Raw genomic sequence first — 112,402 nt, forward strand, 5'->3', positions numbered from 1 at the left:
TAGTGCGTCTCTAACAAGCGGTTAGTCACTTTTTTTTACTTCTAATGTTCTAAACATTTACCCTACCTTACTAACCGAAAATGGGAAAATGGAAAAAGAGTTAGCAACATTTCGCAAGTGTGAAGTAATGAGTGATATGTGCGCGAGGTGTTTTCACGTTTTTTGGACACAATGCACTGCATACCTGATACCATAATGGCTGAATTAGGGTTCTGTATATTCTTAATTCTGTTCCTGGTATGAACAAGATTGGGTTAACGACCAGAAAATATTAGAGTGCTTCGGGATGAACGAAAAGTCTTACGTCTTACATCTTTTTAATGACCATACTACTAAGGTGAGGGTGTTTACAACGATTTAAAAGTTTGTTCTGCCTTTCGTTTTTAATGTTTGCTTTAATGTGACTTTAATTTGAGTTTAGAATTACGAATTCTAGAGAGTTCCCAACTTTCCAATATCAGAAAACAACAATTTCTCAAGTTCTTATATTTGAAAAGCGGCCTATAAGTAAGCACACGTTGAGTTAATTAACCTAATATTTAGGGAACAGTTCGCTAGAGACCTCTCCTTAACACTTATATTAAGCTCTCAGACCAAATCTTTCAATATTTCAAATTAAATTAAGTCAAGCTGCTGCCTGTGGCACAAGAATGAAACCAAAATGAACTCCACCGCCTTCACTTTTGTTCGAATTTTAATTTTTTCCAAATGTCTTGGGATATGAAAAGGAATGAATTATTGTACTCTAGAATCGAAAAAGGCGAAGTAGGTATTCTCATTATTTTCAAGAAGCTTTGAAACATACCTGTCAAACATTTTACTTTTCTCATTTCTCAGTTAGATATCTACAATTTTGATGATGATAATCAGCGAATGCGCGAACAAAACTTATCACCAACTTACCCTTACAAAATACTCATAACGCATAAAAATTATACAAATAAATGATCACCAAAGCAGTTCATTACATTAGGTACCAACCTAAATATTAATCAAACAAGAAACCACCTGTATACTGTAAAGTCTTGATGAGTAGGTATACAAATTGTTTGTACTCTCCTTATAAATTTTTTATCTAAGTACTTATTTTCATCCTACCCACATTTAGCTATAAATTTTTGTTAAGTATTTATTATTTATCACCACTTGTCATTAGCTAATGATCATTAATTAGTTTAGTTTAACACAAATGTAGATTTAGAATTTATCGTGTAGTTATTCACGACCAATGATTGTCGACGGCGCAAGGTGTAACGATAAAACTCTTAAGAGTTTATGTTTTAGGTACACCTTTTAAATGTAAAACTTTTATTTTGTATTTTTCGAATAAATAAATAAATTTAAAAAAACACATTAACCAGGATTATCCAAAGAACTAAATGACCAACAAAGAACATGTAGTAAATCTGCAAAACATAGAAATCCTTTGCAAAAATGACGGCCGGGTCATTACATAACCCGGGTATAATTTGTAGTAATTAGCCCTACCCTTTGCGTCGTTTTTAGAATCATAATCTCAGAATCAACATTGAAAGAATTGAAAAAACTCTGGTACAAATATGGTCAACAAAGGACACATTCCAGTTTATTGAATTACATGTATGATAGTAAATAATCTAAAACAGATTAATCGGTTTTTATAACTTTAATATAGATAACGATTAAAATAAAAAAATAAACAGTAGTAAACATCAAAGCTGTTTAATATAACGACGTTTCAGACTGGCACATCTACCCTACAACCTGTTTCTGCAGCATTACTGTGTTGGGGTCTGAAGGTCGTGGTTGCCGGTGCAATTATAAGCGCATGAGCCTTAACACCTCACGCTGAAAGACACAGGGCGGCACTTTGTAGAACGTTTTTCTTACACGCAAATTTAGCAAACATATAGGCGATGGTTTTCCTGCACTTACCATAAGGGCCATCTGTATCGTCTATCTATATTATTACTAGTAAAAAAACCCACCCAATAATATTCCACTACTGATTACAGACTTTTTGACTTTGATTAGAGACGTATTGAGCTTATACCCACTTTTTCTTCTACAATGTAGATTAATGGGGTACTTTAGTGCCTTGAAGCCATTGGTGAACCTCTGCAGTCGTACACCACTCCAATTACCATCTTCGATAAACGTTGCTCAAATAGCGTAATCGACTTGCATTGGCTTACCAAGGCTACACTGCCTTCAGTGGCGTGTATATAGGGTATTCACGCCACTTGGGTATACACTAAGTGAGCAGTACAAGTTATGAAAAACTTATGATTAGGCTTTGTAAGAGTTATAAAAAGCCTACCCGAAGTTTTTATAACTCGTACTGGAGATTTTCTTCATTTTATATCATCTGCATACCCTATGCATACCCTCTATGCACGCCACTGACTTCCCTTAGTAAGCACCATTTTTTCCATGCAATGAATTCTATCATTCGGTAAGAGTTTCGGACGTAGAATACGAGGAATTTCAAATTCAATTTCAAAACGAGGGACTTCAACCTAAAAGTATTGCAACAATGTTCCACTTGTTTCATTGATATTTGAAGAGCAATTGTTTTCCCAGGTGTACACAGTCCTAGAGAATATACTTATTGTTTGTTTCTCTCAATATCTTGAAAACAATACAGCAGGTGAATCGTGAAATTTCTCTGTATTTCATATTTCGTAGTCGGCTGAATTGAGAAGAATTTATAATATTGAAAAATTTGGAATTAAATAAATCCTGTTGCAGTGTATTTTATTTCCTACCATTATTGAAATACCACTATTAAACTGTTTTGTCTAATAGAGTTGATGAACTAGATTTTTAATCGTTACTTTATCATATTATTAAAGTCAGCTGTAAAAATATAATTTTAGTATTACTGCAATATTTTGTTTCTCATGTAGAATTATCTATTTTACTCAAGCCTTAAGCGATCGAGTCTACCAGTTGTATTAAAAACCCAGAGATTCACGCGTTTAACAAAAAAAAAACAATCAAAACAAAAAAAAAACTAACTCTTAAGATACGTAGATTTTGATAGAGAATTTGTTAATCGGTATGTGACCTACCAAAATGTAGCTAAGTAAAATCCTCCACATTTCCTGTTTCTTTTTCTGTGGCGCATTGCCATTGTAACATAATTTACAGACTACACTTAGTACACTTAAAGTTCTAAATAAAGTGGAATTCGACCGTTAAGAAGTCGTTGGCACACCCCTCTCAGTTAACGTACAAAAGTTGCAAACTTGTTTGTAAGTTCAGTGTGTAAATTCTAGAACTTTCACATGTTAGCGAAAGTTTCGTCTTATCATACGTTATTCTTGCACTATAGGTACCTACTTAAATACTAATTTGAAGGTCTTCTTCGATAGCCCATAATAGTCTAATGCTGGACTAAAAGTATCTCCCAACTCCCAACCGGTCCGCCGTTGACGGACACGTCAAGGAGGCCCATAAACATAATGCCAACATTGTCTGAAAAGCGTCGCTACCCTTACTACTAAGGCCACTAAGGGCCCTTTCCTCGCCGCCCAGTTACAGCACGATCACTCCTCACGTGTCTAGACGGCTTCATCGGACATCTATATTTTTATCTATTAACTCGTAAACGGGCCAATAGCTTAAGTTATCTACGTCGCACCCAAAACCCTAACTTTTCTACGGCACTACTATTTTCAAAATGCATAAGTGTGCAATAAGCCGTGGAGTACACTACTCAAAGAGTGTTCTGCGAAAATACCTGTCGTAATGAAAACAAATAGCATAAAGTTTTAGAGAATTTTATTATACCATGTGTGGTATTTTCGCGGAGCACTCTTTGAGTATGACTACTCTTCGGTTCTATAGACTCTACGCCGTAGAACTTTACTATTAGATATATTATAGAATTTTAGTATGATAAAATACACCTAAATATTTCAACACCTACCTACCTACCTACACTAACTAAATACCTACCGCAATAAACTGGATTTGATAGGACTCGCATCATCGTCACTGAATGCTTCCCATGAGCTATATGTTTTAGGCTTATGAATGTAAATAGTCATACCTCCGTATTTATTTATTTTCTGTAAAAAAGTTTTAACGATACTATTGACAAGTTATATATTATTCTATCGGCAGTCCCCAAAAATAGCCCCGAATTTTTTTTATACTTTATTGTACTAGAAAAATATAAAAAGCGTATAAAATGATCATCAGCCATAATACTATTTCACTTCATCCTACTGTTCCGAACCGGGGAAACATGTAGAGATTTGTTTTTCTTGCCTGATTTCTGTACCTCTCGTGTCGCAGTATGACGTGATGACGATACCTTTAGTTTGTGCAGTCCAGGGACCGGTATATTAATTGGTACCGAGATAGTGGAAACAACCGTTTTGATAAATTTTACAGTAAAGTATATTTTAAAGATATTTACAAAAAAAGCAAACCTAACAAGTTTCAGGATACAACTTAGAAAAAATTTAGTTCATACGAATACAATGTAATTAGATAACTACTTATGAGGTAGACACAGGTATTCTTCAACGGCAAGGATTACGCCTATCCATGTGTAATAATATCTGACTGCTTTGATGTTTATTAAAAGATTTATTAATATCACACAAGCAAGATGTAGCGTCGCTTTATGAGGCAATATAATGCGTTAAGTCTTTCTTTAATCTTATCATCTATTTTCTGCGACGCTTATTAGGTGTATGTTACTAATGTTTGAATTTCTGTATCTTCATGAAACACTTACCTACACTGAGTGTAGCAGTAGGTTGCAGAAAAAAAAGAAGAAGTCAAAGAAGAGGAAATACTTTTGCACCCAAATTATAACGGAATACACTCAATAAGAAGTTTATAGCTTGCTCTTACGGTGTGGTGAGGATTAACTAATATATAGTGGGGATTACAAAAAAACCCATGGGCTAACCCGCAGTATGCTCTTGATACAAATGTGCAATATTTCGTTACGTACGAGGTAAATATTCGAAAATTTAAATAAAAGTAAATATTTTATAATAGAAACCCATCTGTTACGTATCAACTATCAATACAGCAACTTCGTCACAAGATTCCGGGCGCAAGAGAGCTCTCGACTCCAGCACCCGACGGCCATTTGTACACTTGAGTTCTTGCTTGCACTACTTGATTAGAATCTATAATAGCCGTTGATGTCTAGGTCAAACGCAAATAACCGACTCAGTTACCTTACTTACTATATACAACACACACACATCTACACTCGTTTTGCACACTCACCAACATGCAGTAGTAATATTTCCGGTGATAGCCTAATGCCAATTATACTTTAATATAATACAGGTTAATAGGAGGCCAATAGTATAATAGAGTGATTGCCAAACACTTCATTAAAATCCATTCAGCACTTTCTAAGATAAGCTATTTCAAATTTATACTCGTATCTGATAGGTATGTGGCAATGAAGTGATACGTATTCAGAGCACGTACCAAGAAAACAAAGGCTTCTGAGGAATTCGAAATGAATTTACCAAAATATCTCGAATGATCGATAGGTCAAATGTTATTAAATTTGTCTTAAGAATATTAAACTTGGGGTTGAAAAGGGAATTGGATGGTTGTATAACAGGTCTTTATTTATGAATTAATAAAAATAAATAAATAAATATTGTACGACAATACACACACCGCAATCTAGCCCCAAAGTAAGCTTAGCTTGTGTTGTGGGAACTAAAATGACTGATGAATATTGTTACGAGTAATATACATAAATACTTAGAATATACATATAAACACCCAGACACTGAAAAATATTCATGCTCATCACACCAACATTTTCCAGTAGTGGGAATCGAACCCACGGCCTTGGACTCAGAAAGCAGGGTCGCTGCAAACTGCTCCAATCGACCGTCAAATGACAGAAGAGATATTAAACTTTTTTGTAATAACGCAAGAACTAGGACACCTCCCGATGCAAGTGGTAGGTAGTGTCATATAGAAAATATTACTTCTATTTTAAAATTAATTCATAAGGTTTTTCCATAAGAATTATTTGTAGCGTAACATATAAAAATGTACATGAATATATTATAAACGTACTAACTAATCTTGCGGGAATTTGGCATATCTGGAGACGAACGTAGACACCACGGGTAAACTTTTTAATTTCATGGAAAATCAGAAGTACAGGCGAAGTCGCCGGTATCAGCTCGTCTTATAGTATCAGCTCGTCTTATAGTATAACTAAATCCGTTTTCGATATAAATAAAAAGCAAATTTGCAGTGAATTTTATAGTTATAGCCTGACAATCTCGGTCGTATGAAATACAGCAACTATAATCGTAAAGTTTATATTTGCTCGTTACGGATGAGGAATTCTGTGTAGGTATTGTCGTGCAGAAGAAATTAAATGTTAATATAACCTGAAAATGGTAATATACCCCAATCCTCAATTTTCAATGAAAAAGGAAGTATTTTTCGTATTTACAATTGTGTCCTCCTTACGTACTTTATATTTTAAAATTAATGTTTGTTTGAGAGTCTTTGTTTTTCATGCAAAGTTCATTTAATAGGGAATCAGTTCCCTTCTATAGGTAATTTTAGCAGCTTATACGATTTACTACTTTTGGCGCAGCGGTGAGGGCTGTGGATTTCAGTGGGAGGCCCTGGGTACGAAATTTTGGAAATTTTACTGAATAACATCTGGTCTAGTCTGTTATTCAGTAAAATTAGGATAGATTAGCCTGTGCTATTTTAAATTCAATCCCTAATTGATCATAATTATCGTAGTTTGTTTCCTTATTGCTGAAAAGCTACCCTTCATTATAGATGCAGATAGAAAAAAACTGCTTAAGAAAATGAATGGTTTTTGCTTATATTACTTACTATAAATATTTGAAACAACACAAAGACTTGACTCGTCACTTACGCCGAGTCTTTTGGTTGTCCCTGCCACTGGCGGCTAGTTCAGAATTCCTTGCATAATAAAAATGATTATACGAAACACACTAAAAGGCGTCAACTACAAATAATTTTAATGTTGCATGTTTGCGCACTTTTAAAAATTAATAGCTATTTGCTTACATTCGGTCCACCATTGTGGCGAAAAAAAACACTGAACCTGTGCGTCACGTCTGCTCCGAAAATAACGACTCGCAGGCACTCTACATTATTTTTTTAACAAGTCAGAACCTCGCGAGATGCTAGAATAGAAAGGGAGATTTAAGTTTAGCATTGCGGGATACAGTCATTTCAGTCTAGGAAACAACATTTTTTTGCAAAATATTACTAAACCGTAACGCCATTACGTGTACTTACGACATTGTATTAACGACATTTTAGTCTAGCATTTTTGTTAAAAGACATTTAAGTTATGGAATAGTGCACCATAATTTTTGAGAAAAATTAAATTTAAACATAAACAAAGTTACAAACACATTAAAGTTAAGTAAAATCCACAAACGACATTATAGTTAAGGAATTATAAGCAATGAAAATTAACGCGGCTTTGAGGCGTTTTAAACTGGCAATATTAGGTAAATACGTTTAAATATTGTTATCATAAAAATAAAAAATTATGTTAAGACGTTCTTCATATTGCTATATCAAAAACTACAGCAAATAGAAAAATAACGATTGATCGATAGAAAAAAATCTAAGTAAGCGTTAAAAAATCTGAGTTGGCCAAATGATTGTTAACGAATCTATAGCTTGAGGAGGGCAGTAATGGACTAGCATTATGCGCACACCAACCAAATTAACAGACTGTGTACAGTAAAAATTTATAAATACCTATTCGATAAATGGTGAATATTAAATATCCAGAGTGACAATGAAAAATGATATACACACAACACGACAGCTTAATGGATCGTGAATTATGCAGTCAACAATGTGCGGGTAAAATCAGATGTGAAAAATATTATCCTTTACTTACGGGACATTTCACTTTATTGCGATAACATTACATTCTGAATGAGATCTCGCAACCGATATCGTCATACATGTCTATTTCTGATGTTATGTGTAATAGACACTTATACGGCCAATATCGAGTTTTTGCCGATAAAAGGTGAGCTTTTCGACTGTAAATAATATTTATTGCCCTCGCTACTAACAACTTTCTTCTCAATATGAATCTTTTAACGATCTCTTTGAACGATGAGGTTTCAAAATATTTGGCTGGTGAAGACCCATATGCCTGAGCCCGCACACTTGTCTGCTGCTATATGAAACGCTACATCATATTCGTAACTTTAGCTTTAAGTTCGCCATCATCTCGCTACTATGTACCTAGAACATATAAAATCCTCATTAAGCCATTATTGCATGCAGTGCATTGTGTCCAAAAACAGAGAAAACTCACCGCGGAATGTTGCTAGCTCACATACTTTTGCCATTTTTATGATAAACGTTTAGAAATTTAATAGGTACTGTCTTCTGCTAAATGGAATTAAGTGACTCGGTTAGTTGTTCCTAACCGTTCGAAAAACACTACTAAACTGGACTGGTTTTTGATGCTTCAAAATTAGTTTCGGTTTCTGTATTTTCTTAATAGTGTGCTACCTACAATTATTTTTTGTAATGTTCCGACGCCTCAAGAGAGCCATCATAATATAAGGGCCCTTTTGAATGTAGAAATAGAGTATTTGACTAGATTTTCAGTCTTTTTGAAAAAAATGTAGTGGTTTGCACTTCGCTAATGTAATTTTTTCATCTCATACCCTAAATATCTTAAAAATGCTTTCACATAAATGGTTTTTTTATACACTTTGTATTAGCTCACAAATGGATAAGCTCTCAAGAGCTATGTTTGAAGTATATCTACGCTATTAAATTAAAAATAAGCAGACCTGAAGTGTAGTGTACCCACGAGGGGGAAGGAGATAGAAGGTGAAATAATGAAGAACACGGCCTTACTTTAACGAAGTCACTTTAATACTCCTTTTATTACAACTAATATTCGGTACTTATACTAATCTACTGCACACCTCAGAAGAACTAGAGTTTTTAGTTCAAGTGGCAAGTCACGTAACTATACTCGATTTTGCGGTCCCAAGCGAACCGCACCGGAAAACGCAATTGCAGCAAACGAGTTGAAAGGAAGCCGTTGGCGGAGAGAGTGGTAATACATACCTTCAAGTTACTTCTACTAGTGGAATACATTCATTAGTACAGACGACGAAAAGTTAGGGCGTTAAGGAAGGACAAACAAACCAAAAAACATACTATTGCATTTTTATAATACTAAGGATGATAAAAATTACTATGCAAAACAAATAAGTATAATGGTAAGACCTATTATGTGCCTACCCCTTTATGGCTTCTTCAACAAAAAAGCATAATTTACGAAATAACATATCCTTATAATTCGTAGAAGCCCACTTGAAAGATTAAAAGCCTTATTTGCTTTTGACATTACTCAAAGAAGATTCGTAGAAAAACGTCACGGAAAGTTTATCATCTGGAATCAGAAACGTGATTTCCATGAAAGATGGGCAAAAAATAAAAGCGCGATGACAAAAACATTTTTACATTATCCGTCTTCTGGCCTTGTCATTCGATAAAGCCCAACCTATTTCCTCACTTTTCTTTAGGGTGTTATGTGATAATTTGAGTGAAATCAGTGAGCCGAAATCATCTTTGAGGGATAGAAATTTAGGAAATATAATTTCAATTAAAAATAAACTGCAGTTACGGTATTCCGAACAAACATTAAGTATAAATGTAAATGAATATAAATGACGCCATACTTTATTAATTGTATACATTACATATCTTATATCTTATGTTAAAGTGGGTTTCTTTTATATTTATAATTACGTTAATGGTAAGTAAATCGATTTAATCATCCACATGTGAAGCAAATTAATAGCTGATGTGTTCCGAAGTGTTGCTTGTTTGACTACAGATCTCAAGGTCCTAAATTTGATTCTCGAGTGAAAACAAAAATTATGAGATAGTTATTGTGATTACCAGTCAAAAAACAAAACTACTTGAAGCTTAAAAACGATTTTATCAAATTTCTCCCTAAAGTTTATACACCGATTTGAACAGTAGCGTAAATAGATGAAGGTACGAGTATGTATATCTACCTACTATGGACCGTATTAATAAAGAATCGCCAGTTTTACTCGTTTCTAATTCGCACCGCAAAGACCTGCAGGTCTATACTGTATGTTCGCCCTAACCGATATTACGTACTTAATTGTATCTGCCAACCGAATTGAAATGAACTCAATTGAAATGCAATGCAATGAATGCAAAATATGGATTTTACAGTTTATTTGGTTGCAACTTTCCACAGTGGCTAGCTAAATTTTGGGTCAACAGGGAAACAGATACGGTCCGCTGGAATGCCTTTTTAGCTTCTATTTTTCTCACCACCTTATAATAATATAAATAAAGAGTGATTAGTCATCTTATTCTAGACAAGCACGCTCCACCTTAGATTATTGCTGCCAAGTGCTAATAATTATTATAATAAAATCTGTTTGAAGAAAAGAGCATGTTCTATTGGACGTATAAAGTGTTTGTACCGAATATACCTACACATCGACCTATGGGTACGTAGGTCCTACTCCGAAAGGTTTGTATTCAATAATAGCAAGAATAGGTTCTCGAATTCATTTAAGACGAGCGAAGTTTTTATTTACACGACTTCTGTCTCTCTACTTTTGTTCCATTCCCTAAATCTTTTTAATCCGAATGAATGAATAACTGAAAAGATAGAAATGAAGTTTAGAATACGAAATGATTTGTTTTCAAACCATTGTGTTTTCTCTTGCATTATAAATTGCTTTATCTACGAACTGTTTATAATATACTTACTGCTGCCCGAGGATTAACCCATTTTTTCAAAACCGACACGGGCATCTTGGTTTACCCATTACTAGAATGTAAGCTATAACGCTAGAACGGTTTCCGGATGCTCTTCCGGGTTAAAGTCGTATATCAACATACAGGATGAAAGCTGTAAAAGGGCTAAAATGTTGAGCCGCACACCGCAACAAACATAATTTCGCACATATAACATTATTTTCTATTGACTTATGTTTAAAACCCCTTTTATGAAAATATAAAAATAATAATAATAATAATAAATATAATACGACAATACACACATCGCCATCTAGTTCCAAAGTAAGCGTAGCTTGTGTTATGGGTACTAAGATGCCTGATGAATATTTTTATGAATTATATACATAAATACATAGAATATACATATAAACACCTAGCCACTGAAAAACATTCATGCTCATCCCACAAACATTTTCCAGTAGTGGGAATCGAACCTACGGCCTTGGGCTCAGAAAGCAGGGTCGCTGCAAACTGCGCCAATCGGCCGTTTGCAAACAGCAGTATGTACCTAATGTTTATATTATATTTATTACTAGATGTGCGGTGTGCCCTTTACCTCAAATATTACATACAGGTGTCGTTCCACGGACAACAGTTATTTTAAACAAAAGTAATCCAAATAAGAATCACACGGCCGAAGCCAGTTGGTGTAGGTAGTTGTCAAACAAGAAAGATCGACTAAGTAAAGAGCTAAGTCAGCCCGAGGACACAATTCGCAATCGCAGCAGATGTATGCTGGATACATTTCCCACGAGACAACCGCCATTTTCGCTGAACGTAACTTCGTTATCAGACATGTTGCTTATCTCCCGAATAAAATGTACATTTTATAATAGGTACCCATAGGTACCAGCTATGTTACTCAATCTGCAAATAAAGAAATTGAAATTCAAAATACAAAATTCAAAATTAATTTATTTCAAGTAGGCCTAATATAAGCACTTTTGAAACGTCAAGTCTTTCTGTTTGTAGTGACTCTAGCACCGGTTCGGAAGGCAGATTCTACCGAGAAGAAGCCGGCAAGAAACTCAGCAGTTGCGCCTTTCCAACATCATCAATTTACATTTTAACATTCATTTTTCTATCTTGTGAGAGATCAAAGCGGAGCCGGATGGTTCCAAGCAAGCTTGTCATTAAGAAATTCATCAATTGTATAGTAACCTCGCTGTAATAAATGTGTTTTCACATAATGTTAAACCTATGCATAGGTCCAAAATTACCTTAGGAATCATATTAAAATTTAAATTGAAACCCCGCGGGTACTGGTCGTTTTCCCGGGATAAAAAGGATCCATGATGCAAACAAATGCTATCTTTGTGCAAAATTTCGCCAAGATCGGTGTAGCTAACAAAGGCTATATTTTCCGGAATAAGTATCATATGTTCATCTCCAGGATGCTCCTATTTAAGCTGCCAAATTTCATCAAGATTTGTGGTTGAGCCAAATATAGTTTACAAACAAACCGATATTTGTTGGATTTATAATATTAATTGCGTTTATAATATGCATATTGCATGTAAAATTACCACCTATATTATTAACATAATACTACGTTACGATGATTATTGCAAAGCATCTTGCAGTTCTTTTAGATTTTATCTTTCCTTCTTGTCCTACTTTTGAAATAAACTTTATGTTTCCCAAATTATAAACTACCTAGTATGTAAAAGATAAGATAGGAATACGAGTTTCTTTTAATAAAATCCTTTACTATTGCTAGCGGAAAATCTCAAGGGAATGAACTCACACTCGTAAATTTCCCAGTGAAAATGGATTTCGTTATTTTCTCCAATACGACTCCAAGTATTAAGGATAGGTACCTACAGCTCACAAACGAACCGAAACGAACCTTATCAACAAAGTACGCCGCTGATTTGGTGTAAGAATCAGAGATTGTGATACTCAGAAATTCATTTGTTCATTTAAAAAGCTACTCGATTGCTCATTGACCGAGTTACAAAATAGGAGGAAGTTCTCAATTCGGTTATATTTTTGTAATAGTTTGTCAACTATCATCATCTTAAACCTATTAACGGCCCACTACAGGGCTCGGGTCTCCTCTCAGAATGGATATAGGCTGTAGTCCACTTTACTGGCACACGGCGTACAACCATTTACCTGGCAGGTAGACTTGAGAACAGGCCCTTGAGAATATTATAGAGAACTCTCAGGCACGCAGGTTTCCTGCCGATGTTTTCATTCAACGTTAAAGCAAGTGATACACATAACTCCGAAGAGTTGGAGGTTCGTGCCAGGGATCGAATTCGGGCCGCCCGATAAGAATCATAATCATCATATCAACCTATTACCGGCCCACAACGGGGCATGGGTGTCCTCCCACAATGAGAAGGAGCCGTAGTCCACCACGCTGTTCCAATGTAGATTGGTGGACACTTCAATAATTCGTCGATCTCTCTGGCGCAGCGGTGATCGTCGTGGCAGGAACTCAGCAATTGCTTTTTAATATCATAATCATTTTAAAATCATTATTCTTTATTCGAGTTGAAGGCTGAACTGTGTGCGTCTACACAATATTTAAATAAAGAAATTCGTAAATTATTGTATAGTAACCTCTCGATGTAATCATTGTGTATTAACACACATTGTTTAAACGTAAGCATTGGTTGGTCGCCACGAGGAAGTCAAGACCATAACTAAAAATTACTAGTGGTTATTATTTCCAAATACGGATCACGATTCTGGTTTTGTTAATTTTTAAAAATCTATCTATCTGTTAAGAAATTCACAGTAGGTACCTACCAGCCCGAAGGTAGAAAATAGATGTTGCTTACGTTACGGACGAAAGACTTACAACGTGCATAGGAAGTTGTAACTATATAAGTCTTCAGTCTCAGTTAGTGAAATATTCCTCATATGTCTTATTAACCGCTAACCCCTAACCGATCCGGTGGGATCACCAACCCGTATTGGAGCAGCGTGTTGGATTTAAATTCGATAATATAAAAATAAAAATAAATAATAAATATACTACGACAGTGCACACATCGCCATCGCCCCATAGTAAGCGTAGCTTGTGTTATGGATACTGAGACTGAGATGACTGATGAATTTTTTTATGAACAATAAATACATAAATACTTATAATATACAGATAAACACCCAGACACTGAAAAACATCCATGTTTATCACACAAACATGTTCCAGTTGTGGGAAGCCGACGGCCATGGACTCAGAAAGCAGGGTCGCTGCCCACTGCGCCAGTCAGATGTTCGTATCTCCTATGGGAGAGAGGCCGATGGAAAACAGTAGAAAGTGGGAAAGCTTTTAGTGACAGAGCTCGCCTGGGGAAGTACCTACCTAGACCTACTGCCGCCACGCTTATATCTGCCGCAAAGTAGCATTCCGGTTCCAGTCTGAAGGGCATGGTTGCCGGTGTTATTTGGACTTAGGGCGGTGTGAATAGTGTTATGTGAACTTGACAGATGTTGTCAACAGCTGGAGTAATCTGACATTTGAGGCTGTCAGACAGAACAATGGTGTTTTCAATGCAAGCATGGCTGACTTGTGTTGTAATAAAAATGAATTACAAATATTAGTGAATTACAATTAAAACTGTACCGAATTAATAACAAATTTTATTATAATTAACAGGCGGCTCGTTGCAAGGACGTGTTGCTCTGTTAATAGGCGATGGTTTTGCGCTTACCATCTCGTAGCCCTTCTGCTTGGTACGTCAATTATTACTATAAAAAAAATCGGAATGACGACGACTAAGTAAACTTAATAGTTGAATCTCTTGTCAATAGCGCTACCGAAACTGGTAGGTAAATACGCCGTTCTGAAATATTTTTAAGACTTAGAAAAAGCTCCCGGATGTACGAGCCACTAAAGTGCATATCCGCGTGGTTCCAGATCAGCTTATATTTAATGCATGTGCCACGGTTCTGCACATAACTTTCAACAATACCAAGTTGAAGGGTTTAATGTGTACCTATTTTACACATTTCTCTAAATTGTAGTTATTAGACATGTCAATTTAGTTACTTTTAGAGGTATGTATTCAACATAATCGGCATTTTATTACTGTTGCCATCTATTTTTCCAAAGTTTATCACCATAATAACTAGTATGGCCTAGAATTGTCTCTCGGAGATGTTTACGCATGTACCTCGCCGTTGTGTACAGTGTACAACTATGTCATCTGGAAATCTTTTCAACTAACTTAAACCGCGAGAACCGTACTTTTACGTCAAATACCTACCCCAATTGGCGCCTTTTTTTCTAACTTGTTTATTAATTTTCTGGTATTTTTGTGTGCAAATTATCACACTTCTGTGTAAAGACCTGACACTATAAACCTACTATACCGTAGTCTGATACTACTCTAGTACCTAGTGAAGACAATGAATTATGTAATTACTATGAATACCACGTCTTCCTTTAAAAAGATATGTGGAACCTAACTTAGGTCCAACATCTATGTCTACTCAAAGTTTTGACAACGATGCTAGAGTCTGTTATAGGTCGTCACGACTTCGATGGCGCGGTTGTTAGCACTATGGTGTCATAAGTGGTTCGATCCCCGAAAGGGTCAATTTAGAAATTCATGAGCTCTGAATTTTCTTTAGTCTGGTCTGGTGGGAGGCTGCGGCCATCGTGACATGGGTAGTTACTATCCTACCAGCAAAGGCATGTGGTCAAGAGGGTTAGCGTTACGATGTCTCGTAGAAATCGATAAGGGATACGCTTTTAATATTTAACTTCCACACCCCTAACAGGTGAGTTCGTTTCCATCTTAGACTACAATATCACTTACCAGGTGAGATAGCAGTCAAGGCTTGTAGAGGATTAAAATATATATTTATAAACAATGTTATTCTTATAAATCCTTTATTTTGTTTTACTAAACAATCCTGTAGTAATACTAGTACATGATTAAATATATTTTGTTTCAATTAAATAATTAATTTAAAAACTAAGGTCTGCAAAATATACACCTAGATATAAATATGGTTTATAACTTTTTTTAGATATAATAAAATATCTACATCCTAGAACCCGCTGCTGAACAGTTTATACTCATTTACAGATTGTAAAATAAAGAATACAAAACCAATAGATTTTGTACTTTTACTGCCTGTAAAATCTGTTTTACTTATACCTAAGTACGTACATATAAATCACACATTTTATGGCAAAAATAATACGTCTTGAATAATATTTATAACACATCATTAATTTAAAAATAAAGTTAGTATATAAAACATTCGAGGACATAAGAACTGATCACAAATTACAAAAAAAATCACCAAAAAATCGAGTGCACTGCATTCAAATCTATTACAAACTAACCGTACGTTGTAAAAATAAAACTAGTCCGTGCACAAACGGTTCAAGGGCCCAATTCAACGTTAGAATTTGTCGCGGATAAGTAGCAGGAAAAGATACTCGTTTTGCTACTAATTTCGGCATCGGCGACAGGGAGCCGTAGCTTAGTGAAAAAGCGCCCAGACCGCGATTGCCAGAGAGTCGCAGGTTCAAATCCTGTCGGTTCCAACATTTGTATAGTCATTTTAATTTCAAAAAATTATATAACCTCCTCCTAATAAAAATTATTAAAAAGAAAAACGTGGGATCTCTTGTTTGAAACGTGTGTGATTGTAAATATGAATTTTTGAAAAAGTAGATCGAAGCTGCAATGTTTCCTACTATAAGTCGCTACAGTCGCTGACCAATTGAAATTGGTCATTAAAGTCTCCTGAGGATGCTCCGCTGTCTGACCGAAAAGTGCATAGAGTACTTTGACGTAGTTTGTTTGGTTTGGAGTATAATGATTGAAGAAATCATAAATCACATCGTAAAGATTCTCCGGCTTTTCGCTGAGTATAGCAAATTAGGCTTAATGTTCATTGTAAAGGTAGATAGATAGATAGATGTGTACTGTACAGGAAATATGGAATATTGGGGAAAACCTCACAGCGCTCACAGCGACGCAGCGGTGCGAAAAGAAAAGTTTTTATTCATGATGCTTATCGTGTAAATGATAGGAATCAAAAAGCGAAGTCTGACAAACCCAACATTATGTTGATAAGCTCAAATGTAGCATAGAAAGATATGTTGTCACCAGTGGCGTGCACTGGGTTTTTGACCAGGGTATGCATAAAGCAGGAGCTTGGCATAAAATGGTAAAATTCCCCTCCAATAAGAGTTATATTAAAAAAATATAGGTATGCAGTGCTTTTGCGCATGTATGAAGTGCACGCCACTGCTTATAACCCTGACTCTATGAAATATTCATTCTTCATCTGGTCAGAAGCTAGAGTAAGAACTAAAAAGGAAAGGAAAAGAAAGATGATCTGGTGAGCAAAGGAAACCGTTAAAAATTAGGAGTAGGTGATGCAACGTAAAAGGACAACAAAAACATTCCTGCAACGTGGCGCACGTGCTAAATTTGACATCTTGTAGAGTCAAGCGTAAAGTTATGCCTGACGACGATTTCGCTGCTAAATACAAACAGTAACGTAAAGTTTTGTAACTAACATCGAAATATTTGCTATATAATAATACGCGTTGAAACCGATTTTAAACAGTAATTTATATGCACTAACTGTAACATTGAATATATATCTGTTACATTAAAAATACGCCATTCCTTGCTGGGTTTCGTACATCTTCACTTCATCTTTCAACCCCAAATCAGGTCTGAAATAAAGAATATTATTTCATAATAAACTACAATAAAAATGAGTTTTGCTATTAGACGATTTACAAAGTTCTTTGTCTTAAGACAAAGATATTTCATAAATAAAATAAGTATGTAAAAAACTTACAATGTTAGCTGGACTGTTTGTGGCTGAGCTGGAAATAAAAAATTATCTTTTATATGTGTGAATTTTTTAAACTGCTTATTTTCAAAACACATCTCGTCAAAAACCGATCATTAGCTGTTTGCTTATAACTAAAAGCTCGCACAGATTGAGCTAATAAAATAAAGTGTAGAAAAGAAAATCTAGTAACGCTTATATTTTTCATATATAGAACCACAGCAGTATAAAACAAAGCCTGCTTTGCATGCGAAAAGCAAACCCGCAAATATGCTCTTATAATGCAGATTACCAAAGCAAGCCCTTTGGGGAAGATACCGCGATTTACATAAGCATTAGCATACATATTACTAGAACTATAACAGTTTATAGGCAAATTTGTGTGTTAGATATTATACATATATTGGCTATAATTTTGATGTTAATACGTAGAACGGAAATGATATGAATCTGCGGTGAAAATTTGCTCAGTGTATAAGTAATATAATAAATGTTTTTATAAATAGACCATCGCATACCCTACAGCGTATCTAAATCTAACTTCAAGCGATTTTTTTATATAACTTGTGTAGAACTTTCCGGCCAAGACAAATTAAAGGCGACCGTACAAAAAACCCCTTTTTGAAAGAGAAAAAAAAATTTTATTCGGTAAATACATAGTTATTCTTTTTATTGGATTGTTCCTGAGATTACCACGTTTAAACATAACTCTGATAATCCTTGCTAACAATTTAATGCGAAATTGTGTTTATTTGTTTGTCCTTCCTTCGACCTAACGAAGTAACCAAATTTTTTCTTTTATAGTTTTAAATGACAATGTGAGATGGTGATAACAAAAAGAAAACAACCGACTAAGTTGGCTGTGAGCTTCTTCTTAAACCAGGGCGTTGGGCCGAATTTGGAACCCTCGTAGCTTTAAGTTAACGAATTCAGTTATCGCCATCAACTCACTTCTATGTCATATTTTACATGTAACTTACTTCTATGTCATATTTTACATGTAATGTGCTCATCAAAAGTGCCATCTATGTGCCTATTTGAATAAAGAAATATTTGACTTTGACTTGACCTTGACAAACAATTTTATTTTTGGCATAGAGTTAGATGAAAGGGCGGAGAGTAACGTATGCTACTTTTTACACTCGGAAAAGAAACGGAATTAATAATAATCCGTAATAATCGCGAATACTTTAGAATAGTAATATGGATAGACATTTAAAAATAAAATGATATTTAACACGTTCAGTATTGAACAAACCAGAACAAAGTTACTGTAAATAAAGAGCATTTAATACAATCAAATAGATAACATAACATCAAACGTTTTTAACAAAACTTAAAATAGGCATTTCTCAAATAAACCATGCCCATAGCAAAAACAACAAACTAGAACCTGTCAACAATGAAGTTCGCACATGATTTAGGATCAAGCAACAAAAGCAAGCTGTTATGGTAACACTAACAAAAAATTAAGTAGGTATTAATAATGAATGAAGCACTAATACATATTATGTATAATATGTGTTCAGTATTAGAATTTATGAGTAAGTAGTTTATTACAAACATTTTGTATATATTTTAAACTTAAATTGCTGCACCAACCCGTTCCTTCGTTTTGCCTAACGCCAATGGTTGTCTGGAAGAGATCGCTTTAGTGCTAAGACCGCCTTTGCACGCTCTATTTTCCATTCTAAATTTCTTCTGTATATGTGTTTACTTTGTATTAAATGTGTGTGTGCAATAAAGGAGTTTTAATCAGGGATCAAAGTACCAAGCATTAACTAGGAACTAAAAACTTACCAAGAATCGGTTGCTGCATGATACCCGTCACATCGGAGACGTACATCGAATGCGTAGTCTGTACAAACTCCTTGGTGTGTTCTATGTAGGTCTGCTGTGGTTGCGTCACCACAATCTGTTGCATCCGCCATTTTTCCATCGCGTCGTTGTCGTCCTGTATCTTCTGCAGTCTTTCCACTTGTTTGTACGTGGGCTCTCCACCTATGTAGTCGCGTTTGATGCGATTGTGACTACGGATCTCGTGCTTCCTTAGATCGGATCTGATGAAAAAAAGGTTGGTTGGTTGTAATTGTTTGCTAGTATCCAGTCTAGTCAGCACACACCAAGCGGCAAATACTCTTGCAAGGTTAAATATGGTTTAATATCTTTATTTCTCAAAAGAATTAGAAAAAATCCGCTTAGTAGAGAAAACATTAAACTGAAACTAAAATATGTTGTGAACGTAGTGTACGCTCACAACATGCGTATAAATCATATAAATCTATAAAGGTTAAGCAAATAACCTACTTTTTTAATTCACATACGACAATTATTAACGGCAGGAAGAAATGCTCAAGCAAGCTCGAAATGCAGAATGTAGTTTAGAAATCAAATTCAAACTAATCCTTGATATTCCTCCTTTTTGACGACTCCCCTGGTGAGCGCTGTGAATCTAGACAGGAGGTACCGGGTTCGATTCCCGGCAGGGTAAATTTGGGAATTTATAATTTCTGAATATTCTCTGGTCTGGTCTGGTGGGAGGCTTTGACCTTGGCTAGTTACCACCCTACCGATAAAGACGTGCCGCTCAGCGATTTAGAGTTCCGGTGCAATGTCACGTAGAAACCGTTTAGGGGTATGACTACCATACTCCCTAATAGGTTAGTCCGCTACCATCTTAGACTGCACCACCAGTTGAGATTGCAGTCAAGGGCTAACTTGTAGTGAAATAACACAAAAAAAAAATATTTGGGCGTCTCTGGTTTTACTTTGAAGATTCACACAAACAAAACACTTATAATATTTACTTGTAACAGAAGTCCCGTCCGCAGAAAGTGCAAGTGTGTTTAATATTCATGTGCTTAGCGTCGTGATGCTCCCATAAAGCAGTCCCAGTACGGAAGGCCTTTTCACATAGCATACACTGTAAAAATGTTATGCTATAAAAATAAATGTTTATCACTTTTTGATACCGAAAAGGGTACAAGCAACCGGCAGTTACGAAATATCTTATTCTTATAACATTCAGCAACAGCTTTGAAGCCAATATATAGTCTCCAATTTCTTCCACTCCCACCGATCCCCGATCAAAAAGTTTGCTGTACTAAAAAGTTCCTTGTGGAGTCTAATCAAGTTAATTTTTGTTGCTTCAAAGGGTACAATAAGACTATAAGTTGCATACGTTTTTGTGTTTCCTATCAGTAACTGTGTTTAATACGTAAAAAGTTTTCTGTGTTATACGAAAAAACATAGAACATGCTTCTACATACTATGAATATGCGAATATGCTGCTCAAAAATAGCGTAACGAAAACATAGCATCGGTGGGAGTGGCTTATGAAGTGTGCCCCGCGTGCGTTTAGTTCGCTTGTCACAATGCTGACAGATTAACTGCCAATCACAGCTAGTCACCTGCTGCATGAAATACGGTAGAACCAATCATGTATTTTGCGAATCAATTCATTGTGCGTGCGCCTTCATAGACCGATTGTCGATATGTCAGAAAGGGCGACCTTCTATGTTTTTTTTCGTTCGCTGGTTGGAGTCCTATGTCCGTAACGTGAAAATGTCTACGATTACACAGCGCCTAAATTAAAATTTAAGTAGGTACAGGTGCGAAACCTCTGAGGTTATTCCAAATTACCTTAAACTGTTTCTCCTGGTGTGTCAGTTTGTGTTTGTTGAGATTGGAAGCATTGACAAATGTAGCGGGACACTCTGCGCACTTATACGGCTTCTCTCCTGTGTGTGTCCGCATGTGCATCACTAGATAGTACTTGTGTTTGCACTTGTAAGGGCACAGATCGCAGAAGAAATTGAATGTGTTTGTGTGCACTAGCCTGGTAAATAAAATAAGATCAATTGGCGTGGGCGTACCCAACTTATGTTCTAGGGCGGGGCTAAGTGAGATTCTATTTAGGTCGTCCGCGCTGATCGTCCGCGGCTATGATAATATTTTACAAAGCCATAATAATCCATACTGGAGCCAAAACTATATTTTTTAAATTGTTGTCTGTCTTTATTTTCCCCCCCCCCCCCCCCTACTTTTATCACTCATTAACCACAAAATAGCACCTTGTTGAAAAGAAGACTCTTTATATCTTTAAAGCGTTGTACGGACAAATGGCCGTGAAACACCCATTGTAAAGCAGTTCAGTAGTAGATAGCTTCTTGTCCAGATAAGTACTACCGCTAAGCTTATATATTACAATGCTGTATTCCGGCCTGAAGGGGGTGGTTGCCGGTGTAATTACAGGCCGTAGGCCCTTTTATAGGCGATGGTTTCCCACTTACCATCGACCCAGGCCATCTACTTGGACCGTCGTTTATTAGTATTAAAAAAAACATACAACATAAGTTTGTAACCCAAACTTAACGATGCAGTTGATGGAATGGCGACGAAGGCACAAGATTATGCAATTTCTGAGGACACTTAATAAAATTTAACTCACCCAAAATAAAGAAACGTGAGTGTACTTATGTTCACGAGATAGAAGTTATGCTTCTTTGGCGTAACAGAATAACAATCTTTCGTAGAAAAAACTACTCTAACAATAGAAAAAGGTATTTAATACATTGAAAGATTTATTATAATTCATTATCTAGTTATCTCATCATCGGAAAACCGAGTTTCATCATTGAAATTTGAGATTTTTGTTTGTACAATTGAATCAATTAAATCGCCGGAATGATCCCGCAGATTTTGACAATTCAAAGTGAAGTGTCACACCTTTTATTGAAAAACAAAATTGTTGACTATAGCTAACTTCAGGGTGTCGGTTTTTCGTGACGGTGTGCGCGCGCATCGTAAAAGTTTACTCTCATCATTTTTCCTTAACGCGCCAAAAGAAGTATAACTTCAAAAAACCAAAATAGGCAACATTGCGCCAGTGCTGTAAATTGAGTGTAAGGCATCAAAAGGCTTAATATTCATCTCACATGTGGTTCTTCAGTCGCGCAATCATGGGAAACTCCTTGCCACAGGTGGGGCACTTGTGCGCAACAGCGTGATTGTGCCGCATGTGCTGCGCAATACTGCGTACCAGCTGCCCGCAAATGTCGCACGCGCGCCGCATGCACTGTCGCTCGCGTCGATGTGCTACCAGCTCTTCCTGAAGAAAAGCTACACTGTAGCTTATTCTATTATCCAAATCGCTACACTGAACTAAATTGACAGGTTTAAAAGTAGTTCCACACTTTTCTATGGCAAATATTGTGAAAGGACAGCTGGCATCGCTATTTCTAGACCTGTTTTTTTTTATTACGGCTATGGCCATTTTATTCAAGTCCTTTAAGGCCTTTCAAAAAATATTACAGTTTAGCTTAAAACTAAGATAAGGTAATTATCATTTTCTTCGAAACATTAAAAAAAAACAACAGAAGATGAAGAATTAATATAAAAACTGTAAGATTTCAGTTACGATTAACTTAAGTTACTGAATCATCAGCCAGCGACATTATATCTTACAATTTTTACCATTTTTGTACAACATTCAAACTGTAAAATTAATATAGTCTAGAGATTGATGGGCAAAAGATTTGGCACCATTGCCAATGAGTTGTAGCTTACTATTATAGTCTGTGACAAACTGTCAAATCTGTGTGGTATGAGTATGTATTTTGTTTATATATATGTGCATATAAACAAGTTAGCCCTTGACTTCAACCTCACCTGATGAGAAGTGATTATGCAACCAAACTAACCTGTTAGGCGGTATGGCAGTTTACTACTGTTGTTAGTTTGTTTAGTACTGTTTTTATTTACCTTATTGGGAAATGCCATATCACAGGGTGAACACTTAAATTCTTTATTCTTGGGGTCTTTCTTTTGCAATAGTCTTTCTCTCTTCCTTCTTTCTTCGTCTTCCTTCTGTTCAGACTCCATTCTTTTCAATTTCATCTGATGTAGTAACAGTTGAAAATCATGTTTTGAATATGGATATGAGTGAAGTGATGGATCGCCTGCAGATTAAATAATGCTCAACTATGAACAAAGACTATGCCAAAACCTATCCAGCTTAGTATTGCTGTCATAGTCTTCAAAATCAGCGAGAATCAAAAAATCCTTTCAAGAACCATTCGGACAACATATCTGGTGCAATGATGAGCGCTGTTGAATTAAGTGGGAAGTCCCGGGTCCGATCCACTGCAAGGGCAGTTTGGGAATTTACCATTTCTGAATTTTCTCTAGTCTGTTTTGGAAGGCTTCAGACGTGGCTAGTTACAAACCTGCCGTCAAAAACGTGCCGCTAATTGATTAAGCGTTCCGATACGATGGTCCCGTAGAAACCTAATATGGGTATGGTTTTATTAAACTGTTATACCCCTAGCAGGTTAGCTTGTTACCATCTTAGACTGCATCATCACTTACCATCGGGTGAGTCCTTGACTCCAATCTCCAACTTGTAGTAAAATAAAATAAAAGGACCTTTTTAGTGATCGTTAAATTACCTTTGCAATAAAATGCCTGAGGATGTAGACAGCAGGATTACTGAATTAGTTACAGACAAGACAAATATCAGGAAAACAGAGTGAAAAAGAACTGATAGAGGCAAATAGAAACCGGCTTAGCATGTTATGAAATAAAAATGAACATTACCCATAGGATTCAATATTTTTCTGAATTTCTTATCAGCTATTTCACATGACCTTTTAAATTGCATGGCTACCTTTAGTGACTCCAAACATTCAGGGCATATGTATTTTGGTAAGGAATCATCTACATTAATCTGTAAAAAGTAATAAACATATATTTTTATTTCATTTCATAAATTATTGACCACAACATTGCAGCAATAACTTTAACACATATTTTTTTTCCATAACTATTGTGGTTTGATGATAAAAAGTCCACCAATCCGCACTGGGCCAGCGTGGTGGACTACGGCCTTAACCTCTTCTCATTGTGGGAGGAGCCAGAGACCTGAAGTGGGCTGGTAATGGGTTAATGTGATGATGAAAAATAACACAGTGCTGCTCCTCCCCCTACTATTTACATATAATATATAATTTTGTTTGTCATTAATATTGTTTAAAATAATTTTTTACATAATTTATTCATATTTGTATTATTAATAAAGAATTTTTAGAGGATACTGACTATTTGACAAAAACCTAAGCCTTCAGTACTTGTCACATAGTTAACACACTTACATGTACCAGAAACAAGGCAGAGTCTAGAATTGAGACTTGAAGATCACATTTACACATCCGGACAAACACATTAGCACATTTTCAAATTATAATACTACTAACTATAACTAGCAAATACACATTGAAAGAATGAGTGCCAATAAGTTATTGATACTTAAACAAAAGTACATTATATTGACGGCTGATAGGCGCAGTTTGCAGCGACCCTGCTTTCTGAGTCCAGGGCAGTGGGTTCGATTCCCACTACTGGAAAATGTTTGCATGATTAGTATGAATGTTTTTCAGTGTTTATATGTATATTCTTTGTATTTATGTATATTATTTATAAAAATATTCTTATAATAGTCATCTTAGTACCCATAACACAAGCTACACTTAAATTGGGGCTAGATGGCGATGCGTGTATTGTCATAGTATATTTATTTATTTATTATATTGAATACAATTTTTAAATGATTTGAATAGATCAATATTATATTTTAATACTAACTGTAACATTTGTAATACTGCTAATAGCTGCCATGATATCATATTCATTTATCTTGCTGCTCAAAGGTGTACAACCAGTTTTTGCACAGACCCTGCATATCTTTTCTCTTGATAATCTTAAACCTATTTTGCTGTAACAAACAATAAGTATGAAAGAGGATTTGATTTTTTTTTTGCAATGAAAATAAATGTTTAAGTTTTAAATGACAAGACTTGGGAACTGCTATTAAATAGAAGGTATTTAATAGCAGTTCCCTTGACAATCAATAAATTAGAGAAATCAATAGTAACCGGAAACTAGTAAGAGAAAAATAATGGGTATTTAATTATTTAAAGAAACCGAAAATATTTGGAATTACCTGTCCATCATGAGCCTTTCCCAATGTTCACTGTTAGAAGTGTTGAGGAAACTTTCTTCTTCAATAAGGCTTGTGTTTGGATATGTTACTCTATTCATTCTAGACATCATAGATTTAGTTAAATAAACTGCCATAATTATTGACTAATCTAACGTGGAACAGCTTTGGTAGGCTAAATACTGTGTTAAACTTTTCTTCAATGTCGCAAAGTTCACTTTATGGTATATATAAATATACAGTTTCTTCGATTAGAGTAAAAACCATTAGACCATTATATTATAAATAAATCTAAAAAAATAATTCACTAGACACAACACAAAACAGTAAGAGTAGGTAAAAAAAACACCGTCAAGATTTTTTTGCGATTGGCCTCTTTGTTTATGACTCTGACATGCAGCTTTTTTGAGTTAGCCTCACTTTGCGTGTCATAACAATGAGTATATAAACACTATATACTCATTGTTATGTTATTGTATTTTATCGTGTACAACTCAAGAAATATTAAGCGAAGGTTCAAGTTTAGTAGCTACCACGTAGGCGTCATCATAACACACGAGTAACACTATAGAGTATAATATTTACTTTGCCGAGGTAATTGGTTCATCTCAACAAGAATGAGCCAATGACTAAAGATTAAAGAAAGGGATAGATGGTGCATAGTATTTTGATCTGAGGCATCTTTGACATGTTTTGACATTTAAACATATACCAGAAAATAAATACATTTAAAAAAGTCAACTAAAAACAATAATAGTTTTACAAAATAAATTTCTTTTTCTGTACTCTAACGTGTTAAATTAAATAAAAACGTTATCGAAAAACATTAATTACCTGGAAGATAACTAAAAATTGACTATTTGTATTTGCTGTTCAATATTGTTAATTGATTTTTTTTCCTATAAGAAAGGAAAAGCACTAACAAAGTTTTTGTAATATCTGACGATGAGTTCTATTTTGTTATTAAAATCAATGTTATTCGCAAGTGTCTTGCAAAAGACAAAGAAACAAAAAAAGAAAATTAAAGCTAAAAAATCGTAAGTGTTTATTCAGCTAGATACCATAAGAAGTGTAGTTTTTTTGATAAATGTTGCTGATATTTAGCTTATAAACTATGTAATTTGTAAATATAAATTTAAGTACACTTCTATCTGTAAATTTTATTTAAATAAACCTATAAAATTTGTCTTTTGACAAATAATAATTGAGTAGCATCACTGGTCAAAAAAGATATTCTTCTATTTTAAAAACTCAAAAAACATGGAAAGTTGTCAAGTACACAAACAAGATTAGGAACTTCTGAATTTGATTCTACATTCCAATGTGTTTTTGTGGACAGTCCACAAAGATATAGTGACTGTTAATTTACCTTTTATTATTTAATTTTTTCTTTGCATTATTTTATTTTTTAATGATAGAAAAATATTCAATGTTTTAGTGCTGCAGTTAAGAGCATATGCCCAGAAATGTGCCGTGTGTGCAATCTGGAAGTAGGAATTGTTCCAATTTTTAAAAACTGTTTACAACCAAATATAGCTAATGAAATTGAGAACTTTGGAGGAGTAAGGGTGAGTCTTAATCAGAATTTTTTAAAGAATTTGTTTTAAATATTTGTAAAAAATTTGTTTGCTTATATATATATATATTATATTCTTTTACAGATAAGTAAAAAGGATAAATTATCAAAACAGTTGTGTCAAAAGTGTTTAGATTTATTAAATGGATGCATTACTTTTAGAGAAATGTGCCAAAGAAACAACAATGAAGTGATTGAACTTTCTATCAAAAAAGGTAATATTATGAAGAATTAATTTTCTCTCTGCCACTTTATATAGTTTACAAAATAGTGGCCACAAATAATAATTGGATAAATCTCTAGCTCTTTTTTAGCTCTATTTGTAATAAGTATTGTATGAGACAAAATTTACAACACATCAGATAAATTTTTTGATCATCTTCTAATAACAAAGCAAGATAGCTTAGGGATGATTCCCCATGAGTCATATCTGGCTATCCAGTATTTATGCTGTCTTTTTGATTGTTTGATTAGCAAGCTTTATTGTGTACTTAAAACTGTTTCTTTTATCCTACTTATCAAGTATATACATATATATTAGGTTGGGGAAAAAGTTTCTTCGCATTTTTTAAGAAAATTCAAAATATTTTTTAATATAGTTTATTTTAATTTAACTAGAGTATGTAGGTACCATTTTGTTCGATAACTTTTTGCCATCTTGTAGGTAGGGACATAATCCTATTGCTATAGAAATTTTGGGGCTTCTGATCAAAAAACCGGGACAAGTAGTTTTGGCAGTCCTCTTGTGATGTTAACCTTACACTGCCTACCTCTCAAGAGACCAAAACAGGCGGAAACCTGAAGGTGCAAAGTCAGGATTATACGGCAAGATGTATTAACACCTCCCAGCCAAACTCCCTTAATTTTTGCGGCTTGCGTTTTATTTAACCTTTTTTGTAGTAAAATTTCTTCATTACATTTACTCATCTTCACAGTAGGTACGAAAAACAAATAAAAATCACACATTTTCCTAATTTGAATTTGGAATTATCTTCTTTAAAATTTTAATTTGAAAATTTTTAATTGTAATTAATGATACCAAAACCAGCCAGATACAAATAGTATAGCCAAATAGATTTTATTACAAGTTCATACATACTATAATGCAAAAAGACTATTTCCCCAACCTATTATATATGCCAAAGTTTTACTGGTGCTCTTCAATAAATAAACCTAAAACTATAATACTAATTAGGCCCAAATATCGCATTATGGTAATTTAAGCCTGGTTAAACATGACATTGACTGTAAAAGTCAATCTTTCAAATAGTAGTTTCAGCTATGTACATTTGATTTCTTTAGGTATCTTTCCCTCTACAGCTTCTAGGCTATTAAGGTTTTGAATTGTTCCCGTTATTGATTTAAATATTTATTTTGCATGGTAATAATTCAATCAGCTCTAATCTTTACATCTTTAACATATTTTACTAGCTACTATTAGATGTTTTGTTAAGTTATTTTTAGTTTATTTAACTTATTTGTTACAGAGACTGAAATTAATAATTATTTGGAAGACACTTTGGCATTACCAGAGAGTGATGACTCATTTAATATACCTTCTCCAGAAGTGTCAGAAGATAATAATTTAGAAATTTGGGGATGTACAGCATGTAGTAAGAATTTCCCTGACTTGGTAGGTAAATGTAAAACCTTTACCTTTATAATTTTATTTTTTACATAGGATTTAAGTATAAAAATTTGAGGAAATATTATCTGAAAGGGTTTATCTGTACGCTCAGAGCTATTAATTATGAACTAGCTGTTGACTGTGTTCTTTGTCTGCGTTTATGACAGTTTTTTACAAATCCACTGGGAGCCGTTTTTTTCCCCTGAAATGTAGCCTTTGCTACTCTCCATCCTTTTAATTAACTCTATGCCAATAATCAATTCTATTTGTTGTAGTTAGGTTGTGGATGAAGGAAAAAAAACTAACAAACACTTTTGCTTTTATAATATTAGTAAAGATTTTAAACTACAATCTCCAACTTAGATACCAGCACATAATATATGATCCTTACATATGAAATTGGCGTTTTGTAAGGTAGGAATATAAAGACTATTTGTATTATATATCATTTATTTATTTAATCAAAGTATGTACCATTGTTATTTATGCAATTTTGCCATCTCATAGGTAGTTAATTGATCCATTTACGCTTTTATAATAGATTAAATATGCCCCATCGGAGTTGAATTTTGTCCCTTGCAAAAGATTATTCAAATTTGGAAAAAAATGGTAACCTGTTGGAGCAAGGTCCGGGGAGTATGGTGGATTGAAGCTTCTCTAATTTGGTAGCCATCTGTTGTGCAGTGTTTGGTCTTGTGTTGTCCTGAAGCAGCAGTGGCCTTGAGGGTTTGACCAGCCTCGGTTGTTTAGCACCTAGCTTTTCCATCATGGTTCGCAGTTGCTGACAACAGACATCCGCCGTAATCGTCTGGCCAAATTTAAGAAAGCTGTAGTGAACGATACCGGCACTAGTCCACCAAACGATCACAAGTAATTCTTTTTGAGTCAATTTACGCTTGGGGCAGGATTAGGCTGGTTCGCCTGAATTCAGCCATTGCGATGAGCGTTTGGGATTATCGTATAGGATCAACTTTTTATAACATGTGATTCGATTTAAAATCCCTTCATTATTGTACCGGTTGAGTAATGTAACACTGCAGACAAGGCGCTTTTGTCGGTTTGCTGCACTCAGTTATTACGAACACCGCAGCCTGCAGCTGGCTTGGACGTTGTTTGCGATGGCTCCGCTTGCACAATAGCCTTCAATTCTTCAACTACTTTGGTCTCCGGCAGTCAACGGGGCTTGTTCTGCTAATTGAAATTTCCAGAACGAAAGTCTTACATATCAATAATCCGTTTAACCGTTTCTGCAGCAATGCTGCCACGATGGAACTCGTACTCGTAAATAAAGCGATATTTCAGGTTTCCGTTTTTGTAAACTGAATGACGAGAGAAAAACCAAAAGAGAAAAGAACTTATAAATAAGGGTTTTCAAAACACAAAAGCATGAGTTAATTAATAGCTGTATAAATTTTAAATTGGAACTCCTTACCAAAGAATTTCATATATTAAGACATAATATATAAATAATACTTATTTATATATTGTCTTAATATATGTAGATAGTTTTCAACTTCTTACAACGGAACCATTGGACGTACCGGTGCGCCAGCACAGCCTAGTGCGCATAGGCTGTGTGATATCGCACTTCTCAGCACCCCATTTTTCTTTGCACTGTTTATATACCGAGTTGACTCACTTTGACACACTCACATATTATATTCATAACGCAGATAAAATCTTTCAAGTACATACACTACAGTAACATCCCTCTAGGATAAGTAGCTAAAGAATGTAATCATGAGTTTCTGTAAAATCATTGAATCAGCGGGCTATCATAAGAACAGACTAGATAAATATCATAAGAAAAAGAAGCAATCTATTTTAAAACAGTAATCGGTTCTTTGAAAATTTCGCCATGATCGGTACGGTGGTTGAGCCGAACATTTATAATATAGTCTCTGCCACGTGAACTGATGAAAGTATACTACTATCCTAAAATCAGTTAGTGCACTAGTCCTTTATAATGTACTATACAATATATTATAAGTTTGCAAAACTAATGAAAATTTTAACATGAATTAAATTACAGGATTCATACAATGCCCATTTTCCAGAATGCATTGAAAATAAACAGAGTTCCAACAAAAGTAAAACGCCCAAAGAAAAGACTAGAAATGAATTTCTCTGTGATATTTGCGGAAAAGTTACTCGCTCAAATGCAAATCTTATAGTGCATATGTATGTATCTTACAAATTAACTAGTTTATATACTTTGAGTTGATACATTTTTATACTTTGAGTTTTAGAGCCAGAGATCGCCAAGGCGTAGGACAGAGCATCTTTATCTTTACCCAGCGTAAATTTAAAGTTGATACAGATTCGAAAGTTTAAAGATTAACGTGGGAAATCTGCTTTGATCTGTTGGCTGTATCTTCTTATTACTATTAGTTAACTTTGAATTACTGTTGTGTAGTGGTAAGAATGCTGCGGCTCGCCGACCCCATTGTCGATGAGTGGCAATTAGACGTTGTTTAGTTACAATCGTTGTACAATATCTGTAATCCCGTAGAACTAAAATGTTTGTAGCTCTGAATTAGCTTCCATGCTTTTCCTATACGCATTTCCATATCCTTTGTTTTTTACTGATATAATTTGACCAACATATCCGTATTCGTCCACGTATTCAATTGTGTCCTTGATGCAGAGTTCTTCAGTCCTTTTTTTCATGACCTTTAATTTCTCTGTGTTCAAAGTCCCTCCCAATTTTTGACTTTCTATATCTAATTCGATAAGCATTATTTCGAGTCGAGCCCACCCTTTCTTGAAGATAAGATCACGATGTCATCAATCGTAATTGGAACAGATTTTCCTCATCTATTGTCTGCAACCCAATGTAACTTTTGTTATGGGTTTATCAATAAGTTGTGTTCGTTTCAATATTTATTTTTGGAGATTGTGACACACGCACGTTTTACGTGATACAATAAAATAAAAACTATTATATAATAAATATGAAACCACGCGCATGCGGTACGCCCTCCAGCACGATGGACTGAATACATGAAGACATTGAAGGGAATGGGTGGATGAGGAAACCTGAGCACCACTGAGTGTATTTTGCCCTACGTTTAAGCACTGGGCATACCCAGTCAAAAAAAAAAATTCAAAATTAATTTATTTCATGTAGGCCTAATATAAGCACTTTTGAATCGTCAAGTCTGTCTGTTTGTATTGACTCTACCACCGGTTCGGAAGGCAGATTCTACCGAGAAGAAGCCGGCAAGAGACTCAGCAGTTGCTCTTTTCCAAAATCAACAATTATATTTTACATTTTAACATTCATTTTTCTATCTTGTGAGAGCTGAAAGCGGAGCCGGATGCTTCCAAGCAACCTTGTCATTAAGAAATTCATCAATTGTCAAACAAGTCTGTATTGATAATGGTTAATGAATGAATGATTATTTATTTATTATAAAATGTATGCTTCTTTATTACCAGGAGCATTCATGACAATGTGTTCCCATTCAAATGTGAAGAGTGTCCATACATGGGGCGGACTATGGACCTACTGAAAATGCACAAGAGGTCACATTTAGCTGACAAACCATTCAAATGTTCCCAGTGTCCAAAATCTGCCAGCAGCTCCAGTAACCTTGCCAAACATGTGAGGCATGTGCACAATAGATCTAGGGACTTTAAGGTATGAATGTGACGAAATTTTTATAACGACCTCCCCAACTATGGAAATAAATAAAGTCGGCGTTTTCTCTGGGTTTGTCTCATATTTGGGCATTAGCCTAGGCTAGTTATCAACAAATACAATTCAATCAATTTCATGCAGCAGCAAGATATATTAAGATATACTTACACATTGAAAATATAGCTGTGTATATTTTTGGCTTTATGTGTGTTGTCCATAAAAATATATATTGGTCAAAATATATTTTTTTGCAGTGTTCTTATTGTGATAAAGCATTCGGATTTCGATATGACGTGAAGAAACACATACGGGATATACATTTGCGACAAGGCACTGTTGAATGCGACATATGTTTTAAAAAGTTCAACACAAAGTAAGTTACCCATCATAATTTGACCCTCCTGTACCTTTGATAAGAACATAGCCAAATTTAAACGATGGTTCTAAAACTAGTTTTCAATATTTAGGTAATTTTTTAAAATGAGAAGAAGTACGTTCCAAGAATCCGGCAGGGTGATTGCATATCTCAAGACAGGTCATCATTCTAGCGGTCTGTGCCACAGAACAATATTACTCCATCTGTGCTTTTAAACGTCACTTTTGTATTTTTATTGTGTGCAAAAGTATAAATAATATTTTAATACAGTCAAATAATCTATTGTAAATTGTAAAGTCAGCATCTCCTGAGGATGCTCCAGAGTCGGAGTGAAATGTCCGTGGAGAGGACATTGGGGAAAATCTGTTTGGTGGGAAACTATAAAGATTTAAGAAGTTATAAATAACGTCGTACAGATTCTCCTGCTTTTCGCGGAGAATAGCAAATTAAGCTCATTGTTTATTTATGTATTGACTATCTATGAAATCAAGGATATAGAATACTTTAATTTTTTAACAGGAAAATATTACAAGGTCATCGGGTGAAGATTCACAAAATCAAAGGAGACAGACACGGCCGCTTACCTTCCTACTTGCAGTGTCAGCGTGAGCAATAGAAAAATGTGAACAGCATCAAACAAGTACTAATAGTAACTGCGAACCCATATAATCGGGTTATAAGACTTGCTAATGCTAAGACATTTAAATTTATTAAAAAAAAAAACAAATGGGCACCTTAGTACTTAGTGTAAGTTTCGAGAGTATAGCGCCACCAACGTAGTGACTGATAAGGGACTAATCATATATTTCTGTTACCTACATGATTTCCACCTCATTTCTCTCATTTGCGACAAGTATGGAAGGAAGAAAGATAATCAAAAGCAAAAGCGATTCTTGATTATAAATCCTTCACCTTCGTCTTTGAGTACAACAAATATAATTTAAGCTAAAATTAGAACATTTCTCGAGGATGTAAGATAAAGATTTTCGTTTTGAAAATATTTTTAATCAAAGTAAAAAATCGCTTTTTTTTTTTAAATTGAATGTTTTGCGATCTCAACATTGTCACAAACAAGGGATTGGTATGGTAATTTCTCCAATTCAATAGAATTTGTATTATTGAAACCACGACAGCGAACTTTGTTATACAACTTTCACTCGCAATTAAGTTGCAAGAGTCTCATTCTATTTCGCTCTTACCGTTTATCAAATCGTAACCATCAGTTTTATATCCGTGCAGATGTACCGCATGTAGTATTTTGTACGCAGATATATTTTACCAGTACTAAAGCACATTTTTTTTTTCAATAGCTAATAAATAAACTGCATTGAAACAAGAATCTGCATTAGGACTGAGGTTGTTACGCAGCTAAAATGCATGCATGTCAACGCGCATTCTATAGAACTGCACACCGACTGCAAGCGGACTGCGCAGTCGGTGTGCAGTGTGCAGTTTCGATGCAGTTATGCCAACCGCAAAAAAACTGCAATCGGTTATAATTATATTTATATATATAGTAATTAAATTAATGTGTGTAGGCACTTAAATTACCTACTCCATTTTGCGTTACCGAATATTGCCGATGTAAATAATAAAAGTGATGTACAAAACATTAGTAGGTATTAAACGATTAACACATAATAGCATTTCAATGTACCTACCTAATTTTTGACTACTATTGCCTTAAAGAGACAAGGTAAGCTTTTTCTGAGGAAAACTATAGGTGTAAATATGAAACCATTTCATTAGAAAAGAGAATACACTTATTTTTCTCTCATATCGGAATAAGGCTAATATTAGACGATTTGAAGTAACTTCTTAACAAGTTGTTATTTAAAATGTCCCTCAGGTTATTTTTATATTGTATGAAAGTAAAGCATTTATTTATAAAAATATAAATTAATTTAGTTATCTCGGTACTTAAAATAAATTATTATACTCACTTTGTTTTATATTTATATAATTTATTACAAAAATGTGTACTTAACTCAATAATATTTTTATCAAAAGCTATAAAGTTGTAAGATTTATCATAAGCGACTGAAATTATAAGAGCAATAACACCGAGATCATTGTCAGTTTCTAATAAAATTGAAGTCGCAACCTCCATAAGTAGTCTGATTATTCTGGCATTAACGTCTCGGACATCGTGGAATAAAGTAAACTTAAAAGTTTAGAAATAAAATAAAAGTTACAATGAGAATAATTCTTTTGCTATTTCTATTTACGCAAAAATGTTTTGCATTCGATCTACCTCGTAGTGCATGCAAAACAGACTTGACCATTGATAAAGACCACTACAATGTAACTAAGACCTACGACACTGGCGATGCAGAGCCAACGGACGCACATTACGATGGCAAAGGAAATTTATTTTTTGTCGTATTCGGACGCAATTTTAACGGCTACTATTATGACGTCAAGTTAATTAAACCCAATTCGACTGCAGCTCAAAATGTACCTGGTAAGTTTTTATATCTAAATTCTTTCTGATTTCGAAAGAACTATCTCTTACCTATCATCGAAAACATGTATTATGTCTGTATGCCAAGTGTGTTTGTTTGTTTGTCATAAGTTGCGGATTACTTAAAAATACCGTAATTTTCAGCAAGACGCTATTTGAATTTTCAGTTTACTTAGGTACTTGCTGTGAAATACTTTGCGTGCGGAAGAGGTTGAAATCAAAACAATGCTGCACTACTAAAGATTATCAATCTGGCGTAGTTACAGCTTTCGTGACGAAAATTGACGTAGTTGCAGAAATACTTTCTATGCCCTATCTACAAAATAGTTTTTACATACTGAAATTTTTATCATAGTATTTTAATTTTATAAAGGTTTACCTGAACGTGAGAGCTACTCAGTTGCAGTGGACAAAAAAGAGTCAAGAGTGTATTTCGGTACGAGTAAGGGTATCTACGCTTACAACTACGAGACTCAAGTCGCAACTTTAATTACCAAACCAGATATAAACTTGAACTCATTGCTTGTAGACAAAGATGGTAATAAGTATATCACTGGCAGGCGAGAAGGGTTCGAACAATTGTATCTGTTGGCAGGTAACGAAAAAATTCATTTTAAAGGCTTCGACGCCCTTGATGAAGTAGCTGTTGATGACAAAAACAACTTTTATTATATCAGAGAAGAAAAGTTCTTCGTTTTGAGGAATAATTTATCTCATGCTGTTTTTATCGGTAACGTTTCGTATGAAGGATTAGGTCAGATAACGTTCCATGAGGAAAACGTTTTTGTTGCAAGCAAAAGTTTATCTTACATTCACGAAAACGACACAGGGCCAATGAAGCGAGTTAAAGGTACACCGGGCAATGTTACAGCCATAGCTTTCGATCGCTCTGGTAACTTTGTATTAGGCACTAAGGGAAAAATATTGAAATACGAGACAAATGACAATGAATGCTTTCAAAAACAAAATTAATGTTTTAAATTTTAGTATGGCTAGAATGCATCAATGAAATTATTATTTCTACTCATTATCTTGTCCTATAAAAAAGATGAGAAAATGTTAGACATAATAATTATATCCCATTGGGCGCATTTAGACGTACCTACTGGAATTTGAGTATGATTTATTCTCATACAAAATAGTAAGCACCTTTGAAGTTTAAGTTTTCTTTTGCTTAGTTGTGTTGGAAATGAAAATACATTCTCTAAGGATATGCTCCTTTTATTAATAAAAATAAATAACCTATCTCGTAACAACTCAAGTAATTGTAAAAACAAACTAACGATACATTTAAAAGTCAAAACAAATTTTGAAAGTAATTATTGCTAAAATACATTCCTTTTATTTTAGTTCGAAAACTCATTTATACATAGCACTGCCCCTTGAACAATCAATGAGTCGATCACACACTAGCGTCTAGCGCAAAAGTTGCACTCAACGCAATTTTTTAGTAGGCAAGTAGGTACATAAAAATGCGTATAATAGCAGCGTGAGTGGGCTTTTATTTTTTAATTTGACTCAACGTCTCTGGGTTCTGACCCTTTCAAACCTTGAAGTCGCTTGGCACCTTGCGAGTTTTAAGTGGTCACATAAATTTATTTGTGTGGTCGACTCATGCTGCAATTATCATTATTCTTAGCAACAGTATGTGTTAAATACTTTGTTTATATAGATACATGTATATTTACTAGCAAAAAATGAAATTACATATAATAAGAAGTCAATGTGTTAAATACCTACATTCTTAAAATACAAAGTCTGAAGCATTTTGTCTGTTCTATTTATTTATAGAATAAATACTTAAAAAAACTTTATTATTTTATATTTGTTTTTTATTTCCGACTTTAAATTATTATTGTTACTTTCATATTACAATCGTTAGGGCCAAAGGGTAATCGTAAGTGACAGTATCTAAAGCAATTCTATGTCACGTCTGATGTTAGTTTTCTCGATGTTGGTTTTTTTCCAAATAATTTACTTAAGAGGACTGCTAGTGTAGCTTAAAAAGGTAGCTGTCTATCCCGCTACGTAGGGGTATGACAGTTATATTAAATAATTAAACCCATACCCCTCATCTGTTTCTACAAAAAAACATTATTTTTAGATTCTCAATTTAGCATAGTTCTGAGATTGTTCTGACAAAATTGGCACCATTGTACAAATGGGTTTAATTAGCCACAGATTTAAAACACAACCATGCATGGAGGCCATAAATTCTACTGGAACACAAGAAAGACCTTTATAAGTATCCAAAGAATAAAATTTGCTTTAAGATCATTGACAAAAGCATTTTTCTTAATTACAAAGATAATGGAGGAAAAGGCTTTCAGTTTAGTTAAACTAGAAAATCTTTATTTACTGTAAATACCTGATTAGAAAAATGTTTGTGTTTTAGCCCCTTTACTGAGGAAGGTTCAAGGGACCACCAAGCTTTTAACACATAGTTAATGTGGGTATAACTGCAAGACAAATCTAGTATTCTACTATTAATTTAATTGAATTACTGCTCAATATAATCCTCAAGTGGATATATTTTGGTATTCTAGTGCTTAAAATAAAAAGTTAATACCTAACCTAATTTCACAATGGCTGTATTGGGCTAACTCACTTTACTTCTAACAGGGAGCTTAGTGTCAGATTTTCCACCAACATTTACTTATTCAATGGCATGTTAACTACCATTTAATACATATTATGGAAACCAAAGAGCACCATCTAGTTACAATTTTGGTGAACAGTATTGTCACTACATAGTGCTACTACAATTGTATACAAATTGTAATTAAATTACAATTGCATAAGTAAACATAGTAAGAAAATCTCAATCTAGGCACTCAGAATAAAACCAGTAAAACTAACAATGATTTGTGTAATTAATGTGGCAAAATACTCTGAGAGATTATAGGAAATGTCAATGGCTGAGCCTGTGAGTTTGGTAATGCCATTGGTTGACTAGTACTGGAGATTGTTATCTGTTGAGAGGATGTTTGGTGTACCAGTTGTTGTTGTGCAGATTGTTGCGCCGCCAATTGCTGTGCAGATTGTTGTGCAACCATTTGTTGTGCAGACTGTTGTGCAGCTGCTGCTAACTGTTGAGCTGACTGTTGTGCAGCTGCAAGATGCTGAGCGGATTGAGCCAAATGTTGTGCTGATTGCTGAGCTGCAAGGCGCTGAGCTGACTGCTGTGCTGCTAGATGCTGAGCAGATTGTTGTGCAGCTGCTAAATGCTGCACTGATTGCTGAGCAGCATACTGTGAGGCCTGATGTTGAGGGGCCAATTGTGACTGCAATGCTGATGTTTGAACTAGCTGCTGCACTGTAGTTTGAGGACCATTGTTCATTAGTTGTTGACCTGGTGGTGCCAAAGTCAACTGAGCTGGTGTCACAGCAACAACAGTCTGTCCTCCGCCCATCAATGTACCAGAATCACTTACTTGCATTAGTTGCTGAGCCCCAGCACTTGTTACTATTAGTGTTCCGGAGTTTCCCATAAGTTGCTGAGTGGTGCTTACTGTAAGTATCTGTGGTGCTGGAGTTAATAGTTGGGCTTGTGAAGCGGCAGGTGCTAATGTCAAGTTAGTGTTGGCTGTTGCAGGCACCAGGGTAGGTAAAGCACCTGCTATACTCACCACTGGAGTCACACTCACTGTAGCTAAAGGTGCAGATGTACCATGGCGGGAAGTAATCACACATGGCTGATCACTTCTAATAGTTGCTGTTTGCTCCAGTAAAAACTCATTCATTGAAGTCAGTTGTGAATTTTTTGCAGTCAAATCTGTAACTTTCTTCAGAAGTACACTAATATTATCATGTAATAATTGCACTTTATGGTCCAATGATTCACAGTTTGGGCATTGGGCTGCCTGCAATGTTTGATTATCCCGACAAGGGTCTTCAAACGCATATCTTCTAAATTTAGCCTCTGGTGGCGAGTCGTCGTCTCTGATGTGAGCTGGCTGGATTCGGTGAAAAATTTGAGGTTGTATACTACGTTTTGACGCCATATCGTTGTTATGTGTGAATTTGCAGTCCAAATTGGGGCATGCTTGACAGAGGGGCGATGCATTTCTTGGATCACGAGGATACTCTCCAGTTGCATAGAAACGCTCTTCATCCTCTACGGTACTGTGTAAAAATTTGCAATTCTGCCGAAAACATCCTTTGTTTTGAAAATCGTGACAAAAACGAAAAAGCTCTTTTAGGTAAGTTCTCGGTGGAAGTTCGTGTAAAAAGCGACAATTGTCACGGGAACAGTAACCTTTGATGAAATCTCTGCAGAAATTGCTCGGCCCAGGATATAATGCATTAGTATCATCCGAAGAATTCATTGTACCGTCTGAGTGTGTTGTACCTTTAACGATCATATTTTTAAGAGGCTTACACTTCACTCTTTAGCACATCTATCGTTTACACGAGCTTAACTTGCTTTCATAAAGTTTTTTTTTAACTTTATTGAAAACTAGTTAGTCTCTTCAGCTTTACATACGATCACTCATCACTGTGTCCGAAGATACGATGCTTAAATCATGATAACAAGTTTCCAAACAAAGTTTACTAATTTCATGCAGCGGGTATTAATTTCATTCAAATATATTTCACTTTTATTTTCGCAAGTATCGCAAGTCGCAACTATTAAATATGATACAATCCCAACAATCCCTGGAAATGAGTACAAAATCAAATTTACTCTATGAAACAGGCTAACAACTAGTCTGTGGTTCTGGTCGCCCACAGACAATTAAATCATAAACAAGCATCAATACTTCAGAGTGATAGTCTGCGGCTAAATATTGGTCCAGGTTATGGAGGGTAAAGGTAAGGAGAGTCATCTTATATGGGAGAAAAGTTGAAAAGGTGTCCAGTTGATGCGCTAAATAACAGTTCAAAAATCCTCCACAATGGCGCTGGTGAATGCACAGGGTATGGTATGAATGTAGCAAACGTAGATGAATTGAAGTATGCCGAGTTAAAAAATTTAATGTCATTATCGACTAAACTAGTTAATTATTGAGAATTTCAACAACTTACGTTGTACAAAATATTGTGGTAAATATAACCTTACTTCCTTGTTTATTTTTCAAGCCTACTCTAACAATATTTATATTTGGCGCTTCTTTTAAGAGTTACCTTGATGCAAATGTGGCGCCATCCTAATTTAATACATTTTGACGACACTTTTTCATATACACAGATGATCCTCCTTACCTCTACCCTCCATAGTCCAGGTATCTAGTCTGTGTCTATAACAAACAAAAAAAAAGAAAAAATGGAAGCTCAAATCAAACTTTCAAAGTTGATACACTTCAAAAATGGAATCGAGAAATGATGGCCTATATTAATTAAACCGATCATTCATTCCTGAGTTTTCAGAATTGATTTATTCAGGTGCAATTTTTTGTTATTGAATACACGAAATATTTGAAATTACTAAAAATGAGGTAAGGAATCATTTTGTTGGTTATTTTGTTTACGGACTGTAAAAGAGTTAAGTGCAACTAAATTTACTGATTTTAGGTAATAATATCTTCATTCTGAAATGCTCAAACAACAACTATCACCACGGAGCGTGCATCCATACCAAACTACGGTGGTCCCTCGAACTGAGAAACAATTTTCAACAGCGAATCAACAGAGGGCCATATATCCATGGACAGAAGACGGTAATACACCTGTTTATCAACTTACAGGGGTTGACAGTAGTTCAACATCAGAAAATCCTTATCATGTAAGTTTAATCTTATTTTTGCAGTAGATGTAAGCGTAATTTCATTTGTTTGCGGAAGTATGTTGTTTATACATAAAATTATTTATGTATCAAACAGATTAGAAGTAAAGAACTATGGATATAGAACAATTTTTGAAAAGCTTTTATTCATACAGTTTGCAATCAATGCAATTTGAAAGTTGATTTACCAAAAATTGCAAATTGGCCACTTCAGATTAGTATATGTACAAAAAACCTGAATATATTATATGCTTGTTTATATGTCAGAAAAGAAAACATGTTGAAATAATTAATTAAATAATTTGTTGAGTATTTTAATAATTATATTGAAATATATCACAATGAAAAGGTTCGTCACCTTAGTGTCGGTTTTCGCTTGCACAAGTACTGCAAGAGTCCAGTATGTCAACATACCAGTGCAAGAAACAGTGGTGCTAAAAATTAAATAAATATGATGTTTGCTATTGAATAAGGTTTTGCTTGTTTTTTTTCTATCCCATCAATGTAATGTTACAAAATGTATTAAAACAAAAATAAAATGACAACTATAAAATAACAAGCAAAAGTTAATGACAACTACAAATAAGTTTTATTAAAATTATTTGTAGTTGTCATTAACTTTTTTTAAATAACGGATATAACCACCATTAGCTTCAATCACACATTGTAATCTATTTCTCATGGAACCCACTAGATGAGAGTACAGATCCGTGTCTCTAGTGTCTTTCCAAAAGTGGTTTTTCAAAGCATCTCCCTCCATTTCTATTTACTCATCACTGTACAATTAAACCCAAAAGTTTTGGTCAGTTTTCGTTGACTGTGACCAGAATTATTGTGACAATGATCATCTAGTGCACCTTCTGTGCCATGTTTTCTTATCCAGAATCTCCCGCTATCTCTGGTCATATTTAGACAATGTGATATCTCTGTAGCCAGCTTCATGTTCAACAATAATTGCTGCTCTTTCATCAACAGTTATCTGGCATCTGGTCTTGGCATTATAAAATAGTTATTTACAAGAAATTATGATATTTTGCAATGATGACATTGACCCATTGACAACAGTTTTAACAGAAATAATAATGGCAGATTGAACTTTTTGATAATATTCAAAAAGTAATATGTACTCGCGGTACAAAGAAAAATCAATTTGAAAATTGATGAACCTTTTCATTTAATGACAGTACTAGTTTTTTTAAACAATAATTGAAAATTTTGCAAATGAAAATTTATCATAAATATCTTGCAGGTCCCCCAGTATTATCAAACTGGCCCACGTGAATATGGCCCCCCATCCCCTGTATACCAAGTGCCATATGCTACAGGATCTTGGCGTAATCTCAAAAAAAATAACCATATGGCCAAACCACTAATGTCCAACACTTACTCATTTCCGCCCTGCGTATCAGCATTTTCACTACCTCTGTGTGATGTAGAACATTCTCATACTATGAGCCATTCACCAGTCCCTACTGTGCCATCATTGAGTCCCGAAGTTCCTATCATTGGTGCATGTGGAGGGCATTGTCCAGGATTTGAATATGTCTGCTATTACATTTTACAGGTATGTACTAAAGTACATACCTGTAAAATGTAATAGCAGTTGCCTATATGGAAAAATATCAGCTTCCCTAAGTTTGATAATTTTTGACGAATTGTCAAAGGATTGACTTTATATTTTTACATTTCTCAAAATCATTGATGTAAATATTCTAATAAAACACAAACAACTAAAATAATTGAAGACTGAGCGAAAGTGTTGAAAATGTTACGGGGCGCCGAGTTCGAATCCCAGCACGCACCTTTAACTTTTCTAAGTTATTTGCGTTTTAAGTTATTAAAATATCACTTGCTTAAAAGGTGACTGAAAACATCCCGAGGAAACTTACATGCCTGAGAGTTCTCAATAATGATCTCAAAGGTGTGTGGAGTCCACCAACCCGCCCTGGGCCAGCATGGTGGACTACAGCCTTAACCCCTTCTCATTGTGGCTGGAGACCCTTGCTCTATAGTAGGCTGGTAATGAGTTGATATGACGATGATATGGATACAATCTTTTAGATTTTGCCCATATTATGGATCTTATATTATGGTCTTTTGCAGGTGATATTTGTAGTTGGTATATTAACTGGAATTTCTCTATGCATTGCTGGAATAGTATTAAGGCGAACAAATCGCAATGGTGATCTTGGAGTGCTGGTGTATATTGGTGAGTATATCCCCACCCCCACAAACATTATCCTACAATTCTACATAATAATATCATGTTATTAAATTAATTGAAGCAAGATTTTGTATTACCCATTGCCACTTTAATAAATTAGCATTGTAGTATAATTATGGTTATTGTATGCACCATATTTCTGATTTGTTTACTTAATTAATTACTGTGCACCATAAGTCATTACTGGCAAGAAGAATTAAATGCAATTTTAAGTAATAAGCTTTATTTCTAGGTTGCCTATCGTCGTGTGTATGCAGTGTATTACTTGGCGTCCAGTGTTGTGTACGTCGTGAGATCAGGCAGAGGAAGTTGCGTGCAAACTTGCACATTCCAATGCAATCTATTCAGGTGAGTTTAATAATTTAACTGGCTAAAAATAAACAAACCCAATTAATTCTGGTGTCCTTAAGGGCTTAATTCTGTCGCTGACATTGTTCATAATCCATAGAAATGACACCTTGCTTAAATAACGGAAAGAAATGCTACGCACTTTTCCGCACGAAGTTATTTCGCTCATTTTTAGTATAGGGGTGTTCAGAAATAAGGACTTTAAAATAATATTAAACACATACAAGCTCTGTAAACCAAATATGAGTAGTGTGATGGGACTAAACTGTTATACTCTAACTCCTATGTGTGCTCAGTAGTGGGAAACAAGCTAAGTGTCCATGATTGTAGATTATATGAAGAATGATATTCTACTAGAATAACCAGATGTAGAAAAATATAATTACTAAAACATACTTTTGCTAACAAAAATAGTACCATCTAAATTACAATGTTATTTAAATTGGAAATTATGACCAAATATTTTCGATATTGCTATTCTTATATAGAAATCGACCAAACTTAATCATTATTGTTTACCCAAATATAGTATTTGACTAGGAAATTTTAATATTACTTTAAGTTACAGTAGTTAAAACTTTGAACTGATCCCACCTCCTTATTCCATAAAAATAAACTAACTAAGATAAATAAAAAGTTACTTTTTGATTCATTGCCCCTTGATTAAGCTTTTCTTCATTTAGCTGCTCCAGTCGACCTCATAGATTTGCCTCGTTCGTGACCTCTGCAAGCTATAAAAACACCTTAGATGTAGGACAGCCCTAACTGCTTGTAGTCTGGTTCGATCTTGTATAATAAATATATTCTAGGTATATTTGTTTTGACTACAAATACAGCTAGTGGAACAGCTTGAACCATTTTTTTTTATCTTTGGCTCTCAAAATTTATTTAAGTAGGCATTATATGAATATCCCGATATATATTCACATATCCAGAATATCGAAATTGCATAATAGATTATGTTGTCTGTATTGTACCATAATGTAAGTAGTTTAGTATAGTATTTTTTTTTCCAGGAAGCTCCTGCCACTGCTTGCCCATTACTTCCCTCTACATTACCTCATAGCCAAGTGTATAGGTGAGTTTCAATACATCATTCTCATTATCAACTGATTAACAGCCCAATACATAAATGTAGATTTCGAGATATGTAAGTAATACGTTTTTTTTTACCACAGACCCACAACTGCCAACCTTTGTCCCGATGAGGAAATAGCTGGTGTTCCATGGTGGCGCCGCGAAAACAGAGACTGACTAGCTTTAAGATTATTATATTATGTATAGGTACTGGAATCAATACTTTTGTATTATTAATGCGATATATTTAATAAATTTATTGCTTTAGAATTATTCTTTCATTGTTGAAGATTATTCATAATATGAGTCTGTTTGGTATGAGTATGTGTAAGCGCCAAATTAATGTTTAAAGACTTTAATGGGTTTTTTAAAATTTACAGTTATTTTAAGTAAAAGTTAGAGAAGAGGTTTTTAGCTGCGAAGCCGAGCCTAAAAATATAAATATAATATAATTTCAAAAAATATATAACTTTACTTAAATATAAACTAGCTGACCCGTGCAACTTCGTCTGCACCAAATCGGTTATTACCGGAAAACACGAATAAAATGACATTTTCTAAAAATGAATCCTAGCTAGATCGATTTATCGCCCCCGAAACTAAATTGTATACTAAATTTCATGAAAATCGTTCGAGCCGATTCCGTGAGTTCAATTATATATTTAATAGAATGGCTCGTTTAAAGATATAAGATAAAAATTTGAGAGTATAAATATGGTATGTCCTATAAATGTAAAACAGTCGATAATGGAACCAATAATAAATGAATTTGTTTCAAGCCTTACTAAGTCTTCTCGCCTCCACGTCGTACTTTGGACTATCCAGCTCCGGAACATCTTGAACACTGATTCTTTCACGTTTTCGTCAGTTTCAACGTGCTGTTTCATCCCAAAAACACTAGCATACATATTGCTTAGATACTATTATTGATTTGCAGACAAACGAAAGTCGAATCAGAAAATGTGTCTGTATAATGCAGTCGAATTTCAATAGCCAGTTAGTAGTTCTGGTATTAGTCGAATCGCGGCCCCGCTACGGACCTGGTTAGTGCGGAAGGCATAGCTCGACAATAAGCTCACCTCGACTCCACGCACCACGCTCTCCTGAGCACATAATGCGAAAAGACCTTGTGCAGGTCAACTGAGTTAAGTCGAAGACAGTTAAGTTTTTGAAGTTATAAATTAAGAATAAACTATTTCGAGTACTTATGTTGAGTTTTTATATCACAACCAAATGCTAGACTGTGTGCATTTTATATTGAATCAATTAATAAAACATCGATCCCCCACAGCATCCTTTCAAACCACTAAATAATGAGACAAAAAATCATCATCATCATAACTTGATTACAAAGTTTCTTGGATGTATTTTTCGGTTAAGATGTCAATACTCAACAGGTGATAATGGAAGTGGACACTGGAACTTCCTAAAGGCTAAACGGTAGGAAAGTCTGATTTGTGATGATTTACATTGTTAAACTATCTTCCTTATTTTCGCTTAACGACTTGGAACCTAAATACCGTATGCGTTTTAATTAAACATTTATATATTCTCATATATTTATTGAAATAGAGATTGAAGATATATTAATTACCTAGACATAAATATTACAAAATAATGTACTTAAAGTACTAAAATAAGTATAACATAACATCATTCAATACACCATAATATAAATCTCATTTGCACCACAAACAAAAATAATAATATAAATAAAAATGTATACATTATTAAAAGTAGTACATAGTCAGTAGATTTTATTAACTTGATTAATAAAATATAGCTTAGATCTAGCTTGTGTTTTGCTTAACTCTGCGTATTTATTATATACATTATTATTTTTTTAACTTTTTGAATTAAATATTTTAAGTACATACAATTATGTGATGATAGTTTCAAAATTTTACTCTTTTACTGGATGCTATATTTTCTTAATAAAGAGAGCTTAGAATACATTTTAATATCAATCGTGAGCCTACATAATATACATCAAATTAAATGCTATACAGTCCATTTTTATCGCCATATAGATAAAACTAAATTTATAGGACTGAAAGGTCTATGGGACCTGAAGGTTGCTGATACAATTTAATATAGGTATTATAGGGCTACCCTTTATTGTTAGCTAATTTGCTACAAAGGACTCGTATTTCCTAAACATTGGAATTACTAAATAACCAACGTAATGTGATTATAGCTATAAAGTCGACATGGAGAAGAAAAAATAATTGAAATCTAAAGCATTAAGTTTGTCAAAGACTTATCTTGTGCAGTAGTTTAAAAATAGTTAAGTACACAAAAACCCTATAAAATACCAGTATCAACTTGTATCATCGTTCTTACACATAACTTCTACGCTTAAAATTAATAAGGACGGTCTCAAACACAAAATGAACGTAACATCTATTACCTAAAAAAATGTGGATCCTAATACTAATACTCTTAATCAGAAGTGGGACAACCCAACATTAATTTAATAACCAGCTATTTTGCAACTAAATTAAATGTGGTTAACGTTATCGCAATAGATCGTGAAAAAATAAATAAGTAAGCTTGCAAAAAATGTCTCATAATTTTTTTCTGTAACATAAATGTACTGTTTATTAATACCAAGTTAGTATATTTATATATATATATATATATTTAAATAAATAAACTGGTCCAATACAATATGTACCTGTTAGGTAAGTACTCAAAATAACTATTGCCAAAGTTAAGAAAATGTGTAGGTAAGAATACTTACTTTAGATAAGTACAAAAGATGATACAATATAGTGAAAAGTAAAGTAAAATAAATTTCGAAAGCTTAGTAGTATGTACGATCAAGATTAAAGAGATTTGAAATTCCATACATAAGTGAAACACGATGGCAATAATTGTTAAATTACCAAATATCTTATCGAAAAATGTTTACATACATATGGACATTACATCTAACTTTTAAAATCTGGACGATAATTTGGCCGCATGTCTTGTAAATTACGATTATTACCTATCAAAATCTATATACTTTTTATTTGAATAAACATCGTCTGTATAACACCCAAGAAAATATATTTGACATCGATAGTCCTCCGAGTGGGTTAAACAACTACATATTTTGTTATCTGTTGAAAATATTACAAAAAAAAAAAACGGCATTCTCGAATATGTTGAATAAATAATACATTTTTTTTGCTAGTAAGCGCTGATTGTTGCCATTTTATTATGGATGCAAAATAACGCCGATATTTTCAAAAATCACAACGGGCGACTAAATAGTCATAACTGAAAATATCACAACAAACGAAAAAAAACCGTTTCAAACACTTTGTACCGTAAAATGCAACGCAACTACATATAAAAATAATACCCTACAAAACACAATTGTCCGTTATATTGTTTGTGTTAACAGTAATCTTCAGTTTACTGTTTTACAAAACGGGTTCTACTCAAAAAGACGTTAGTCATAAAAATAAATTCTTTACTTATACAGATATTTACGTACGAGCTTGGTACGTTTCGTTGAAATTAAAATATTTTGATAGTAGGTGGACATTTTAATCAGGACTCGCCTGTTCGCAAGAAACTGTTGATTCGATTCTTTTTGTGGTATTTACGCGACAGACGGCCGGCCATCTAACATCTTGTCGCTTTCTTCTGCACTGCTCAAGCTGAAAACAAAACAAAAAAATCATAACTAAGTAGGTAGGTAAATCTTTTTATATGCACATAATAGTGAAAGTCGGCTTCTGCTTCTGTCGGCTGGGATTTAGAAACATTTGCTGAATTTCTAAAATACACGTATTCACATTGTAGTATAGTTTTTGACTACCATGATGTTTTTTATTTCAAACGACGGCCACCTTGCTGGACATCGTTTTGGCGTTTCCACACTCCACGGTTTTGTGCCACCCTCGCTATGCAATCAGCTTGACATGCTCTAGTTAGGAGCAAACTCACGCTGAGCTTTCCAGAACTAAGTCGGGCCATTGGGATCCAATACATTGGAACTGCAACGTCTATCGTTTCTGTACCGCCCATAACCACGTTTCCTGCGCAGCTCGTGAGACTTGAAACAACTTAGTGTTGGAACTGACGATGCAGATGGAATCGCGTTCATCTTTACCACTGAGCTCCTAATTAACCGCTAAAGAGTCGGTATCCTTACCATACACTGCGTGGAATTTAAGAACCTTTACATCTTTTAAATACGACCAAGTTTCAGACCAGTGCTGAAATAATAGACTGAGAAAACAAAGGAGACAAAAAGACTAGTGTACCTAATATTTCCGACAAAGTGCATCATATAAAAAAATGTTTCAAGTCTTCAGGTTATACCTACAAACAAATACTTTAATAGCAAAAAAAAGTGTTTACCCGGAGCCTAATAAGTTCATAAAACATAAATATTGTGGATAAAAACGCGAGTTAGTACTATGAGTAGATACGAGTACGTTTAATTTTAAAATTAAGAATATTAAAATTTACCGTTGAACAAAGGTGATCCCAAGACTTTTCCACTCCTGCTTTATTAGTGGAAATGTCGTTGGATTCCACAAGGAACACATTAAGATTTGAAAATCATTATTTATCTTTTTCCATTCCTCTTAAACTATACTGTACCTACTTACAGGTACGATACCAACGATAGTTACTCCAACGGGAAAAAAAATCGAATCTTTCAAGAAACTCAAAAGAAGATGGGCTGGGCATACCATAAGAGGACAAGACAAATGGGTAAAACATTAATGTACTGTGCACTGGCATATAGGACATATTAGAAGAAAAGGGACTAAACCATTTCAAAGATGGGTCGATGATAGAAAATCTTTAGTGAGTTATATATCCACAAGAAGAACTCGAAACAGGAATCTGACGAGACACTGGAAGAGGTCTTGGCGAACAAAGAGAAAACGAAGATGTTGATGCCGTATAAAGAAAAAAGTATTTGGATTTGAATAACCATGTCTTTTTATTATTATTTACTAAAGAGTAAGCTGAAGATTCAACTCCAACGAGCCCACCTGTAAAGCGGCGTAGCTCTAAGACAATTTATGTAAACACGACGCAAGACAATGGCGTAGTGGTACACGTGAACCGTAACTAAAGTCCACACCTGAGGCCATGTCACAATAAACTCAATCTTTTGTATCGGCAAGTAAACAAGTCTGTGATTTCAGTCACGGTTCATTTAATGTTTTTTTATTGACTATTTTGTTTTGAATTATAAATACGGTTGTATAACACAAGAACATGAAATATCATTTTATGTTCGCATTTAAACCGATGTCGTCTCTTTCATATTTGAACCGAATGCTCTTTTCTTTTGTTTTGCAAGTATCTTTGTCGTTTCGAACTCGCTCATTTTCCTCGGACAGTTTGCAAAGTTAAATCTTATATTCCTTGCTACATTTGGATCTCAGTAATTTTAAGATAAAACGTTGTATCGCGTTTAGGTATATACTTAAACGCGATACGTTTTAATACAATGCTCTATTATGATGAGCTTCCTTTTTAATAACTGAAATATCGTCATTTATAGTCCCCAATCGCATAATTTACGTAGTTACGCATCAGATTTTAAAATTTAAAGGAGTTTATAGAACCAGTGGAGTTTTTTAGTAAGAGCTCATCTGGGGAACTAATGCCGACATGCAGCATTACGGTCTGAATAATGTGGTTGCTGATGTAATTATAAGCACATGAGGCTTAACTCCAACGACTCAGGTTTCTAGACTATGGGCAACTATTTGTGGGAAGTGTTCCTTGCATGCCCTGCGAGGTGTTTTTATGATAGATTACGGTTTTCTACTTATTATTATCAGGTTGGTGCCTGCTTCTTTGTTTTAGACAACGAGCGCGAACACAGAGATGGCTCTCTCTTGGTCTGGTCCGTCACCTATTACTGAAAAAAATGGAGGGTATCCTCCATTTTTTATGGTAAATGATAATGCAGCCAAAGGTGCTGTGCTTGCTGTTAATTTTGATTCCATCTGCTAAGTTCTGCAACGCATTTCCACGTGTAATTTGACTCGAAACTTCACGGCAAGAGTGAATAGCCATTCTCTAGACAAGAGTGTTTCAACAAAAATCTCATCAACATGATTATATGAAAGTGCAAGCCCTTGCATGAAATAAATAATCTGTGTACTATATAAAAGGTACAGCCAATCAACCTGCACTGGAGCAGCATGCTCAATGCTTGAAAATCCTCTCACCCATGCGTAAGGAGGTCTGTGCCCAGATGATGATGATAAAATCATCAGCTAGAAATGCCCACATTTACGACTGAGGCCACATACATTTATAAGGCCTTCACCTCATATCAGCAGGGCTATTCTGTATTTCAGTTGACGCCAAATTTAGCTGGCCACTGTAGACAGTTGCCATCAAATAACACCCAAACCATTATTATACATTATGCAATTGTATCTGCCAGCCGAGTTATATGAATTCAGTTGGAAACTTAGGTTTCAGAATGCAAAAAAAGCCTTGTTGCAACTAAATTTGGTGTCAGCTGAGATACAGAATCGGCCTGACGGGGACGGAACCCCGGGTAATACATATTTATATAATATATTTTAGTATTAGCGGTGATAGCTAAGTAGCTGAACATGGAGAGGCTGAGGTTCCAGCACCTCTAACTTTTCTAAGTGAAGTGCGTTTTTAGCAATTAAGGAAACATGCACGCTTGAGAGTTCTCAATAATGTTCTAAAAGGCGTGTGAAGCCCACCAATCTGCTTGCAGCGTGCTGGATTACGGCCTAAACTCCTCTCATTTTGAGAGGAGACCCGTGCCCTGAAGTGGGTCGGTTATGGGTTGATGATGATATTTTGGTATACCAATGATCGAAGTCTTACCACTCCTTGTTGTCCATGAGGTTGCGCATTTCGTCATCTGGTGCCGGCGGCGCGTCCCTTACGGGCGCGTACTGGGCCGCAACCAGTGGGTCAGTGGACGGGTTGAGAGCTGTGAGCGCTGCGGCTCCGCTGGCCGGAGTCTCATTGCCGCCTCCCCAGCGAGCCGACCACGCCCAAATGCCCATTGCTAAAACAATTAATACATTATTATGAGTATCATGCGCACGAGCAAAAGCAATGTCCAGCCTAAGGTATCCAATCACAGTCCGTCCGTTGCCTTTACTATAAAAAAACAAGATCAAGCTCTATGGATAAACGACGGGCGTAACCCTGTGGCACTTAAAATATACTAATATTATAAATGGGAGGGTGTGTTTGTTTTGTCCTTGCTTAACGCCATAACTAAATAACTAATCAACTTGATTTGGGGCAGAGTTAGTTAAAAGGACAGAGAGTAACATAGGCTCATTTTTATCCCTGGAAAACAAATGATTCCCTCGGGACCTGTGACAAACCATGATAAACTCTGACGTAGAACGCTATAGATAGTAAAATATATGAAGATGTGACGGATACCTGAATTAGTTTACAATGAAACGGAATGCATTTAATGCAAAGGAATATATTTTATAACAATTGTCAAGGGGTGAACCTGCAGCAGCAGTTAGTTTTCATGTAAGAACGTAATAAATTTCATAGATATTAATAAAGTTTAATGGATAATGAAAATTCAATCGAATGCATGTTGGGTTGGTAAGAAAAAATACACAAATCAGCAAAGGAAAGGCGGAGGAATCGAAATTAATAAGTAAATAGTAGCCGATGTATATAATCGTCGCAACAAATAGCAAATCTTAGTCGCTTATGCATCATCTATTTATATCTATTTATGTTTCCTGTATGTATTTGGAAATTAGTTTTTGTGGAGGTCATCGAACCCCGTTAACCAAGATAATATTTCTCAGCAATCAGTTAATGCGAGAAGAATTGCAAACCAGTAAAACTGGTTTCGATAGTAAATCAAGTAATGTATCTTTAGAAATTGCCATCAGATGTAGCCAGTCTTTTTCCAGGAACGTAAATCGACACAGGCATTTCTAGAGCGGCCATTCTTGAAATTATAATATTTCATCCTCTTGGTGTAAGTTTGCAAGTTAAGGTATATTATCACGCCCAGCTAACTCTGGCTATTAAGTATTTACTCTGTATCTGGCGTACCTACTATTAATTTATTCAAATTGTATCATTTACTGAATCTAAACAAAATTAAACATTAGTCAGTGTTCTGTTGAAAATATTTTTTTATACACTTTTGATGAAAATTAAAAGATGGTTCAGTCATGCATAAAAAAGGGAAAGGGAGTTAGTGATACGTGGCGTAGTTCTTTATTTCCACTTATTTTTTTATTTTATGTTTATACTCTCAACGAAGATCTGTCCAATATAATTGTTTCAGCAGTTAGTTAGTTTTCAGTTGTTTAGCGGGTTAGTGGGTAAAGTCAAACTACTTCACCGTTTAGGTCTAGAAATTATTCATCGCAACGCTCGAGCATTTGCTGTTTTGAACTCAAAACTCGAAATTCCGTAACTCATAAACATAAAATATTCATACCGGTTTTGATGATACCACACCAAATAATTTTAAATATTTGAATAATTATGCGTCATGCGGGTGTCCTTGCTTTTCATTTTCAACGCAAATAGTGACAAAACGTTAAAAACGCTGCTCGTATCTACTTAAAATTTTTCACTAATTGTAGTGACTGTAATTTTCACAACACTAATGTTTATCATTATCGGGTTACCAGTTTTCGAGGCAGTTTCAGCCTCATAGGAGTATTACCTATTATTATTAGATATTATTAACAATGATATTACTCTATTGAAGACGATGTTAAAAGTTCTTAACGAGAAACGAACGATAATGAAAGTACGCCATTTTTTTTTAAGTTAATATGCCAAAGTCTCACTTCCACATTCCATCCTTTTACCGACTTGGATCAACAACGCAATCGATTGATTTGTGAAAGTGTGCCACACCACACTAAACCCCGAAAACTATTAGTAACCCAACTCCTACGCGTAAAGACTGTATTGGAGTTCGAAGCCGAATCGATAATATAAACGAGATTAGCGATATAATTTAGTATGTGCCTCATAAGATTAACATGTTATCAATAACAAGGATTCAGGTTAATTTATAAAGAAATGAATTTTGGCGTTAATCTAATGCGATTATTCAAAACATAACTATAGATTTTCGAAGATTGCAATACAGTTGACCACGTAGGTACTCTTATATTTATATATAACGTATCCGTTTAATGCAGCGACAACAATAATCATTGTGACTGGGCGATACGTTTCAAGGATATTTCCGACGCGAATGAAGGGCATTTTACTACAACGATATTATGTTTTACTGCAATCTGCTTCTTTGCATTTGAATAAAGATAATGAAAGAAATTATAATATCATACCATGATACTTATTTGTTCTATAATTATCTTTCATTGAATCAAACAGTGCTCTACAATTCGGTGCATTAAGAAAGAACGTAATCTGAAACATATGAAACCACGTCACAGTTTTCATGATTAGTGTAAATAATCGGTATGAGATCCCGACTAAAACGCGTTCGTAGTACAACTGCGTGTCTAAATATATCTGTGGCTGACGACTGATGACAATTATATGCATTTACGCATTTTGTGGTGGTCATATTGATTCAATATGCTACTATGGTGGTCATTTAATATCAATGCGAGGGAAAATCTACGTGTTAAATCTTTAATAGAACATTTACGTAATACACCTTTTGGACGTCCACTACTGCGGAATTGCGTACTGCCTAAGGCCTGGGTTGCTTGCCTTCCTCATTCAATCGCTTCGCGTTGTTATTGATATAATCGAACCATCGTGGTGGACTACGCTTACTTGTTCGCGATCTCCACTCTAAGACTAACGCAAAGTATGGTTACCATTTCGACTTGCTTTAGGTTTGGGTACTATCCCGCGGACCCTCCTTTCGAGACTTCTAACGTTGTGTACATAGCTCATAGCTCGATTCTAAACGTTGGTTTTTACGCATTGATGTTTTGAAAATGAGAAGAAGACCAGATTTAGCTATCAATATTTAGTCAAACCTCGCCATAATCTGTTGGCTGTAACGAGAATTTTATTTTTTAATTACATTGATTTAAGTTCGAACCTTTGGTGTATGTTATTAAACTTGTCAGTTTTTATGAATTAAATAATACTGCTATGATAATCAAAACTACCTAATTTACAGAAAATATCTTATTAAATTTAAGGAAGATAAACATGTCATCGTCGTTGTGGTCATGAAAAATTTACATTATAACTTTTGTATTAGAATGATACTCGTACAATATAGCATGTTGTAAGTTTGGTGCATATATAAGATAGGCTTCTTATCCTTTTAACACTCAGTAAAGAAGGAAGAAGGCATTCATGCTACAAACCATACCGTATAAAACCGAAAAATTACCTTGTTAAAAGCTTAAATAACTACGAAGTTACGTTTAACCCTTTACTTTGAACCAGTTGAGATTTCTTTTCTAGAAATTTTCTCTAAGTTTTGCATGGTAAATGCCAACAGGTCTGAAGGTAAAGGTCAGGTGAAACAAAGTCATTACTCAGGTGACTTGACACAAAATCTGATACAGACATCTAACGCTCTAATAGATTGATGACCCAAAATTACGGAAAGATTAACATGTTAGCTTTAGTTATTGTTTGGTAATTCATTTCCAGATTTTTATCAACTTATAATTGTAAAAATTATAATGTTTCAGCAGTGGCGTGCACTGGGTTTTACCAGGGTATGCATACATCAGGAAAATGGCATAAAACGGCAAAAGTCCTCCTCTAACACCAGTTATATACTACATGTATGAAGTGCACGCCACTGTGTTTAAGATAATAAATTGATATCGAGTTTTTTCTGAACCTTTTTCCTCTATCTCCGAAGATCTAGATTAAGCCAGTCTAGCTGGGCTAAATAAGTGAACCCTTCTATGAGACGTAAGTAACAGTCATGAGTTAACATTCGTGTTGATAGTTTTTAATAATTATACAACTACCTTTAAGTCCTTTAAAAATACACATAACCGGTTTAGATTTGCCAGAGTAATGCAGTAAATGAAATCCAAAGTTACTATTTCTTCAATTGAAATAGATCTTGGCAGGCATAAACTTGGTTATAAAATAGTAAGGTGCCTAATGAAAACATGTACTATCTGAATTTCACATTTGTAGCAAATAAAAAACATCACTACCACACATCACATTACGATCTAGATTCCACGCAACGCAATTATCCAAGGTCTGTTGATTCTTTGTAAAAACAATTTGTTTTTCTTGGCTTTTAACGCTTTTGTTTGGCGGTGTAAAAAAACTAACTGAACTATATTAGGGGCCTCTATTTTTCAATAGCAAGCGTTTACGCCTAGCAACTATTAATATATCTTCACAGGGAATAGGCGTTCTAAACTCGTTTAGAGACTCAGCGACGCTATTCGCGTATGATAAGAAGTTAGCAACTGAACCGTGCCGTAAATACCTTGAATGCCCTGTTTTCGGTACAGCACACAAAACACCGAAAACACTGTTCTAAATGAGTTGTCACTAGACAGAATTTAATCTCACAAAACATTCTCTATTCGAAGTTTTATAAGGCGTGGACGAAGTTTATAAATTGGATACGGACTAGTAAGACTCGTGAATGGATGTCAATTTGTTTGTAATTTATAACCAATAAATCAATTTTAATAGCTCAATTCAATTACAAATCCCCAAGTATTCTGTAAACATGCCAACGAATTGCAGAGATTTTGCGAAATATATAAACTGGCAGTTTGACTTTAAGAGTGGAGTTTAGCTTCAAACGGGAATTGTATTGGAATCCCCATGTTGGAAAAGGTAAAAATGCATACAAGTTTCGTAAACTGACCTGCAAATAGCAATCCGACGCACAGCAATACTCCGCCGATGATAAGCGTTGACAAACCACTCTCGCTCTCGGGTGTCGGCGTGGGCGACGCGGACCAGTTCGAGTACTGCACGCCACCCGCTATAATGCACGCCAGTCCTGTGAAAGAAAATTAACCATAACATACCGGTTTAACTACTAGTATAAGTTATATATAACACATTAAATAGCGTGTGGTGCTAACTCTGGCGTAAATAAATCTGCAAACTAAACTAAATTAACATGTCTTAAAATAGCGCTATCCTATCTATGAGATAAAAAGACAGCAGTACTTTTAGACCTGTTATTTATCTTAGTGTGTGTCCAACAGAATAGATGGCCAAGATTAATTTTATGTTGACTATGAATACCCTTTAGCTGTCACCTGCTGGACTAAAAGGGAGGGTTTGTCATCGCAGTAGGCGGTAGTACTAACACAGAGGATGCTGCTGCTTCTTGTCCGTTATATTCTCTTAGTCGTCTTGTACGACATCTACGAACTAAAAGAAACGATTTGTAAATTAATATGGTTTGAGTTGGAAAGGAAAAGAAGATTCCAATTACGGAGATAGGAAATCAGACTAGTCTACAACTAAAATAAACTTTAGCTCTTTTTATTCACGTCCATTACACAAATAAGGTTGCTGGAACAGGTATTACTTGTAATCGTTGTCTGCAAGTCTTCGAATAGTTCATTGGCTTAAGGACATAAGAATCATAGGATTTGCCGTGGGAAAATTAAAGCAATTAACGCATCTTTATTTGTAAATTTATTGTGCTTTTAGATAAAGTAAAGACTTGTGGCAAGTGGAAAGGTTTCAGGTTTATCAGGAGAGTCATGTTGTACACGACTCGCCTCGTTGTCTTATGAGTAGAGTTAAAGGGTTAAATACCTGGCAATTTGGAATTTTAAAGTTAAAAACTTTATCATCATCTCTAATCTGGTTCGGTAGGAGGCTTTAACCTTCGTCGGCTTGTGAAACACAATGAAGTGCTGCAGAGTTATTTAGCGTTCCGGTACGATGCCGCGTTAATACCGAATAGGGTATGGGTTTAATATAAGTGCTATACTACCTTAGACTACATCATCATTTATCACCAGGTGAGATTGCAGTCAAGGTCTAACTTGTAGATGAATAAAGAAAATTATTATATACGTAAATAAGGATAACTAGAAAGACTACTGATACTTAAGAAGTTACGTATATATAGGTTGTACATACCGTAGGTACACGTAGGCTATTAGTGAGTAAAGGCGTCGAGTTATAAATGGATAGACAAACGTTACATTTAACGGTTTAGGCCGTTTAGATGCATTATGCTAATCGCCGCAAAGCTAGAGACCATATTTGTAGAATTTAAAAATGTAGAGATGAATAAAATATCTTTATCCGATATGATATGATTTTAATGATAGTTAAAATATCACTTGCTTCGACGATGCAAGAAAACATCGGGAGTTCTCTATAATGTTCTCAAAGGTGGAGTCCACCAATCCCGTTCTCATTGTGGGAGGAGACCCGAGCTCTGTAGAGGGCCGGTAATAGGTTGATTGGAATACTTACTCAATGTAAAATGAATGAAGTTATAGAAACATAATATACTTACACATTTTGAAAGTTTCGAGATGGGTGGATCGTTACTATTTATTATTATCGTCTAGCCTTTAAATAGTTAGAAGGCGTGCAATAAAGTTACAAATACAATCTTAATCGTTTTCTAAGTGGAATGATGTCACCGTTTCTAATATTTTGCAATGGCATATCTGCCATAAAAATACTTGTGCAAGCTATCATTATCACCATCATATTTATCGACCCATTACCGGCCCACTACAGGGCACGGGTATCCTCTCAGAGTGAGAACTGTTTAGGCCGTAGTCCACCGCGCTGGCCAAGTGCGCATCGGTGGACTCCCACACCTTTGCGCATTTTTGTCCGTTTTTATGGAGCACTCTCAGAAAGGCAGGTTTCCACACGATGTTTTCCTTCATCGTTGAAGAACGTTTTATTTTAATTGCTTACATTAAAAACACATAACTTCGAAAAGTTATATGTGTTTTAATTCTGACGTTGTTCTTTGTTGCAGAGCCTAGATGCTCTTAGATACATCATCTTTTTATTAGTATTAGAGGTTTTTGTGACAGAGCTCGCCTTGGAAACTCCCCCCATGCTTATGCCTGCCGCCATTATTATGCTGCGTTTCGACGGCGAGCTCGGTCACAAAAACTCTTCTACTAATAAAAAGATGTATTATCTAAGAGCATCTAGGCTTTACAACAAAGAACGACGTCAGAATTAAAAACAATTAGATGAGGCTTATCACCACGTTAGGTTGATAGATACAGATCGGCACTTCGCAAGAATTGTACATTGCATGCCCTGGGAAGTGTTGCTCTGATATTAATAGGCCATGGTTTTGCCAAACCTAACCAATAGGTCTGCTTCGTCCGTGTATTACGACGTAATAAAAATTGTAAACGTTGCCTGAACCGTTAGCCAAGCACTGACGCAATTAAACTGCGCCACCCTCGATTGGATTGGGTAGTGGTCATTGTATGCAAATTTTCCTCTCAATTCGCAAAACCGGGTCAAAGATCTCCCGCTTTGGGCTTGACCGTAACTAGTTTCTGTGCTTTATGCCATTTAAGCATAAATAATTTAATTATGTCGACTGACTATCCATTTATGGCGATAACAAGACGCCGGATTCAAGATTATAAATAAATCATAAAAATATTTTAAGGTACGTAATGTGTACCTACTTTGAATATATTATAATAACTAATGAACTACACATTGTTTTATTTGATAAAACAAAGGTTTTGCACAATTATATCAAACTAGCGGTTGCCCGCGGCTGCGTCCACGCATTTTTGCTTTTACAAATCCCGCGGAGAGTGAGAGAGACGCCTTTAATCCTGATAAAATTTTTTGCAGCATAAAAGTCTATGTATGTCAGGTATGTGGTAATCTCAATTCCAAAGTAATTTTTGAGCGAAAGAGTACCCAACATAAATCCATTTTTGAAGTTGAAGGTCCAGGGTTCGTTTCCAGGCCGGAGTAATTTGTGAATTTATTATTACGAAAATTCTTTGGTCTGGAGGTGGGAGGCTTCAACCGTGACTAGCTACCCTACCTACCCTACCGACACAACAGGTTAGCTCGCTACTTCCTAGACTACATCATCAGTTACCAAAAGGTGAGCTATATCAGTCAAGAGACGATTTGAAGTAGAATGAAAAAAGAATTATAAAATATTATTAGGCTAGGATGTTGATTTTATATTATTGAGGTTGTATATTTTATTATAGTTAATAACGGTTGAATTGTTTAATTTGTAAGACATTGCAAGGGAGGGTACCAGCATCCAACGGAAATTCTGGCATTTCAAATGTATTTCTTAAGTAGGTATCACTCTTGCAACCAATATAACAAAAAGCTTTAGCAAACTTGGATTTTTGTACTATAAGGCCCCGTCTGTTATCGAGAGAGCGAAAACAAAGTCGAAGTTTCCGGAATAAATATCGATACAATATTTCCCTGTTTAAATATAACAGGAAATAACAAACAAGTAATTGAATCTGCTTAATATCAGATAACATGTAGGTCCGTAGTAAATTGCGGTTACAAGATTAATATAATTTATGCAAATATCATCGATAGCTTCATGATAATAAAAATAGTTATACCTTAACTTATATATAACTATATATAGATACATCTTCTAAAATATCTACGTTAGCTTTTAGAGAGTTCGAATCCCAATAGGCTATCTTAATTGCTTAAAACGAACATAACTTAGAATAGAGGTCTATTCTAAGTTATGTTCGTTTTAAGCAATTAAGATATCACTTGCTTGAACGGTGATAGAAAACATCACGAGGAAAACCTACATACCTGAGAGTTCTCCATAATGTTCTCAAAGGTGTTTGAAGCCCACCAATCCGCACTGGGCCAGCGTGGTGAACTACGGTCTTAACTCATTGTGGGAGGAGACCCGTGCCTTGTAGTAGTTCGGTAATAGATTGATATGACTGTATACAGCAAAAATCAAACGCTATAAGGTCAGTGAGTGGCGTGCACAGGGGGGGCGTAAACAAAAACTAGGAAAATGCTACAAAATGTAAAAAATTAACTCCTATGAATAAAACATTAGGATTCGGGCAGTGATTTTGCGCATGTTTGGAATGCGCGCTTCTGCAATAGCTATACAAGAAACAAAACGTATATGATTGAACTCTTGCAATGACCTAGTTAGCATGTAAAATAGCCCTCGTGCATTCTTAATGAATATCGATTTCACGACTCTGGTTATTATAGTACACTTCTTTAACCCATTCTCAAGGTTAAACAGCTTATTAGGCCTTATTAACGGAACGTAGGCTACTCATTAAGAGATTATTCGCATACAAGTACTTATTACGGTCTAGACTCTAAAGTTGGGGTGGCGAAAATCCATTACTACACACAGTACAGTTTCAAGTTTTTGCCATTTTTCCAAATATGGGATGGTGAAGATCTGATAATCTTTAATTTAAAACACAATATTTTCAGGTTATTGAAAAACCTAGTGTAAAAGAATACATGGGAGTGAGCGCGAATATTAGCCATTTCTTTCTATCCTATCTTACCTAATGATCCGGGTGGATTTAAATAGTTATGGTTTGTAGTATAACCCTCTACACATATAGGTAATCAATATTCTCAAACAGAGGTGGAACTGCACCCAGGTTGCGTTAGCTATTTTGTCTAAAACATCGATTTTATGGGTTTTTTTCGTGCGTCACCCCCATCACACAGGGTTAAAGCTAATGGCTGTCGACCGTGCCAGATTTTCCTATTTCCGGGGCGGGTAAAATTTTTCACAAACTAAACGTTACGATCCTTATTGTACATCTTTCGTTTCAGAAATAATTGGATTTAAACGAAGCTGTTTTTGTGGTCACTGGTTAATTGAAAATTCTAAAAAAAATTATAATGCTGGTAGTTTATTCTAATAGCGAGTTGATTTCTTGCGGTACTTTTTGTGGAAGTTTGAGAGAACGCGCTTGATGTCAATATCACGTGCTGAGTCAGCAGCGAGATACTTTTTAACAAAGTATTGTATAAATAATAGAGACTTAGTTTCTACATGACTTATAAATATGGTCACGATATAAATGATTAGTGATTACCCTAGGGACACGAGGAGCGCATCCTGATTATAAATATAATAGCTGGTTTTAATAGGCTATCTGTTTTATGGTCTGGTCGGTTATGTCAGGGACGAAGCATTAGCATGAACTGTCTTGGAGCATGCCCTGATGGTATAATTGCACGCACCACGCACCTTCTCTCGCTAAGTGCCATCAAACTTTTGACGCTAACTAAAAAATAATCAAAACTGAAAACACTGAAGCCGATTTCGCTCACACGTGACACAGATAGTATTGATGGCATTTGACCGGGTTCACGGTTTTAGTGGCCCGAGGGAAGTAAGCCCTGACCCAGATACGTTAGAAAAGTCCAAATTGTTAGTTTTTACAAATACGTAACTTATCTTGCTCGTAAATCTTTATAATACGTAGAATAATTTTAAGAGAATAAGAATTAAAAACGAATTTTTGAATTTTTTTTTTGAATTTTATATTAGCCGAATAATTAGGCCATTGCAGAAAAAATCTTACTACCGACCTAAATATAATTCCTAATTAAGTTCCTGTTTTCGTGTTAACCAAAATTTTACTGTCCAAATTATGTTATTAAGGGTCATTAAAGATGAATCATGGGATAACCATCTATTTCCCGTAAAAAGCAGTAAATAGAGAGCATGTAGAGGACATAATTAAGTTAGATACTTCATAATGGGTCAGCAGAACGGAATGCGTACCTATTCATATCAATGTAAATGAGAGTTTAATTACATATTAATTATTTCCTCTAGTAGGTATAACAACGATCATGAATGGATTTATAGCATTGTCGTACTCGTATGCTGAGGTCAATATAAATTTAAGTATTCTTAGCACGTAATATTTACTTCTCAGTAGTTAGTTCAACCATTAACTTAATATGTATACTGAGCTACGTTCTTACTATAGTAATTAAAGGTCAAAATAGATGAGACAAGAGTTTTTTTTTAAGAAAAAAATAAATCGACTTCCTTTGTTAATTCTATACTAACTAAAAAGTTAATATCATTTCTATATAAATCAAGTTTAAATACTATATGCCACAAGTTACAACTAGCTTTCAGTCGGGAAAAATTCGAAACTTAGAAAATGTTAGTGTGCTCAGATAAACAGAATAAGTCTGCATAATCCTTTTAATTGTACATGTGTGATGTTATGTTTGAGATTGCGTAAACAATGCGTATTTATGCGATAAAAGTAATCGCGGTTGATTTTCTGGCATTTTTTGAACAGGTCCGTTGTGTTTTTCCGAAACTATTCATCAGATTTATATGCAATTTAAATGGGACTATTTCGTATTTACTCTTGACGAAAGAAAAAATTAAGCAAATGAAAAACAAAGCAAATTAATAATAGCCTCCTCTTTTTTGAAGGAAGTCGGTTAAAAACTTCAAACGTAGAAATCACTTCCTTCAAGACTTATAAACTACTTATGTATCTACTATTGGAAATAAATACGTAGAGATTATATTGTGAAAATTAATAGAACGTTACTTAAGGTAGCGGAGTGCTATTATGACTGGGCTGAAGTTAGCTTCAAGTGCTATAGTAACCCTTACCCTATAAACAAGAAAGTTAGATGGAACCCCCTAGAAATCGTGAAGCTTTTGGCTCAACTCATGGCGAGTTTTTGCGCTCGCCCACATTTCCCAGGAACGCTGTTACAAACCTTCAGATGGTTATCAACTAAAAACCTTCCGAATAAAAATAACTAGCCTGGCCATCATAGTGTGGCCGCTACTTTAGTTTTATACTACTCGCTTTTTCAAGCAGAAGCTTACGTAAGCTCAGCGTACAAACCTCGGACAAAGTAGATAGGATGATTATCCATTGCGAATGAACATAAGACAGTGTAATGTATGGTATGACCCACTTACAAATGCACGTCACCCTCTTAAAAGGAAACGAGAACCGTTACGGGTGCTTCCCTTTAAGAAAACGAGTTCCCATGGGTGTAAACTGTAAACGTAGGCAAGCATTTTATTCTAGGATGGGATTCACAATGTTAGAATATTATTTCCTGTCATTTAGGTATGCCCGGATTTAACCGTTACAAAGAAAATAATATATAACCTTTTTGCTTAATTAAGGATTCACAGCAGAACAGGAGATTCTCATTTCGTCTGCAAGACGACTTTGACTTTAAAAAAACTGTGCCTTTCGTTTTAGAAAACCAGTTAACATGGTCGTAGGTGTAGACCATTTACACTGGGTAGAAAGTTATTTAACAAGGAAGGATTTGGCAAAAATCAATTTTACTACGCGAAAGAATGAAATTAACGTTGGTCAAATAATCTTTATACAAAATTTTAAATTTCAGAAGTATCCTCACACGGGCTTGATTTTTATTAACAAAGATCATTCTTTTTGTTAATAAAAATCTAAATCTGTTTATCCATAGAGGTTCATAAAAAGAATTGACGAGCGAGATGGGTGGTCTTATTAATAACATCAATTGGAAATAATTCTTTTTGAAGAGTATCCTAACACAATCGAGGATGAACTTTGGCATAACAATAAAACTGATGTGCGATCTCAATTATCACTTCTCTGGAAAATAGTTTTTTGATTGGGTAGGTACGCCATGTCTAGGCCTAGTTGCTAGTTGCGTTAAAGCAAGTGCCCTTTTTGGTCTTCGCACTAGCCCGATTTTCTTCATTTTGTCGAAAAAGCTAATAGGTATTATTTACAGGAACACCGTACACGTAACTGAATACCCCGTTCACTTAACTGGCTCTCACCTGGCTACATCCATGGAGGTACCCTTTTTGGTCTCCGTTACAGTAGCAATGATAAACAAGTCTATAGTACATATTTAGCAGTGTATGGTATTGTGTCCGGTGTTGTGGCGCCTGCGGCCTGTGACTCACCCAGTGGCTGCGGTTGTATCACGCTGCAAGAGAATGTACTGAGGCCGGGTTGCACAGACATGGCGCATAATTATTGAACGGACGACGACGGGCGCTTTATTTATCCGGCATGCACGACCGAGCCAACATGTGACCTTTCTTAAAATGGCAAACTGTTATCGGTCACAGTTTGGAAGTTAGTATGCACATAAATTAGTTAGATACAGTGGTATTGTTTTGTAGGTCTGGGAGATAGCTCAAACGCCTAAGTTTGTTACATTCTGGGTTCAATAACTGAGTCTTTAGATATGATACACTTAAACAATCCTTGTTAATAAGAACACTAACGTAATAGTATTATCGGTTTACTTAGTGATTTTTCAAAATTTATTAATTTATTTATTTATACACTTTATTTGTACAATACAAAAAGAAAAAAAAACAATGGACACAACAAGAGGAAACTTAAAAAGTAGCATACAAAAGGCGGCCTTATCGCTTAGTAGCGATTTCTAGAAAAATGATTCCTAAGCTAACCGACATATAAATAAAATATTACATAACAATTTCTGGTATATAAATAATAAATAACATATATTAAAGAGTGAACACTGAAAAGGCAACAGGTAATCGTCAGACCACGATAATCGACGTCACTTGCATAGACTGCTAGGCGAACCTCGCCAACTAAGTAGCCATTCTGAGGCAACCAATCGGATCCAAGGTTGAGATGGTGGCTCATTAGAGCCCGCGAACTAGCAAGAATTTCTGGCTGCGGCTGCATTGAATATGAGCAACTTGATTTAGTAGAAGCAGAGCTTTTTCTGACAGAGTTCGTGCGGGGTATTACTAACGCTATACTTATTTCTGCCGCCAAGCAACATTGCTGTGTTCCAATCTGCAGGGCGTTGTTGCCGGCGTAGTTACAGGCACACGAGGCTTAACGATTGAAGTTGATGGACTAAGGGTGGAAATTTCTAGTACCAGTTCGTTGCATGTCCTATGAAGTGTTGCTCTTTTTATGGACGTCCTTTTAACGTCACAACGTCTTATAATTATCGAGCCGGCTGCACGCACGAAAAAACATGACGTATGCGGCGTTACCTCGCTCTGAGGCGAGGCTTGAAGTGCAAGCGAGAGCGCGGAACGAGCGACAAAGAGGCACAGTCGGCCTCCGCTTTCGACATCTGTCTCTCTCCTACTTGAGTGAGCGATGCGTCCGCGTGGACAGCTTCTATACAATAATACATTTACATGTTTTCGGCAAGGATGAAGTGCAGTGAAAAGTGGTGTCAATTGTTTATAGCAACGATAATATCTATCAAACAAATAAAATTAAAATTTTCTTTTGAAAAATGCAATCATTCCATCAGTATTTTCTTACGACGTTGTCACGTTCAACTATCGTCAGTAAGCCGACTTTACAGACAACCAATTTTTTCCATTTGGCATCAGGTGGGCCCATCCACTTGGTCCGTCAATTATTACTATAAAAAAAAATGTAAGAATGTATTGATATTTTTTCCTTGCCTTCAATGCATTCATATTTTTTTTTCAGCCAGCCTAAATTTTCCGGGCACTTCGAAGCAGTCTGACATGATTTTCGTAACAAACGCCATGGCTGGCTGCGTTGATTTGGTCGCTTAAACTGGCTGCTCAATATTTCAGTTGCAGTAACCAGGTTGCCAAGTGCTCGGGTCTATTAAGTTGTTGCTTTATTTAGTTACACAACGAAACAATAGTCCGTTATCGACAATGACGCGTTCAGAGGTTTGCGTAATTCAAATTAGGTGGGTAGTTCTAATAGCATCCAAAGGCTTTTGTATTCGTGCAACGCCCGAAGTTCGTCAAACCCGTCAATGAGCGAGTCAGACTCGTTTCCGTAGTGTACGTAGCTTACTTCCTCACTCCTTGCAGATTATGCGGGGACTCGTTTCTATTTTACTACAAGTAAGCCCTTGACTCATCTTATGGGAAGTGATTATTGATGCTGCAGTCTAAGATGGAAGCTAGGCTAACCTTTTTAGAAGTATGGCAGTTATATTAAACCTGCCTATAAGAGACATCACACAACTTCGGTATACGTCCCTATAACCTCCCATAAGTATCATACTACAATGCTAAATATTAAGTGGTAACTATCCATGACCAAGACTTCCCACCATATCAGACCACAGGAAGAAGTATTAAGAAAGAAATAGATAAAAGAAATTATTAATTTCAAGATTGCCTCTGCCGAGGAAACTTCTACTTATAAGGCCAAAGCGCTCGCTTCCACGCCAGGAAGGTCTTTATTTCATGAGGAAAACATTTGAGTCAATGTGCATCATTAAGTAATGTGGGTATGTTACGGAAGTCTATGTCCGAGAAATCAATTAATAATGAAAATTACTATCAATTAACTGACTATTTAGAAATCACTAACATCGTCCCGATTACCTACTGACAATTTTAAATGTATTATTACTGAATGGATTGCTTAATCTAAATGTTTTAATTACTTGGCATGATTTTTTGGTCCCTTATTTATAATCTTGGTAGGTATTTTTTATTATAAAACAAACAGACTAGACTGTTTTTGAATATTTTTGATTGAGTAACTAATTGCATTTATTTATATGAAGAACGTACAATCGTTAATCTATATTCTCAAAGTGTGAAAATACCTTTTTTGTTACTAAATAATTAATTTAAAAAAATCTTTTAATATTTCTAAGGGTTACAGAGAATGTTTTAGTGTTTTTTTAGTCTTTTTATTTATGAATATAAACTTTAAAAGTAAGATTCTTACATACAATATTCCATCAGCCAAACTGGTTCATTGAAAAGATAAACCTGTCTGTAATTAAGATTGTGGCCCAAACACGATTTATTTAAGTAATTCACTTCCTTGAAGCAAAGCATGACGTCAACATAATGTTATACTTTATCTGAAGTCGCTGTATTATACGTAAATACCTTAAAATATACCATATGTTAAGGTCGACAAAAATATAAATACATTGATATTAACACACAACACAATAATAACATTTCTTGAAAAATATACGATTTCGCGTGGATAGACTTCTAACTACAATAATAAACCCATTTCTGTGAAAAGACACTAAGTAACGCTAAAGTCAACAATTCATTTAGTATCTCTAGTTCTACTTCTAATTAATCGATTCTAATCAAACTTGATTCATATTCGCTAACTTATCTCTATACTTTATCGGTATACTGGTAATTGTGTGATAGACGCATTATCTTATTTAGCAAACTAGGTAATTTGTATTTTATAGACATATAAAAAATAAAGAATAAAAACTCCCAACTGTTTTGATCAAGAAGATCCTTTTCGCCTGAGAAACACAAGGTTCTAGGTTTTTTTCCCGAGTCGTGCCAAGAAACTGTCAGTACCGATACGGTTTCAAAAAACATTATCACTACTTTGATATTAAACATTATCACATATATGAATCGTAATTGCCTAGTTCCTATGATAGACCAAGGCCCAGAACGATGATGATTAATTCACAAAATCTATAAGAAAGCATGAACAACGGTTTCTTAATTAAAAATGTTTATTGAGTTATTTTCTAGAACATGACAGCCTACTCTGGTTTTTTATTAATAAACCAACAAAAAATATATTTTTGTAGGGAAATAATAATTACAAACTAAAATTAATATTTACAATAAATATAAGCCGTCTAACTGTTCACTTATGGGCATGGTACCCAAAATGCTGGTGCTATTGCCCCTTTGAATAGCTAGACTTAGCCGTTGGGCTAAATAAGCGCCAGCTCTTGGGTTAACGATGTATTATATATGATTACCAATTGTATGTTTATTTGGTGAGTTAAATTTATTTTATAGTAATAGTTGAAGGACCAAGCCTATAGTTCACGTGATGGTAAGTGTAACACAGATCAATACTTTGCAGGACATGCAAGGAATACATCCTGCGAAGTGGCGCCCTGCGTCCATTAACTTTAGGTAAGCTTATGTGCAGGTAAGTACACTGACTCCAATGCTCATACTTCCTAACAGGTTAGTCAGTCATCTTAGACTGCATCATCACATGGTGAGATTGCAGTAAAGGCCTTACTTGTAGTTTAATAAAAAAACACACACACACTTCAGACCGAAACACAGCTGCCTGGAGCCAGAAATAAGTAAGGCAGTGGGGGTTCATTCTTCAATATAAATACATTTATTAATTTATTTACTTTATTGCACAACCATAAAAATGGTTTACAAAAGGCGGACTTAATCCTAAAGCATTTTAAACCAGCCAACCTTCGGACGTGCGAGAAAAACGAGTGACATTAAAGAGTTCCAATAACGATATAGTTCTATTCGCTTCATTTCAATTGTATGTTTTATACAGAACGTTGTTAGGGGATTAAAGCAATAACTAATATCACTTATAGTTATAAATTCATAATGGATTAGTATGAAGTAAGTGGTAACTATTGCGAAAATGTGCCATAGCAGCGGAAGTAGTAGGCTTGAATAGTGGGCAGAGGCATTAGCGTTGAAAGACTGCTTTCACTTGCAATGATCCAATTGAAACTAATGGTACATTTCGTTAGGAACAGATTCACATTAATTGGACATGAGAGCAAATATAGTTATTTGTGAAAAGGTAAAAATAAAGAAATTGATCTGTTGTAAAAGCATCTTTTGCACGATTGTAACGAAGCGACGAACATTTTCTGTGTATGAACACATCCAGGCTACCTATAACTTGAAAAAATAAAACAATGCCGGCAAGATGGCGCCCTTTTCCAATGAAAATTTGTGGTAGTACGGCAGTAGTACTTGTTTGTATACAGAGTTACCAAGCGCTGAAGGTACCATTAGCTCTATCTATGTGCAAACTCTGCAACTATGCTACTTTTTATTTGGGGGAAATATATATACAAAAAATGCTAACTATTATTGTTTAAAAAAATATTGATTGTCATTTAGATTTGAATCAGAGGAATCCCTGAGAAGCGATAACGTCTGTCTACTTATTGCGGGGTCAACAAACGCTGCGTTTTCCAGAATACTGCGACTCCGTTCCATCCGTGGGTCCGAGATATGTGCTCCACCCGTTGCCAATAGGTTCTCAGCTCGTTGAGGTATTTCGTTGACTTACGTTCTATAGGTACAGGAGTAAAGATCTCAATCATTTCAGATTTAATTCTTTTGCGATATGCAAGTATAGTTATCTTCATCGCCAGCCGAGACACTAAGCTTTCTTTTGCAGCCATAATTAGCGACTATTTTTCGGATAATTTTAGCTCTAGTAAGTAAAGGAGATAACAAATGGATTTTCATTATTCAATCCACAACCGCGTAGTTTTTGGCTTTGCTAGATCTGTCCATCCAGAGTTGAATGCATAACATTCAACTTCAGTCACGTTTAAATGTGGTTAAAAGTGTCCAGCTCGACAAGTACCTAGATAGACCTAACAAAAAAATTTATAGCTATCTTCGATAAACTGTTACCTTAAATCATTTTGTGACTGCTTTAATAATGTCGGCGCATACGCACATTCACCGACGCGACCAATTCTATATTCAAGGATGTTAAGTGGCTATTCCCCGTTTCATTGTATTATTAAAATTAAAATTCATGGTTACAAAAAGGAAGTGACATATTATCCGGTAGGAACAGGAAACGCAAACCTTTAGCAGCATAATAACTGTGACCTGCGTAAGTGGTCAACTTTTCGTAATATTTAAATAGGTACGGATATTGAACCGTAAATACCACAGTTCAATATCCGTACCTATTTAATTATTGATTATTATGATATGGTTTTTTATTTTATTTATTTTAAATACGACAAAAAATAAAAATGTATTATGCCATTATAAGTTAGCCCCTGAATGCAATATCATTTGGTAGTTAAAGTGTTGATGCAGTCGAAGATGGTACAATTACCATTCTAACCAGCTAAGATTATGGGCAGTTATATTAAACACCTACTCCTAATCTGTTTCCACGCTGTATTGTGCTGGAACACTAAATCACTTGGCAGTACGTCATTGTTGATAGGGTGTTAACTAGACACGGCCGAAGTCTCCCACCTGACCAGACCACGGAAAATTCAGAAATTATATACAATAATCCCGGCTGGGGAATCGAACCCTGGAACTCCCACTTATAAGACCACAGCGGTCACCACTGTGCCAGGTTGGTCGTCAAAAAGTGATGGTATAATATTTCTGGGTTAGGGTAATATAGATAAGTGCGTGTCTCCTAATTCCAGTATAAAATAACGGAACTGATTCAGATTTCATATGCGGTATTGTTCTTAAAAGCATTCTCATATTAAAATTGTTAAAAATTTATATTCTAATGTCAAAATCCTCCTAATCAACAATGCCAAAAATTCATGAATAACATTTATGTAAGCCGCCGCCGCCATTTATAGTGCCATATTGTACTAAAACCTCGTATTTCAATACAGCACTTTAAACAAAAGATACTTTCATCAACATCATCATAATCATTATCAACCCATTAATAGCCCACGACAGGAAATTGTTGAAATCTTGAGTAAATGGGCCATCTTTTGAAATAAGTAGCCAAGTGTAGAATCGTACTTTTTTTTTCAAAATGAAGTGCCAAAGTTAACTGATAAATTTTTTGTAAACCATAACTCAATGAAACTTAATTTATTTTACTAAATTAACAATGTTTATTACGTTTATTTGTAGTTTCGATTTATAGCATGGTTATTCTAGATGACATCATTAAAAAAAAATCACTGCCAAATTGTGAAATTTGTGATCACGGTACTTAAAAATGCGACCAAGGGTGTCCGTTTTCAACTTTTTTGATAAATGTCTATTACTACTTAACTAAGTGACATCGATTTTTTTCCTTCTTTTTTTCAGAACTGGTATGAGTTGGCCTTTCCGCTGGTACCATTTTATCGTTAAGTTTTGGGGCACCCTGTATATTGATATCCAATCTTCAACACAGACCACTTATACCATGATAATAACATAATAAGCACTCACTGTTGTAATAGTAAATTGGGATATAATGAGGTTTCTTATACCAACCTCATTCAACAAGTCAGTATAATTTAAAATAGTTTTATGTATAAAAGTATAGGTTACCTCACCTTGAATATCAAATTTGAATTCCAGAAGACTTATCCACTCAAAAGCTTATTATATATATAGCTTTATATTTGAGTATAATTATTTTTTATAATATAATTTATCAGTAGGTTAGTAAATCAAAACTTAGAAGTAATTCAATGTTTTAGGAATGTTGTGATGTTATCTCAATAAATTTAGCTATTAGAAACTAATAAGAAAACAGACAAGTAAACAAATGAAAAAAAATCTAATGTGAATGTACTTACAATTTTAATTCATAACTGTATTTTTATACAGAATATTTCCTGATTTAATTATTTAATTACTATAGAACATAATAAGTAACTAACTATTAGGGACAACGACAACTATTAGATGACAATTTAAGATTTTAGTGTTTATTAAAACATTATGTAGACTAACACTTAGCTGCAATTCCTACATTAGATGTTATGTTATTATGTGAAAGGTGAAATAGAGTAGTTGCATACTCTTCAATAATATGGGTGGTGGGGAAATGCCTGATGAGCATTTCCAGATCAGCATAATTAATTTGTGATTTGATTAGATGTTAAACGAACACATGCTTGTGCACTAGCTTTTGTTATCAACGCACAGATAATAGCTAAACTGTATTTGGGAAAACTTTGCTGATACCTTACATACTTCATGCATGCAGAAGGTTAAAAAGGAAACTTTTTATGCAAGTAAACTTACAGTTACCGCATTTCTTTTAAAAACTGAGTGTTATTTACAAATACGAAAAGTATTACTCATAAAGATATGATAATGATGATGATGATGTACAATGAGGACACTATGTTAAATTGAAAAAAATGTTTCTTACCCACGATAAACAAAGTACTGCCCAAAAGGCAAAGGCCGAGTCGAATGCATACTGCGCGATTCAGACTACTTGTCACTCTCCGTGAGAAGTAGCTAATAGGGCAGTTCCAACGCTGGTCATTAGGCTGCTGCTCGTATGTCACCGTCGTCGGTTGGTACACGGCACTGGTCGGCATTTCGAATCAATGTAATACCAAATATTCCACTATTTCAATTATTTTACCACATATAAGTTTGGCGCACTCACTGCACTATTTTTATCATTTATATAAAATAAACTGATAGATACAACAATAATATATTGCGCCTAGTGCTTTGCTCACTATTAACTAGTTTAAGCTTTTAAAAACATTTACTTTAACGCAATACTTAAGCAAAACAAAGAATACACGCCGAATAGTGACGCTACACAGTAACTGGACGTGAATCGAAATGGAATGATGGAATCGAATTTTCGAAAAGAAGCGAAGCGTCAAGCTATACTGTCAATGTCAAATAACGACAGTGACACATTTTTTTTTTTCTTTATTCTTTCCTTTAATGACCGAGCGAAGGTATAACACTGTACAGCCATGTTTCGGCTATCCAGTGAAACTTATATTAATGTCTGGAATCTAGACACAATTGTCTATATCTTCCATAAGATTAGTGCCGTAACCACCGCGTGCAATTCCACAGTCGGCAGACCCCGAGGTGCTGTCAGGAACCCCCTGACAATTGCGAATATCGAACTTTCCATAACTGCTGCTTTTAAACTACCAATTGACATCTTGGAGATGTCTCTTAAAAAGTTCAAAGTTTGTATTAAACGTAAGCTTATAGAAAAGTCCTATTATAGTATAAAGGACTACGTAAACGATAAAAAAGCTTGGGTGTAAATTATTGCTCTAACCAGGTTGCTCTTCTAATAATTTAAAATGACATTGTGAGATAGTGATAACAAAAAAAAAAAAAAAACACCCAGCTAAGTTTGTTGTGGGCTTCTTCTTAGACCGGGACGCGTTTGGAACCCTCGTAGCTTTAGTTTTAAGTTTACGAATGTGGTTATCGCCATCATCTCACTACCGTGTAATTCTTATGTACGCATCAAAAGTGCCACCTGTGGGCCTACTTGAATAAAGATATTTTTGACTTTGACTTTGCTAAATATAATAATAATTTGCTGTAATATTTTTTTGAAAGCTCTTATAAGACTTGAATCCATGGCCGTAAAATAAATTAAAAAAAAAGAAACAAGGTTACAAGCGTGTGACGTCATCGTCATTAGAGATGGGCTTAAACTCCATAGCTTAAACGTTAAAAATTAATAATAATGCTAAATGCTAATGCTAATAATAATTAACAAATTAGCAGTTATTTTTAGCAACTGTTAAATTTATCACAGACAGATTGTTACATAATTAATTCTCATTTCCTTCATACTTTTATTGTAGTAGTAATGAAGATCAGTCTTTATTTAACACTAATTAAATATAACATTTTCAATTCCAACAGTTAGAAGTTAGTTAAATCAACTCGACTAAATAACAATCTGTCTGACTGAACAGTGAACAGAAAATTAACAGTTTGCACTTTGCAGTTGCTAAGTTGAAAACAATTCAATAGAGAGAGACGGAACGAACATCATTGTCATAGCGTTCTTTCCTTTCCTTTGTTTCGTCGTCCTGCGCTGCGGCCTGCAGTAGTGGGATAAAGGGAGACAAATATATTTACGTCCGTGTCACCGTGCAGAATACATGTACACTGCTCCGCTGCCATTATTTTTATCTATGTTCGTAAGAGTTGTGACTTGTAACTAATAGATTTAACACCTATCTCAGAATTTATTTAACAGGTGTTGACACTAAAAAAATTAGCAGCGTTAATTTAGCAGCTTATTAATTTTAGACCATCTCTAATCGTCATCGTTGATTTTTTACACACATCAAAGCAAACGTTGCCGTTATTTCAACGATTTATTTTCTTTTATCTACATAAAACTGTAGAAAATAAAAATAGTACTAGAAACTAAATGATTCTCACAAAAGTAACTCCGAGAAGAAACTTGGCACGACGAAATAGCAAAGAAACAATTCTTTGCTATTTCGTCGTGCCTTGTATATTTTTCTTATTTCATTGAACATAACAGAATATTTTATTTTAAGTAGTAACAGAAGTATTTGTACAATGCGGGACTAATCACCGCCAATATAATTTTCGAGCCATTTCCATTGTTTAAAAGAATTTGGAAAGCAACAATAGCTTTATTTATTCACAGATGACATCACGCGGGACACAAAAAAATAAAAATTTCTAGTCTTGTTTTTGGGTAGGTACATTAAACGCTGTAAAAAAAAATGTTTATAGTTATATTTCCGGTTCCCCATACCAAGCACTACTTTTATTAACATATTTTCAGTAAACTGAAACTCTCAACAACTATGTGCCGTTGTTGGTTGCTTTAATTATTTTATCAACGTCACTGTAGGAGAGTCCAAGTTAATAAAAACAAAATAACTGTGCAAAAATATTATAGTTTATTTTAATGCAAGTATATTACTGTTAATAATTTTATATTGCTAACAGTCATACATTTCTAAAGCTATCACTATATTTTTATTTAACTTTGAGTAATAATGTACTACATACTAGAGACGAAAGCAAGTTGTTACTCTACGCTGTGTAATCAACTGGGATAAAAGTGAAAATTTTAGCCTAGCCGTAAGTCAAGACGCTTGCTGTTTTTATAAAAGTCCCTTAAAACAAATCAATCTAAAAATGATTTTATGTGTCTAAAAGATAGTAAGAATCACTCAAGATAATGGTGTAAATGCATTATTCTAAGCGCATAGATCTGGTTGGAAATTACATCTCCAGATAGTAGAACACTTTTACTCAATGTTAACTAACGGGTAAAAGGCACTCATCCTTGTTATAAATATTGTATTTTAACTTGCATCATCACCTCCTAAAATTACAATTATGTTACAATCGCACATTAATGATTTATGCTTAAAAATGTTGTATACTTAATGTTAATCAATTTAAATAATTACCTATCTTAAATGATTAACTCATTTGTTAGATCGTAAAAGCGTTTATATACATGAATATAATTCCTGTTATTTCAAATAATAAGGCACCTTATGAGCAATTACCTAATAAATCCAATGAATATAAAATTCAAATAAATTTAATATTAAGAGAACACTCCATGTCTTGTGCTTTTGTACTGAAATCAGTTTTTTACAAAGAAAATGCAAATTATTCTCTTTATATCGCATTCGTAATACATTTACCGTTGATAGAAGAAGAAGAAATAATCGTAACCATATTATATCATAACAGTGAGCTAAGATGTATTGATGATTAAGTTGACATTAATGTCGGTAAAAGTTCAGTGAAAAATAATAAATATTTGAAAACTTTTTGTCAGCTTTCAATTAAACAGTACAAAATGCAGAAGTACGCGATATTTATGTTGGCCGGACAGAAGTAAATCACATTTGGCTGGGCTGCGGAATTATGTTACATTACTTTGCTTTTTCATGTTACTTTGGCAGTAAACGTTAAACAACATTTTATTGTTTTATTTTTCTGTAATGAATTCGAAAAACGCATTTATCTTATTTTTAAAACATTTGGTACAGCTGAATACTAATAGAAATAACAAACTATCTCCCTTTTACCATTAATACCTGTCCAACCACCCAAATTTATGAATCCAAAATCTACAGATGACAGATTGAATTTAGTAGTGCTATCCTTTTCATACAATTCCCTATAGATAAGATTAGCACTAGTCTAGATTTAATATGACATTTGAAGATATTGGATTGATTAACTTCGGGTGCAAGCTTTTAAATAAAGCATTAACCAACATGGTGGTAATTAATTCCAACAAAATTGACCACTTAAATAACCAATTGGTATTGAGTGTATATGAATTGTTTATTTTTATATATATACATATATATATATATATTTATATAAATAATATCTTAATATCTGCCGCCATTATTAAGCTCATATTAATTTTATGTAAATACAATTCGCTATATAACCAAAACACACGTTTTTTAATGTTTGGTCTGTTTATGGCGGGACTTTTACAGTACAAGACCACTGCAGAATAATTTAGCGAAAAAGATTGACCCGACTCAGTTTTTTCAGTTACGAACTTTACAAGGACTGACAACATTATAAAGCGGGAAACGAGCCAAAGGTTTTAGCAGAAGACAAACTAACATTTAAATATAAGTTTGAATGCCATGAAAGATAAAATGAACTAGTTTAACCGATTGTTATGAAGGCCTATAACACCAAAAGGTGACAAAACATTAGAGTAAAAACATAATTTATCAAAAAATTTCATAAATAGATATGCCTTGATATTGAATTAACTGATTTCATATATAAGATACTCTCAAATTCTTCCTTCGAATTGTGTGTTGTTGGAAATCTTGATGATGCTTTCATTACCGAAATAACGCAGGCGTCATTGCACAAGTTGAGAGGTTATATCGGTGTCAGTATCTCTTAACTAAACACTAGACGGAAATAAAATAATCGATCATCACTTACTGTGATTACTGAGTGGATTCTGGGTGAGTAGATATTTATTTAAGGTGAAGGCGTATCTAGATATTTAAATCTTTGTGATTCATGATTTTAGAAAACTTTTTAGTCGTAGAACTAAAATTATTAAGATATGAAAATCCTATATTCTTTTGAGCATATTATAATGCATTTTTAACTTTGATCATTAATATCCTAGATATACTTGTAGTCATCAAAATCACATACGAATTGGTTACCTGTTTTGGTATATAATATAATGTGTCTGTGTGTATGTTAGTGCTTAGAAGTCCGAATGAGCAGTATAAGTTTCAGAATCTCATTCGAGCAGGAACATACATGATATGTATGTTGTTAATCATATAATATTGTTTATAGCAATATTTAATAATAGAAACACGTAACAACTATAAACAACCATTTCATCTTTTTGTATGGAACTTTAATATTATCTAGTATATTACTGATCAGATTTTTATAGAACAGCATAATAAATTGTGCTACAAGTATCATGTAGGTGCAAATATATGGATAAAACATTTTATAAATAAAACCTATAGTTTACAATTTGATAACATGATTTGTAATACCTCAAAATACCGATGAGAAGTATAAATAGTATACGTAAAAAAAATGTGAGATGTTATTACCTCAGTGCCCCTAGTGAGTTTTACTGCGAAACAGTATTTTCACTAAATGCCGCTTTTTCGATCCCATACCAATCATAGTTAACTTTCACGCGATCGAATAGATGGAAAAACTCAGACTATGCACCCTGATCATGTTAAAACGAACTTAACCTTCTGCGTAAATCTGTCAAATTTGTATTGAAATGTCAAATTTTGACGTTTGGTCCTCCAAAATGACATATTTTCGCTACCGTCAAGGTGATTTTAAGTTTACATAAAAAAAAACCTTTCGGCTTAACAGCAAAAGCGGTTTAATCTCAATCTCAGGGATCAAGTCCCTAACCAAGAAACCTGAGATAATTACGGTTATTATTTTTAAGCAAATGACACAGTTCTACCGATGTCACTTAAAAACTATATATTCAAGTTAACTAAAAAAATTCATCAACACAATTACTTGGGTAGGGTCTCATATTTGCTTTAGGTTTATCCCTTTAGGGGGTAACAACAGCTCACTAGTTTAATGTATAATGGAAGTAAACCACTTTAACTAATATATTTTGGCTACATTAGCTATTCAACGTGAAGAAATAGTCTTTCATTTATTCAATATAAAACATGTAAATTATGCGACACCATTTGATTTTGAAGTTACATTTACTAAATACCATATCATAACTCTGTCATGTTATTACGTTTCTCTTATCTGTCAGTCTCATAAATTGCTTACCTGCCGTTTTACATCTCCCATACAAATGTATCATTTGATAGCTGTAGTAAATAAACTACAGCATTTATAAAGCTATAGTCCGCGACTAGTCGACATGGCAATTTAAACAATAATACTCTGAACAATTTTGGTAACAACAACGTTAGCAAATTATATATAATTTTAACGAACGTAAATTCATGCAGTATTAAACTTAAAAAGCGCAAGCGTTGCTTAGGTGTGGGAAGCGTACCCCATTTCCCGTTAGAGCTCATATCGTGATTACCATGTCGAGTGGCCGCGAATTGTACATACAACGTAGAACACAAATATAGAACACAATAATAAAAATAGTATAATATCATTCAACGGCGAACCCAGCAGTTTCTAAGACCGCCTGCTTGAGTTTGTCGTGCAGCCTTTCTTTGCTTGGATAAGGCGGAAGATCGAGACGATTAAAGCACGTGTGCGCTTTTGGAAGAGAATCTGCGGAGGCGTCGGCTACTAAGTGCAGCGTGAATAGTCTAGGAGCGGCTGCCCCAGTGGAGCCTTGTAGGGCGCGGAAACCTGCGAGTGGCACACGCCTGGAGCCTGTGACGAACTGTAACAGTCTTGCTCGCATTTCAGCGTCGAACTCCTCGACTATTTCCCAGAACCATCCGACTATAGGAGCATCTGGATTGACGTGTTTGAGCCGCGTGTGCCGGCGCCAATCCGCGGGGTCGAGGTCCGCTCTTCCGGCTAACAGCGGTTGCAGGTCTCTTGGGGAGAGCGGTCTGAGGAGCTGTGGAGGAATGATGTCTGCGAGTCCCCGCTGTAGAGCGAGCCACTGGCGCTCAGCGCCCCTCGTGAATCTATGCGCCACGTACAGTCTTACGTAATCGCGTTTGTTTGCGTCGGTAACAGTTTCGTTGGTTCCGCCCGGCCTCAACTCCACGCTTCGTACTGCACCGAAAGACGAGCATTCGACGGAAAATGTTGTGTCTATTACACCGGCTATGCTGTTATCTCTGAAAAAACAATAATAATAACATATAATTGATAAGCCCAATACAACAAAAACATTAAAACGTCTAGCGTAATGGGTTGATGATTTTAGGAAGCATTCGTGTTGATTTAAAACGATAGGAGTGTTAAGTGTTGCCTTCTTAGCGGTTATTTACGAGGTTCCTTCTTACAGGTTTATAACACGAATGTTACACCCTGCTCTGACATAATATCTATGCAACCGCATCAATATCAATACAGCAGTTTTCGAGAAAAACCATTATCATAAAGAACCTGTATCTCAGTTATGAAACTCATCAAAGACCGCTCAATCTCTTGAGTTATGGTAAAAGACAAATAAAAACAAGTACCTAAATGTAGGTAGAATATAGATGCATTGTCTGTCTTTAGTTAAAAGCGCACATGTGCATCTGTTATAGGTCAGCCCCTTTAACTTTTTAAAGAGGAGCAATTCCGTCATAATTTGGCAGAACTTTAACCGTTTACACATAGCACACATATTATATATATTATTTTTCCAGTTTTGCAACATTTTCACTGATGATGCTCCGCTCTGCGATTGGTTGTAGCGTACAGTTATATAGCCTTTCTCGATAAATGGACAATCAAGCACATAAAGATTTTTCCAATTCGAACCAGAACTTGCTGAGATTACCGCGATCACCCAACCAACTCTTCAGCTTTATAATATTAGCATAGAATTTTTAACAATTTTTATTACTGTTTAAAAATAAATATAAAAATTTACGGAACTGACAGGCTTTGAACCCGCGACTGTGGCAACCGCGGCCTGAGCGCTTTTACCACTAAGCTATGGCTCTCGTACCGTCTTTGCCGAAATTAGTATTATATGCATTTTTATATGTCTTACATCGCCATCTAGTATGAAACATTGTAGTTTCGATCTACATTTTCCAAGGTCCATATTACATTGAAACACTTTTGGAAACAAGATATGACACATTGCTTTTTATTATTTCTATAAGTGTTTTTACCTACACTTGGAGGAAATGTCAATTTTTATTACATATTTTCTTTTAATTCATAAAAATATTACTTTAGAAGTATAGCTAGATACTCACAGCATCCAAGACAATGACCGATGCAACTCAGGATCAACGTCCCTTATATCTCGCAGGGTGATTGGTCTTCCTAAAAGTTGCTTGTAGAATGGTGCAGTAAATGCGGCATCCAACTGATGTCCGTGGAACAGTGCCACGCCCAGGATACGGCCCGCAAAGTGAAAGTACGATAGATGCTCCGGGTTAACCTAAAAATTTATCAGGAAATAAATTTCAGAACAGTAATTTCTTTTTTATTCCACTACAAGTTAGCCCTTGACTGCAATCTCATCTGGTGGTAAATGTATGTGTAAGATGATAGCAGGTTAACCTAATAGGCATATCATAGTTATATTAAGGCCCGATTATCGCTTAGTACGCGACCTACACGTCTTTGTCGGTAGTGTAGTATGAAGGCATGGCAGAAGGCTTCAATCAGTTTACATGTATTTTATAAGTATACCTATTTAATTATAAAATACTTATAAACACCCTGACACAGAAAAACATTCCTGTTAATCACACCAATATTTCCCAGTAGTGGGAACAGAACCCACAGCCTTGGACTCAGAAAGCAACAATTTCCTCGTAACACCAACATCATCCAGTTTCTCTTTGCTGCAGAACTTGAACTTGAGAATTTATACTTCTATTAATAAAATATATCTGTCGCCTTAGTCTACGTTTTTAGAAAAAACAACACTAACAATAGAAAAAAGGTATTTAATAAATTGAAAGTTTTATTATAAATCATTATCTAGTTATCTCATTATCGGACAAACAAGTTTCACTGAACATTAAAATTTGAGATTTTTGTACAAGTCTATCAATTAAATAACCGGAATGAGCCTGCAGACTTTGACAATAATTGTAAGTGTTCACTGTCAAACACCAACCTAATATCAAAAACTTTTTTCGCAAATTTTGTATCGGACCCACTGTCCAATTCATATTATAATGTCAGTGCTGTCAAACCTTTGAAAAACTAAAAGGTTGACTATAGCTAACTTCAGGGTGTCGGTTTTTGTATCCGTCCGTCACAAAAAACTCTTCTTATTTATCTTAAACATTTTACTCTCATAATTTTTCCCTAACGCGCCAAAAGAAGTATAACTTCAAAAAATAGTTGATACATTCACTTACCCCCGAGTCCGAATTGATCTGTAACGCATATCTATCATCACCAGCGCTTGCATACTGAAATAGTCCATAGTGAGGGTTGAATAGTTCTCGTCCTAGTAAATGCAACCATTCCCTCGCAACACCGCCGTAGTCCAACCCCTCTTCGCCGCGGAACTTGACTAGCAGTCGTTTGCGTAGTTCCTTGCCGCGTAGCTTCATCACGAGCCGGTACGATTCTTCCAGTACTTCGTTACGTGATACCTGCGTAAGACCAACTTCAAATTAGAAACGGTAGATTGTCTCGCCCAAAGACTATAACCGCAAGGCATCGCAACGCAACTATAACATACTTAACGCAATACAAAACTTGTAAATTATGCGATATATGTAATTTGATTTCGAAGATACGTTTACTTAATACATCATAACACTGTCAGGCCATTACGTTTCTCTTATGAGTAAGACTCATAAATTGCTTACATTCTGTTTGACATCAGCCATATAAATGTATCATTTGATACTGCTGTAGTTAAAAGGTTGTAGGTTGCCTGGCAAAGATCGCTACTAAGCGATAAGGCAGCCTTTTGTATTCTGCTTCTATTTTCTTGTATGTGGTCACTAGATGGCGCTCTTTTCGTACCAATCGTAGTTGACTATCCCGCGATCGAATAGGTAAACGTAGGTAGAAAATCAGTTGTAAAAATTTACTGACCAAGCAATCAATTTTTTCAATTTCAAAAAAGGCTTTCTCATAAGATATGAGATTTCTTCTTCGATATAACCAAATCTTGAATAAACAGACACAATTAAGCGATAAGGCCGCCTCTTGTATTCTATTTCTTTCTTTATGTTTCTGTTTTTATTATATTTTTGTATATGTTAATGTTGTAGTATACAGATGGAGTTAAGTAATAATAATAAAGAAATAGAAATGCTATGAACGCGTCACCTTGTCGCCGTGAACAAGAATATTTCAAAATATTTGAATCAGCGAATTTATTGTAAACTACATTGCGAAAAACATAATTGTATAACTCCAAACGCGTGCGCGTAGACACTGGGAGCCGTCATTCGGCGACAAGTAGTAAGTAGTGTATTGTTATTAAGATTTCTGTGATTTACCTCAATTCGACAGTGCCCAGTCTGCGGTTGCAAGGCCTGTAGCTCCGCACGTAGGACTCTCGCTTTGGCCGCTAAGTCTCGTTTGTATTTCGGCAGCGCGTCTGCGTCTGGTGGTTCGATTGATGCGGTGGCTGGGACTGGTGTAGCGGTGGGTGGACTTGCAGGCACTGGGGGTGCGACGTCTAATGGTGGTGTCTGGAAAAAAGCATAAAATAAAATTATAATAATGAATTTGGAGTCGAATTCAAATTAGTTAGTTTAATTTGGGGACTAACTTTATTCTGTGCCCGAAGAATTCTCTCTCCTCTGATTTTCGTAACGCGCCAGAAAAAGTATTATTACTGTACTTTAAAAAAAAAAAAAAAGCCATGAAAGGGAAACAGTATTTTACAATCATGGGGCCCTATGGCATAACGTTCGGGAACAAAGAATAAAGTAACATTCAATACAATATAAACGAAACAAATTTGACCTCTTTTTCCGGACGATTTTTCAAAAAGGATCACAGCTTTGCTTTTTGACTATAAACACAATCAGAATCAACACCATGTTGCCCAAAATTTCAAGTCAACCTTGATCAGATCTTTTATATATGATATATACATAAAAATCACGTTTTACTGTATTTGTAGCCGCTTTACTCAATAAGAGCTCGATCAAGTTTTATAAATATTTTAAATAGCAGAAAAAAATTGCAGGGTTTATATGTAAGGATTGAGCAATATAAACTTACCAGACGAGCTGATAGTGCCAAACGGGGGTCAGTGAATTGCGTAGTGCGATTATTGTGGTCTACGAAGTAGGGTCGGCCTGAGGGCGCGTGTCTCATCTCCCAGCCGGGTGGCAACGGGCCGGCCGCGGCTGCGCAGTGTCTCAAGTGTTGTGGCACGCGCGGGTCGTGCCACGTGGACGCGCCAGTCACGCTGTTGTAGAAGTACACTTGCCCTTGAGCTGTTGTTCGCATTTCTGTCGAATAAATAGATTTATTTCAACAAAATGCTCAAAAAGTTGTCTTTTCCATGTTTAGCGTGAAGTTATTGAAGTGAAAACTTCATTTAGCATATTTTTAGGTGAGCTAAAATCTTTGGACTCGCGACACCGTTACGAGACGAGAATTTGATTTTACTATGTCCAATCAACACAATATTAGCACAACGAGATATAAAAGTACAATTGACCGGTATTCACGAGATATTAAAATTGAATTCGAATCAAAATTGTTTATTTCCTATTTTAGTTGCCATGAATATCATAGTTTCTATTTTAGATTGTAATAATTTTAATGATAATGATGATGATACAAGAGTTGTCGAAATTGTTAACAATATTTAAATATTTATAAATATAATTCATAACAAAAAAAATATTTAAAGTTTTTAACAATTAATAAAATACAAATCATAACATAAAGTAGTACACATCTGAAAAATGTCTAACTCGCCAAAATAAGTTTTCACTTCTGTCGGAACTCCCAGAGTGCAACCTGTAATTTTTCTATTCCACACTAGTCATTTTTTTCTTGTCCTTCTGCATGTAACATACAAATGCACGAAGGAGGTTTATAATCAAAAAGTTTTCTGTTCAAATTTTTTGGACCTTAAACTTTACCTACTATTAACTATTTAACAGCGTAAATACTTTAATACATAAATTAAAAGTATTATTTTAAATATTTATGTTTGGTGTATATAAATTATAACACAATTCAAATTATTTTGAATGTATCTACATTCTTATTATTGAATTGGCTAAATGCGTAAATAGATAATGTTGTCCTGCTAATCTCTTATAATAAAAAAACGCCTAAAATAGCTTTTTATGTTCTTGTGCATAAGAGTGTTTATAGGTAACTCTAAGGATAAAGCAGTCAAGAATATGAGGATGTAAACGTATATGTACGTTCATCACACAAACATTTACTAGATGTGGAAATCGAACCCAAGGCCTTGGACTCAGAAAGCAGGGCCGCTGCACACTGCGCCAATCGATTTTCCCAAAAATTCAAAATCCAAATTGATAAAAATCTAACTTTCTTCGTAAATAGAACTAGAGAATTCGTATTGGTTGCTATAGCTTAACTATATGATTTATTGTTAGGTGAAAGCATTTTTTGTTTCATTAATAAATATGAATCTTTAGTGTGCTTATGCTTATTAACTCTCTTACCATATCCAGGTGGTAAATCCGTGGCAGCTACGATTACGGGTGTTCCATTGGAAGGAGATGATGGCGTGGAAGGCTGTCGTGTTCTTACTGCAGTCTGTGGTTGAGGTTCCGGTCTGAAATTATTTATCTGACATTAATTATTAGTTGTTGCCGCGTTCTTTGTCTGCGTTTTTACGGTCTTTTTGGAAAACATTTGGGAACCGTTTGTTTTCCTGGGATTAAAAGTAGTCAATGTGACTCATCCATTCAACTAGCTATATGCTAAAATCAAGTTGATTGGTTTCTTGGTTAGGGTGTGAGGTAAGGACAAACAACCAAAAACACTTTCGCATTTATAATATTAGAATAGATTATAAAATTATGATCATTATCTCTCTAGTGGGTCAAAATATTTAATAGTATGTAAAGTTTTATGTCCAACAAATTTGAGCAGAAATGTTTTTGATTATAAACCTCCTTTGTGCATTTGTATGTTATATGCAGAAGGACAAGAAAAAACCACTAGTGTGGAATAGAAAAATTAAATTGCACTCTGGGAGTTCCGACAGAAGTGAAAACTTATTTAGCCGTGGCTAATTAACACACTAACAAAGACGTGCTAGCGTTTTAGAAGCGGTTTAGAATACCTGTCCTGCGAAGAAGCGGTGTACCTGTATAACTGTCATACCCCTAACAGTTTTAGCCCTACTTAGACTGCATTATCATTTAGCACTGAGATTAATTCAATATTTCAGTACAGAGTTACTGTAGTAAGTTACTTGTAGAAATTACTTCGGTTTTTGTCCACCAATGCGCTCTGGGCCAGCTTGTTGGACTAACCCCCCCCCCCAACCCGCACCCCCCCTTTCTTGGGTAATGTGATGATGACTTTCTTAGGTTTAATATCTCCTCAATCACTTACATATTTTACGAGAGCGGTATGGAGAAGTGCTGTTTTAGTTTAGTCTCTAATAAGCGTTATATAGTCACCTTAATGATATAGAAGCGGCTTGGCTGACATCGCTCTCAGACACAGGTGACGCAGGGGATGCTGGTGAGGTGGGTGATGCGGGTGAGAGGGGTGAGGCGGGGGTTACGGGGCTAGTGGGTCCGGGTGATGGAGTCGAGGGGGGAGTGGTCGGCACAGGGGACGCTGGGCTTGGGTCGACTGGGCGCTCCCATTGCGTCTGCCGGAGCGCGTGGTTCACATAATAAGTCCTAAAATGAAGTAATTAATTATTTAAAGAAATTATTTTAAAGAGTTGTCTCCGTCCCAATTTATGCTAAAAAAATAAGCATGGTGCTATGGAAGATTAATAACATTAAGTTGGTACTGTTTGTGGATGGACACAAACAAACACTCATTTCTTAGTGAATTAGAGTGAGTGTCATGATGAAATAGGTGATTTTTTTAAGCCCTTCTCTTGCACTTCTCTGGTAGAAAACAAACAACTGTTATACTAGATTTTATTAATTTCAAATTAAACAAGCTTTGACTTGATTAAGATATACCAAAAACCAAATAGATTATAATTTAAGCCATTTTCTGTATGCACAGACAATGTTATTTAAATAATAAATAAATTAGTATTCCATATGTTTGCAAGACAAGGTACTAAATTTGTTAAGAACTAAAAATAGTTTACCTTCCACTATTACACCTCCTCTCTTCCCAATGAAGTGGTAATGGTAGGTTTGTTCCATTAGAATTAATAGGAGGGTCTCTTGGGGTTCGTACTTCACCGGCAGGGCCTACTACAGCAAGTGGGGACCCTTCCCCAGCTGCTGATGCAGGTTCTCCTCGGGCACCATCACGAGATAGAAGGGAAACAATGACCTGACCTCGTACACCACATGTTTCTCCAGAACTGTCCTCACAAAGTTCCAGGCATTGATCTGTCGGAAAAGAATAGAATACAATATGATTTCTTTAACAAAACCTTACATCCCTACATAATGTTGACCTTCATGGGGCCGTAGTGAGCTCTGTGGTTTTATAGAAATAATAATAAAATCTTTTGTTGTAATTAATGTTAATTACTTAATGCGGAATAACTTATTGTAAAAAATCTAGTTTAGTAATGTGGAGACCACCACTCATCCAACATTAGAATATCAGAAAGATGTTTTCCGCATTTAAGATCAATAAATACCAGGTACAAGACAAAAATGAAGTTACATAGGGCGTCATTACTGTGTCACAAGCTGCCCAGACTCCAATAAACAAACTGGCACGAAATGTTGAATTAGTGGCATATTGTAATGTTACAAGAAGTATAAATAAAGATATACTCACATCCAGTATCTTTTAATTTGTGCACTGTGGATGGCTGAATACGGACACAGCCAAGGAAACCAGAGCCCTGTCGTTTGTGAACTTTACGCTGATTCCATACACTGAAAATCAATAAGATGTTAGAATAATTATTTAATTTGATATTCTTAGGTACAATTTACGCCACAAAAGTTGCTCATATTTTAATTGCTTTGAAAACACTGATTGCATAGTAAATCAATATAATAATAATAATAAAGCTTTAAAAATGTCACCTGCCACCCGTCGAATATGTCAAATTTTTTCTCAGTAATAAATAACAACAAAATTATAATATTTTACACAATTTTAATACAAGAAATGAAATAGTAAACAATAGAAAAAATAATTAATAATGTACAAGATTGAAAAAAATGAGACGCGGTGGTGGCAGAACGAGATGCGCACAACCGAGATCCAAACATGAGTCATCGTCGTCGTCGTCGTCGTCGTTGGATGAATTTAAAACCCCACCAACATCTGCGGGGGATGTGACGCCTCCTCCAGAACGAAGGACATGCAGGGGCGGCACCACGCGACGACATCAATATAAAAAGGACGACGACCATTCAACATCGGCTAGCTTGAAGCAACAGGGGCTACGGGCTCCCGCGAATGCTCCCGTTACCGGTGGTGTAGTGCGTCGCATGAGATGGTCTCAATCCATCAATGAGAGCGTCATGCGTGCGTACTATGGGGCGACAGAGGGGGGAACTAACCTCACTTCGTACCGATCAAGGATGCTGTCTATGTTTCAGGCGCTTCAACCAACAATGACCGTGACTGCCCAACGATTGTCGGATCAGGTGCAGGCTATCCAGCGACGTCACCTGCTGGATGAGGCTCAACTTGAGCGGCTGCGCTTAGCCTTACCACAGATAAATGCCATCCGTAGCTTACCTCAGCAAACAGTGCAAACCAACATCCAAGAGGAGTTACAGGATGGTGTCGATCTAGCAGTAAGTACTGACCAGGATGATGTGCTTTTGAGGAGTGCTTTGGAAGATGCGATTTTGATGTATAGGTATAAACCTCTTCATTTAAGACCAAAACTGCCTCGGTTGCCCATACATAGACGAAATATGGCGTTAGTGGGAGTTCTAGACCAGATATTAGGTGAATACCTCATAACATCTGAGGACCTAAGTGATACGCATTCGATTCTATTCTGCGGAGCCGTTACGGCGTGTCGTATTGCAGGTATTAAATTCCCTGAACCACGTACGACTCCGCAGCGGACGGATCAAGCTCCAGCTTGGCGGATCAGAATTAAGAGGCGTATCACACTGGCTAGAACTCTCATTGCTAAGCTTATCTGCTTCAGAGAGGGTAATAATCGCCCTAGAGTCATGCGATTTGTGAGCCAGGCTTTTGCTGGGAGTAACATACATCCGTCCCAGTACTTAGTCTGTGTTACAGATCGCATTGACTTCCTGAAGCAGAAAGTTTATGCATGGGCACAACGTATCAGGCGATACAAAGAGCGTTATGACCGATACCATCAGAATCGTATTTTTCAAAGAGACCAACGGAAAGTGTATAGGAACTGGGAACGATCTGGTGCTAGTGTGCCAGATGGGGAACCACCGACTTCCGATGCTATGTCAGACTTCTGGCGTAGTATCTGGTCGGCCCCTGTATGTCACACTAATGGTATTTGGATGAACGTTGTCAGGGAAAAGTGTGCAGCGGTGGAACCAATGATTCCAATTACTATCACGGCGGATAACGTAAGTTGTGCAATTCGACTGGCATCAAACTGGAACTGTCCAGGTCCGGACGGATTGCACAACTTCTGGCTAAAATGGTTCCGTAGTGCGCATTTTGTCTTGGCAGCGCAATTTCAAAATGCCATTGACACTAAGTCGTTACCGACATTTATGACAACTGGTGTCACGTTCCTACTACACAAATCCGGAAATACCACCGACCCTAAAAACTTCCGACCGATTACATGCTTACATCAAAAATAACGACGCATATCAATGCAAATAATATTTTGGCCAATACTCAGAATGGATGTAAGTCCCGGTCTCGTGGTACAAAGGAACTCCTCATCATTGATACTGCTATTTGCCAGCAGGTTCGGCGAAACAGAAAAAACCTCACGGCTGCTTGGATTGATTACAAGAAGGCCTATGATTCGGTGCCTCATTCCTGGCTCATGGAAGTCATTCGGTTGTATAAAGTCGATGCAACTCTATGCTCTTTTCTTGAGTCATGCATGAGGCAGTGGATGACAGTCCTTCGTCACCCAGGAGCTGTTGAGAACTCTGAATCGACTGAACCGATAGGAATTAGGCGGGGTATTTTCCAGGGCGATAGTTTGAGTCCTCTATGGTTTTGCCTAGCCCTTAATCCTCTCAGTAACTTGCTGATGGACTCAGGACTAGGATTTCGCCTTCGCAGGGGTGGTGAGCTCATATCTCACTTACTGTATATGGATGACCTCAAGCTGTATGCATCAAAACGATCAGACCTTATGGCATTGTTAAAGATAACTCAGACCTTTAGCAATGACATAGGGATGGAATTTGGTGTAGACAAGTGTGCGGTAATCAATGTAGAGCGAGGTAGGGTTGTGAGCTCTGAGAATATAGTTCTTTCAGAAACTATTATTCTCAAATCACTTCGTGAAGGGGAGACCTATAAATAGCTTGGAATGTCAGAAGCACTTGGTATTGAGGTAGGGCATATGAAACAGGTAGTGCAGGAACGCTTCTTTAGCCGCCTGAAAAAAGTACTAAAGAGTCTTTTATCAGGTGGTAATAAGGTGCGTGCCTTTAATAGCTGGGTCATGCCCTTACTCATATACACTTTTGGCATTCTAAAGTGGACTCAAACTGAACTGGACACCCTGGACTGTAAAGTTCGCAAACTGTTGACGGCTTACCGTATGCATCACCCACGTTCCTCTGTAATGAGGTTGTACATCCCACGCAAGTGTGGAGGACGTGGTCTTCTGAATGCCAAGAACCTTCATAATCGTGAGGTGTGCAATCTTAGAGATCATTTTCTTAGAATGAATATGGGTATGTGTAAGGATGTCGTTGCAGTAGATAAGGGTCTTACTCCACTATTCTTTGGCAAAGAGAACTGGCGCAAGCCAAAAGTACTTAGCAACTCAGATCGTGTGGCGGTATGGAAGAGTAAGGAGTTGCATGGCAGATTCTACAAGGCCCTGTCGGGACCAGATGTAGATCAAATCGCATCTGTATCCTGGTTACAGTTCGGTGACCTATTTGGGGAAACCGAGGGTTTTGTCTGTGCAATTATGGACGAAGTCATCAAGACGAGAAACTACCGGAAACACATTATGAAAGATGGCACTCTAGACATATGTCGAGCGTGTCATCGTCCTGGGGAGTCCCTCAGGCATATAGTTTCCGGGTATTCTCATCTTGCTAACGGCGAATACTTGCACAGACATAATCAAGTAGCCAGGATAGTTCATCAACAACTTGCTCTTCGGTTTGGCCTTATCGATTTTGAGATGCCTTACTATAGGTACGACCCAGCGTCAGTTCTTGAAAATAGCAGTGCATTGCTCTACTGGGATCGAACGATTATCACTGACAGGTATATTACAGCTAATAGACCTGATATAGTGCTAGTCGATCGATCAGTGCGCCGTGCAATAATTGTTGACATAACTACTCCACATGACGATAATCTGGTGAAAGCTGAAAAGGAAAAAGTATCTAAATACTTGGACCTTGCTCACGAGATTACCGCCATGTGGAATGTTGAGTCGACCGTTGTTGTTCCGATAGTCGTTTCAGTCAATGGTCTTCTCGCGAAAAGCTTCGACCAACATCTCAAGAAGCTTTCGCTTGGTTGTTGGATCAAGGGTCGGATACAGAAGGCAGTAGTCCTTGAAACGGCGCGTATTGTGAGGAGGTTTCTCACTCTGGAGCCCTGACCGCCGGTTGCTTGGGCATTCAAAAACCCCGCAAGCGGAGGGTGGAAGTTTTTTTTTTATAAATTTTTAATAGTGTTTTTTATTTATTCTTAAGCATTGTTAATAATTAAAAAAAAAAAAAGAAAAATAATAAATGATAGAAAATTAATAAAGCTTCCATCTAAATTTACAAAAAAAATATCAATATAGCCTGTGCTGCTAAATTGGATTACAGCAATATATTATATTGATAATATAACCTGACCAACATACTGTTTAAAATCTAACACTTCATCATTCCATTAAAATATATATACATCCTCTACAACATCACAGTTTGCCAGTGGCAAGCACAGGGTATTTAATCTAAGGAAAAGGATTCTGGGACATGGACATGCTAACAACTAGACCATACTTGCATATTAATTATTACTAGACCAACAAGGAAGTTATTTATCAAAATACATACCTGATTGTAATACCATCTCCCTTGGTTAAATACAAGTCGTAATGAGTGTTCCATTTTGGATCCAAAGTAGCTTTTACAGCATTAGTGGAGTACACTTGTCCGCTGCCGTCCACAGATATTTTTGCAAAAGGATCAGGTAAACCTACCAAACAGTTTACATTATAAAAATATGCATTTTCTTGGTAAGCCCAAATATTAGTTGATGGATTGATTTGTAATTACATAATATTGCATTTCTGTACAGGTTTGGGAAATAATATCAGACTCAGGCATAGTGAAGTATGGCACTTACACATTGTGCAGTATAAATATCTAACTAAAAAATGCAATGAATTTTTTAGTTGCAATACTATAAGCATGACTTAATATCTGGAATGAAGAGTTGATTAAAAGTAAATATTATTGCACAAAATTCTTGCTAGTAACCATTGTTGAATAATGAATATAAATTGTTATATCAGTTCTTATGAACATAAGAAATTGAGAGTCAAATACATATTATATTAAACATAACACAATATTTAATTAAGAATGCTTTTTGTAAAAAACAGCCTACATTCCACAGAGCTTTAATTTACTAAAACAACACAAACATATACTTAGGTAACATGGTACTATCAAAGCAGATTTGTAAAAAAAATGCATTTGACAGAGATCTCAGGCAAGCAAAGCAGTCACATTTTTTTTAAATCACACTTGTCTTAGGAACCTCATTTTATCCAATTCAAATTTTCTTTGTTCATGAAGGTCCATCAAAGACTCCTATAAAGCATGCATACATTTTTGTTTTCTACATTTCCTGCTTTACACAAAAAATTCATCATCATCAACTTTTTACCAATCAACTATAGGCCAGGGATATCCTCTAAGAGTAAGAAGAGTTTAGGCTGTAATAGATATTCACTCTGGCCAAGACAGATTGTTACACTTTACACACCTTTGAGAGGGTTATAAAGTATTTTCAGACAAGCAGGCCTCAAAACAATGTTAAAGCGATTGTTGTTCAAAATAAATTTAAAAAGCAGTTAGCTCAAAAAAGAGGTGCATGTAGGGGACTAAACTTGATCGTACCCATTAGGCCACTTTTGGTGAATTTTATACAACATTATGCAAAAAATATGCAGATTGAGTTCAAAAAATATCAAGTTTCAAACAACCTAGAATTCATAAAATTCACAACTAATGATTTCATTGTTTACATTTTTATATATATGATAATATAGAGGTAATTATTTATTATGACATTAGAGCTCATTAAAATTGTATAACAATCATTCAAACTCACTTGATATAATATAAAATTGTTTTAATTTGAATAGAAATGGTTTAGTGCCTTTCTGACATACTTTCCAATGACATACTATCATTTTGGTTTCCACAGTGCTCTATACAAATTAATTCCAAGCAATATTTTATATAATAGCTTGTGTAAAAGACGTTTAATGTAAGATTTGCTGGTTCAAGTATATACCATTTTAATGAACTGTTTTGTTTGACACAAAACACAAAGGACACAAAGTTGAAGAACAAAAAGCAGATGATTACTTATTAATAACACTAAACTGGAGTTATTTTTTAGATAAATTATATATTTTTGGAATCTACACAACAAGCATATTATTTGATATGAATTTAATAAATTTATTTTGGTTTCTCAAATTTTTTCTTATTTATGTAATTATTATAGGAAATATAGGAAAGTAGTTAAGTATTCATACTATTGCCCATATTGTCCAGAACACTAAGCAAAAGCAAACAAAGACTAATTTTTAAATAAATACATAGATGTTAGGACTTAATTTTCCAAGGGGCTGAGTTTGAGGCATGCCCTTCAAACTTATCCAAGTTATGTTGACAGTTATGTGAATTATAAGAAATTAAATTATCACTTGCTTCAAAATCCACCCAATGTAGATGTCTTAAATAACTTATGTGTAGATAGGTCAAAAGCAACTTTTAATCATTTTACAATACTGCATGGATTTGCCCAAAGAAACTGTCTTCTATTTGATACTTAGTTAACTACTTATTCATTTATTCATATCATTATTGTAACAAAAATATGGGACATGGCATTGAAATTTTTAATCAAACATAGATAAAACTGTAACAAGGACTCAATATTATGATTATCATAAAAATTATTGATTGTAATTTAGTCCAAACTATTTTACTACCTAATTATTTAGAAAAAGGACTACAATAATTATTGTTTTTAAAATAACATTACCTATTAAGGCAAAATTATTTGTACATTATTCGAACGCTTAGCAAAGACGAAACATATATTCGATAGGATTAATATTTTTAATTACTTTAGTATTCCTTACAAATAATAATAGTATGATTGCATGACTTCCTATGTAATTACCCAATAGCTTCCTACAAACTACTGAAATAACTAGCAAAAAAAGTAAATACTAAAAGGACTTACGAAACAAATCCCTCCGGACTAAATTCCGCGCACACAGTACTAAAACAAAAATAATCACGTTATTATGGGAGTGACAAACATACTATTCTAAATTCACACCAAGTTTTCGGTACACAAGTTCAGTTCCAGTGAAAGGTACTCACTTGTAAGTCGAATTTTTTGCGCTCCATATTTACGATTCGACACTGGTGTAGACATTTTAAATATAATTCAAATACACATAGCGGTGCGTATTTATTTTTTCATTTTTTATCGCTTTCAATTCATAAACTTGTGACCACCATTTTTATTCACGAACTTTTTTAATCTTCTAACCAAAGAGTACATAGTCACAGTCAGTAATCAGTTATCACTATCGTTCTTTTACTTCATAGCCAAAGAACAACTAAACACTACAAAAAAAATTGGTTGTCATTGTAAACAGTAAAATATCTGTAGCTATTTCAAATCATCCCCCTTATTATAGACATTGTAAAGTTATAAAGCGTACGTAAGTTACTGATGACGAAAAGCGAGAAATTATTGTATAAATCACTAGCATAAACACAACTTAAAATTCTCTGTATTTTTGTCATTTTATCAAAATAATGATTGTACTCTACGTAAATTTATCACAATTATTATTTATTCAAAAGGAAAGGTACAGCCTCTAAGGAAAATGTATTACAGATACATTTACAACCTATTTTCTAATTTTAAAATAGGTTTTTACCGGTTTTTCTTATACCGGTTATTTGGTTTTTGCAGTTGTACTTTATCTTTGGATTGAGATTTATAAAAAAAAAAAGCTAATAGTCAAAATATATTAATCTATTTTCTGTCTTCACTTCATTACTTTATATCTCAAATATAATAATATTATGGTGATAGTAGTCTGTGATAGTAGCTGTACTAGCTGGTAGTAGTATCCTCATCATATTAATCTGTGGGTGGTAAGCTGAATTCAAGAATTAAGTTCACTTTTTTTTATCAAAAACTTATTGACCTTTAACAGTAGACAAAACTTCAAAAGGATTGGTAATTAGTATTTAGTAGATTCATCACCAACTGATAGACTTATGGCGCTTGTAAAAGTTTTTGGGGATTTTCGTTTTGTTTAGGGTTCCGTAAGAAAGTGATAAAAATTGATCATGCAGGATTATTGCAGGAGCGTCTTTGTCCATACGCGTCCGTCCGCTATTGACATACAGTTTGGGAACTTACCTAAGGCAGTTAAGGCCCAACATAATAAAATTTGGATAAAGAAACCAAAATAATTTACATTTAAAGGGGAAACATTTTAATTTTAAAATGAGATAACTAGTCCAAATCGGGTATTATATTATGAAAGCTAAACTTGTACCTATATTCTTAAAGAGATTTTTGTTTATTGGTAAAAATAACTTCGAAAAAATAACTATAATCATTATCTTCAAAGTTGACGAACATAAAATCTAAAATAAATAGGTAATAAATAATACCCAATGGTATTACAAGTTTGTCAACTAGACTGAAAAATAAAAATAATGTCACGTCCACACGCTCGACGAGTGAAGCGAGCATAAAGAGTGGCAGCACGTCTCGCATCGTGCTCACTCGCTTCGCCTCGTCGTCGACGGTCGTCCAAGAGGGCCGTTTTTTGGAAAATATCAACAAAGTGGCGGGTGACGAGCGCGAGCGGTCCGTCCACACGCTTCTGTCATATTATTATGTTTGTGTCCAAATGTATGTAAATTATTTATTAATTTCTGCATATGAATATGTACTATTATTTATTTTTTATTAATAATAGTTAAAAAGAACAACATACTTAAAATTTTCGTAATAGGGAACTTTGTCATTTATTTTTACCTAGAAAATTTTACTGAATCGTGTAAAACAGTCAATCAAAAAATATTTTGTTTTATATAATATATATACCATGTATTGTCCGAGCGTAAAGTACGTGTATTAGGTCTTAGCAATAAACCTTTACAAACAGAGCTAGTTTTTTAGTTTATTATCAAAAAGGTATTTGTTAATTACGTTAAGTTTAAGTTCTGTGTAATCTATGCTAACTTTTTTTCTAAAGTCATAGAATATAAGTTTGTAAGGGACCAATTTATCCGCGTTGCATCGCTCATCTCACAGAATTGAGAACATACAGAATCCTCATTCAGCCATTATTGTATACAGTGCAGTGCAGTGCAGTGTTTTCAAAAAACAGTGACAACGCCCCGCGCACGTCTTACTTTTACCAGCGGAATGTTGCTAGCTCACAAACTTTCTCAATTTCTCATTTTATGGTAAATGTGTAGAACATTTTCAAACCCGACTACTCGACCCGACCGGTAGTCCCAAAAAACTGTCAACACCTATATACCCTATAGGTATATTAATATACCTTGCCCTTGGATGGTATTAGAATTTACTAAAAGTGTCAATCACGAAATTCTTTATATTGAACTAGCCGTTTCCAGCCCGCTTCGCTGGGCGAATTGAAAAAGGAAATAAATTACATTTTATGTTTCATTTTTATTTATTTTTTTCATATTTTTATTATTCTCCTTTTTTTTATTTTTGTATGAACATAAATAGGCCCCGCGGATAGAACTGTAAGCATCGATATTGTTTAGACTTACTCAAATTCCAAATTCCATCGATTTAGCCTGTATCTTTCATCCAGGTGATTTTTCTCACTAATATTCATTGTAACTTTCAATGTGCAATCATTATAACATTTCCGTGCCTTTCTTCCAAAAATTAATAATAATTGACATGAAGAAAAAAATTTGAAATGAGCATTGAAAGTTTAAGTTAAAGTCATTGCAAGTCTCATATGTGAAGTTGAAATCTGTCTAGGTTCAAGTGCGACGAATTTTCTGTTAACTAAAATTTTCTCCGTGACATCAATTTTTTATAGAAAATTAATTGTGCATGTTTTCTATGAATTCTATTGGAATAAGTAACTAAATTTCTTTTCCACATCTCATGTGCTTGGAAAATGCATTCATTTTAATCTGTTACATTTCCGCGATCCCGCAATAAAAGAATTCGTCGGTTATGTAGTCTGCAAAAGTAAAATGAATGTAAAATTCTTAGTCCGTTGATTGGATAGCTACATGTAAAGTTAAGTTTTTGAAACCTCTCAATGACTTTTTCTCCGCTGCCAAAAAGACGATTGTTGTAAGGAAATACACGAATATCCCTACATACACGAAGATCCCCACCAAATTTGGAGTCTGTAGAAGTTACAGGTTAGAAAAAAAATTTTAGATTTTAACACCCACCCCCGCAATTCCTGTCGGAAGTAGACTTTATTGAAATCCATTTTGAGATGTTCTTTATGTGAATAATAAAAGATTCCTACCATATTTAGAATTTTTAGAAGCTATATTTCGAAATTGAAATTTTTTATTGTTAACACCCACGCCCGCGAACCTTATTGGAGGTGATTCATTGTAAAATCCGCTCGAAGATCATTTTTATATTACATATAGAACACTCTCACTAAATTTGGAGTCTATAGGAGCTATCGCTTGGAAATTGAAAATTTTCATTGTTAACGCCCCCGCAATCTTTTTTGGGGTGGGATATCGTAAAATTTGTTCATAAATCATTTTTACATCACTTATAGAAAATTCCTACAAAATTTGGAGCTTGTAGGAGCTTTAGCTGGAGAATTAAAAATATTAATTGTTAATACCCACCTCCGCAACCCCCTGTGGGGTGAGCTATCGTAAAATTCGTTCATAGCCTATTTCTACACCTCTTACAGAAGATTCCTACCAAATTTGAAGTCTATAGGAGCTATAGTTTAAAAACGGGAATTGTTCATTGTTAACGCTCCCGCAATCCCCTTTGGGGAATGAATTTCTTAAAATCTATTCATAGCTGACCTCTACATAGCAAAAGTAATATTCCTACCAAGTTTCACGTTTCTAAGTCTTATGGTTCCCGAGATTTCGTGGTGAGTGACTATATAGATGGGAATTAACTAAATTTTAACTTTTTATCGGGCTTTTTTAAAATTTTCTTACATACAAAACTTTCTCCTGACAATTCTGAAGATAAAAAAAAAGCCCAATTGGTCCAGCCGTTCTCCACTACCGTGAGTAGATTCTTAGCTGAATGTAAAAAACCATAATCCGTTTAATACACTCTGTTGAAATCCATGAAAACAAAAGAATCAAGAGAAAATGCTTATCTTTTGTTTTTATTAGCGGGATAAATGTTCATAAAAGTAAAACAGCAATAAAAAAATGAAGGAATGTTGGAATTCAAAAAATAGATAGCCATAAACCATCTAGGAAAAATTTCGCATCGAATGGTGGTAGTTTCATGTCGATACGATCAGTGGTTTAGGCGTGATTGAGCCTCAAACGAAGACCATTTTCATTATATATATATAGATTAAAAGCACATTATCAAGTTCCATAGATTTTACTTAAAAATGGACGAGGAAACCTGGATATAACTTAAAAATGATGGACTCTGTTCCTAATGAAGTTTACGACAAATAATAAATCTACTGTCATAATTTTGAGTTCTTAGTCCAGTGCTTTAGGCTTAAGTTGAAAGATCAGTCAGGACAAGTAATCCCTACTAATATTATAAATGTGAATGTAAGTTTCTTTGTTACGCTTTCACGTAAAAACTACTGAACCGATTATCATGAAACTTTGGAAACATATTCTTCGAGGTAATAGAAGTAATATAGGATACTTTTTATCCCGACATTAAGCGGTTCCTTTGGGAGAGGGGATGAGAGTTTGACGATTTTACACCATGACTCCGACAAATTATTACCGATTTAAATAATTATTTTTGTACTATAGAGGTTATAAAATGTGTTTAATTTTGTCCAAACTTTGTGTAGATCTGAATGTAGTTGGAGATAGAGGACAGAACTACTCAGCGGACAGCAGCAAACCCCTCATTTAAGGCCTAGCGATACTGAATACTTTAATTTTTTTTTGATCTGCAAACAAATTTAATACCACATCAAAAAACAAAGTCAAACGCAGACGAAGTCGCGGGCAACAGCTAGTTCTTCATGTTTCCTAGATGATGACAAGAAAACGAACCTTCAAACTTACTGTTTGCATATTATTTAAAGCTATTTACTTCAAGAATATTTTGTTTGCCTATCTCTTTTAGATTACATCACAAGTAATAAAATAGGAAATCGTTAGTACCTACTTTACTTTATCTAGATCAAAGGGAATATTTTCCTCACATCACAAGCGTATGAAGAGGATGAGATACGATAAGATAACCGTACACACCTAAATATCGACCTCTTGATCAGATCGCAACAAAGTCTTTAATAATTATTACAATACACTTGTGTAAGATCATTTTTTTATTAGTATAGCCAAGAGAAGACCTCAGGCAAAATTATTTTGCTTAGTTAGAAGCAAAATAAGCGAGAAATGCATTCGATTACATTATGGACTTCACTGTTGTTTCTGATTAAGTAAGTGATCTATCTGTCTGAATTAAGGTGTTTTTTTATAAGCATTTCATAATATTAGAAACGATTATATACAAGTGTTTATTGATGTTGATTCTTTTTTAATTGATGAATCTTTTTTTATCATTTAGAGATGGTTTAAGCTAATAGGCATTTGATATACCTATCACCAAACCGAATCTGCTCATCTGCTTAATTTAATATAATCATTTCATTACTTTATAAGGTGAAGATAATTAAAAAATAAATATATATATATATATATATATATATATACTAGTGCACTCAATCAATAAAAGTGTATCAAATAATAAGTAGAAATTAAATGAGAATAGAGTTTTTAAATTTAGTTGTCATAGGTATTTATAATTAATACGATTAAATCAAGAAAATATGTTGAAAAATAATAAAAACGAATAGGTAGAGTTTATTTAGCGCATGTTGGCATACAAAAATGTCATGCCTTGTTCGGTCCCATCGGACAGTGAGAGTGAGGAAATAGAGAGTGCACCTGCGTTTGCGCACACATTTGTACACAATAATATCTAACGCGTAGTTGGAAAATCTCTCTGGAATCTATCTTCTCCGTGGCAAAATCAGTCAGGGTAACTGTGTTTTCGAATGGCGGTGCTAATTCGACTTTACATAAATCTCGTAACTAAATGAACAGATTTAAACATTCATTTGTATTTTAAATTATAGCGGGTACTTTGCAATGGAGCCAATAATATTAATCCATGGTGGCGCTGGAGATATTCCTCAAAACCGTGTAAAAGGTAAACTAGATGGAGTTAAAGTTGCAGTGATTGCCGGTCATAAAATATTAGCACAAGGTGGAAGTGCGTTGGATGCAGTTGAAGCAGCCGTTTTATCTATGGAAGATGATGAAAACTTCAACGCTGGTATGTACAAGGAATATAGTATATATCATTAGTAAAAGCAAGCAAGCAATTTTATTTATTATAGACATACGAGATGCATCACAATATTTCAAACCAGTTGAATGAATCGTGCTTACGACGGGACTCGGTTATAACCACGATCCATGCAACTGGGTCGAAATATCGACAAATCCCATAATATTATCGTGGTTTATTACCCTTTGTGTAAGGTTTTTAATATATGCCTTTATTTATTATAGGGCAGTAGGGTGTTGGCTAATGAACCGAATCATCGCAGAAATGTTGATTAACCACGAAAATCTTACTTTAAAATCTTTATTTTATAACCTTACACAAAACATAATCGCCCTACTGATTACATAAATACTTATTTATTGTAGGTTATGGATCGGTTTTAAATTTACGTGGTGAAGTGGCCATGGAAGCAAGCATAATGCGCGGAGAAGATCTCAACGCGGGGGCAGTAACGCTGGTTAAAGACTTTCCTCATCCTATAAGCATCGCATATAAGGTTCTTACTGACTCTCCACATTCATTTATAGGCGGAGAAGGTGCAAAATTATTCGCATTAGACAAGGTACCTAATGTAAAAAGGTCTACTGTATTCAATTTAGTATTTTTGTTATTACTATGTATAATAATATTTCCTATACAGGGTTTCACAACTGTTCCTCCGGAGAGCTTAATTTCTGAGAATGCAAAAAATGCTCTTGAAGAATTTTTACAACATGGCGAATTAGGCAGAACTGAGATTGGTATGAAGAATGAGGTACTTACAGTTACAGGCTATTATTTGTTACGTATTGTATATGGTGCTAGCGCGCATGGCTATGATCATAGAATTTCTGTTTTCCCGTTTAAGAATACTAATAGCAAATGCCAAATGTTCAAGGATTCCGGATTAAATGCCTTTTGAAAATTATTTAATACTAGTGGATTTTCCAAAAAAAAATTAATGTATTTTTTTATCAACCGTGTCTCTACAAACACATAGGATGCAACTTTCATACTTTTACAACCCAATTTTACTCCCTCAGAAGTTTTTTTTTAAACCTATTGTTAGCTGACATCTCCTACATATAAAATAACTTATTGCCTGATTTCGTGTTAAATTAGTCAATGACTTTTCTTTTCGTATATTAAATAGTGCTGGAGTTACATAAAATTATTCGTTTAAAACAACAGGGTGGTGTAGGAACTGTGGGTGCTGTGGCGATAGATAAATATGGGCACATTGCTGTTGCCACAAGCACAGGAGGTATGAGTGGCAAAGCTGTGGGGCGTATTGGCGATACGCCATTAATTGGTAGTGGAACTTATGCAGATGATAACATAGGTGGAGTTTCTACTACAGGTTTGTTCTATAGTCAATCACCTTGCTTGTAGATCATAATTGGATAAAATAATAATATATTTGGAATTTTATACAGGACATGGCGAGTCTATTCTCAAATATTGCTTGGCTCATAGCATTATTAAACTAATGGAAAATGGTACGGATGCCAACACTGCAACTAAAGAAGCAGTTACTGGTAATTTTTTTTTTATTGCACTGTTCGATTGAAATTTGAAATAAAAGGGTAGTTTGTTAACTTTATCATAATAAATTTAGCTTTGTTTACTTTAAACTGATAATGAAACGTGAACTGTTTTTGCAGGAATGACCAATCGCCTGAAAAACACCGCAGGCGCCATTACATTATCCAAAAATGGTGACGTTGGCATTTATTTCAGCTCAAAGAGAATGTCCTGGGCTTATATTAAATCAAACAAAATATTCTATGGAATAGAACATAACCAAATTCTGGAAGATGAATATCGTCCATCATAAGATATAAAAGCATAATATTATTATATATACCTAGGTATCATAATAAAATCATTATAATATGGTTTTAAATAATAAAAAAAAAAATCATCGTCTAATTTTGAAATAAAATAATAAATATTCTAAAACATAATTTAATTTTAGTTTTTCTAAATATATAATAGGTTTTCCCCGCGATCCTTTGAATTATCAATCCCTTTTTTTAGTGCGATAAAAATATTGATTTTTATTTAAAACAAATCCTATCAGCCGTTTATGCGTGGTTGTTCAAGCAACAAACATGTATTGTACATTAAGGTCATAAAGTTACAGATTTTATATTACTATTCGGTTTATTCGAATTCGGCCGATTATAAAAATAAACTGTTTCAAAATGTATTATTGATACTACACACAATACTCTCTCAATATCTACTTAGCAAAAATAATAACTATATTACTATAACAACTATACAACTATATTACCTATTACCTATAGGCTAGGTTGAAATGGGACTAGAACTTTTATACTTGTTTTATGTATGTCTAGCAGTAGAGGCTCTATGGTTGAGGTGATGATGCTGATTTGAGTATGAAATGAGTAAAATTTTTCAGTTTCATCGATATGTAATAGTCAGATTAACACTAGTGTGTGCTTGTGCGCGCATATGAACGTGCGCCTTTTGGAACATAGACAAATCAGTCTTATGCGGGTATAGTCAGGGACCGTATTATGTATTTAACAAATGAAGGATGGAAGGTAGTACAAAGAAAGGTACCAAAATCGTATCGGGAAACGTAACAGATTCGAAGGAAAATTTAGGGCGGCGCGCGGCGAATAGAAAAATATCACTCATTTGTTCATAACGAATGTTCACAGAAATACGACAAAGTTGCATATAGTTAACTCTGTTAAGAGAAAAACATACGAAAACTTCTGTTTACGTAAAATCTTTATTAAAAGAAACATGACGCATATAAGTTTTTTGTATCACAAATCAAGCTATCGTTATACTTTGATGGAAACCTATGGGATGGCACAAGGGACTATTTTCCGACGGTTGGTGCACTTTAAAACTAAATATATCTCTAACGAAATATCTGTTAAAGAGGTGGTGTCGGCCAGGCCGTAGAAGAATATTCATAGTCTTACCAATAATACGAGAAAGAGACTACACATTCTGTATAGTGCAATTATTCTAATGCACTGGAATATGTTCTTTAATGTTAGAATGTCCCTATCCCGATGGACTCTGCGAAATTGATTTTATCCTTACCACTTCACTAATTTATATGGAATTCGACAGATATAATTATAAATATAAAAATATCGGCGTTGTGCTGTCAAAACCTGAATCGCAATTTTTTTTGTAAACAAGACAATAAAAAAATCAGAGAAAAATGGCGGGGATTTGAATAACCTACTTTTTTGTACGGCGTTGGGCGTTCAGCTGTGCACGCGCGTGAATGACAATTTTCTTTTTTTAAATCAAGCTGTAAGAAATTGGCTGACTCGCGAAAGCCTTTGCGCAGAAAAAAATAAAGAAGTAAACAAAGGCGTGTTATGTAGGATAATGAACTTCAGTGCAACATATCATCCGTTTGAATGATATAATGGTAAGGTTAGGTTAGATATTTCTTGTCGCGGATGTGTGCAAAAACTTTCCCGTTGCCCAGCCACCAGGCGACTCTTTGGACCACTGTGGGGTTTTAGTCTGTTCGAGTCCGACATATTTACCGTGCCTTCCCGTGCCGCGGTGGTATCCATGAGGATTTCCCCACGAGAAAAACAAAGGTTAGGTATTTCAGGTTCACATTCGTAGTTTAGTCAAAAAAGTTGTTAAATAATCTACTCATCATACAAAATAAAAACCAGTACGCAGAAGATACAAACATCGACGTTATGAACGCAGAGTCGTTAGGACAGCTAAGACTGTTCCAGTAGTATAGTAAATTAAATCAAGAAGTATTCCACGTTTAAGAATAAGCAGTTGTCTTGGCTACATTGGTCTGTGTTCTTTAGTTTCAATAATGTCAACCATAAGATAAGGGCTCAGGGCTAGATCCCAGAGCCAGCTATAAGAGGGTTGAATATTTTTTTTTATATTTTATAAAAAATACTGTCAACCCTGTTATTGCTTGACAGTTGACGTTTATTTAAGTGGTTGACGTTTCTATTTCACATTTCATAGGGAATTGATTGGGGCTAGGCAATTACAAAAGTATGTAATAAGAAAGAAATTATCAAATGAATATGTTTAAATGATGAATACTTTGTACTAAGTTGAAAAGTTCACGCATTTATTTGCTCTTTATCTTCAAAATGTCTTACCGATTTAAACCATCGGAACTACAGCATTTCAACTGGATGTTTAACTTAGCACCTTGTTTTCCTGTTAATGCCTCTAAAATAAATATTATAACTGAGCCTAGTAAGTTTTACGATGTGCTTTGCGAGAGATTCCATAATGCAAAGCGTAGGATATCCATGGCTAGTTTATACATCGGTATTGGGGATTTAGAGAAGAAGTTATTAGAGGTTACTATGGACAATGTTAAGGTTGCAAAAGATTTGAACTTCAAAGTCTTACTAGACAATCAACGAGGTACTCGAGGTGAAGTTAACTCGCAAACTTTATTTCGGCAATTCACAAACGGTTTTTCCGACAGATGCCATTTATCACTGTACCAAACTCCAAGACTTCAGGGTGTTTGGTCTAAAGTCCTTCCCTCTCGATATAATGAGATTGTAGGGCTTCAACATATGAAGTTATATATCACTGATGATTCGGTTATATTGAGTGGAGCAAACTGCTCCGATGACTATTTTAATCAACGGCAAGACAGATACATAGAGATTGTGGATGATGATTTATCAAATTTTTACTGTGAAATAATAGGTATGAAGCCAGTAAGTTATTTTTACAATGTCATTTGATATAAATACTCAGCTTATTCACACTTGTATTATAATGTAAGCAAACCTTCAGTGCTCTTTAGTGTATAGAATATATTCTTAAATAAAAAAACCAAGTGTTTGAAATAAAACATAGCAAAAATAAGTTTTTATAAGTTTTTGTTTTTGTGCTTAGGTATGTTATAAAAACAAAAAAATTGTATACATAACAAGGAAATGTAAAATAGGGTAGAACCATATGTAGTATTTCTGTTATTAAAAACCCTCCTATCAGGTAAAACTAATCCTGTAGAGATGTTCCAGTAAGCTAAAGCATAAGTTGGTTTTGCCTTTTGAAGCTTGTTCTATGAACCATGCTTGCCATAGATGTATTATAGCTTATTGTAGTATGTATTATATCATTTGTCACATTTAAAATAATAATTAAAACTTTTCTCTTCTAGATGAGGTTGTTAAATATAGCAAGCAAGATGGTAAAGTAAGTAATGTTATATCTCAAGACAAAAATGTAATTGTGAAGGAGCTTAGTCAAAGTATTTCCAGTATAATCAAAAGATGGAAAGACAGCCAAACAGCTAAATTACAATCTTTGGACAAATGTAAGTAAAAACATTTCGTTTTAATTTAATTGTGCTCTACATTTATTTTATTTTATTTTTTATTTATAGACTTTGTAAACCACAAATAGAAAAAAAAACAATGGACACCACAAAAAAATAATAAACTAATACATGCTAAAATATGAGTAAGAGTTAAACACTGTCTTTATTGCTCAAGATAATGAGCTTTAACAGCATGTTTGAACATGTCTAGTGACCTTGACTGTTGTATGGGTACCACTTAGGGTGTAGTGTACCACGCTGGCTATGTGCTGGTAGATATCACATGGCTTTGAGAACATTAAGGAGAACTCTCAGGCATGTCGGTTTCCTCACATTGTTTAAAAAAATGCACATTAAACTCTATAAAGTAAGAGGTGTATTCACTAGGCTCTACCACTTTACCTCTATAGCATAGTAAGAAACAACATTAGAAGTCATACATGTTTATGGCTTTGGTTAGGCTTAGCTAATCAATAAAAACAAATTGATCCAATAGGTTGGTTGAGGTCATTCCATCCATAGCCACATTACACATACCCTGGTAAATCTTTTTTAGTGCAAAGGTAGCCTGTGTTCAGTATGCTTTTCATTTTATAGGAAATACATGCAGATGCTTTCTATTTTTCAGCAGCATTAGAATATGATACTTGGGTGTTTCCCTTATTGCAAATGGGAGAATTCAATATAACACAAGATGAGCAGGCAACATGCAGAATTTTATCATCAGTACCAAGAGGCTCTTACTTTCGACTCGCAACTGGTTATTTCAATTTAACTGAGAATTATGCAAATATTCTACTTAAAGATTGCAAAGCTAGTATTAGCCTTCTTATGGCACATCCGAATGTAAGTATGAATTTATGTTTGAGTAGACAATATTAAATTATAAAACAGTCTTGTATGTAGTCCATTTTTTCAATTTCCGTGAATTAGGAAATTATCACTGTCCACCCATGGGCATCAGAATGCATGTTCCGTCAGTCAGCCGACGTCAGCCGTCAGTTCTTGTTATTATCACAAATGTGTGAGCAGGCCAAGAATCATTATCACTGATAATAATTGTTGGCCTGCCAACCACCATGGTATGATTATAGAAACTTTTCACTAGCGAGCTATGCTATTTTTGGCGCATGCTACGTTTAGGTTTGAAATGTTAACTAAAAGATTATTGCTCCTATTTTAAGGCTAATGGCTTCATGGGTGCTGCAGGGCCAGCTGGCGGTATTCCACATGCATACTCTTTAATAGCAAGACAGTAAGTTTAATTTTAATTGTATTATTTGCAAATGCGCTCTTGTCTGACAACATGTTGACTAATGTATGTCAATGATAAGATGTGGTTCTATATTTTTTTTTTACTTATACTATATATTACTTACAAATACATTGTAATAAACCGATATCCTTCTTTCCTGTAAGTTGATAAAAATTTGATCATTTTCTGTTTTATTTTGAAATTTATTATATTATTAGTTTATTATGGCACCAAAATACTTACGGTTTAGTAACATAATTTGATGTTGGTCTCTTGATTTGTAGGTTTTGGCAAAAAGTGATAAATTATAATCAGCCAAGCAGAGTACAGATGTTGGAATATGAACGGAGAGGCTGGACATTTCATGCTAAGGGTCTTTGGTAAGTTGGTACTGAAAAGGTTTCTCTTAGGCTAGTATGTTATAACCACAATCATGTAATTTTAGCTAGAGCGTGAGACAGTGGCCAGATTTGACGACGTTTGGTTTAAAAGGTACTTACTAGCTGCTTTCTCGTCCTCGTTTATTATGGGTTTTTACAAATTGCGTGGGAAACGTTTGTTTTTCTGGGATAAAAAATGGCCTTTATTACTCTTCTTTTCACTAACTCAAACGCCAATAATCAATTTCATTGGTTCCTTAGTTAGGGCGACAAGTGGGGACAAACAAACTGAGTTTCACATTTACAATAGTAGTAACGATTATAAAAGATGATTGTGATTTTACTGACAGGTGGTATTATAATATATGGTCTCTCTATTTAGTCGGTCCCTCATGACTGAGGATCGTTATCACTGCTATGGCGAGTAATCTTGTCATATATGATCTCTCTCCATCGGGTCCTGTCTTTGGCCATTTGTATTGCCTTATAGAAGGTACAGGCACCAGTGTCTCTTAGTTGATCTGACCACCGGATTGGAGATCTGCCGTGGGGGTCATAATATATGGTACCTAAGCGAAAATAAATTTTGGGTAGAGTGGTTCAGTTGAGATGGATGTGAGGGTTTTGGGAGTTCAGTTCAGTTGTAAAAAAGCAGCTTTTTTATAGTAATAATTGACGTACCAGGCAGATGGCCCACCTGATAATATAAACAGAGCAACACTTCACATACGAGTAGCATGCAAGGAGCATGTACTGCATCATGCCACCCTGTGTCCATCAATTTGAGGCGTGTTAAGCTTCATGTGCCTACAATAACACCGGGCCGGAACACAGCGTTGAAACAATGCTGCTTAGCGGCAGAAATGAGCATCGCGATAGTACTTCCCCGGACGAGCTCTACCACAAACAGCTCTACTACTACTAAAAAACAGCTTCTGACCGCCTCAAATGGAGACATTTGCTAACCAAGCCAAGTCCAGTTCATGTAATATTTTTTGAAAGGTGTGTAGCAATTTTTAAATTAACAACACTTACTTGATTGCTTCTTCTGGGTTCATCGTAATCGTCAAGCTAATTTTTGTCCCAGAGTTGGGCACTGTCCTCCACTCTTTTTATTATTATTTTATTCCACTACAAGTTAGCCTCTTCTGCAATCTAAACTGTTAGGTAGGTCGGTTTCAATCACTCTCAAGCAACCAAGCGTTTATTTGCTCAACAATTCACTTAAAATTATTCATTGCAAAGTCAACATCTCCTGAGGATGCTCCTGTTTCGGAGCGAAACGTGCGTAAAGGGTACACTGCCGAAGATCTGTTTGGTGTATTTGTATACAGATTCTCCTGCTTTTCGCGGACTATAGCAAATTAAGCTTAATTTTCATAACAAAGCGTTTATTTTGAAAATTTCCTTATTTACAGGTATTATCCGCCCGGCAGCAGTGTCCCATGGGCGACTGTGGTTGGTTCTGCTAATTTAGGAGAGCGATCAGTTCGCAGAGACCTAGAGGCGCAGGCAGCTATACTTACATCCTCACTTGATTTACAGGTATGCTTCTAAAAATTAAGTATTTTTTTTCCTCTACAGGGTAGCCCTTGACTCCTATCTCACCTGCACGGCTAGCATGGGCAGGAGACAACTATCTCCCCGGGAAAAGGATAAAAACTAATCTTCTCCCAAAGCTCCGACTTGTGCGCCATCGCTCTGAGAGTTGATAAACATCTCAGAGCGATGGTGCACAAGTCGGAATAATATCCAAAGAAAATATGTTTGACAATAAACGGGGGTAAACTTCTCCTATTACTTGTTCCCGTTCTTTAGCAGATGGACAAATTAATTATATACCTTGTCAAGGGATATAATTTTTGTCTCCTGCCTGTGTTAACCCTGCTGGTTGTAAGTTATTACGCAGTTTAAGATCGGGCTCGGTTATATATAACCCGTACCCATAATCGGTTTCTACGCGGCATAGTACCAAAATGCTAAATCGCTTGGCGGTATGTCTTTGCCAGTGGGATGGGAGATTGCCACGATCCAAACGACAACAAGTACAGACCACAGAAAATTTAGAAAATAAAACTTCCCAAGATTCTACTGCCGGGAAATCAAAATCGAAATTCCTACCGTACTTACTGCGCCAGGATTTTTATATACCGCATTGTTAAACAGTAAATATTTCAATGATTGCTGTATTTTGACGGCTGACTGCCGCAGTTGGCAGCGACCCTGCTCTCTGAGTCCAAGGTGGGTTCGATTACCACAACAAGAAAATGTTTCTGTGATGAACATGAATGTTTTTCAATGTGGGTGTTTATCTGTATTTTTTAAGTATTTATATATATTATTTTGGGGCTAGATGGAAATTTCTATTTATTTTTTTGCTCCTTTGCCTTGCTATGGTATTGATTGCACCCGGCGGGTCCAGGGACTATAGTCGACTCTGCACAATTTCACATGAGTCTGAAAATTATTGTCTATGGAAATTAAAGAGATTCTATTTTCAAACATACTGCACTTTAGTTTCAGAAATAATTTTAATAATTAACAAGGAAATTAAGGTACCAGACCTAGATGTCAGTTAAATTATATTGGCACTTAACGAAAATATTGAGTTTTGTCAGGAATTTGTCACCATCATACTAGAGTACTTCTAGGTTAGAGCCTGAACAACTAGGGTTACTAAGAAATGTTTTGGGGTTCCCCGTAATTGTCCTGCTACGTATCTCAACATCAAGTGATAAAGAATATATCTTTACTTTCTTCTCAGTCGATGTTGTGACTTGTGATACCTAGGTCATAGGGGAATTCTATAATTATTATAGTTACGATGATACAATGTAAATTGATTAGATATAAGTGAGGCTTGTTCGAGGTATATATCTATTTTTGCGATACTATATACTATCGAGCATATAAATATTCTACAAATCCTATAAAATTTACCACAAAATCCAACGTCAGTTACTCACGTTCTAACTCATTTCTATGGCTCTCCAAGCATAGTTTTCTCCATCTCCATGTTGATCGATTGACTCGTGCATAACCGTGCTGAATTTGTGCAAATTTATTTATCTTACAGAAAAGACTGCACGATGAATGTTCAAGGCTTCACGATCACGCGTCCGAATGCAGTAGTGAGTTACTACAACGAAAAACGCCGATTTGGGTGCGGGCTACCGTAGGACTGTTCAGAACTTACTTCTAGGATAGTTGAAGAATTGTTACTGAAAAACGCTTAAAAGTCTATTGAAACTTACAGGGTCAGGGCCGATAGCACGATAGAAAACATACTATTCTTGAGGGATATGCTATCAGCTATTTGTGTAAATTTCAGTTAATCGGGGTCAGATTAATTATAAGTTTTGGTTCTAGGATGTACACAAGCCATAAGTTGTTAGAACTAGGGGCTAGGGCTCTTATGGTTTGTCGACCTAATAATTATAATCGTAACCACAATTTCTGACGTAAACAGTTACAGGCCAATAAGTATCAAAGTTTACGTCACAAATTTTTTGATTTGATTTCAAAACCATATAAAAAAGGTCGCCTGTATGCGGAATTTACCCAAATGTAAGCGAGTTATGAAAGAAGTCGATTGAGGAAAATACTGTAAAAATTTGGATGCATTCTTCTGGATGCAAAATTTCGGAATTCCAACCCTTCGGACCAAAAAGAATCCTTGTTGCGCTATACAAATAAGTGTGCACGAGGTCATAAAAATGGTCCCCAAGTTATTTTGACATATCCTGATTAAACACTGAAAGAGCCCTGATCCTGGTGTCTAGACTCCTAGAACCTCTATAACGACAGTATTAAGGCATTAAAGTTACCATATTATGTAATCACTTAACAAGACTATTCGAAAAGGGGTTCTATAGAATAATTATTAAATTTCATGATTATAGTAAATATTCATATATAAACAACTATCAACCCTATATTAATTACTCTATACAACGTGTAAATGAAAACCGAAATAATACTTCACAGGGCTCAGAGGTACATTATGTAGTCTCTGAGAATTATTTGTGAAACCGAAAACCTTATAGTTTTTGAGTTAACAACGGTCTTAGTTTTTACTTTAAGAAATCAGACACAGACCTAACATCACATGCATAATTGAAATCATGTGACTCAATTTATTAGGTACGCGTTCCGTACTATGTGCGTGTCGGTCTTTTATCTTCAATAGCGTTGTTCTAAGTAAACACTTAGAATGTTTGAATTCTTTTGTATGGAAAAATAGATATGCTTCTTTTGATCTAATATTATTACATGGTGATTCCTTATGAAATATAACTTATGCATCTTTCAATATTATTTCGTAATTCTGTTACACGTTCTATAAAATTTGTCGACCCTAGTCGTAATAAATTGAATATTATCTATCACCAATCACCTGCCTGTAACAGTTTGGTAGACTTAAGGTCTCTCCCAAGAACAGGAGGGTTTGCTCATAATCACCCGCTGGGCAACCGGGTTTGTGATCGCAGTGGAGGCGAGTAAACTTATGAATATTATCTAAATTCCCCATTCGACCTCTTCGATCTTAAATGTAAACGTAGGTGATTTTATGGTTGTCACTGCGTACTATTTCTATGACAACTTCGTATTTCCGTTATTTCTCTTAAAGATTTATAAATTTTTAATTGTTATCAATACTGTCATATCCCATTTGCTTATTTTAGAATATTCTTATATTAACTTCGACAATTTTTGTTATGCAATAATACTGGAACAGGTTAACAAGGTTGTTTAACGAAATACGCTTTTTAATATTACATGAAATGTACTGTACTAATAACAGATGCTTTTATGGGTCCACTAGTGATATTTTGTTATTTATTTTTAAGTTCAAATACCTTATATGAAGTATGTGTGTACTTATATGTTATTAAATTAATGAAGGTAGCACATCATAGGCTTTTGTGTAAATTCATATTCCTAACTACGTAGTTTCACAATGTATGCGATCTCGTAATTTTGGTTCCACTATTAGTAGTTATTATAATATTGCTATTGCCAAATTGTCACTTTTGTTTCTTGTTGTTAATCCTGAGGTTTTATCATAGAAGGATAACGATATCAAAACCTTCCAGTAGTCTGATTGGTGGAAGTGTGGAACTCACTGCGTGCCTAGTGCGAGTTTTTCTACCTGCATATACTTTTTCGATCGCG

General features: G+C 35.0%; 9 protein-coding genes across 13 annotated transcripts; 5 read left to right on the forward strand and 4 right to left on the reverse strand.

The window, feature by feature from the left end:
• Positions 1–17,111: 17,111 nt before the first annotated feature.
• LOC120629392 (zinc finger protein 90-like) lies at positions 17,112–26,032 on the reverse strand. Its single transcript, XM_039898325.1, has 10 exons — positions 25,604–26,032; positions 25,246–25,375; positions 24,202–24,331; positions 23,368–23,564; positions 22,542–22,714; positions 21,247–21,442; positions 20,412–20,527; positions 19,405–19,664; positions 17,611–17,638; positions 17,112–17,482 (listed from the first exon to the last, which is right to left on the reverse strand). Exons 1-10 carry the CDS (start codon positions 25,735–25,737, stop codon positions 17,416–17,418), a joined length of 1,431 nt encoding a protein of 476 aa, XP_039754259.1. The 5' UTR covers positions 25,738–26,032; the 3' UTR covers positions 17,112–17,415.
• A 328-nt stretch (positions 26,033–26,360) lies between these two features.
• On the forward strand, positions 26,361–34,463 carry LOC120629585 (zinc finger protein 681-like). The gene is made up of 8 exons (XM_039898556.1): positions 26,361–26,637; positions 27,039–27,168; positions 27,262–27,391; positions 28,664–28,809; positions 30,836–30,984; positions 32,245–32,446; positions 32,701–32,819; positions 33,342–34,463. Exons 1-8 carry the CDS (start codon positions 26,546–26,548, stop codon positions 33,436–33,438), a joined length of 1,065 nt encoding a protein of 354 aa, XP_039754490.1. The 5' UTR covers positions 26,361–26,545; the 3' UTR covers positions 33,439–34,463.
• A 331-nt stretch (positions 34,464–34,794) lies between these two features.
• On the forward strand, positions 34,795–36,600 carry LOC120629232. Its single transcript, XM_039898101.1, has 2 exons — positions 34,795–35,286; positions 35,660–36,600. The coding sequence occupies exons 1-2, from the start codon at positions 35,019–35,021 to the stop codon at positions 36,256–36,258; spliced, it is 867 nt and encodes a 288-aa protein (XP_039754035.1). The 5' UTR covers positions 34,795–35,018; the 3' UTR covers positions 36,259–36,600.
• Positions 36,601–37,880: 1,280 nt separating this feature from the next.
• LOC120629231 lies at positions 37,881–39,964 on the reverse strand. Its single transcript, XM_039898100.1, has one exon. The coding sequence runs from the start codon at positions 39,648–39,650 to the stop codon at positions 38,160–38,162; it is 1,491 nt and encodes a 496-aa protein (XP_039754034.1). The 5' UTR covers positions 39,651–39,964; the 3' UTR covers positions 37,881–38,159.
• A 582-nt stretch (positions 39,965–40,546) lies between these two features.
• LOC120629632 lies at positions 40,547–44,906 on the forward strand. Its single transcript, XM_039898626.1, has 7 exons — positions 40,547–40,724; positions 40,801–41,011; positions 42,261–42,575; positions 43,115–43,220; positions 43,468–43,583; positions 44,600–44,661; positions 44,762–44,906. Exons 2-7 carry the CDS (start codon positions 40,823–40,825, stop codon positions 44,835–44,837), a joined length of 864 nt encoding a protein of 287 aa, XP_039754560.1. The 5' UTR covers positions 40,547–40,724; positions 40,801–40,822; the 3' UTR covers positions 44,838–44,906.
• A 1,353-nt stretch (positions 44,907–46,259) lies between these two features.
• On the reverse strand, positions 46,260–72,870 carry LOC120629415. The gene is made up of 4 exons (XM_039898355.1): positions 72,461–72,870; positions 56,479–56,616; positions 51,504–51,690; positions 46,260–48,313 (listed from the first exon to the last, which is right to left on the reverse strand). Exons 1-4 carry the CDS (start codon positions 72,633–72,635, stop codon positions 48,256–48,258), a joined length of 558 nt encoding a protein of 185 aa, XP_039754289.1. The 5' UTR covers positions 72,636–72,870; the 3' UTR covers positions 46,260–48,255.
• Positions 72,871–74,954: 2,084 nt separating this feature from the next.
• Positions 74,955–94,219, reverse strand: LOC120629179 (E3 ubiquitin-protein ligase SMURF1). Its single transcript, XM_039898016.1, has 12 exons — positions 94,074–94,219; positions 93,931–93,969; positions 91,497–91,638; positions 87,109–87,209; positions 86,459–86,708; positions 85,803–86,030; positions 84,834–84,946; positions 83,401–83,633; positions 82,668–82,862; positions 81,567–81,806; positions 80,445–80,632; positions 74,955–79,364 (listed from the first exon to the last, which is right to left on the reverse strand). Exons 1-12 carry the CDS (start codon positions 94,126–94,128, stop codon positions 78,716–78,718), a joined length of 2,433 nt encoding a protein of 810 aa, XP_039753950.1. The 5' UTR covers positions 94,129–94,219; the 3' UTR covers positions 74,955–78,715.
• A 521-nt stretch (positions 94,220–94,740) lies between these two features.
• Positions 94,741–102,138, forward strand: LOC120629573 (probable isoaspartyl peptidase/L-asparaginase GA20639). 4 transcript variants are annotated; one of them, XM_039898538.1, is made up of 8 exons: positions 94,781–94,862; positions 99,261–99,367; positions 100,067–100,266; positions 100,647–100,843; positions 100,922–101,035; positions 101,452–101,620; positions 101,697–101,798; positions 101,925–102,138. In XM_039898538.1, the coding sequence occupies exons 2-8, from the start codon at positions 99,324–99,326 to the stop codon at positions 102,095–102,097; spliced, it is 999 nt and encodes a 332-aa protein (XP_039754472.1). In that variant the 5' UTR covers positions 94,781–94,862; positions 99,261–99,323; the 3' UTR covers positions 102,098–102,138. The 4 variants fall into 4 exon arrangements, with proteins under 4 accessions (XP_039754474.1, XP_039754472.1, XP_039754473.1 ...); XM_039898539.1 differs by having other exon boundaries at positions 94,790–94,862; positions 99,049–99,367; XM_039898540.1 differs by lacking the exon at positions 99,261–99,367 and having other exon boundaries at positions 94,741–94,862.
• Positions 102,139–104,252: 2,114 nt separating this feature from the next.
• Positions 104,253–111,382, forward strand: LOC120629210 (CDP-diacylglycerol--glycerol-3-phosphate 3-phosphatidyltransferase, mitochondrial). Of its 2 annotated transcripts, none has more exons than XM_039898069.1 (7): positions 104,253–104,973; positions 105,434–105,589; positions 106,221–106,438; positions 106,777–106,847; positions 107,132–107,227; positions 108,646–108,772; positions 110,304–111,382. In XM_039898069.1, the coding sequence occupies exons 1-7, from the start codon at positions 104,397–104,399 to the stop codon at positions 110,427–110,429; spliced, it is 1,371 nt and encodes a 456-aa protein (XP_039754003.1). In that variant the 5' UTR covers positions 104,253–104,396; the 3' UTR covers positions 110,430–111,382. The 2 variants fall into 2 exon arrangements, with proteins under 2 accessions (XP_039754003.1, XP_039754004.1); XM_039898070.1 differs by having other exon boundaries at positions 106,224–106,438.
• Positions 111,383–112,402: the final 1,020 nt, after the last annotated feature.

This window comes from Pararge aegeria, chromosome 14 (assembly GCF_905163445.1).
Source record: "Pararge aegeria chromosome 14, ilParAegt1.1, whole genome shotgun sequence".
Taxonomy (NCBI): domain Eukaryota; kingdom Metazoa; phylum Arthropoda; class Insecta; order Lepidoptera; family Nymphalidae; genus Pararge; species Pararge aegeria.

What these genes read in the sequence shown, in the direction of transcription:
- LOC120629392 (XM_039898325.1), bottom strand. Translation starts at nt 25,737, where the DNA reads ATGGCAGTTTATTTAACTAAATCTATGATGTCTAGAATGAATAGAGTA. An exon ending in ATATGGCATTTCCCAATAAG is followed by an intron (nt 22,715 to 23,367) that starts GTAAATAAAAAC and finishes GCTTTTCTTCAG; the next exon opens with GAAGAGCTGGTAGCACATCG. An exon ending in CAAACAGTCCAGCTAACATT is followed by an intron (nt 17,483 to 17,610) that starts GTAAGTTTTTTA and finishes TCTTTATTTCAG; the next exon opens with ACCTGATTTGGGGTTGAAAG.
- LOC120629585 (XM_039898556.1), top strand. Translation starts at nt 26,546, where the DNA reads ATGAGTTCTATTTTGTTATTAAAATCAATGTTATTCGCAAGTGTCTTG. An exon ending in GCAAATCTTATAGTGCATAT is followed by an intron (nt 30,985 to 32,244) that starts GTATGTATCTTA and finishes CTTTATTACCAG; the next exon opens with GAGCATTCATGACAATGTGT. An exon ending in TTTAAAAAGTTCAACACAAA is followed by an intron (nt 32,820 to 33,341) that starts GTAAGTTACCCA and finishes ATTTTTTAACAG; the next exon opens with GAAAATATTACAAGGTCATC.
- LOC120629232 (XM_039898101.1), top strand. Translation starts at nt 35,019, where the DNA reads ATGAGAATAATTCTTTTGCTATTTCTATTTACGCAAAAATGTTTTGCA. An exon ending in TGCAGCTCAAAATGTACCTG is followed by an intron (nt 35,287 to 35,659) that starts GTAAGTTTTTAT and finishes AATTTTATAAAG; the next exon opens with GTTTACCTGAACGTGAGAGC.
- LOC120629231 (XM_039898100.1), bottom strand. Translation starts at nt 39,650, where the DNA reads ATGATCGTTAAAGGTACAACACACTCAGACGGTACAATGAATTCTTCG.
- LOC120629632 (XM_039898626.1), top strand. Translation starts at nt 40,823, where the DNA reads ATGCTCAAACAACAACTATCACCACGGAGCGTGCATCCATACCAAACT. An exon ending in TGGAGTGCTGGTGTATATTG is followed by an intron (nt 43,221 to 43,467) that starts GTGAGTATATCC and finishes CTTTATTTCTAG; the next exon opens with GTTGCCTATCGTCGTGTGTA. An exon ending in CCTCATAGCCAAGTGTATAG is followed by an intron (nt 44,662 to 44,761) that starts GTGAGTTTCAAT and finishes TTTTTACCACAG; the next exon opens with ACCCACAACTGCCAACCTTT.
- LOC120629415 (XM_039898355.1), bottom strand. Translation starts at nt 72,635, where the DNA reads ATGCCGACCAGTGCCGTGTACCAACCGACGACGGTGACATACGAGCAG. An exon ending in CAGTACTTTGTTTATCGTGG is followed by an intron (nt 56,617 to 72,460) that starts GTAAGAAACATT and finishes TTTCTTTCACAG; the next exon opens with GACTGGCGTGCATTATAGCG. An exon ending in CGTCGGATTGCTATTTGCAG is followed by an intron (nt 51,691 to 56,478) that starts GTCAGTTTACGA and finishes TAATTGTTTTAG; the next exon opens with CAATGGGCATTTGGGCGTGG.
- LOC120629179 (XM_039898016.1), bottom strand. Translation starts at nt 94,128, where the DNA reads ATGTCTACACCAGTGTCGAATCGTAAATATGGAGCGCAAAAAATTCGA. An exon ending in GCAAAAAATTCGACTTACAA is followed by an intron (nt 93,970 to 94,073) that starts GTGAGTACCTTT and finishes TTTTTGTTTTAG; the next exon opens with TACTGTGTGCGCGGAATTTA. An exon ending in AGTCCGGAGGGATTTGTTTC is followed by an intron (nt 91,639 to 93,930) that starts GTAAGTCCTTTT and finishes ACTGTTTGGTAG; the next exon opens with GTTTACCTGATCCTTTTGCA.
- LOC120629573 (XM_039898538.1), top strand. Translation starts at nt 99,324, where the DNA reads ATGCATTCGATTACATTATGGACTTCACTGTTGTTTCTGATTAA. An exon ending in AATTATTCGCATTAGACAAG is followed by an intron (nt 100,844 to 100,921) that starts GTACCTAATGTA and finishes TTTCCTATACAG; the next exon opens with GGTTTCACAACTGTTCCTCC. An exon ending in AGGTGGAGTTTCTACTACAG is followed by an intron (nt 101,621 to 101,696) that starts GTTTGTTCTATA and finishes AATTTTATACAG; the next exon opens with GACATGGCGAGTCTATTCTC.
- LOC120629210 (XM_039898069.1), top strand. Translation starts at nt 104,397, where the DNA reads ATGTCTTACCGATTTAAACCATCGGAACTACAGCATTTCAACTGGATG. An exon ending in TTTTTACTGTGAAATAATAG is followed by an intron (nt 104,974 to 105,433) that starts GTATGAAGCCAG and finishes TTTCTCTTCTAG; the next exon opens with ATGAGGTTGTTAAATATAGC. An exon ending in TTCTTATGGCACATCCGAAT is followed by an intron (nt 106,439 to 106,776) that starts GTAAGTATGAAT and finishes TCCTATTTTAAG; the next exon opens with GCTAATGGCTTCATGGGTGC.